At 44.2% G+C, this 126,283-nt stretch overlaps 3 protein-coding genes across 11 annotated transcripts; all 3 read right to left on the bottom strand.

Annotated features, from left to right (window-relative positions):
- Nucleotides 1–2,273: 2,273 nt before the first annotated feature.
- Nucleotides 2,274–60,893, bottom strand: flvcr2b (FLVCR heme transporter 2b). 6 transcript variants are annotated; one of them, XM_042301071.1, is made up of 11 exons: nucleotides 59,400–60,893; nucleotides 49,429–49,570; nucleotides 36,621–36,761; nucleotides 35,764–35,831; nucleotides 33,249–33,352; nucleotides 28,626–28,736; nucleotides 19,792–19,897; nucleotides 8,413–8,524; nucleotides 5,737–5,792; nucleotides 3,141–3,305; nucleotides 2,274–2,565 (listed from the first exon to the last, which is right to left on the bottom strand). In XM_042301071.1, the coding sequence occupies exons 1-10, from the start codon at nucleotides 60,006–60,008 to the stop codon at nucleotides 3,201–3,203; spliced, it is 1,554 nt and encodes a 517-aa protein (XP_042157005.1). In that variant the 5' UTR covers nucleotides 60,009–60,893; the 3' UTR covers nucleotides 2,274–2,565; nucleotides 3,141–3,200. The 6 variants fall into 6 exon arrangements, with proteins under 6 accessions (XP_042157005.1, XP_042157006.1, XP_042157004.1 ...); XM_042301072.1 differs by having other exon boundaries at nucleotides 2,274–2,388; nucleotides 3,141–3,293; nucleotides 59,400–60,892; XM_042301070.1 differs by having other exon boundaries at nucleotides 2,274–2,388; nucleotides 59,400–60,892.
- A 7,185-nt stretch (nucleotides 60,894–68,078) lies between these two features.
- batf (basic leucine zipper transcription factor, ATF-like) lies at nucleotides 68,079–85,969 on the bottom strand. Of its 3 annotated transcripts, XM_042301077.1 has the most exons (4): nucleotides 85,254–85,969; nucleotides 80,902–81,073; nucleotides 76,148–76,252; nucleotides 68,079–69,937 (listed from the first exon to the last, which is right to left on the bottom strand). In XM_042301077.1, exons 2-4 carry the CDS (start codon nucleotides 80,932–80,934, stop codon nucleotides 69,695–69,697), a joined length of 381 nt encoding a protein of 126 aa, XP_042157011.1. In that variant the 5' UTR covers nucleotides 80,935–81,073; nucleotides 85,254–85,969; the 3' UTR covers nucleotides 68,079–69,694. The 3 variants fall into 3 exon arrangements, with proteins under 3 accessions (XP_042157011.1, XP_024260562.1, XP_024260561.1); XM_024404794.2 differs by lacking the exon at nucleotides 85,254–85,969 and having other exon boundaries at nucleotides 80,902–81,198; XM_024404793.2 differs by lacking the exons at nucleotides 80,902–81,073; nucleotides 85,254–85,969 and adding an exon at nucleotides 77,279–77,633.
- Nucleotides 85,970–88,480: 2,511 nt separating this feature from the next.
- Nucleotides 88,481–119,718, bottom strand: LOC112236217 (jun dimerization protein 2). Of its 2 annotated transcripts, none has more exons than XM_024404797.2 (5): nucleotides 119,522–119,718; nucleotides 116,796–116,845; nucleotides 90,235–90,462; nucleotides 89,708–89,812; nucleotides 88,481–89,387 (listed from the first exon to the last, which is right to left on the bottom strand). In XM_024404797.2, the coding sequence occupies exons 3-5, from the start codon at nucleotides 90,451–90,453 to the stop codon at nucleotides 89,184–89,186; spliced, it is 528 nt and encodes a 175-aa protein (XP_024260565.1). In that variant the 5' UTR covers nucleotides 90,454–90,462; nucleotides 116,796–116,845; nucleotides 119,522–119,718; the 3' UTR covers nucleotides 88,481–89,183. The 2 variants fall into 2 exon arrangements, with proteins under 2 accessions (XP_024260565.1, XP_024260564.1); XM_024404796.2 differs by having other exon boundaries at nucleotides 116,792–116,845; nucleotides 119,522–119,717.
- Between the last annotated feature and the right edge of the window lie 6,565 nt (nucleotides 119,719–126,283).

Raw genomic sequence — 126,283 nt, forward strand, 5'->3', positions numbered from 1 at the left:
ACTGCATGTTTACTAAACAACAACTGTTATACACAACTATAAATCAGTTATTTGTGTTACTATAAAAGTAAAGATTTGTTTTAAAAAAAATACTCAATTCTACCATTCATTAAGTTAACAATAATGCACCTTAGAAAAATAATTATTTTATGTCATATATATATATATATATGTCAATTTATATTTTTTACAAGCAATCAGCATTTGTAAAAACATTTCTCCAAGGAGATATGAGCTTTTTTTTAAAGAATAACAGCAAAAATGAAAAGCTCAAACATTTTGAAAAGTGTTGCATGTCTTTAGGATAGTTTTAGTAATACTTCAATTGCAACAAACCTTGAAAAGAGAAAAATATATACTTTATGTCGCTAAAAAACACAAAGGTACCAGTCAGAAGTTTGGAAACACCTACTCATTTAAGGAGTTCTTTATTTTGGCTATGGTCTACATTGTAGAATAATAGAAAACATCAAAACTAAGAAATAACACATATGGAATCATGTAGTAACCAAAAAAAACAAAGTGTTAAAATCAAAATATATTTTAAATCTGAGATTCTTCAAAGTAGCCACCCTTTGCCTTGATGACTGCTTTGCACACACTCTCAACCAGCTTTATTGAGGTAGTCACCTGGAATGCATTTCAATTAACAGGTGTGAATTTTAAAAAGTTAATATGTGGAATTTCTTTCCTTCTTAATGCATTTGAACCAATCAGTTATATTATGACAATGGAGGTATACAGAAGATACCCCTATTTGGTAAAAGACCAAGTCCATATTATGGCAAGAACAGCTCAAATAAGTAAAGAAAAACGACAGTCTATTCCTTTGAAGGTAAGTCAATACGGAGTTATTTTATAATGTTGACAGTTTCAAGTGCAGTCGCAAAAACAATCAAGCGCTATGATGAAACTGGCTCTCATGAGGACCGCCACAGGAAAGGGAGACCCAGAGTTACCTATGCTACAAAGGATAAGAGTTCATTAGAGTTACCAGCCTCAGAAATTGCAGCCCAAATAAATGCTTTAGAGTTTAACATCTCACCATCAACTGTTCAGAGGAGACTGCAGCAATTTGACCATGAAGGCCTGATTCATGCAAAGAAACCACAACTAAAGGACACCAATAAGAAGAGGAGACTTGCTTGGGCCAAGAAACACGAGCAACGGCCATTAGACCGTTGGAAAACTGTCCTTTGGTCTGATTTTTGGTTCCAACCGCCGTGTCTTTGAGACGCAGAGTAGGTGAACGGATGATCTCCGCATGTGTATTTCCCACCGTGAAGCATGGAGGAGGAGGTGTGATGGTGAGGGGGTACTTTGCTGGTGACACCGTCAGTGATTTATTTATAATTAAAGGCACACTTAACCAGCATGGCTGCCACAGCATAATGCAGCGATACATCATTCCATCTGGTCTGCACTTTGTGGGACTATCATTTGTTTTTCAACAGGACAATGATCCAAAACACACCCCCAGCCTGTGTAAGCGCTATTTGAGAGTGATGGAGTGCTGCATCAGATGACCTGGCCTCCACAATCACCCAACCTCAACCCAATTGTGGTGGTTTGGAGGAGTTGGTCCGCAGAGTGAAGGAATTGCTGTAAACAAGTGCTCAGCATATGTGGGAACTCCTTCAAGACTGTTGGAAAAGCATTCCTCATGAAGCTGGTTGAGAGAATGCCAAGAGTGTGCAAAGCAGTCATCAAGGCAAAGCGTGGCTGCTTTGAAGAATCTCAACTATATTTAGATTTGTTGAACACTTTTTTGGTTACTACATGATTCCATATGTGTTATTTCTTCGTTTTGATGTCTTCACTATTATTCTACAATGTAGAAAATAGTAAAAATAAAGAAAAACCTCTTGAATGTCCAAACTTTTGACTGGCACTGCATTTCAACTTTATGACCAAAAATCTAAATGTAATCCATTTTAAAACGCAGGCAACATGTGGACAAAGGGGTCTGGATACTTTAAGCCAAGCCACTGTGTGTGTGTGTGTGTGTGTGTGTGTGTACATACATAACATATACACACATTTCTCTATAAATAATAAAGAAATGGTATTTGTACAATTAGGCTGCGTGGAAGACTTAGGCTGCGTTTCCACAGGCAGCCCAATTGATTTTTTTTCTTCTCTGCACTAATTGGTCTTTTGACCAATCATGTCAGATCTTTTTCAGAGCTGATCTGATTGGTCAAAAGACCAATTAGTGAAAAAAAGATGGGCTGCCAGTGTTAAATGGAAGTGGTCATAAACTGGTGATTTACTGTGTGTGTGTGTGTGTGTGTGTGTGTGTGTCCAGCAGATCGTCCGTCTCTAAAACCTGGTTTCGTCGAGGACTGCGGGGGCAGACATGTTCCCATCCTCTGGGTCTGACGGGACCTGTCAATCAAAAACAAATCCACCAATCACAGTCCAACTAAAGACTATTCTGATTAAGGTTGCAAAATTCTAATAACTTTCCCAGAATCCCCAGGTTTTCCAGAGATATCAGCTGGAGGATTCTCTGCTTATTCCCTTCTGATTCCTAGGCATCTTACAACCAGGATTTCTGGAAATCTGGAAATTTGGAGAAGTTACCAGAATTTAAAAAAAATCCTGATGCAAAACAGTATTAGTCTGAAATACAAGTAGACCAACTGTTTGAGTATCCATAGCAACAAAACATAACACGCTACATAAATACACACATATACAGGTACTAGGCACAACACAAGGTTAAAAGATTATCCCATACATCTTATTCAACATAGTGTAGGTGAAAATAACCTGTGTCTAATCATGTAATCTGGAGCGTGGAGAGTTTTAGAGGGAAGTGAAAATGGAACAGCAGGATTGAGATGAAGGGTTGAGGGTTACGTTTTTAATTTCCCCCAAAAAACTTCCTAGCACTTAGATCATCTAAAGTCCATTTTTAGCCAATGGGAGCAAAAAATGTAAAGATGATTTTTTTGCACTACAAAGCTTCCAGGAAGTTCCTGGTCAAAAGCGAAAGGTGTTCAGGAGAGTGAATCCTAACTTAAAACTTGGTCATGCACTGATGTCGAATGGGAAAAGCGGAAAGTTAGGATTCACTCCTAAGAGAAGAAATGACAGGGAAGCGTGTGGTGATTATTGGTTGGCTGTGCCCCTACCTTGGCCCGCCTGATGTTCGAGCTAAGAGTGTAGGGGTTATAGGGTATATGGGTTAGTGATCAAGCCTGAAGAGAAGCAGAAGGGCAGTCTGGCTTGTTGATTAGAGCCGTGGCCCCGTAGTCCTGCTGCTGACCAGAGAGCTCTTCATCCGCCTGGAACAGAGTCTGTTTTTTAAAATTCACATCAGGGGTTAATGGAAGTACTATCATGTTATCATCGCTGTCGGGAAGACAACCTTGTATCCCCCCAGCCTAAAAAAATGTTTTACATCTCAGGGGGAAAACAAAACAAAACAATAATGACAATAACAAACATCATGACCATCATAATCATGGGGCGGCAGGGCAGCCTAGTAGTTAGAGTGGAGGGGCGGCAGGGCAGCCTAGTGGTTAGAGTGGAGGGGGGCGGCAGGGCAGCCTAGTGGTTAGAGTGGAGGGGCGGCAGGGCAGCCTAGTGGTTAGAGTGGAGGGGCGGCAGGGTAGCCTAGTGGTTAGAGTGGAGGGGCGGCAGGTAGCCTAGTGGTTAGAGCGTTGGACTAGTAACCGGAAGGTTGCAAGTTCAAATCCCCGAGCTGACAAGGTACAAATCTGTTGTTCTGCCCCTGAGCAGGCAGTTAACCCACTGTTCCTAGGCCGTCATTGAAAATAAGAATTTGTTCTTAACTGACTTGTCTAGTTAAATAAAGGTAAAATAAAATAAATATAAGCCAGATTGGCCTATCACGTACATGTCCTTATGTCAGTCATGAGTCACAAAGAGAATGTCTTGTCCTGCTCCTGCATTCATCCCAATCATCAGCAACAGAGCATTGGGATAGATGCATGTCTGACATCAATGTGTGCTCAATAATGATCATTTAATATGGTCAATTTCAGAAAATGTTATGTAACATAACCATGCTGTTGACGAGTAGACTATGGTGTAATGGAAGGTTTTGTGGGTTTTGACACTTGCCAGCCATAAAATAAAGCAATATACATTCTGAAAGCATTCAGGCCCCTTCTTTTTCTACATTTTGTTACAGCCTTATTCTAAAATTGATAACTTTCTTTTTTTCCCCTCATCAATCTACACACAATACCAATTAACGACAAAGCGAAAAACAGAAATAACTTAAATTACATAAGTAATCAGAATCTGTGCTGAGATTTGAAGTCATTTCAATTGATTGGACATGATTTGGAAAGGCACACACCTGTCTATATAAGGTCCCACAGTTGACAGTGCATGGCAGAGCAAAAATCAAGCCATGAGGTCGAAGGAATTGTCCTTAGAGCGCCGATACAGATTGTGTCTCATCAGACCATGAGAAATAAGATTCTCTGGTCTGATGAAACCAAGATTTGGTCTGAATGCCACGCGTCACATCTGGAGGAAACCAGGCACCATTCCTACAGTGAAACATGGGTGGCAGCATCATGCATGGAGACTACTCAGGATCGATTGAAAAATGAACAGAGCAAAGTAGAGAGAGATCTTTGATGAAAACCTGCTCCAGAGCTCTCCGGACCTCAGACTGGGGCAAAGGTTCACCTTCCAACAGGACAACAATGCCAAGCACACAGCCAAGACAACGCAGGAGTGGCTTTGGAAACAAGTCTCTGAATATCCTTGAGTGATCCAGCCAGAGCCCGGACTTGAACCCGATCAACATCTCTGGACAGACTTGAAAATAGCTTTGCAGCGACGCTCCTCATCCAACCTGACAGAGCTTGAGAGGATCTGCAGAGAAGAAATGGGAGAAACTCCCCAAATACAGGTGTGCCAAGCTTGTAGCGTCATACCCAAGAAAACTCGAGGCTGTCATCGCTGCTGTAAATGTGATATTTCCATTTTTGTAAAGAAAATTCTGCAAACTTTGTTATTGCTTTGTCATTATGGGTAGATTGATGGAAAAAAATAACTATTTCATCAATTTTAGAATAACGATTTAATGTAACAAAATGTGGGGGGAAAAAATCAGGGGGTCTGAATACTTTTGGAATGAACTGTGTCACAATAGGTTTAAATATATGTCATGACAGTGTTATGACCATATCACGACAGTTAGGTCAGCTGTTATGACCGCGTTATAACGTTTTGTCAAGTGTTACCAAAACAAACATACATTGACAAAACTTCAGAAGTTATTTTGAATTGAGGGGAGTTACTGCTCTCAATAAATGGAAAATGATGTTACTAAGTTGTCTGAGAGCGACCTGATCAGGTTGTCCTATTGAGGTCAAAACATCTATCAAAGTGGTCAAATTTGACGACTTCTGACTTACTGGAAAAAACGTGCCCGATAGAGATAGTAAGGGGTTATTAACAGACAGACAGAGGAAACAGACAGACACACAGAGGAAACACAAGACAGACAGACACAGAGGAAACATTAGACAGACACACAGAGGAAACAGACAGACAGACACACACACACACACACACACACAGAGAGAACATTAAACAGACAGACATGCAACTCAGCATGAGACAAGTAATTCTAGGAGCAACAGCAAAATACTATAAGGTGACTTCCGGAGCAGACTGCACCAGACATACATAGCTACACAGAAACGGATTTAACACACCCCTCAGCCTGCCCCCCACACTTACAGTTGCCTTTGCTAACTGGTTGGCCTTCTGTCTCTGCAGGTCTGACTTGATGAAGCCTGGAGAGAGAAAAATATTTCTTAAAAAGCGGACATGCATGTTTAGGGTTTACGTAAGACTAGTGAGGTGTGTGCCAGCCATTTTGATGCCTGCAACACATGACCTTTCAGCAGATCCCTCTATACAATTCCATGATCAGGTTTTTTTACAGTTCAGGTCAGTGGTGTCCAATTAAGACCCAGACAACCAGGTGAGGGTGGGAGTTCCTAACTAAATCAATTAAGACCCAGACAACCAGGTGAGGGTGGGAGTTCCTAACTAAATCAATTAAGACCCAGACAACCAGGTGAGGGTGGGAGTTCCTAACTAAATCAATTAAGACCCAGACAACCAGGTGAGGGTGAGAGTTCCTAACTACATCAATTATGACCTAGACAACCAGGTGAGGGTGGGAGTTCCTAACTACATCAATTAAGACCTAGACAACCAGGTGAGGGTGGGAGTTCCTAACTACATCAATTATGACCTAGACAACCAGGTGAGGGTGGGAGTTCCTAACTACATCAATTATGACCTAGACAACCAGGTGAGGGTGGGAGTTCCTAACTACATCAATTAAGACCTAGACAACCAGGTGAGGGTGGGAGTTCCTAACTACATCAATTAAGACCTAGACAACCAGGTGAGGGTGGGAGTTCCTAACTAAATCAATTAAGACCTAGACAACCAGGTGAGGGTGGGAGTTCCTAACTACATCAATTAAGACCTAGACAACCAGGTGAGGGTGGGAGTTCCTAACTACATCAATTAAGACCTAGACAACCAGGTGAGGGTGGGAGTTCCTAACTAAATCAATTAAGACCTAGACAACCAGGTGAGGGTGGGAGTTCCTAACTAAATCAATTAAGACCTAGACAACCAGGTGAGGGTGGGAGTTCCTAACTACATCAATTAAGACCTAGACAACCAGGTGAGGGTGGGAGTTCCTAACTAAATCAATTAAGACCTAGACAACCAGGTGAGGGTGGGAGTTCCTAACTAAATCAATTAAGACCTAGACAACCAGGTGAGGGTGGGAGTTCCTAACTACATCAATTAAGACCTAGACAACCAGGTGAGGGTGGGAGTTCCTAACTAAATCAATTAAGACCTAGACAACCAGGTGAGGGTGGGAGTTCCTAACTACATCAATTAAGACCTAGACAACCAGGTGAGGGTGGGAGTTCCTAACTACATCAATTAAGACCTAGACAACCAGGTGAGGGTGGGAGTTCCTAACTAAATCAATTAAGACCCAGACAACCAGGTGAGGGTGAGAGTTCCTAACTAAATCAATTAAGACCTAGACAACCAGGTGAGGGTGAGAGTTCCTAACTAAATCAATTAAGACCTAGACAACCAGGTGAGGGTGAAAGTTCCTAACCAATCTGTGGAGTGAAAACCTGCAGTCTCCACTCTCGAGGAGGGGAGTTTGATAAGTGGATCAGGTAAATACATCATTTGTTTCACTGTGTTGCTCGTCAAATAGCATGAAAGAATATTCCCTATAGCAAAGACAGTAAGGCACAGCTTCCACTAGAGGGCACTCAATACAAAAACAATGTACACCATACTATGATGCATATGATACATAAATCCTTCAATAAAAAACCTGGAAGGACTAATTCAAATCAATTCAAATTAAATTTTATTTGTCACATACACATGGTTAGCAGATGTTAATGCGAGTGTAGCGAAATGCTTGTGCTTCTAGTTCCGACAATGCAGTAATAACGAACAAGTAATCTAACTAACAATTCCAAAAAAAAACTACTGTCTTATACACAGTGTAAGGGGATAAAGAATATGTACATAACAGAGCTTTATAAACTATGTTAATATTACAACACGACCTAGTTCATTATCTATACTATGGCTCGGATTGTAAATAATTGGTGGTCATGAGTTTATTGAAATATAGTTTACCTTAAATACAGCCCATGCAGTAACCTTCTGTTGCGGACTCTTAACCCTTCTAGGTCATACAATAAATCATTAACAATAAATGAACTTGGGACTTTAGCCCAAAAACAACCAGTATGTACTTTCAAGAGGAGTTTAGGGCTCGTTGATTTATTACTTCAATTGATTTATAGTTCTCCCCTAAATACTGCCCCTCTGGACTGACCTTTAACCCTTCACATCGTTAACATAATCATCTAGCGCAGTGTTTCTCAAACTGGGTCCTGGGGCCCCCACTGGGTACACGTTATGGTTTTTGCCCCAGCACTACACATACGATTCAAATAAAATCAACTAATCATCAATTCTTTGATCATTTGAAAATCAGCTGTGTAGTTTAAGGTTAAAAACATTTTTTTGTCAAATGTGCATCCCTTGGTGTCCAGAGGACCAAGTTTAGGGTCTATTGTCATGTTGGTGAACTTGGACTTCAGCCCTGATGTTCTCCAGTATGGATGTATTTAAGGAATTACACAGCAACTCTGGAGTTAACCCTTCAAGGGCCAATCAGTAGCCTCACTTTCCTCTCATGTGGGTGAATGTGGACTTGGACTACAGTAGCCAATGGCACCCTATTCCCTATGTAGTGCACTACTTTAGACCAGAGCCCTATGGCACCCTATTCCCTATGTAGTGCACTACTTTTGACCACCACCATCATCAGAAAAAGGTCTTTACCTGTGAGGACCGATCCGATGAAGAGGAAGACGCAGAGGAAGATGTTTCCTGCCAGCGTCCCGTAGTTATCTATGATCTTCCCCTGGCAGATAGTGAACATGATACCAAACACCTGTGCGTATATATAGAGAGAGCAAGAGCGAGAGAGAGAGAGAAAGTGAGAGTGAATTATCAATTATCTTTCCTTGACAGATGGTGAAAATGATACCAAACACCTGTCGTGGGAATTGGCCCTCTACACCAGTAGATCCCAAACTGTGGAGCGCACCAAATGTATCACTGCCATACTTAAACTGTTTAACAGTGTTGGGTATAGGGTATAGGCTATTTCCCTGACATCTGAAACCAGGGACGAATAATACCAATTTTACATTAAAAATAACATTTGAAAAAATACAAATTTTACCCAAACAATTATCGTGGCATTTGTGTCAACAGCAACCTGGGGGGAAAATATTCAGCACCATCATGAACAGCAGATCACTGCACTTTCTGAGTGAACACAACATCCTGAGCAAAAGTCAAATTGTATACCAAATTATCAAACCATATTTACATCTTATACACACCCTAATTGATAAACCACAAATTCTCATGCTTTGTAGACTTCCAAAAAAGCTTAAAAAAGATTAAATTTGACATGAACTCTTTTTACTGAAATTACATTTAAAAAGTGGCGTGGGAGGAAAAACATAATTAAATCAATGTACACTAATAACAAATGCAGTCAACATGATGAACATAAGATTTATTTTCCCAAGGGTGAGGAGTACAAATTCAGCTCAAGTCTATTTCATATCTAGATAAAGGAAATGGCAAGAGAACGCTTGATCAATCAACAGCGCCCGATCTCACTCTTAACGACACACGCGCTTCCTGTAGTCAGATGACCTGGTGCTGCTGTCCCACACAAAAGACGGTTACAACAACCATTCGATCATCTGCTAATAGTTCAGTCAAACCTCAACGAGACAAACATTCTGACGTTCCAGAACAAGGTCCAGATGTCACGGAAACGGATATACTGGGCTCTACTGATAGAACACACGTACGCGATACGGGACAAAACCTGAGGCGCCACAGGGAACGTCCACCTAGCCGCGCCACAGGGAACGTCCACCTAGCCGCGCCACAGGGAACGTCCACCTAGCCGCGCCACAGGGAACGTCCACCTAGCCGCGCCACAGGGAACGTCCACCTAGCCGCGCCACAGGGAACGTCCACCTAGCCGCGCCACAGGGAACGTCCACCTAGCCGCGCCACAGGGAACGTCCACCTAGCCGCGCCACAGGGAACGTCCACCTAGCCGCGCCACAGGGAACGTCCACCTAGCCGCGCCACAGGGAACGTCCACCTAGCCGCGCCACAGGGAACGTCCACCTAGCCGCGCCACAGGGAACGTCCACCTAGCCGCGCCACAGGGAACGTCCACCTAGCCGCGAATGAACTGAAAAACAAAGCAAGCAGGGCTTTCTATGCCATTAAACCAAATGTATTAAACTAGACGCACAAATTAGGATCTGGCTCATAATATTCTAAATCAATAATAGAACCAATAGCACTATATGGCAGTGGAGCGTGGGGTCCACTATGTGGCAGTGAAGTGTGGGGTCCGCTATGTGGCAGTGGAGTGTGGGGTCCGCTATGTGGCAGTGGAGCGTGGGGTCCGCTGAAAAACAAAGCAGTGGGTGTGGGGTCCGCTATATGGCAGTGTGGGGTCCGCTATGTGGCAGTGGAGCGTGGGGTCCGCTATATGGCAGTGGAGCGTGGGGTCCGCTATGTGGCAGTGGAGCGTGGGGTCCGCTATGTGGCAGTGGAGCGTGGGGTCCGCTATGTGGCAGCGTGGGGTCCGCTATGTGGCAGTGGAGCGTGGGGTCCGCTATGTGGCAGTGGAGCGTGGGGTCCGCTATGTGGCAGTGGAGCGTGGGGTCCACTATGTGGCAGTGGAGCGTGGGGTCCGCTATGTGGCAGTGGAGCCCGCTATGTGGCAGTGGAGCGTGGGGTCCGCTATATGGCAGTGGAGCGTGGGGTCCTCTATGTGGCAGTGGAGCGTGGGGTCCGCTATGTGGCAGTGGAGCCCCACTATGTGGCAGCGGAGCGTGGGGTCCGCTATGTGGCAGTGGAGCGTGGGTCCACTATGTGGCAGCGCAGTGTTGGGTCCACTATGTGGCAGTGAAGTGTGGGTCCACTATGTGGCAGTGAAGTGTGGGGTCCACTATGTGGCAGTGAAGTGTGGGTCCACTATGTGGCAGTGAAGTGTGGGGTCCACTATGTGGCAGTGAAGTGTGGGGTCCACTATGTGGCAGTGAAGTGTTGGGTCCACTATGTGGCAGTGAAGTGTTGGGTCCACTATGTGGCAGTGAAGTGTGGGGTCCACTATGTGGCAGTGAAGTGTGGGGTCCGCTATGTGGCAGTGAAGTGTGGGGTCCACTATGTGGCAGTGAAGTGTGGGGTCCACTATGTGGCAGTGAAGTGTGGGTCCACTATGTGGCAGTGAAGTGTGGGGTCCACTATGTGGCAGTGAAGTGTGGGGTCCACTATGTGGCAGTGAAGTGTGGGGTCCACTATGTGGCAGTGAAGTGTGGGGTCCACTATGTGGCAGTGAAGTGTGGGGTCCACTATGTGGCAGTGAAGTGTGGGGTCAACTATGTGGCAGTGAAGTGTGGGGTCCACTATGTGGCAGTGAAGTGTGGGGTCCACTATGTGGCAGTGAAGTGTGGGGTCCACTATGTGGCAGTGAAGTGTGGGGTCCACTATGTGGCAGTGAAGTGTGGGGTCCACTATGTGGCAGTGAAGTGTGGGGTCCACTATGTGGCAGTGAAGTGTGGGGTCCACTATGTGGCAGTGAAGTGTGGGGTCCACTACATGGCAGTGGAGCGTGGGGTCCACTATGTGGCAGTGGAGCCCACTATGGCAGTGGAGCGTGGGGTCCACTATGGCAGTGGAGCGTGGGGTCCACTATATGGCAGTGGAGCGTGGGGTCCACTATGTGGCAGTGAAGTGTGGGGTCCACTATGTGGCAGTGAAGTGTGGGGTCCACTACATGGCAGTGGAGCGTGGGGTCCACTATATGGCAGTGGAGCCCACTATATGGCAGTGGAGCGTGGGGTCCGCTATATGGCAGTGGAGCGTGGGGTCCGCTATATGGCAGTGGAGCGTGGGGTCCACTATGTGGCAGTGGAGCGTGGGGTCCGCTATATGGCAGTGGAGCGTGGGGTCCACTATATGGCAGTGGAGTGTGGGTCCACTAGATGGCAGTGGAGCGTGGGGTCCACTATATGGCAGTGGAGTGTGGGTTCACTATATGGCAGTGGAGTGTGGGGTCCACTATGTGGCAGTGGAGCGGGGTCCACTATATGGCAGTGGAGTGTGGGTTCACTATGGCAGTGGAGTGTGGGGTTCACTATATGGCAGTGGAGTGTGGGGTCCACTATATGGCAGTGGAGTGTGGGGTCCACTATATGGCAGTGGAGTGTGGGGTCCACTATATGGCAGTGGAGTGTGGGTCCACTATGTGGCAGTGGAGTGTGGGGTCCACTATATGGCAGTGGAGTGTTGGGTCCACTATATGGCAGTGAAGCGTGGGGTCCACTATGTGGCAGTGGAGCGTGGGGTCCACTATGTGGCAGTGGAGCGTGGGGTCCACTATATGGCAGTGAAGCGTGGGGTCCACTATATGGCAGTGAAGTGTGGGGTCCACTATGTGGCAGTGAAGTGTGGGGTCCACTATGTGGCAGTGGAGTGTTGGGTCCACTATATGGCAGTGGAGTGTTGGGTCCACTATGTGGCAGTGGAGTGTTGGATCCACTATATGGCAGTGGAGTGTTGGGTCCACTATGTGGCAGTGGAGTGTTGGGTCCACTATATGGCAGTGGAGTGTTGGGTCCACTATGTGGCAGTGAAGTGTTGGGTCCACTTACGAAGCAAGAATGACATACGGGACAAACACCCAAATGAAACCCTGCAAGAGCTTCCTCGGAGGACAGAGAAACTCCAAACAATGCAGAGTAGAATGACAATTCCCTTAATATCCAAAAAAGAGCCACCAAATTGTATAATCACTACAAACCACTGACCCCCACTCCTACAATTGAAACTAAGTCCTCAAATGTCAAGAGGTGACCATAGAGAAGAGTCATCTGGTTCTGAGGCTTAGTTCACTAACCACTACCAATCCAACAAAGCCACAGGACAGCACTCAAATATCACCTATTGGAAAGAAACCACAAAAAAAAAAATGTTGGTAAACTTCAATGCTATTAGTCTCTAAACAGACAGTACATGGTGGCATACTATCTGACCACCGTGACTGATAGAAAACACAGAAACAATGACAAAATGTACAGACTCATTGAGCACAGCCTGGCCATAGAAACCGTCTGTCACAGACAGATCTAACAACCCAGAGAGGACAGGTTGTGCTCACTCTAACCCTCAGAGGTCCTGACAGAGATGTACTTCGCCTACAATGACAGAACAATGCAGACTTACAGGCAATTTTCTTTGCTAAAATGTTTAAAAACAAAAATGTTGAAACTAAAAACAGATAAGGAAAAAAATCTATTTGGAGAAAAACACCTTTGTGCAAAATATGTAGCTTCCTGCCACACCCGTAGCTACCCGTGTCCATTTCATCATTGTCCTCATTCATGTCTTACTGTAGGGTTAAATTGTTACTCACTTAGTATTATTTTTCTTACTATTATCATCCATCCGTCATCACGGATTTGATACATGTCTATATGTAAAGCTTTGGTAATGTATGTGGTAACACTATCCATGCCAATAAAGCCTTTCGAATATGAGTTGAAAGGAGGTACAGAGAGCGAGACAGAGGGCACGAGACCGAGAGCGAGACAGAGAGAGAGAAAGCGACAGAGCGAGAGAAAGCGACAGAGCGAGAGAAAGCGACAGAGCGAGAGAAAGCGAGAGAAAGCGACAGAGCGAGAGAAAGCGACAGAGCGAGAGAAAGCGACAGAGCGAGAGAAAGCGACAGAGCGAGAGAAAGCGACAGAGCGAGAGAAAGCGACAAAGCGAGAGAACGAGAGAAAGCGACAGAGCGAGAGAACGAAAGAGATAAGTTTCGGGAATTCAGAGCAACAGGAGAGATCGTGATTAAATATTTGTTTAATAATATACGTCTAATATTGAGTTAATACAAACTCAATAGGAACTACCAGAACCAAGCTCGCCATCATTATTTGGGGGATTCGTGTGTATCGTTTTGTATTGTTTGGCATTACTGCACTGTTGGCACTATAAGGAAACATCCGCATTTCCCTGCACCTCTGATCGTATCTGCAAAATATGCGATGTCAACGTGCTTTATAGGCAGATTCATATCAGATCCAGGGGATGAGCTCCATTACTGACAGACTGATTCAGATTCAATAGATGCCAGGATGCTGCCTTGTATAGAAAGGCTCCTTGCAGACGGCCTATAAAAAGGCCTCACCTCTTACATATCAGCCTCTGAGGCAGTTATTGAATCTGATCAAGCCTGTCAGGAATGGAGTTCAACCAACTCTGTAAATATCATCCATAAAACTTGAAGTGTCCCTTACAGTTATACACAAGCTATAACAACCAGCATAGATAACAAGATGACCCAGCTAACTAGCCAGCTTGTCCATGTAAAGTCATAGCGTTTTAAAAAACATTTTTATACATGATTACTTAGCTATTTAAAAAGAAGAAAAACATGACTAAAGAATTCATTATAACAAAGGATTTAAGAAACCAAACTTCTTGTCAGAAAAAAAAAAAACTGATTTGAAAAACATTTAGGTTTTTGACAGGCAATATATGTAGGTGTCATAACCAGCCATAAAATACAATATGTCACAACAGGTTTAAATATATGACAACGTTATGACCATATGACAGGTTGTGTCAGTGCTTATGACATTATGACATGGTTTTGACTGTCCCCCATGGGGTGTCAAATAAAGTGATACCCAGATCGTAATAAGATTTAATTTTTGCTAAAACACAGTCAGTTCCACTTTATCTACATATCTGCATCAAAACACATTACATATAAGGAAAGACATACACAAGGCCTGTGTTAATAAATAAAGAACTTTGAGGGGGATACATAGTAAGTGCAAGTTATATCGAAAATCGGAACGACTAAATATGATCACAATAAAAGGCAATAAGAAAAACACATTTTTGTACAGTTATCAAAGTTATCATTGTAAACATTCACATAAGACATTAACAAGAATTGGCTTTTAAAACTTAAATTACTTCTGTACATACATTCCCTTAGGCCTATAGCCTAATACAGGAAGAGTCATAATGGGAACAAATGAAAAGCATGCAGGGGAGGCTAAATGACCAGTGACAATCTGAGCTACTGGGTGGAGACTAGGAGTCCCTTTACTAGTGCCTGTGTCTGCAGTGAGTCACACTCACTGGAGTACCACAACGGTGTCTCAAAAAGCTTCTCATTTTTCAAGCGAAGGTCTTTTAAAGGACGCCTTAATAAGGGTTAGGCTTCAGTCTTAGCCTACATTCATTCTTTCCAATCAATAGCCAGCAGGCTTATCTAGCTAATTATATGGGTATCATACATACATTTTACTAGTAAAATAGCAATCCTGCAGCAGCCCTGTCTTGTGGCTGGCTAGCTAGCTACTGTAGCTAGCTACAAATCAATTCAGACACTAGCCAATTCATTTTAGCTCTTAGCTGATACAAATGATAAATACTCTTCAAATTGACAATGAGAATTTTATTTTGTACAGTTATCAAGGTAAACATTTACATAGAAAAGACAAAGAGCTAAATCAAGTTGCTAGCTAACGTTACCTTGCCTCGTTTTGGCTTACTGGCTACTCTGCTCATCAGTACATTTCAGACTCATCTTGTAAAATCAGGAAAAAATATATACTATAATTACCAAAAAATTGTATACAGTTTCTTACCTTAATATGTTGTCCTGATCTCAATAACAAAGCTATCGAAGTTGTGAGAAACCTCTCAGGTCCAGTGGAGGCGAGGCGCCTCCCAGTGGCAGCATTCACTTTCAAAATTGAACATTCCTGCGTCTTTTTCTTTTTTCTTCTCATAAAACAACTCAGCTAGCTAAGAGAAATGATAAATTGCGATGCTAGCTAGTTAATGTTAGCTAAACTTGGGAGCTCAAGGGGACATAGGCTTCAGGAGCCAGCTGGTTACATATGATTCCACCATGGGCAACAACTGGCTATTTGTTAGTTTTCAGCCAAATATGTGACCCGTTTCAGGAAACTAGGCGTATGTCGCGGGTCACTACTTCACAGAAATGCCTTCTGGAACATGTGAACTTTCATGTGCCTTAATAACAAACTTGTACACCATCTGTAAATACGAATAAATTGTTAAATTACGAGCCTAGTTGGTTTAGCCAGAGAAAAATTCAGCAACCTTCCCGCTAGCCATGATTGGCTGAGATGAGTGGGCTGGACATGCGGAGAGATGAGTTTTGATTTGTCTGCCATATAGCACGCTTCTATCTATTTGAGCTGGTCTGTATGTCTAGGTAATCCTGACTAGTGCAGCTTTTTTTTTTAAGAAGATGTATTAAAACTGCATAAACCTAATGTCAAGTTAAAGTGTAAAAGCTGGCTGGCCCGTTAGCTAACATTATGTTTATGCTCTCCACTCTCTGGAGGACTGAGTTTTGAAATCATTGGAATTCGAGTATGATAGCTAAGGAAATAGAGAAAACACCTTTATCTGGATTACATCTTCAAACTAAGGCCAACCATGGCATCCGACAGGAGATGCATTCAACCATGATGTATACAGGTAAGAGTCTAGCTAGGCTAGCTACATTTTCACATATTACATATTTCTAATTTTGACAGAAAGTGGTGTCATTTCAAGTAAAAGTGTACTGTTACCTAGCTAACGTTAGCTGGCTGGCTCGCTAGCTAAAAATTGTGTATAATCTTATTCCTCGTATCTCAGACACATTGCTTGACTAGTTATAGCCTAATGTTAGCTCACTAATATTGAACCTGGTTGGTTAGCTACCTGCAGATTCATGCAGGGTAGTAACGTTATGAGTTGGTATTATGGTTCATTGTTTAGCTAGCTAGTTAGCTACATGTCTTAAAAGACTCCACTATGCAAGTATCCATTTCAATAGAACATCACCGCTACAACAACTGTTGATAGACTTACTAGCTGGTAAATTCGCTCTGGCCATCTACTCCAATTTCAGACCACGGGCAAGATAAGTCTAGCTAGCTACATTTTCAGATATTACACGTTTCTAATTTTGACAAAGTCTTTTAATTTCAAGTTAAAGAGTACTGTTAGCTAGCTAGCTTACGTTAGCATTGAACCTGGTTGGTTAGCAACATGCAGATTCATGCTGCGTAGTAACATCATGAGATGGGATTATGGTTCATCGTCTACCTAGCTATGTCTTAAAATCGCAGAATAACTGATGAATTCACAAACGTGCAACATCCGTTGAATATGGCCGGTTTCCGTAAACTGAACACGAACTGCTCTGAATTTACAAACTGACAGCACAGTTGCAGTCACCAATGCCCTGGATAACATAAACAGCCTAACCAGCTCTGGAAGGGCAAGTAATGGCCAGTGAGCTGTTCACTCTCACTTAGATGTCTGGAAGTAGCTAGCAAGTTAGTACAGAACGCTCAGATCAACCCTTAAAGAGATGGGTGGGGCTAAAGCTTAAGAGGGTGTGAACGATGCTGAATGGGTGGGGCTAAAGCTTAAGAGGGTGTGAACGATGCTGAATGGGTGTAGTAAACAAAGGGCTCTCAAATAACAGTACCAAAACAATCAAAGGCCATTTTTATCAACTTTGAAAGCAAAATTACTTTCCCTCTTCCTGACGTTTATGATATACCATTTTGTAGCTCTGAGTCTACTTTTATCAAATGTAAAAAAACACCATTTCAAATGTTGCTACGGTCGGTCACATGCTCTTCACATTATCAAGGGTACCTCTTTTTCAAATTGGAAACTTTATACAGCAATTTGAAAATAATGGTAGTCAAAGACACCATTGAGTAACAAAGACAAACACCAATTCTGTCAACTGCTCGCTGAATCTCGACAATTTGTGCCTCCTTCAAAATTGGGCAGATGCAGCGAACTTCACAGAATTGTCAGATATGAGTTGAGTGGAACATAGCTAGTTCATCCAGTGGCCACCATATTTAGAAGGATAGCTACTGAATGAAATGTAGCTAGCTAGTATGGTGGCTCACACTGGCCATGCAGTATCCAATCCAACTAGCTAAACGTGGACGCCAAAAGACCCAGCTATCGAGACTTGGGAACTCATGGGCACACAGGCTACATTAGCCAACTGGTTAGACATGATTACACCACAGGCAACTAGTTCATTTTCAGACAAATATTTTCAAGTTAGTTTAGGAGGTTAACTATTACTGAAATGTAGCTAGCTAGATGACTGGTCAGGCAGTAGCTACCCATTTGTGACCTATTCTTTGATACATGCTTGATCGGACAGTGAAACTAAAAAAAAGACTGGTAGCTAGCTGGTGATGCTTTATAACACATACATTTAAACCTGTTATGACATATATTGAGTTATTTTATTTCTGGTTATGACACCTACATAAGTGTCAAAACCCAGAAAACCTACCACACAAAGCAAAACATTCAATTACACCATAGCCTACCAGTCAACAGTATGTTTGTCATACATACATACATCAGAATGTATTCAGACCCCTCTTCCCTTTTTCCACATTTTGTTATGTTAAAGCCATTTTTCAAAAATTGATTAATTTAAATATTTCCGTCAATCTACACACAATACGCCATTATGACAAAGTGAAAACAGGTTTTAAAAATGTTTGCTAATTTATTAAATATAAAACAAAAAAATACCTTATTCACATTAGTATTTAGACCCCTTGCTATGACACTTGAAATTGACCTCAGCTGCATCCTGCTACCATTAATGATCCTTGAGACTCCAATCAAGTTGCAGAAACCTGTAGTAAATTCAATTGACTGGACATGATTTGGAAAGGCACACACCTGTCTATATAAAGTCCCACAGTTGACAGTGCATATCAGAGCAAAAACCAAGCCATGAGGTCGAAGGAATTGTCCGTAGAGCTCCGAGACAAGATTGTGTCGAGGCACAGATCTGGGGAAGGGTACAAAAAAAGCCTGCAGCATTGAAGGTCCCCAAGAACACAGTGGCCTCCATCATTCTTAAATGAAAGATGTTTGGAACCACTAAGACTCTCTAGAGCTGGCCACCCAGCCAAACTGAGCAATCGAGGGAGAAGGGCCTTGGTCAGGGAGGTGACTAAGAAACCGATGGTTACTCTGACAGAGCTCTAGAGTTCCTCTGTGGTAATGGGAGAATCTTCCAGAAGGACAACAACCTCTGCAGCACTCCACCAATCAGGCATTTATGGTAGAGTGGCCAGACGGAAGCCACTCCTCAGTAAAAAAGGCACATGACAGCCTACTTGGAGTTTGCCAAACAGTACCTAAAGACTCTGACCATAAGAAACAAGATTCTCTGGTCTGATGAAACCAAGACTGAACTCTTTGGCCTGAATGCCAAGTGTCACATCTGGAGGAAACCTGGCACCATCCCTACAGTGAAGCATGGTGGTGGCAGCATCATGCATTGGGGATGTCTTTCAGCAGCAGGGACTGGGAGACTATTCAGGATTGAGGAAAAGAGGAACAGAGCAAAATACAGAGATATCCTTGATGAAAACCTTCTCCAGAGCGCTCAGGAACTGACTGGGACGAAGGGTCACCTTCCAACAGGACCATGACCCTAAGCACACAGCCAAGACAACGCAAGAGTGGCTTCGGGACAAGTCTCAACGTCCTTGAGCTGCCCAGCCAGAGCAGACTTGAACCCGATCAAACATCTCTGGAGAGACCTGAAAATAGCTGTGTAGCGACACTCCCCATCCAACCTGACAGAGCTTGAGAGGATCTGCAGAGAACAATGGGAGAAACTCCCCAAATACAGATGTGCCAAGCTTGTAGCGTTACACCCAAGAAGACTGGAGGCTGTAATCGCTGCCAAAAGGTGCTTCAACAACGTACTGAGTAAAGGGTGTGAATACTTATGTAAATGTGGTATTTCAGTTTTTTTTAAATATAAATTAGCGAACATTTAAAAAAATGAAAACGTGCTTTGTCATTATGGGGTATTGTCTGTAGATTGGTGAAGAAGAAAAAGCAATTTAATCCATTTTAGAATAAGTCTAAAGTAACAAAATAAGGAAAAAGTCGAGGTCTGAATATTTTCCGAATGCACTGTATTTCCATGGATACCAAAAGCTTTGATCTGCCCACTGTCTGCAGCAGCTGTGTGTGTGTGTGTGTGGGGGGGGGGTTCACCTGTGCAGAGCAGTTGAGCAGGCCTGAAGAGGTTCCTTCACACTCAGGGTAGGTCAGCTCCACTCCAAACTCAAAGCCCAGGGGCAGGTAGCCTGTCATGAAGAACCTACACACACAACTTATAATAAAGCGCTATATAGACAGATTTAAATATTATAACACTTATTAGAGCCTTATGTACAGTACCAGTCAAAAGTTTGGACACACCTACTCATTCAAGGGTTTTTCTTAATTTGTACTATTTTCTACATTGTAGAATAATAGTGAAGACATCAACGCCATGAAATAACACATATGGAATCATGTAGTAACCAAAAAAAAAGTGTTAAACAAATCAAATATATTGAGTGTACTGGGTCTGAAGTTCAAATGTATGCAGATGATAGTGATATATGTGCATGCAACGAGCAAATAACAAGCTGCACAAGAACTCACTACTGTAATGGTCCAGGTTACAAAGTGGCTCAGTGACTCACTACTGTAATGGTCCAGGTTACAAAGTGGCTCAGTGACTCGTGTTTGCATCTCAATGTGAAAAAAAAACTGTTTGCATGTTCTTCACAAAGAGGGCAACAGATGCTACTGAGCCAGATGTCTGTGTCAGGGGAGAAGCTCCAGGTGGTATCTGATTTTAAGTACCTTGGCATCATAATTGATTCCAACCTCTTTTAAAAAGCATGTGAAAAAGGTCATTCAGATAACCAAATTCAACCTAGCTAATACTGCTTGACTAGTTGGGCCCAAGCTTGCTGTACAACATTAAGACCTATTCAGTCTGTCTACAAACAGGCTTTCAAAGTGCTTGATAGGAAGCCCAATAGCCATCATCACTGTTACATCCTCAGAAAGCATGAGTTCCTGAGTTGGGAAAATCTTGTGCAATACACCGACGCATGTCTTGTATTCAAGATCCTAAATGGCCTGGCTCCTCCCCCTCCACTCAGTATTTTTGTTAAACAGAAAACCCAAACATATGGCAGCAGATCCACAAGGTCTGCCATGAGAGGTGACTGTATAGTTCCCTTATTAAAGGAAAAACACCTTTAGTAACATCCGTTTTCTCTGTGAGAGCTTCCCATGTCTGGAATACACTGCCAGCAGACACACAACTGCATCACATATCACACTTTCACAAAATGCATAAGGACATGGCTAAAGGTCAATCCGATTTGTGAACATGGTCCCTAGCTGTGTGTTGCCGCTCTCCATGTTGTCTGTTGTCTGTAGCTTGTGAGGTGTGGAAACACTTTGTTGCTTTTATGAATTTTGTCTTGCTGCTTTTTGCTCTATGTTGCTCTGTCTGTATGCTACGTCTTGCTTGTCCTATGTTGCTCTGCGTGTGCTCACTGCTCAACGATTGTCTATATTAGTAATTGTTTTTAATAACCTGCCCAGGGACTGAGGTTGAAAATTAGCCGGCTGGCTAAAACCGACACTTTTACTAAAACGTTGATTAATGTGCACTGTCCCTGTAAAAAATAAAATAAACTCAAAATATATTTTATATTTGAGATTCTTCAAAGTAGCCACCCTTTGCCTTGATGACAGCTTTGCACACTCTTGGCATTCTCTCAACCAGCTTCACCTGGAATGCTTTTCCAACAGTCTTGAAGGAGTTCCCACATATGCTGAGCACTTGAGGCTGCTTTTCCTTCACTTCACCGTCCAACTCATCCCAAACTATCTGAATTGGGTTGAGGTAGGGTGGTAATTGTGGAGAGCAGGTCATCTGATGCAGCACTCAATCACTCTCCATCTTGGTCAAATAGAACACTGGATGTAGGTTTTGGGTCATCCTACTAAGCGCAAACCAGATGGGATGGAGTATCGCTGTAGAATGCTGTGGTAGGCATGCTGGTCAAGTGTCCCTTGAGTTCTAAATAAATCACAGACCGTGTCACCAACAAAGCACCCCCACCCCCTTCACAGTGGTAACAATACATGCCGAGACCATCCGGTCACCTACTCTGTATCCCACTAAGACACGGCAGTTGGAAGAAAAGAAACAAATCTCCATTTTGTACTCCAGACCAAAAGGAAAGTTTTTCACCGGTCCATTGCTTGTGTTTCTTGGTCCAAGCAAGTCTCTTCTTACTGGTGTCCTTTAGTTGTGGTTTCTATGCAGAAATTCAACCATCAAGGCCCGATTCACGCAGTCTCCTCTGAACAGTTTATGCTGATGAGTCTGTTACTTGAAGCATTTATTTGGGCTGCAATCTGAGGTGCAGTTCATTCTGGGTCTTCCTTTCCTGTGGCGGTCCTCATGAGAGCTAGTTTCATCATAGCGCTTGACGATTTTTGCAACTGCACTGCAAAGTTCATGAAATTTTCCAGATTAAGACATGAAAGTCAGTCAAAGTAATGGACTGTCATTTAATTTAGCTTATTTGAGCTGTTCTTGCTTTAATATGGACTTGGTCATTCACCAAATAGGGTTATCTACTGTATACCAACCCTACCTTGTCACATCACAACTGATTGGCTCAAACACATTGAGAAGGAAAGAGATTACACAAATTAACTTTTGACAAAGGCACACCTGTTAATTGAAATGCATTCCAGGTGACTACCTCATGAAGCTGGTTGAGAGAATGCCAAGAGTGTGCAAAGCTGTCATCAAGGCAAAGGGTGGCTACTTTAAAGAATCTCAAATATATTTGGGATTTGTTTAACACTTTATTGGTTACTACGTGATTCCATAGTTTTGATGTCTTCACTATTACTCTACAATGTAGAACATAAAGAAACATTTGACTGGTAATTTATGTATACACAGAGATCCTATTTTTTTGGTATTTAGAATTAATATTTTCCTGACCAAGATGTCAGATGTTTCAGTCCTGTTGCTAGGATGCTAATGTCCACTCTTGTGTTCTATTTCAATGTGGTTGTCACACAGATTCAACAAGGAGACACACGTCACAAAAATGCAATAGAACAGGACATAATGACTGGGGAACACCTCAATCAGTATCAGAATAGCCTGGGTTGACAGACAGCTTTAGGACTTAATACTTTCTACTCTGTCGCAACTCACTGTACATTCATAGCTAAATATCATAATGACAAGTCTTGCCCCTCTCCTGCATAATTTATAGAACAGGGGTGTACGAGAGAGAGAGTGCAAGAGAGAGAGGGGGGGGCCAGAGAGCGAGAAAGAGAGGGGGGGTTAAGAGATTTTATATTTATTCAGGGGAACCCATTGAGACCAGGGGTTAAAGGGAGCCTAGTGGTTAGAGCGTTGGGCTATGTCTTTCAGCTGGTTTGAATCCCCGAGCTGACAAGGTAAAAAAATCTGTCGTTCTGCCCATGAACAAGGCAGTTAACCCACTGTTCCTAGGCCGTAGTTGTAAATAAGAATTTGTTCTTAACTGACTTGCCTAGTTAAAAAATTAAAAAATAAACATTTATTTTAATAAATGGTACCCTGAGAACAATACAAATTCAAAATGATCAATAAAAAAAATGTAATTATTTGCATTCAATCCAAACAGTTGAAATTCTCATTAAAATTAAAAATGAATTCAACATTAAAGTCCTAAACTGTCCTACATGCACCTGAGAGTCAAGGAGTTTTGTAGGCTATTCCAAAAAAATGTGTTGCACTAAAACTGAAGTTAGATTTACCTAGATGGGAAGATACTCATGGAACCTCCAGAGTTAACCATCCCTGTGAAAGGTTTGGGGCGTCTCGTTTAAAAAAAAATTAAATAACAGCGAAGTGAGGTAGGTCAGAAGCTTGTGTAGTAGAGTTTCGTAAACAAAGAGTGAGTAATGAAGTGATCTACGGGACTTTAAGTGAGGACCAGCCAACCTTTTGATAAAAGATGCAGTGATGCGTATTGAAACAGTCACCTGGGATAAAGTGAAGGGCGCTATTGGTAGACGGCATCCAATGGTTTAAGAGTAGTGGCTGTTGCATTCTGGTAAACGGTATCACCATAGTCTAGAACTGGCTGGAGGGTTGACTGTACAATCTGCCTCCTGCTGTTTAGGGAGAAGCATGATCTGTTTCTAAAAAATAAGCCTAGTTTAAACCTCAGCTTCTTAACTAGTTCATTCGTTATGTTTTTAAAAAAAATCAAATTATTGGCAATCCAAAAGTTCAGATATGTATAGGTGGGAACCTGATCAATGAAAGAAACATCCAATACATAAATGTGTAAGCCATTGAAATATTTCTACAAAAACAAAATGGGAAAAAGAGTTAAGGACGTTCTGCAAGGCGACAAAATCTAATTGCGGCAACAAATGGCCTGGTCAGCCATAGGGGCAATAGCATACAGAACAGTGTCATCTGGCGGCAGGGTAGCCTAGTGGTTAGAGTGGAAGGGCGGCAGGGCAGCCTAGTGGTTAGAGTGGAGGGGCGGCAGGGTAGCCTAGTGGTTAGAGTGGAGGGGCGGCAGGGTAGCCTAGTGGTTAGAGTGGAGGGGCGGCAGGGCAGCCTGGGTTAGGGGAGGGGCGGCAGGGCAGCCTAGTGGTTAGAGTGGAGGGGCAGGGCAGCCTAGTGGTTAGAGTGGAGGGGCGGCAGGGTAGCCTAGTGGTTAGAGTGGAGGGCGGCAGGGCAGCCTAGTGGTTAGAGTGGAGGGGCGGCAGGGCAGCCTAGTGGTTAGAGTGGAGGGCGGCAGGGTAGCCTGTGGTTAGAGTGGAGGGGCGGCAGGGTAGCCTAGTGGTTAGAGTGGAGGGGCAGCAGGGCAGCCTAGTGGTTAGAGTGGAGGGGCAGCAGGGCAGCCTAGTGGTTAGAGTGGAGGGGCAGCAGGGCAGCCTAGTGGTTAGAGTGGAGGGGCGGCAGGGCAGCCTAGTGGTTAGAGTGGAGGGGCGGCAGGGCAGCCTAGTGGTTAGAGTGGAGGGGGGGCAGGGCAGCCTAGTGGTTGGAGCGTTGGACTAGTAACCGAAAGGTTGCAAGTTCAAACCCCAGAGCTGACAAGGTACAAATCTGTCATTCTGCCCCTGAACAGGCAGTTAACCCACTGTTCCTAGGCTGTCATTGAAAACAAGAATTTGTTCTTAAAACCAGTTAAAGCTAGGCAGAATACTGCCCCGTTTGGAGGAATTGCGTGCCCATAGTAAACAGAAAATAAATCTGTCCAAAATTGCTAATATATGCATATAATTATTATTAATAGAAAACTCTAAAGCTTCTAAAACCGTTCAAATTATGTCTCTATGTAAAGCAGAACTCTCCCATTCTCCCAAACTCTCTCTTGTCATCAAGAAAGTTGGGCCAACTTTGACGTCGTCGCCCCCACCCTTCCCAACCAGCTACGGATCTGGGAACAGTTTCTATCTCTTGAGCGCGATGTCTCCTTTCAATGGGGCGTTTCATTGTGAAAATCGCGCGCTCCCTCACCCTTTGGCGGGCTAAAACCTTCGGGTCACGCGAAAATACATGTACTCTCATGCGCGCGTCGCGTCTGGAGCTCTCTTTGTTCCAGGATTCACCAAACGATGTCAGTTTGTCTGTTCGAGCTGATAATTGTTTTGCACGTTTAGAACATCCTAAAGTTTGATTCTGCACTTACTTTGACCAGTTTAGTCGACATATAATATGTAATTTTGAAGTTTTGATGCGCAACCCCTAGAATTTTGGCTGCATTTCAGCCGGAATTTGTCGCGTTTGATAACCCAAAGACACAGACTTGAAAGCCAAATGCTGTTTTCGATAAGTATAACAACTTCCACGACTTCTGATCGAAGAACATCAAAAGGTAAGGGAATATTTATGTGGTAATTTTGTGTTTTTGTGGACTCCAACATAGCGGAGAAATATAGCTAATATCTGAGCGCCGTCTCATATTATTGCCTAGGGAACGAATTCTGTAACGTTAAAAATAAACGTAACACAGCAGTTGCATTAAGAAGCAGTGTAACTATATGTAGAACATGTATATTTAGTCAAAGTTTATGATGTGTATTGCTTGTTATCTGGTTATCTGGAGCTATCATAATTTCTACATTTGAGTAGCATTTTTTGAACATGGCGTCATTGTAAACAGAGATTTATGGATATAAATTGCATATTATTGAAAAAAACATAAAATGTACTGTGTAACATGTCCTATTACTGTCATCTGATGAAGATTTTCAAAAGGTTAGTGAATTATTTTTCTTTTAATCCTGAGTTTGTTGATTGCATCTTTTGTTCAAAATGGCTATTCAAATGAGCTGTGTCTTTGGTGGTGGTTTGACATAAATATGTGCTATGTTTTCGCCGTAAAACATTTTAGAAATCTGACTTGCTGGCTAGATGAACAAGGTGTTTATCTTTCATTTGAGCTATTGGACTTGTTAATGTGTGGAGGTTAAATATTTCTAAGAATATTTTTGCATTCTGTGCGCCACTGTTTCAGTTGAGGGGGGGTGTACCCCTTGGGGAACGTGTACCCGTAACACGTTAACGTGTTACGGGTACACGTTCCTTGCCTAGTTAAATAAAGGTAAAATAAATAAAAAAATATAAAAAATCTGCATACAGTTGAATGTTACAGGATTTTGCAGATAGACCAAAATTATTTATATAAATAGTAAAGAGGACAGGTCCCAAAATCAACCCCTTTTGGGATACCTTTAGTAAGAGGTAACTTCACACCATCAGAAAGCACAAATTGTGTCCAGTCTGAGAGACAGTAAGACATCTACAGTGCCTTGCGAAAGTAGTCGGCCCCCTTGAACTTTGCGACCTTTTGCCACATTTCAGGCTTCAAACATAAAGATAAAAAACTGTATTTTTTTGTGAAGAATCAACAACAAGTGGGACACAATCATGAAGTGGAACAACATTTATTGGATATTTCAAACTTTTTAACAAATCAAAAACTGAAAAATTGGGCGTGCAAAATTATTCAGCCCCTTTACTTTCAGTGCAGCAAACTCTCTCCAGAAGTTCAGTGAGGATCTCTGAATGATCCAATGTTGACCTAAATGACTAATGATGATAAATACAATCCACCTGTGTGTAATCAAGTCTCCGTATAAATGCACCTGCACTGTGATAGTCTCAGAGGTCCGTTAAAAGCGCAGAGAGCATCATGAAGAACAAGGAACACACCAGGCAGGTCCGAGATACTGTTGTGAAGAAGTTTAAAGCCGGATTTGGATACAAAAAGATTTCCCAAGCTTTAAACATCCCAAGGAGCACTGTGCACGCGATAATATTGAAATGGAAGGAGTATCAGACCACTGCAAATCTACCAAGACCTGGCCGTCCCTCTAAACTTTCAGCTCATACAAGGAGAAGACTGATCAGAGATGCAACCAAGAGGCCCATGATCACTCTGGATGAACTGCAAGAGATCTACAGCTGAGGTGGGAGACTCTGTCCATAGGACAACAATCAGTCGTATATTGCACAAATCTGGCCTTTATGGAAGAGTGGCAAGAAGAAAGCCATTTCTTAAAGATATCCATAAAAAGTGTTGTTTAAAGTTTGCCACAAGCCACCTGGGAGACACACCAAACATGTGGAAGAAGGTGCTCTGGTCAGATGAAACCAAAATTGAACTTTTTGGCAACAATGCAAAATGTTATGTTTGGCGTAAAAGCAACACAGCTCATCACCCTGAACACACCATCCCCACTGTCAAACATGGTGGTGGCAGCATCATGGTTTGGGCCTGCTTTTCTTCAGCAGGGACAGGGAAGATGGTTCAAATTGATGGGAAGATGGATGGAGCCAAATACAGGACCATTCTGGAAGAAACCTGATGGAGTCTGCAAAAGACCTGGACTGGGACGGAGATTTGTCTTCCAACAAGACAATGATCCAAAACATAAAGCAAAATCTACAATGGAATGGTTCAAAAATAAACATATCTAGGTGTTAGAATGGCCAAGTCAAAGTCCAGACCTGAATCCAATTGAGAATCTGTGGAAAGAACTGAAAACTGCTGTTCACAAATGCTCTCCATCCAACCTCACTGAGCTCGAGCTGTTTTGCAAGGAGGAATGGGAAAAAATTTCAGTCTCTCAATGTGCAAACCTGATAGAGACATACCCCAAGCGACTTACAGCTGTAATCGCAGCAAAAGGTGGCGCTACAAAGTATTAACTTAAGGGGGCTGAATAATTTTGCACGCCCAATTTTTCAGTTTTTGATTTGTTAAAAAAGTTTGAAATATCCAATAAATGTCGTTCCACTTCATTGTTGTGTCCCACTTGTTGTTGATTCTTCACAAAAAAATACAGTTTTATATCTTTATGTTTGAAGCCTGAAATGTGGCAAAAGGTCGCAAAGTTCAAGGGGGCCGAATACTTTCGCAAGGCACTGTATTTCTCAAATGTCTGAAGGACTGCCCGTCAGAGGTAGAATCAGTTCATCTAGCCTTAGCCCAAGCTAAGTTTCCATTAACTCTTTCAGACAATTCATGCATGAACCACATATATATCCTTTACCCTTAATATTTTAAAATGGGGCATGCTTATCTACAACAGAGTTAAACAGAAGGTAAAACATTTAAGGGCCTGATCCGAATCAAAGATCGAGGGACACAACCTCCCAATTATACAACCACAGGCCATACAGGAAATGTTCATTGAAAGTTCTCTTCGCAAAAATAATTATTGGACACGATTTCGGTAGCTTAGTATCTCTAATGCAGGCAAATAGGACACCGGTCACTGAACTCGTTAGCTAAGAGTCCATCGACTGTGTACTTATGGAGGGCGGGGGTTTATTAGAATGACATGCAAAAAGTGTAGATGTCTCATGGTGATTTAAGTTGGGGCAGCTTGGTTTAGTTATCAGTTGAGTTAAATTTAGCTCAATACAAATATATATTTTAGTCTGATTACTGGCGAGACCGAGCGCGCGCGCGAGAGAGAGAGAGAGGTCTTACCCCAGAGCTCCAGCGGTGAGGAAGACTACCCAGAGATGACCCAGACTGAGGGTGAAGGCGTAGACTAACATCCCTACGAAGGACATGAGGTAGACCGTCAGGGTAGTCTGTCTGAAAGACACAATCAATTATTCAAAATCAGTCATGGTCTGGGAAACACAGAGACATTACACACAATTCACAGAATACACTGATATCCTAGAGACAAATCAAATCCATGCTAGAAAAAAAAAGAAAGTCTATATACAGTGTGTACAAATGGCGTGAGGAGGTAAGGCAATAAATAGGCCATAGTAGTGAAGTAATTACAGTTTAGCAAATTAACACGAGTGATAGATGAGCAGATGATGATGTGCAAGTAGAAATACTGGTGTGTAAAAGAGCTGAAAAGTAAATAAAAACAATATGGGGATGAGGTAGGTAGATTGGGTGGGCTATTTACAGATGGGCTATGTACAGCTGCAGCGATAGGTTAGCTGCTCAGACATATCCTAGAGACAAATCCAATACACATCGATAGATCCAAATCAACACATGAGAGTTGTGGATTAATCCACCAGTTCAGCTATGTAGTAATCCTGGCATGTCAGTTACAGAGTCGCGATGAACAACTGAATAAAATAGATACTGTCAGCTCCATGCATTCTATTTCCATCTGCAACGTCCAGAGAGAGAGTTTCACTTCCCTGAATACACCCACGGTGGTGTGGACAGAACACGGTGTCGTCTAATAGACCCACGGTGGTGTGGACAGAACACATTGTTGTCTAATACACCCACGGCGGTGTGGACAGAACACGGTGTTGTCTAATATACCCACGGCGGTGTGGATAGAACACGGTGTTGTCTAATATACCCACGGTGGTGTGGACAGAACACGGGTCGTCTACTATACCCACGGTGGTGTGGGCAGAACACGTGTCGTCTAATAGAGAACCCACCCACGGTGGTGTGGGCAGAACACGTGTCGTCTAATAGACCCACGGTGGTGTGGGCAGAACACGTGTCGACCCACGGTGGTGTGGGCAGAACACGTAATAGACCCACGGTGGTGTGGGCAGAACACGTGTCGTCTAATAGACCCACGGTGGTGGTGGGCAGAACACGTGTCGTTTAATAGACCCACGGTGGTGTGGGCAGAACACGTGTCGTCTAATAGACCCACGGTGGTGTGGGCAGAACACGTGTCGTCTAATAGACCCACGGTGGTGTGGGCAGAACACGTGTCGTCTAATAGACCCACGGTGGTGTGGGCAGAACACGTGTCGTCTAATATAGAACACGTGTCGTCTAATATACCCACGGTGGTGTGGACAGAACACGGGTCGTCTACTATACCCACGGTGGTGTGGACAGAACACGGGTCGTCTACTATACCCACGGTGGTGTGGACAGAACACGGTGTTGTCTAATACACACATCTACGTCTTTACGCAGTAACAGCCAACCAATGAAGTGGGAGGGAACAACACCTAGGGATGTCTCCATTTGCTGAGAGGATAAAGTGGGAGTGGGGCAGGAACAAGGTCAAGTAAACAAACGATGTTGGTGAGACTTATTTTAATAATATATTTCGGGCTACCCTACACATAGAACATGTCAAATGGGACGACGTTGTTAGGGTTGCAAAATCGCGGTAACTCTCCCAAAATTAGCTGAAATTGCAGTTGGTAGATTTACGGAATAATGATGGAATATTCAGGAAAACCGGGTTCCTCCAACCAGGATTTCTGATTGGGAAAAATGAATTTGGGGAAAGTTACTGGCATTTTGCAACCCTACTTACAGTATATGTGGTTTGCATTTTGTTCTGAAACTAGGGTCGGAAAGCTTGGTATTCATATGTCTCCAGCTTTAACATCCCAGCTGGAGGCCAGCCTGAGACAGGTGGAGGAACTAAAAGGAGAATGCAGGTAACATTGTCCTAATAAACTGAATCTGTTGTCATGATGTCAGGTTCAGATGAGGACATTAAGCATGTATAAAACATTCTCCCTCTCTATCCATCATAGGCAAACTAAAGTCACATTCTCCCTCTCTATCCATCATAGACAAACTAAAGTCACATTCTCCCTCTCTATCCATCTTAGACAAACTAAAGTCACATTCTCCCTCTCTATCCATCATAGGCAAACTAAAGTCACATTCTCCCTCTCTATCCATCATAGGCAAACTAAAGTCACATTCTCCCTCTCTATCCATCTTAGGCAAACTAAAGTCACATTCTCCCTCTCTATCCATCATAGACAAACTTTAAAAGAAAAAATATATATATATTTTCTTTTTTAAAGTCGCATTCTCAGCCGGCCACGGAGCTAAACGGGAATTACGGAGCCCTCAACACAGATCCCTGCAGTCTACAGGAAGCTCGTCAATGCTTACAGCCAGAATACAGGTGACACGGACATCTGTACTGTAGTAGAAACTATTACTGCACCTTGTGTTCTCATATCTCGTACATCTGTAACTACGTACTCATCTCTCACGGTTCTTCCTCTTCTTCTGCAGGTACCTTTACAGCACCAGTGTGGAATCCACCACTTCACTTACCATCATCACTATACTGGGCAAAGGTTCTCACGCATCACTGTTTAAGAACGGGCAAAGGCTTGTAACTATTGCTGGTTATTATGAAAATGACCCAATGGCCAGCTTTGAGGAGATTTGAATAGTACACGTCACGTCCTTACATTGTACAGTGACAACACGTGTTACATGGTAAACATTCTTCCTGAACTAGCGACCATGTGCGGAATGGAGGAGTAGCAAGGGACTGGACGACAAAACTCAAAAATCACATTTTATTTGTCACATGCAACAGGTGAAATGCTTACTTACTACAATCCCTTAACAAAACAAAGCACGTTTAAGTGTTAAGTAACATTTTTACTAAATAAACTAAAGTTTAAAAAAAATAAGACCTTGGACCCCTGAGGGGGTTCTCTGAACTCATGGCCAGTGACCCCATGGAATCAGAGGTTAGGGGTCAGGGGTTTCGGAGAGATACACAGGCTGCACCTGGACAAACAGAGCTGGGCCATGTCCTGTCCCAAGCACACAGCAGGAAACAGAGGGACAAACATCAACATGAAAGAACATGAAACTACGCCAGCCAAGAAGTATACAAAAATCTAACAATACAAACCAACATCCTACACAGTCAATGAGCCAGTCTGACAATACAAACCAACATCCTACACAGTCAATGAGCCAGTCTGACAATACAAACCAACATCCTACACAGTCAATGAGCCAGTCTGACAATACAAACCAACATCCTACACAGTCAAGGAGCCAGTCTGACAATACAAACCAACATCCTACACAGTCAATGAGCCAGTCTGACAATACAAACCAACATCCTACACAGTCAATGAGCCAGTCTGACAATACAAACCAACATCCTACACAGTCAATGAGCCAGTCTGACAATACAAACCAACATCCTACACAGTCAATGAGCCAGTCTGACAATACAAACCAACATCCTACACAGTCAATGAGCCAGTCTGACAATACAAACCAACATCCTACACAGTCAATGAGCCAGTCTGACAATACAAACCAACATCCTACACAGTCAATGAGCCAGTCTGACAATACAAACCAACATCCTACACAGTCAATGAGCCAGTCTGACAATACAAACCAACATCCTACACAGTCAATGAGCCAGACAATACAAACCAACATCCTACACAGTCAATGAGCCAGCCAATACAAACCAACATCCTACACAGTCAATGAGCCAGTCTGACAATACAAACCTCCTCACAGTCAGCCAGTCTGAACCAACAAACCAACAGTCAAGTCAAGAGCCAGTCTTCACACAGCCAAACCAACCTCCTACACAGTCAATGAGCCAGTCTTCACAGCCAGCTACAAACCAACATCCTACACAGTCAAGGAGACAGAAGTCTTCACACAGCCAGCCAACCAACATCCTACACAGTCAAGGAGACAGAAGTCTTCACACAGCCAACCAACCAACATCCTACACAGTCAAGGAGACAGAAGTCTTCACACAGCCAGCCAACCAACATCCTACACAGTCAAGGAGACAGAAGTCTTCACACAGCCAGCCAACCAACATCCTACACAGTCAAGGAGACAGAAGTCTTCACACAGCCAACCAACCAACATCCTACACAGTCAAGGAGACAGAAGTCTTCACACAGCCAGCCAACCAACATCCTACACAGTCAAGGAGACAGAAGTCTTCACACAGCCAGCCAACCAACATGAAAGGATAAAACACGAACAGTACAAGAACTGGAGACAAAAGCGTCTCACACAAGTCATTGGTGGAAAAAGATGCAGTGAGTTTCTTTCCCAGTGGGCAACACTAGCTGTGATGACATCATAACCGGCTTCTTTCAGTGGATTGGCTCAAAGCAACTCAACCAACTTCCTGCATCTCCATTCCACCTTCATTCCACCTTCATTCCACCTTCATTCCACCTTCATTCCACCTTCATTCCACCTTCATTCCACCTTCATTCCACCTTCATTCCACCTTCATTCCACCTTCATTCCACCTTCATTCCACCTTCATTCTGAATGATTTTGATGTGTTGTGACCCATGTAAAATTATAATTTAAAATAACCTGGACTTGACTTACTTGTATGTTTTGGTTCTGTCCAACCAGATGCCACAGATCAGTGATCCCACCATGCCAGCGATAATGATGGTGAGACCTATCCTCCCTGCATTCAACTCTTCACCCTGCAGGTCAGGACAGACAGGGGAGACCAGGGTTAGTGTGTGTGTTGGCTCTGGTCTAAAGTAGTGCACAATATAAGGAATAGGGTGCCATAGGGCTCTGGTCTAAAGTAGTGCACTATATAAGGAATAGGGTACCATAGAGCTCTGGTCTAAAGTAGTGCACTATATAGGGAATAGGGTGCCATTTGTGAAGCACAACCATTGTGCATGCTATTCTAACCAACTACTGACTAGGTTGGAAACAGGTTTCCCCTGAGTTTCCATCAGTATTGAACAGAGGAATGTGAAGCTATACAAGCTAGACAGGTCATATCAGGTGGCAGAGGGAGTGACAGTCTCTTTCTGTAGGAGATAACTGGTAATATATTACATGTACATATTACCTCAACTAACCGGTCGGTGCCCCCGCACGTTGACTCTGTACCGTAACCCCCTGTATATAGCCTCCACATTGACTCTGTACCGGTACCCCCTGTATATAGCCTCCACATTGACTCTGTACCGGTACCCCCTGTATATAGCCTCCACATTGACTCTGTACCGGTACCCCCTGTATATAGCCTCCACATTGACTCTGTACCGGTGCCCCCTGTATAAAGCCTCGCTATCGTTATTTTACTGCTGCTCTTTAATTATTTGTTACTTTTATTTCTTATTTTTATTTTTTATTTAAACTGCATTGTTGATTAAGGGCTTTGTAAGTAAACATTTCACTATAAGGTCTACCTACACCTGTTGTAGTCAGCATTTCACTATAAGGTCTACCTACACCTGTTGTAGTCAGCATTTCACTATAAGGTCTACCTACACCTGTTGTAGTCAGCATTTCACTATAAGGTCTACCTACACCTGTTGTAGTCAGCATTTCACTATAAGGTCTACCTACACCTGTTGTAGTCAGCAAATGTGACAAATAACATGTTATTTGATACTGAATTCTATACGGATGCTGATCAGGTCAATAGGTTTAGGGCAGTGGTCACCAACGGGTCCATCTCCAAGCCATTCCTAGCCGATCACCAAACATTTCTGTTAAAAACCCAACTGTAAAGCCTCGCGTTCATATTTTATTTTATTTTTTAAACATTTTGCACCGTTGGCAGTAGGTGCACTTGATTCAACAGGCCTAGTGCCGGGAAGGCAAAGTGTTCCCATTTTGAACCATGTGTCTGAAGGTAGAACTCCACCTACCCAGCAGGCCCAGAGAGCAAATCAAGCGCACCTATTGGCCTACCACTGGCCGATCAGATCGTGTCTGCACAGTTTCCTCGAGCCAGACGCACATCAAATAAAAACTCACAGCAAAGTTGAAAACGTTTAAAACCATGAATAGAGAGAGACTCAGCAAATATAGCAAAGAGCTGATGTTTTTATAAGTTCATGTTTAACCCCCAGCCACCTGGCGACAACCCCCTAACCCCCAGCCACAACCCTCTTTAGGTAAGGGTGAATAACACAGGGCTTTGTTAAATAACTTCACCCTTCAGTAATGTAATCTCTCCTGACCTTTTACTATACTTCTAGAATGTTTGTATTGTTAACCAAATAACACGCCCATTGTTGTATTCTAGAATGTTTGCATTGTTAACCAATTAACACACCCATTGTTGTATTCTAGAATGTTTGCATTGTTAACCAATTAACACGCCCATTGTTGTATTCTAGAATGTTTGTATTGTTAACCAAATAACACGCCCATTGTTGTATTCTAGAATGTTTGCATTGTTAACCAATTAACACACCCATTGTTGTATTCTAGAATGTTTGCATTGTTAAACAATTAACACGCCCATTGTTGTATTCTAGAATGTTTGTATTGTTAACCAATTAACACGCCCATTGTTGTATTCTAGAATGTTTGTATTGTTAACCAAATAACACGCCCAATGTTGTATTCTAGAATGTTTGTATTGTTAACCAAATAACACGCCCAATGTTGTATTGTTAACCAATTAACACGCCCATTGTTGTATTCTAGAATGTTTGTATTGTTAACCAATTAACACACCCATTGTTGTATTCTAGAATGTTTGCATTGTTAAACAATTAACACACCCATTGTTGTATTCTAGAATGTTTGCATTGTTAAACAATTAACACGCCCATTGTTGTATTCTAGAATGTTTGTATTGTTAACCAATTAACACGCCCATTGTTGTATTCTAGAATGTTTGTATTGTTAACCAAATAACACGCCCAATGTTGTATTCTAGAATGTTTGTATTGTTAACCAAATAACACGCCCAATGTTGTATTGTTAAACAATTAACACGCCCAATGTTGTATTGTTAAACAATTAACACGCCCATTGTTGTATTCTAGAATGTTTGTATTGTTAACCAAATAACACGCCCATTGTTGTAGTGTTGTCAGTGTGTTTCAGTGCCCACATACTGCAGTGTAGGACTTACAGGGTAGTGCTCGATGATCATGCGGTTCAGTAGCGTGCCCACAGCATAAAAGCAGCCTACGTTCAGTCCTGTTGGTGAGAGAAAAAGCAAGTGAGGACCAGTCAACAGGGACTTTCAGGGAGCTTTCTGACTTCACCCACAGCAGTTATACTATTACTGTGGACTTCACCCACAGCACTGCATTCTTACCTGGTTGTTGTCATCTTATTTCACCGTTTTCTCCTGGTACTTTCCAGATGTGACCCTACTCTTTCAGCACCGTAAACTACAGTGCTTCCATTAATATATGAGACCAATAAGTTGTTTTTTTAAACAAAGAGAAACATAAAAACATTGTTTTACACGTTGACATGCGACCATAACATTTCCTTGTGGATCTGGAGACAGCCAATGACATCCTAGCTGGCAGAGTCCTTTCCTATAGGACAACACATTAATGGTGCACCTGTGATGCAGTGTGGGAAATATGGGCACATTGCTGAGGTGCAGGTAGCCTAGCGTTGGGCCAGTAACCAAAAGGTTGTTGGTTCCAATCTCTGAGCCAACTTGGTGGAAAAATCTGTTGATGTGCCATTGAGCAAGGCACTTTACCCAAATTGCTCTGGATAAGTGTCTGCGAAATGACAAAAAAAAATGTAGTTTGCTAGGTAACTGTAGGTCAGGTGGAACAGGTAACACACTGGCAGACAGTTCACAACTAGCCTGCCTACTTGAAACATAATACCCGAGACATGACAGTTATGTTTTCACGTTATCCTTCCTGGCTATGATGAATGCATAATCAGGATAGCCCTGGACAGCTCAGCTCAACACAGATCAGTAGTGACACAAGGGGTTAAGTACTGTTAAGTACTGACCGTATGTGAGGATGAGGAGGAGGAAGGGTTTGTTTCGGAGCAGCCTGAGGATGGAGGCGGTGTAGGAGTACTGTTCTGGAGAGATACAGCGAGCTGTGGCCTGGGCCTGGGTGGGAGGGAGCTCTGGACGCTCCTGGAACACTGAAGAGAGAGAGAGACGGAAAGAGACATCAGTAACACAGTCAAAAGAACGGGACATTTATGAATGAATCAGAGTGGGTTATACAGAGAAGATGCAGAGAGCATTGATTCAGAGTGCCTATACACTTGTGCCTATATACACAGGTTGAAAATGGCAGACTGGGACACTGATAAGTGCCTAAATTGGAACGCAGCGGCTGTACAACAACATGCCGTCAAAGCTCAGGATCTGTGCTTCTCAGGTTTAGCTAGTCATGTCAGCTACAGAACAGGCTTTCAAAATTATGCCCGCCAAACCCAGATGAAGATTTATTTTAAAAAATGGACAGCTTTTGGATTTCATAAACATTAACTGTGTAAAAGTGGGGATGCGGGGTTGTGTCCCAAACAAAACAACTACAAGTGTGCTTGTTCTAGTTCCTCAATGGCACAGAGAGGAGATAAAAATAAATAATTTTTAAACACCTTATTAACTTGAAGGATATTCTGAGTCATAAAAGTGCATTGAAATTACTTAGGAACTTTGCACACTTTGAAGAGGTGTGGCCACTTGGGAAACACCAGTTCGACCTCTCACTCAAACCTTTGTCATTTACTGGTATGATGTTGCACCTCCTCCAAATGTCCCAAATGTCCCAGTACGGCAGCTCCTATTTCTTATCATGTACGAAGAGTATTTTCAGATTTTTTTTTCAGTAAATGTAAGATGCAGGTAGAAAACAGTGTAATGTTTGTTTTCAGTCTCGTCAGGTGACTTTGTCATCACCTTTGTGTCCTTTATCATGTTTATGTATTTCCATCATTTTTCCTTCAAGAAACATTTCAGATTTAGCCTTATCCATACAGGCCAATTCCCATCCGAGTAAGGGATTCAGCGCAGCTTCATATAGCCTCTAAACAAGGGCTGTCCAATCCTCTTCTTGGAGATCTACCGTCCTGTGGGTTCTCAGTCCAACCCTCTTCCTGGAGATCTTGAGGACAGTAGACCCACAGTACAGTAGATCTCCAGGAAGAGGGTTGGACTGAAAACCCACAGGACAGTAGATCTCCAGGAAGAGGGTTGGACTGAAAACCCACAGGACAGTAGATCTCCAGGAAGAGGGTTGGACTGAAAACCCACAGGACAGTAGATCTCCAGGAAGAGGGTTGGACTGAAAACCCACAGTACAGTAGATCTCCAGGAAGAGGGTTGGACTGAAAACCCACAGGACAGTAGATCTCCAGGAAGAGGGTTGGGCAGCCCTGGCCTAGAGGCTATTGTCTGAACATGCAAAACAGGTTCCCTCAGTGTTGTAATTGGGGCTTTCCACACTCCGATACAGTGTCGACCTGTCATTCAGGGCCTGTTTTGAGCCCCAGATGTTTCGCTAAAATAAAATAGTTGGCCTGTTTCACATGTCCTTTTGGCATTAATTCATGTCACATATCAGTGTGAAGAAAAAAAATCCTTGAGTTATTAAAGCCGCAAACATAGCCTCTGAGTACGGCAGCTCCTAAATGCAGGTGTTTCAGTCTAGCTCAGTGCTTTCTGTGGTGGAGGGGCAGCCAGCGAAAGCACATAGCATAGGTGTTGGTAATCTTCTCTAGTTGCGCCGTGATCAGTGTTCTGTCACTCATGGGGACACGACATCGCCGCAGTCATCATCAAATCAGGTCAACAATCTACTGTCAAATCTTTCTCAATCCTCGTCTCCTTTCCAAGCTAAACAGGATAAACACCCACCCACCTTGGGCCAGAAAAAGTTGAATACAAAGGCCATTCTGTCAATCCAGCATGAATTTATCCAGACAATTCCAGACTTTGATGACCAAGTTTGCCCACAAGAAAGACCGCTGCACCACCTTCTGTTCAAGTGAGCAACGCACAACAATGGGGGAGTCCAAAAAAAATGTCTGGAATGCTGCCGCATAAATGATGTAATATGCCAGGGAGATATGTACGGTGCATTCAGAAAGTATTCAGACCCCTTGACTTTTCCACATTTTGTTACAGCCTTTTTCTAAAATGATTCGATTATTATTTTTCTCAATACACAATGACAAAGCAAAAAACTGTTTTAGACATTTTTGCTAATTTATTCAGACCCTTTTGCTATGAGACTCAAAATTGAGCTCAGGTGCAACATGTTTCCGTTGATCAACTTGATCGGAGCCCACCTGTGGTAAATTCAATTGATTGGACATGAGTTGGAAAGGCACACACCTGTCTATAGAAGGTCCCACAGTTGACACTTGATACAGAAGTGTGTTTTAATAAATGATTAGAAACCATGTGATTGTATGAAATTGATTTGAATCATTGGATTATAATGCATGTATGTAAGTGTTAGAATCATTTCGATTTTTATAATACTGTGTGTGGTTTTAGTCAGTGGAATAATAATATATACACTGGAGTGTAGTTCTTAGTCAGAATCAACGTTTTGGGAACAATGTGTCTAGTATTTTGATAACAGACGGTTTCTGTCTGAGCCAGATTAGAGGCCGACCTTGGCTGGGACACTGAGAACTTCCCAGTCCCAGGTCTCTCCTTATTTTAGGGGAGGGCAGGAAGACGCTATTCTCAAGGACGCCCCTAGTCTCTATTGGCGGGCGGATTTGGTGATTTGTGTGGAAGTATGTGTGTCACTATAAAATTGAAGATCTTTGTACTGTGCACGTCAGAACGTTCCGTGAATAAACATTTCACTTTGGTAGACTGGGCCTCTGTCTGTTCTCATTTCTATCAGTATCTTACAAATCCTGATATAACAGACAGTAATATAATTGAATTGGTTAATGAACAGGAGAACAGAATTCTCTTAACACTGAGCAAAAATTGAGGTTGAAGGAATTGTCTGTAGAACACCGAGACAGGATCTGGGGAAGGGTCCCAAAAAAATGTCTGCCGCATTGAATGTCCAAGAGCACAGTGACCTCCATCATTCTTAAATGGCAGAAGTTTGGAACCACCAAGACTCTTCTTAGAGCTGGCCGTCCGACCAAACTGAGCAATCAGTGGAGAAGGGCCTTGGTCAGGGAGGTGACCAAGAACCCAATGGTCAGTCTGACGGAGCTCCATATTACTGTGGAGATGGGAAAATCATCCAGAAGGACAACCATCTCTGCAGCACTCCACCAATCAGGCTTTCATGGTAGAGTGGCCAAACGGAAGCCACTCCTCAGTAAAAGGCACATGACAGCCCGCTTGGAGTTTTCCAAAAGGCACCTAAAGGACTCTGACCATGAGAAACAAGATTCTCTGGTCTGATGAAACCAAGATTGAACTCTTTGGCCCGAATGCCAAGCATCACATCTGGCACCATCCCTACAGTGAAGCATGGTGGTGGCAGCATCATGGTGGTGGCAGCATCATGCAGTGGGGATGTTTTTTAGCGGCAAGGACTGGGTGACTATTCAGGATGGAGGAAAAGATGAACAGAGCAAAACACAGAGAGATCCTTGATGAAAACCTGCTCCAGAGCACTCAGGACTTCAGACTGGGGCGGACATTCACCTTCCAACAGGACAACGAACCTAAGCACACAGCCAAGACAATGCTAGACTGGCTTCGGGACAAGTCTCCGATTGTTCTTGAGTGGCCCAGCCAGAGCACAGACTTGAACCCGATCGAACATCTCTGGAGACACCTGAAAATAGCTGTGCAGTGATACGCCCCATCCAACCTGACAGAGTTTGACAGAGTTTGAGAGCTGCAGAGAAGATAAAGGGAGAAACTCTAAGTACAGGTGTGCCAAACATATAGCTTCATCCCCAAGAAGAATTGAAGCTGTAATCGCTGCCAAAGGTGCTTCAACAAAGAGCTGAGTAAAAGGGTCTGAATAATTATGTAAATGTGATATTTCATTTTGTATAAATTTGCAAACATTTTAAAAAATTAACTGTTTTTGCTTTGTCATTATGGGGTGTAGATTGATAAGAAAAAAAAAAATAATAATTTTAGAATAAAGCTGAAACATTTGGAAACTGGCATGAATCTAAAAAAAATAAGTTGTGCCCCCCACCAAGATAGACAGTTGTTTACATACTTAGGTTAGTCATTAAAACCTGTTTTTCAACCGCTCCACAAATTCCTTGCTAACAAACTACAGTTTTGGCAAGTCGGTTAGAACATCAACTCTGTGCGTGACAAGTAATTAATCCAACAATTGTTTACAGAGATTATTTCACAGTGAATAAGTATCACAATTCCAGTGGGTCAGAAGTGTCATGACGGTGGCCTGTGGGTGAGGGATGCATTTCGACTATACCAGCAAGAATATAGCATGAGCTTAAAAGTATGGCAACTTGGTATGAACTTTGAACTCTTATTCACTCCAGAAGTGATACCTCCTAGCCGTTGAGTTAGCAGCAGTCGCTGAACGTGGGCTAGGAGAGGACGGACAGAGTATCCATTCTACCACGTTCCAGTTCACCACTAGACATTCTTCAGAGGACCAGAAATCCATAAAGGACAAACCGGCCTTCCATCGACGACCAATCTACCGAAGCGCAGCTCAGAGTAAACATTTATTGCATTCTCCTTTTTCAAATGGGCGGTTATTTAGACTGCATACGATTCTGTATTTACGATAGCATAGCTTCTCCCTTTGTTACCCAGTCTTCCCGCTCTCACACTCAAACCCCTCTCTTTCTGTAACCAGCCGTCGTAGCTGTTCCGTCCACCGTGGACGTTTTCTTTATGACATCATTTGTAATCTATGTATGATCCATTCTTATGTGATTTAGGTATTTAGTCAATTTAAAAAAACACATTTTGTATTGCTGATTCAACTTGTTAGCCAGGGTTCGTGAAGATATCCAAGATTTTACAACTTTCAGATGAAACTAAACAAGGTGACGATTAAATATTGACTGCTATTGATGTAAAAGATTACCAGGTCTTTAAGAGTTTATTCAGAAGACAACAGCTCTATAAACATTATTTCGTGGTGCCCCGACTTTCTGGTTAATTATCTACCTGATTAGCTGAATCAGTTTAGAAGCTTCTTATAGGCTAATTGACATAATTTGAGTCAATTGGAGGTGTACCTGTTGATGTAATTCAAGGCCTACCTTCAAACTCAGTGCCTCTTTGCTTGCCATCGAGGGAAAATCAAAAGAAATCAGTCAAGACCTCAAAAAAAATGTAGACCTCCACAAGTCTGGAAATTGCTCCCAAGGATGAACCAAACGCCTGAAGGTACCACGTTCATCTGTACAAACAATAATACGCAAGTATAAACACCATGGGACCACGCAGCTGTCATGCCGCTCAGGAAGGAGATGCGTTCTGTCTCCTAGAGATGAACGTACTTTGGTACGAAAAGTGCAATTCAATCCCAGAACAACAGCAGAGGACCTTGTGAAGATGCTGGTGGAAACAGGTACAAATGTATCTATATCCACAGTAAAACGAGTCCTATATCGACATAAACTGAAAGGCCGCTCAGCAAGGAAGAAGCCACTGCTCTAAAACCACCATTAAAAAAAAGCCAGGGGACAAAGATCATACTTTTTGGAGAAATGTCCTCTGGTCTGATGAAACAAAAATATTACTATTTAGCCATAATGACCATTGCTTTGTTTGGAGGAAAAAGGGGGAGGCTTGCAAGCAAAACAACACCATCCCAACCGTGAAGCACGGTGGTGGCAGCATTATGTTGTGGGGGTGCTTTGCTGCATTAGGGACTGGTGCACTTCACAAAATAGATGGCACCATGGGGAAGGAAAATTATGTGGATATATTGAAGCAACATCAAGACATCAGTCAGGAAGTTAAAGCTTGGTCACAGATGGGTCTTCCAAATGGACAATGACCCCAAGCATACTTCCAAAGTTGTGGCTAAATGGCTTAAAGACAAAGTCAAGGTATTGGAGTGGCCATCACAAAGCCCTCACCTCAATCCTATAGAAAATGTGTGGGCAGAAGTGAAAAAGCATGTGCGAGCAAGGAGGCCTACAAACCTGACTCAGTTACACCAGCTCTGTCAGGAGGAATGGGCCAAAATTCACCCAACTTATTGTGGGAAGCTTGTGGAAGGCTACCCGAAACGTTTGATCCAAGTTTAAATTGTTTAAGGCAAATCTACCAAATACTAATTCAGTGTTTGTAAACTTCTGACCCACTGGGAATGTGATGAAAGAAATAAAAGCTGAAATAAATCACTCTATTCTGACATTTCACATTCTTAAAATAAACTGGCAATCCTAACTGACCTAAGACAGGGAATTTTTACTAGGATAAAAATGTCAGCAATTGTGAAAAACGGAGTTTAAATGTATTTGGCTAAGGTGTATGTAAACTTCCGACTTCAACTGTGCATGCTAAAATCACCACTTCTTCCATAGGAGATACATTCAGAAAGTATTTACTACTACTACCACTTACTTTTTCCAAATTGTTGTGTTAGCCTGAACGTGTCACTGGCCCACATACAATACCCCAAAATGTCAAAGTGGAAACATGAGGCCAATGATGACTTTAAAACAGTCCGGGACCAAATCGACAGAGTGAAAAGGAGGAAGTCTGTACTGAATACAAATATTCCAAAACATGCATCCTGTTTGCAACAAGGTACTAAAGTCATCATGCAAAACAATGAACTTCTTGTCCTGAATACAAAGCATTATGTTTGGGGCAAATCCATTACAAACACTTTACTGAGTACCACTCTCCATATTGTCAAGCATAATGGTGGCTGCATCATGTTATGGGTATGCTTGTAATTGTTAAGGACTGGTGAGTTTTCCAGGTCAAAAACATTTACAGAATGGCGCAAAGCACAGGCAAAATCCTAGAGGAAAACCTGGTGGTCTGCTTTCCACCAGACACTAGGAGATGAAGTCGCCTTCGAACTGGATCACATCCGGCCTTGATTGGGAGTCCCATAGGGCGGCGCACAATTGGCCCAGCGTTTAGCCGGGGTAGGCCGTCATTGTAATTAAAAATTTGTTCTTAACTGACTTGCCAAGTTAAACAAAAGGTTCCATTGATTTAAAAAAATTATATATATATATAAATAAAATAAATCATGGCTTTCAAGGGCTAAAAGACACAGCAACAGTAACAAATACTGAAAGCCTCTGTCTAGAATGGCCCCCTATTACCCAGGGGCCCAGGGCAAAAGAAGTGCACTATACAGTGAATAATGAGCCATGTCGGACTCGGCCCTAGTCGCCGACCTAAAGGAACGTCAACTGTGGAATCCTAACTGTGACATGACGTGCCTCAAGCAGACTTTCTCTTGACAGAGCAGGCTTTCAGAGAGGAGTCTGGGGATGAATAAATGCTGCAGATGTCTTTGTGGTTCTTATCTCAGAGCCAGCCCTCCCTGGGGCGTCTCAACCAGCAGGGGTTATCAGTGAACTAGCCTCTCCCTGGGGCGTCTCGACCACAGCACGAGTCTAAGTAAGTACTCTAACCTAGACTGTACTCACTGAACTGGAACCCACAGCTACACAGACCCAAGACAACAAACTCTTAATGAAACCTATTGGCTGCTGAGACCCGTCTGTGTACACCATCCGTGGAACAGGCCTGGAGACAGCAGCAGAGACAGCGGTCTACAGGATAATCAGAATGTTGAAAGTCTTGGCTTCATCTCTCTAGGAATGGGTGAAGAACACAAGTCAATAACACCCTCAGCTTACCTCAGACCCAAGACATTATTAAAGGCCCTGTGAAAGACTAGGTTCCAGTGTTCTTGTACAGGAGATCGGGCTGTTCTAACTTGGACAAGGCTACTTACTTCCTGACAAGACATTGAAACTAAAGGCTTGTTGGAGAGGAATCAAACCATCTTAGAAATGGGCTCCCGGGTGGCGCAAGCGGTCTAAGGCACTGCATCTCACTGCTTGAGGCGTCACTACAGACACCCTGGTTCGAATTCAGGTTGTATCACAACCGGCCGTTATTGGGAGACCCAATAGGGTGGAGCACAATTGGCCCAGCGTCATCCGCGTTTGGCCAGTGTAGGCCGTCATTATAAATGAAGATTGGTTCTTAACTGACCTTCCTTGTTAAATTAAAATTGAGACTTACCCAGAAATACAGAGCTGTAATCACTGTCAAAAAGGTGATTCTAACATGTATTGACTCAGGGGTATAAATACTTATGTAAATTAGATATTTCTATATTTAATTTTTCCTTACATTTGTTTGTGTTTTTAAAAGCACTTATTCATTATTATTAATTTATACACAGTACTGTATGATGCAACGTATTTAAAACCCTGGCAAAGCCTGGAAAGCATCCGCAACACATTATTACTCTTCCAGATAAACACAACGGGCCTTCAGCCATTTAGAAAGAGACTCTTATAGACCTAGAGGCTATTGTCTGAACAAGCAAATATTGGAAGGTGTTTAAAATGGGTTTTGCCTCAGTCTTGTAATTGGTTCTTTCAAAACTTACAGGACATAGGTCAAACAAGTACAGCTCACCATTCCTGTCAACAGGCTTTTAGGCTTCAGCTAGCTGACAATTATTTTAGATTTTAAAAAATATATATAGTTATTCAAGGATTAAAATGAGACCATAAACAAAAAATGTCAGATCCAAAGGAATGTCAACTGTGGAATTGTGACACGACTTGCTTAAAGCGGACTTTCTCCCGGGAGAGCCAGCTTTCAGACTGGAGTCAGTGGGCAGAGAGCTGCTACAGATATCTGTGTGTGCAGATGTCTCGGTTCTTATCTCTAAGCTACAGTCTTCCCTGGGGTGTCTCAACCAGCAGGAGTGTACTCTTTGCTAAGTACTGTTTTAAAACTGTCCTCACTGAACAGGCACCCCGAGCTACACTCAGACTCAAGACACTGAAGGCCCTGCGATAGACTAGTGTCCAGGGAGTGTACTTGTACACGCTATAGGAGATTGGCTCCTGCCTTATGTACCGTTCCGGATTGTACAAGGCTACTTACTTACTTACAAAACACTGAAACTCGTTGGAGTGTAATGAAGCTGTTCTAGATATACACAGTACCTTAGTACTCAGGTACTGTGGTACGCATGTAAAGCACGGTGAAAGTCAAATGTACTGAAAACCATGGCAAGGCAAATGCCACATTCAGGCTAATATTCACATCTTAAAACTCATTGTTGTACTCTTCCAGATTCACACACACACACATCCATATAAAACACCCGAAACATGCCCGTCAACGATGTCTGTCCTCCTTCATCCATTGAGAGACATGAACCTAGAGAACCGTCTCTGCTGTTACACAACATTCTCCAGCTAGAGAACCGTCTCTGCTGTTACACAACATTCACCAGCTAGAGAACCGTCTCTGCTGTAGCACAACATTCACCAGCTAGAGAACCGTCTCTGCTGTAGCACAACATTCTCCAGCTAGAGAACCGTCTCTGCTGTAGCACAACATTCTCCAGCTAGAGAACCGTCTCTGCTGTTACACAACATTCCCCAGCTAGAGAACCGTCTCTGCTGTTGCACAACATTCTCCAGCTAGAGAACCGTCTCTGCTGTTACACAACATTCACCAGCTAGAGAACCGTCTCTGCTGTTACACAACATTCCCCAGCTAGAGAACCGTCTCTGCTGTTACACAACATTCACCAGCTAGAGAACCGTCTCTGCTGTTACACAACATTCCCCAGCTAGAGAACCGTCTCTGCTGTTGCACAACATTCCCCAGCTAGAGAACCGTCTCTGCTGTTGCACAACATTCCCCAGCTAGAGAACCGTCTCTGCTGTTGCACAACATTCCCCAGCTAGAGAACCGTCTCTGCTGTTGCACAACATTCCCCAGCTAGCTAGAGAACCGTCTCTGCTGTTACACAACATTCCCCAGCTAGAGAACCGTCTCTGCTGTTGCACAACATTCCCCAGCTACAACATTCCCCAGCTAGAGAACCGTCTCTGCTGTAGCACAACATTCCCCAGCTAGAGAACCGTCTCTGCTGTTAGCACAACATTCCCCAGCTAGAGAACCGTCTCTGCTGTTACACAACATTCCCCAGCTAGAGAACCGTCTCTGCTGTAGCACAACATTCTCCAGCTAGAGAACCGTCTCTGCTGTTGCACAACATTCTCCAGCTAGAGAACCGTCTCTGCTGCTGTACACAACATTCCCCAGCTAGAGAACAGTCTCTGCTGTTGCACAACATTCTCCAGCTAGAGAACCGTCTCTGCTGTACACAACATTCTCCAGCTAGAGAACCGTCTCTGCTGTTGCAGCTAGAGAACCGTCTCTGCTGTTACACAACATTCCCCAGCTAGAGAACAGTCTCTGCTGTTACACAACATTCTCCAGCTAGAGAACCGTCTCTGCTATACACAACATTCCCCAGCTAGAGAACCGTCTCTGCTGTAGCTTCCCCAGCTAGAGAACCGTCTCTGCTGTAGCACAACATTCTCCAGCTGAGAACCGTCTCTGTTTACACAACATTCTCCAGCTAGAGAACCGTCTCTGCTGTTACACAACATTCCCCAGCTGAGAACAGTCTCTGTTTACACAACATTCTCCAGCTAGAGAACCGTCTCTGCTAGCACAACATTCCCCAGCTAGAGAACCGTCTCTGCTGTTAGCACAACATTCCCCAGCTAGAGAACCGTCTCTGCTGTTACACAACATTCCCCAGCTAGAGAACCGTCTCTGCTGTAGCACAACATTCTCCAGCTAGAGAACCGTCTCTGCTGTAGCACAACATTCCCCAGCTAGAGAACCAGCACAACATTCTCCAGCTAGAGAACCGTCTCTGCTGTTACACAACATTCTCCAGCTAGAGAACCGTCTCTGCTGTTACACAACATTCCCCAGCTAGAGAACCGTCTGTTACACAACATTCCCCAGCTAGAGAACCGTCTCTGCTGTAACAACATTCTCCAGCTAGAGAACCGTCTCTGCTGTTAGCACAACATTCCCCAGCTAGAGAACCGTCTCTGCTGTAGCACAACATTCTCCAGCTAGAGAACCGTCTCTGCTGTTACACAACATTCTCCAGCTAGAGAACCGTCTCTGCTGTTACACAACATTCCCCAGCTAGAGAACCGTCTGTTAGCTAGAGAACCGTCTGTTACACAACATTCCCCAGCTAGAGAACAGTCTCTGCTGTTACACAACATTCTCCAGCTAGAGAACCGTCTCTGCTGTAGCACAACATTCTCCACCTAGAGAACCGTCTCTGCTGTTACACAACATTCTCCAGCTAGAGAACCGTCTGTCGCACAACATTCTCCAGCTAGAGAACCGTCTCTGCTGTTACACAACATTCACCAGCTAGAGAACCGTCTCTGCTGTTACACAACATTCTCCAGCTAGAGAACCGTCTCTGCTGTTACACAACATTCTCCAGCTAGAGAACAGTCTCTGCTGTTAGACAACATTTCACACCTGGCACACACACACACTTTTTGCAGGGCATAACTCAGGCCCCCAGATGGCCCAGACTGACAGACAGAGGCAGACAGACAGGGCATCTAGCAACCAGACAGACAGGCTCTAGTGACCAGTTAATATTCGCTAGGTAGCACAAAATAAGAACCCCAAAAAAGGCGGAAGAGCCAGACAGCATTAACACTCTACCCAATAGATCTTCTCTGTGCAGACTACCTGCAGGCTACATCTTCCTTTATCGTCAGATCCTTTATATAGCACTTCACCAACAAGACAGTATCCGAGTCCCAATCAGCACCCTATTCTCTATATAGTGCACTACATTGGACCAGGGCCCACAGGCCCATAGTGAACTAGGTACGGAATAGGGTGTAATTTGGGACAAAAGGTAGTAGCAGCTATAGAGTGAAATCAGGTCATATGAAAATAAACCTCTGAATGAGTAGGCTTAATTGCACAACGTTAGCTGAACAGCTCATGGTGCAACCTGTATGTAGGTTACAGTGGTAATGGTTTGTGATGGGGGGGGCTATATTTTATAGATATGTTGACACCAAGTACCGACTAGTAAAAAAAAATATGTATATATTTTTGATTCATTCAATGTTTTGCTAGGTAGCGTTAGCTAACGCTAGTTGGCTGTAGGTTACAGTGGTAACCTACAGCTGGTGTACCTGCACTGTTTTGCTAGGTAGCATTAGCTATGTGCTAGTCAGCTGTAGGTTACAGTGGTACCTGCGCCAAAACTCTGGTATTTGTCTATCCTATAGCTTGTTCTCCATCTCCTTTTGAAATAGAGAGACATGTTTTCAGCGCTTTTTACACCCATTACGGATCAAAACAAATGTTCCATTGCTCTCGTCTCTGCAGCAGACATGAGCAATATGGAACATCAAAGCGCAGTAGCAGATCACAATACATATAGAATCGTGAGAGTCACAATAATATTGTGAGGTCCCCTGGCAATTCCCAGTTCTAGTTAGTGGTTTAGTAGTGTCACAGTGCTGCACTACTGTAGGTTACAAGGTCCGCTGTTAGTTCAAGTAGCTGGTTATCCAACATCTGCATCTAGGAGAGCAGATCTCCCCACATCAGATTAAAGTGGAATTTCCACCACTTTTCATATTAATCTCCAGAACCAGATCAGAGTCTACATGTTCACATAAAGTTCCTGATCTTGCCCTTAAAATGCAGATACAGATCTATTGATAATCTACAGTGCATCACTGGAATAGGGCCTACAGGAAGTGAGTGTAGACCCATGCCTGTCACTATATGTAAAACTGTAGGCTACGTAGTGCATTATTATAAGAAGTGTATAATAGTTACCCATGACAACCAGTAGGAAGAGCAGGGTAGCAACTCCTGCTGTGATGTAGAACATGATACTGATGTGATAGGCCAGCTGATCCATGTCCTCAATGTTAGGCACCAGGATGGGAGGGACTAGGAACCCAATGGCTATACCCAGCTGGAAGAGAAGACCGACAGACAGGCAGTAGTACAGCTTTAAAAAAACAGCTAAACACAAACATGTATAGTGGAGATGCATGTTGGAGACAGCCAAAATGTGGCAGACAGACAGCTCTTCATTCACTCTAGTTACATTAGCACTACACCCGTGTAAAATGAACCTGGCTCAAACTTGATACTTCACAGTGCATGTTGGTCCATCCTTTCAAAAAAAAAAGTCCAGAAGTGTCATCTAGTTTTTGAAAACCACAGTCATGTAACCATAGAGACTCTATATGACCACGACATACTGTACACGTTGAGCGATTAGGCCTGGCTTCGCAGTCCACGTTCCAATTCATCCCAAAGGTGTTCGATGGAGTTGAGGTCAGGGCTCTGTCCAGGCCAGTCAAGTTCTTCTACACCGATCTCGACAATCTGTCATGCTGAAACAGTAAAGGGCCTTCCCCAAACTGTTGCCACAAAGTTGGAAGCACAGAATAATCTAGAATGTCATTGTATGCTGTAGCATTAAGATTTCCCTTCACTGGAACTAAGGGGCCTAGCCCAAACCATGAAAAAACTGCCCAAGACCATTGGAAGAGAATGGTCTCATCCACCAAACTTTACAGTTGGCACTATGCATTCAAGCAGGTACTGTTCTCCTGGCATCCGCCAAACCCAGATTTTTCCAGCGAACTGACAGATGGTGAAGCGTGAGTCATCACTCCAGAGAAGGCATTTCCACTGCTCCAGAGTCCAATGGCAGAGAGCTTTACACCACCCCAGCCGACGCCTGGCATTACGCACGGTGATCTGTGCAGCTGCTCGGTCAAGCTCCCGACGAACAATTAATGTGCTGACATTGCTTCCAGAGGCAGTTTGGAACTCAGTAGTAAGTGTTGCAACCGAGGACAGACCATTTTAACGCGCTTCTGCACTCGGTGGTCGCGCTCTGTGAGCTTGTGTGGCCTACCACTTCACGGCAGAACCGTTGTTGCTCCTAGACGTTTCCACTTCACAGTAACAGCACTTACATTTGATCAGGGGCAGCTCTAGCAGGGTAGAAAGTTGGTGAACTGACATGTTGGAAAGGTGGCATCCTGTGTCGGTAGGGTAGCCTAGTGGTTAGAGTGTTGGACTAGTAACCGGAAGGTTGCAAGTTCAAATCCCCGAGCTGACAAATCTGTCGTTCTGCCCCTGAACAGGCAGTTAACCCACTGTTCCTAGGCCGTCATTGAAAATAAGAATTTGTTCTTAACTGACTTGCCTAGTTAAATAGTTTTTTTTTAAATGACAGTGCCATGTTGAATGTCACTGAGCTCTTCAGTAAGGCCATTCTTACTGCCAATGTTTGTCTATGGAGATTGCGTGGCTGTGTGTTCAATTTTATACCCCTGTCATCAACGGATGTGGCTGAAATAGCGGAATCCACTCATTTGAAGGGGTGCCCACATACTTTCGGCCATGTAGTAGATAAGTAGCTGAATGGAGAAAGTCGCGTGGAAGGAAATTTGCAACACAAACTAACATGAACGAGAGTGAACGTGACAAAGAGCACAGAGACCGTATCTAAAAAGAGGGGCTACTTCCGTTGCGTGGGCGTGGTTTGGTTTGGGTATGAAAAGCCTGACACGGACCAGTAAACGGTCCTCTAAATAATATGCAGCAGGCCGGTTCTGACAACAGGCTCAAACACCACTAACCTCTTACCACCTACGCAAGAGTCATGTGAAACAATACGGAGAGAGAGTCTACGAAGGAGAACCCAAAAAGTACAGTCGAGTGCTCTATAAACAAACCCGACTCAGACGTTGCAGGAAGCTTTTGCCCGCGACACACCATATGGCAAAGGGGATAACAGCTGCCATTGAAACTTACATCTGCAAAGACATGGCCCCAATTTACACTTGACCCAAGGTACCAAATGGTTATGTGACACGTATTAGTGCCAAAATAACATGAACATGCCCCCAAAAATAAATAATTAGGCCTGTATTTATTTTGTTTGAAACTACAGTCGTGGCCAAAAGTTGAGAATGACACAAATATTAATTTCTACAAAGTTTGCTGCTTCAGTGTCTTTAGATATTTTTGTCAGATGTTACTATGGAATAGTGAAGTATAATTACAAGCATTTTATAAGTGTCAAAGGCTTTTATTGACAATTACTTGAAGTTGATGCAGAGTCAATATTTGCAGTGTTGACCCTTCTTTTTCAAGACCTCTGCAATCCGTCCTGGCATGCTGTCAATTAACTTCTGGGCCACATCCTGACTGATGGCAGCCCATTCTTGCATAATCAATGCATGTTTGTCAGAATTTGTGGGTTTTTGTTTGTCCACCTGCCTCTTGAGGATTGACCACAAGTTCTCAATGGGATTAAGGTCTGGGGAGTTTCCTGGCAATGGACACAAAACATTGATGTTTTGTTCCCTGAGCCATTTAGTTGTCACTTTTGCCTTATGGCAAGGTGCTCCATCATGCTGGAAAAAGGCATTGTTCGTCACCAAACTGTTCCTGGATGGTTGGGAGAAGTTGCTCTCAGGATGTGTTGGTACCATTCTTCATTCATGGCTGTGTTCTTAGGCAAAATTGTGAGTGAGTCCACTCCCTTGGCTGAGAAGCAACCCCACACATGAATGGTCTCAGGATGCTTTACTGTTGGCATGGCACAGGACTGATGGTAGCGCTCACCTTGTCTTCTCCAGACAAGATTTTTCCAGGTGCCACAAACAATCGGAAAGGGTATTCAGAGAAAATGACTACCTCAGTCCTCAGCAGTCCGATCCCTGTACCTTCTGCAGAATATCACTCTGTCCCTGATGTTATTCCTGGAGAGAAGTGGCTTCTTTGCTGCCCTTCTCAACACCAGGCCATCCTCCAAAATTCTTCGCCTCACTGTGCATGCAGATGCACTCAGACCTGCCAGCTGTCATTCCTGAGCAAGCTCTGGACTGGTGGTGCCCTGATCCCGCAGCTGAATCAGCTTTAGGACACGGTCCTGGCGCTTGGACTTTCTTGGGTGCCCTGAAGCCTTCTTCACAGCAATTGAACCGCTCTCCTTCAAGTTCTTGATGATCTGATAAATGGTTGATTTAGGTGCAATCTTACTGGCAACAATATCCTTGCCTGTGTAGTCCTTTTTGTGACAAGCAATGATGACAGCATGTGTTTCCTTGCAGGTAACCATGGTTGACAGAGGATGAACAATTATTCCAAGCACCACCCTCCTTTTGAAGCTTCCAGTCTGTTATTCGAACTCAATCAGCATGACAGAGTTATCTCCAGCCTTGTCCTTGTCAACACTCACACCTGTGTTAACGAGAGAATCACTGACATGATGTCAGCTGGTCCTTTTGTGGCAGGGCTGAAATGCAGTGGAAATGTTTTTGGGGGATTCAGTTCATTTGCATGGCAAAGAGGGCCTTTGCAATTAATTGTAATTCATCTGATCACTCTTCATAACATTCTGGAGTATATGCATATTGCCATCATACAAACGGAGGCAGCAGCATTTGTGAAAATGTATATATTGTGTCACTCAACTTTTGGCCACGACTGTAGTAGCTAGACAGTTAGCACTATTGACTTATGGGCTTACAATCTATGGTACGTAGGCAGGTAAACATGCCAAAATTACCACAGCATGCATTTACTAACGTATCAAAATAAAATATTGTAGTAACATATGAGATGTCAAAGTGGCAACATTTCATTCTGTCGGAATGTATTTTATCTCACTTCAGCTCAACATCGATTTCAAGAAACGCTGCATACATTTTTTTATACGTGGATGCATCATATTTCTTTGCAAACTTTCCTTTGAAGCTTCCATTGATGCTCAAAATAGGTACAAACAGAGAGTACGTATGCAAGAAATGCCCTCCGTTTGGAAGTGCCCTCCGTGCTCCGTTTGGAATACTTTGATTTGGACTCATGATCCAATTTGCGTGCTTGAAGCATTTTAAGCAACACTGTTAATCTACCCCGGTTTACCAAGCATGTGATTTGAATTGATTTTACATGATAGTCATTTAAAAGCTGACAACGGACGCTTTCCCAGCCAACGGTATAAAGACAGTAGGAAATACTATTATAATGTGGTGGAATAGGATCAAATGATACATCTTTATGCTTTGGGACAGTGACCCCGTTTAGGGGGATCAAATATCCACTCTCACTAGTGGACTTGGAGCTTCCTAGACGATTGAGCTCAATGCCGATATGATACAACGATGACAAGACTTCTCTCACGGAGACCTGTAGTGTTGAGTGTAGTATTTTTTTTTTTTTAAAAGCATACATTGGACCCTTGGTCCAAAGAGTAAAAACACATTCTATTCAGAAAGCGGATGATGTCAGAGTTCTTGTGTCACTGTGACCTATTCAACCCAACTCTAAGCCTATAGCTAGGTATTTAAAAAACAAAAAGACTCTAGACCACTTGCAGTTGGCTGATAAAGTGGACACATTAGGTTTACATGGATGAGATGGATTAAGAGTCGGATTATTTTTCCCTTTGTTAATTGGCAGCTAAACACCGATCATCATGTCACAAAATGAAGACCCTTGATAATTACCGGAAAAGAGAAAAAAAAAAATAATAATAATAATAATAATCAGGCTCATCACCGTGCACATTCACCACCATGTAGCCGCCAAGTGCCTATTACTACAGTGAAAACAGCTTGCTTCAAGCTCAAAAGATCCCATATTACCGGCACAAGACTTTATATCTTCCAATAGAGGATCGCCGAGAATGCTTTTCCCATAAACCATGTTGTGGGCAGTTCTAAAACTATTCGCACATTGACGTAGTTATCCTTTTTTTAAATTTATTTTTTTACACTTTGTCAGGGCATGTTACCTCCTTGGCTAGCTAATAACCTGGTAACTTCACCAGTATATCCAAACATTTTGGGGGCACAGAAAGAAAGGACGATAGCTTCTTAAGGAGATCAATGATCATAGATTAGCGATATGCAGTTTGAGTTATGATTCGTTTTTCTCGGGGGACGTGTTAATTTGAGTTGTTACTTTGACCTATAAGTGCTGGCTGCAATAGAGAAGCACAGTATGAGTCATAATACCCATAACACCTAGCGGTCAAAACAGGGAAATGGCTCCAATCGTTTTTCCACCTGTGTTTTGTGTCGGCTCACCCTGGCGTGATGTTTTGAGAATCGTGTAAATATCTCATGGACAAGTTGACTTATCTATTTATGGCTTTACTTACTGATTTCGAAAATGCTAATTAGCATCTGGTAGACCTTGTGTTGTGGGACAATAAAAGGCTAAAATGTGCAGTTGTATCAGATAACATAATGCCACAGTCGTCGGAATGGGCGTGCAATTGACATGCTGACTGCAGGAATGTCCACCAGAGCTGTTGCCAGATAATTTAATGTTAATTTATTTATCAATGTTGTTTCAGTGAATTTGGCAGTACCTCCACCCAGCCTCACAACCGCAGACCACGTATGCCAGCCCAGGACATCCACATCTGGCTTCTTCACCTGCAGGGCCGTCTGAGACCAGCCACCCAGACAGCTGACTAAATTTCTGTCTGTAATAAACCCCTTTTGTGGGGGAAAAATAAACTAATTCTGAATGTCTGGGTATGCCCTCCCAGGCCCACTCATGGCTGTTGCCCCTGCCCAATCTATAGATACCACATGACTAGGGCCAGACGAATATATTTCAATTGACGGATTTCTTTATATTAACGGTATCTCAGTCAAATCTTTTGAAATTGTTTATATTTTTGTTCAGTATATTTACAACATTACATATTCATTTCTTTAGGGCACAGCATGTGTTTCAAAAGTAGTTAGAACTCAAATAGGATGTAACCCCCCCCAAAAAAATATATGTATATATATATATATATAATATATACACAGGCAGTTAGGAAAGCAAAGGCTAGCTTTTTCAAATATATTTGCATCCTGTTGCACAAACTCAAAAAAGTTCCAGAACACTGTAAAGTCCATGGAGAATAAGAGCACCTCCTCCCAGCTGCCTACTGCACTGAGGATAGGAAACACTTACCACTGATAAATCCACGATAGAGAATTTCAACAAGAATTTTTCTACAACTGGCCATGCATTCCACCTGGCCACCCCTACCCCGGTCAACAGCCCTGCACCCCCCACAGCAACTTGCCCAAGCCTCCCCCATTTCTCCTTCACCCAAATCCAGATAGCTGATGTTCTGAAAGAGCTGCAAAATCTGGACCCCTACAAAATCAGCCACGGTATCCCTATATAACTCCATGTTAGAATGAAGTTAGAGGATAAAAAGGGTCCCTATTTCAACCTAAGACCTTGGTCTTTCTCCTGATATTGAAAATAGTATTGTAAGATACTAGGGCTGAGAAATACACAGTGTGACAACCAACCCCGGTCACCCCTATCAGATCTACGCAGAAACCGAGTGCTCATTGTATACATTTTTTTTTTTTTTTTGCTAGATAGTCACTGAACAACAGCCTTCATAGGATGTGTAAACTTCTCTATACCTAACTACTGAGTTGCAGGCCCACAAATTAACTTTGAGGCTGGTAATTAAAGAATGAGCCGGTTTTCCCTCATTTCACATTCTCTCATTGTTATCTCATTGCCTTCATAGGATGTGTAAACTTCTCTTTAAAAAAAATAATAATAATAATAATAATAAAAAATAAGATTTACCTATAAAAAAAATAGGTCAAACTTGATCTGAGGTTACTGGTTGCGGTGAATTACTTCATGATAACTTTAGAGAAAGCAGCGTGCTGGTTCTTTTCTTTTTACACCTCCTTATTTGGAAAAGGCACCGGCACCTCGGAGGCACCTTGTTGCATGGTAACAATGAGGTAACAATGAGGTAACGTGAAATAAGAGAGGGAAAACCGGCTCATTCTTTAATTACCAGTCTCAAAGTTCATTTGTGGGCCTGCAAATGAGAGTTCAACTAACTAGGAATAAGAAATGATAGAAAAATAAAAACAATATTTGTGAAAATAATAAATCTGATGCGAGAAGATACAACGACTCCATAAAACACCAGCTAGAGGTCAAATTACAGTCTGTTTCAAATCAACATGTGATGAATTAAGACAACTCTGTTAATGTGCAACAACTCAGTAGTTAGGTATAGCTGGTGTTCCAGTCCATTTGCCTAACATATTTCCATATTAGCTGTATAACTTAGCCTACACTGATGTGTACACTTCCTTAGAAGAGACACACAACTGTGAATAAGTACTATGACCTCATCTGGGTTAATCAGATTGTGCAGTATAAAAAACACACACAAAAGTTTAGTCACCTACTCATTCAAGGGTTTTTCCTTACAATTATAGTGAAGACATCAAAACTATGAAATAACACATAAGGAATCATGTAGCAACCAAGTGTTATATCAAAATATATTTTATATTTGAGATTCTTCAAAGTAGCCACTCTTTGCCTTGATACCAGATTTGCACACGTTTGGCATTCTCTCAACCAGCTTCATGAGGAATGCTTTTCCAACAGCCTTGAAGGAGTTCCCACGAATGCTGAGCACTTGTTGGCTGCTTTTCCTTCACTCTGCAGTCCAACTCATCCCAAACCATCTCAATTGGGTTGAGTTCAGGTGGTTGTGGAGGGAGTGGCTTCTGTCTGGCCACTAACATAAAGGCCTGATTGGTGGAGTGCTGCAGAGATGGTTGCCCTTCTGGAAGGTTTTCCCATCTCTACAGAGGAACTCTGGAGCTCTGTAAGAGTGACCATCAGGTTCTTGGTCACATCCCTGACCAAGGCCCTTCTCCCCAGATTGCTCAGTTTAGCTGGGCAGCCAGCTCTAGAAAGTCTTGGTGGTTCCAAACTTCTTCCATTTAAGAATTATGGATTGGATTCCATGGTGTTCTTGGGGATCTTCAATGCTGCAGACAGTTTTTGGTACCCTTCCCCAGATCTGTGCCTCGACACAATCCTGTCTTGTAGCTCTACGGACAGTTCCTTCGACCTCATGGCTTGATCTTTGCTCTGACATGTACTGTCAACTGTGGGACCTTACATGGACAGGTGTGTGCCTTTTCAAATCATGTCCAATCAATTGAATTTACCACAGGTGGACTCCAATCAAGTTGTAGAAACATCTCAAGGATGATCAATAGAAACAGGATGCACCTGAACTCAATTTCAAGTCTCATAGCAAAGGGTCTGAATACTTATGTAAATAAGGATGTTTTTTTAGAAATGTGATTATATTTTTAACTGTTTTTTCGCATTGTCATTATGGGGTATTGTGATGTCACTATGGGGTATTGTGATGTCACTATGGGGTATTGTGATGTCACTATGGGGTATTGTGCATAGACTGATTTTTTTTTACGAATCCCCAGCAATTTTAGAATAAGGGTGTAACGTAACAATGAGGAAAAAGTCAAGTGGTACGAATACTTTCTGAAGGCGCTGTGTATAGCCTCTATATGGGGGCCTTGTATAGCGATAGGCTGATATATGAAATGTCAACTTCCCTGTAACATAACAATGTCAGGTTATATGTTTTTTTTAAACATGTAAATAGGCCTACGGTAGATTCATCAGATGCATGTGATGCTTAGTTAGCGGTGGTATGATGAAATGTGAAACGGCTAGCTAGTTAGCGGTGGAGCGCACTAAATAGCGTTTCTATCGGTGACGTCACTTGCTCTGAGACCTTGAAGTAGTGGTTCCCCTTTGTGGAGCGATGGGTAACGATGCTTCGTGGGTGACTGTTGTTGATGTGTGCAGAGGGTCCCTGGTTCGCGGCCGGGTATGGGCGAGGGGACGGTCTAAAGTTATACTGTTACACATATCTTTTAGAAGTGTTACGTGGAGATGTCGACTTCCCTGTAACAACAAGGTCAGGCCTATGGATTGTCCAAGGCCCATGTTTGTTTTTTTGACTGGTCCTCTAAGAAATGTCTCGTCTTCCTTGCACAGCTGGTGATTCTCTCACTCCAGTGCCACTGTGAGTGTACCCCCACGTGCGTTATAAAGAGATATTTTTTTATTTTACCTTTATTTAAAATAGGCAAGTCAGTTAAGAACAAATTCTTATTTTCAATGACATCCTAGGAACAGTGGGTTAACTGCCTGTTCAGGGGCAGAATGACAGATGTGTACCTTGTCAGCTCGGGGATTTCAACTTGCAACCTTCCGGTTACTAGCCCAACGCTCTAACCACTAGGCTACCCTGCTGCCCCATATGAGATTCCCTTATTCAGCACCTATGGATCTTAAACACAGCATGGAATGAAGAAGCATGCATGGCATCCAAAGTTAGAATCTCAACAACACAGGAACCTTACATGGCAAATGGTCATGTGTCTCGAGGAGTAAATGGAAATGTTTAGTTTCCCCACTTCAACCATCAATAGAGAAGGTTTCCATTGAAATTATTATGGTGCCCTGAGGGCTTATGTCCTGTGATTATGCTATGGTATAGATAACCCTATACATTGAGCTCTCAAGCCAGGTCAGTTGGTCAGTGGGACAAATAAATCTGTACCTGTGACGTTCACCAATTTGTGACTAGACTCATACTGTACACTGTTCTCTCGGAGTCTCGTCAATGGGACAAATTAATATGCATGTGATGACATTGACACCTTTGAGGGCAGAGGATGAGAGATATAGACCAGCGGTGGCTTGAGTATTGCGTAATTGCGCAATTCCCAACTGGGCCAAATGGCAACATGGGTGGAGTAATCTATAACATTCCGATAAGTGACTAATAATTTTTTTAAAGTGCAAAATGACCGACTACATAAACAAATAGCTACATCTGCAATTACTTTTGAATGCATCTGACCTTCGACTACATAACATACCTGGTTTCCGAAGACCCCGATGGAGCAAGCGGTGGACACCTCCTCCGACCCAAACCACACCGAGGCGATCTTCGACGGCATCCCAAGGATAAACACCTGCGCAAGGGAGCAACAGAACTGTCCGAGCATGGTGACTGCGAACAGGTTGGGTCTCACACTGGTCACTTTGATCCAAGTCCCCGCGCAATTCATGGCTGTAGCCACCAGCGCAATGACACGGAGCCCCTTCTTATCCAGTAGCCAGGTGACCGGGAATATGAAGGGGATGTAAGTCAACATGTATATCATAGACATCCAATCTATAGTGAAAGACTCTACACCGTAGAACCTCATGAAAATGTTGTTGATAATTCCGTACTGGATCCATTGGAACGAGTTGCAGAGAGAATACGAGCTGAATAGCAACACGATGAACCATCGCCGCTTGTATAGTTTGATGGTTTGGTTTGTATCGTCCCCGTTCTGGTTGAGTCGTATCTTGTGCTCCATGCGCACGTCCTCGCTGTCAACGGCAGACTTCATAATTGTAATTTTTTCCAGATCTAACACATTTTGATTGTCTTTGATTTCGCCATAAACCAAGGAGGGTTTTTCATTTTCGCCGCTCATGTTGAAGTTTACTAATTAAGACGGGCAAGTGAATACAATACAGACACGTATGCCTCTCTCTTATATTTTAGTGAGTGTTCGGACCAGCTTGACTATGCGACAGCTCCCAGATCTTTTGACAGTACTCTAGTTTTGGGACACAAGCCAAACCAGCTACACCACCACTCGAAGTTAACCAATCAGAAACTACAACCGACACCAATCTCTATTTGATGCCACGTTAGCAAATAAAGTAGTTTAAAGTAAAGGCATTCCCCGAGATGAACATGTGACGTTTCGGTTCGCTAAACAACCATTCAATAATTCGCTTTGCAAAGGGTAAACTAGACAAGTCACTCATAGACTACATTACAAGTAGCCTGCATAGGCGCACTTTTTCCTGTTCCCGTTGTGCGGAAGTTGACAAAACAGTAGCCTACTTTCACAAAGCAGTTCAAACTCAACAAATACAGCCCAACATTTGTTTTTAAATAATGTATGGAGATGTCATTCTGTTCAGTATCGAGCGAAGTATCAATGGGCCAGTTCGTTTTGCATGGCCAGCTGTCTCGGGTGGGTGGAGATTTTCTTTAAGGACCAATAATGGGATGGTCTAAAACAGGCGTGCCAAAGTCATTCCATGGATGGCCTATGGCCTGCGAAGGTTTTGTTTTTCCCTTTCAATTTCAGCCCAAGACCACCAGGTGTGAGGAATTCCTTACAAATTACTGACCTTAATTCATCACTCAAGTACAAGGGAAGAACGCAAAACCCACCGACACTCGGCCCTCCGTGGAATGAGTTTGACACCTTTGTTTTAAAACATTTAAACTCCGCTGAGACGGGCCACAGGGCCAAGCAAAACGAACTTTCCCAATGTAAACGCCCGTTTACGTCACCACGTAGGGCCAACCAACCCACTACCCAATGAACCCTCACTGCCGTCTGTGTTGAAATTGGGCACGACCGAGGAGGAGGAGCTACATTTTGCAACCGAACATCCGACTTTGGTTGCCGACTAAAATTATTCTACTATCAATGCCAAAATGCTATTTCTGCTGTTGGTGACATAGGCTATACAACACACTTCCACAAAGCACCATCCACTGACCCAAGATAAAATGGAACACAATACAATAGAGTAGATTACTACTATAATATGGAGCTGGAATATAATAGAATGGAATATAATAGAATAACATTGAAAATGGCACTGGAATTGGAATAGATCATGTTATGTTACATGTTCATAAAATGTAAAGCGACCATTGGTCTGAAAACATGAGGCTTCCACGCAATGTTCCCTCTAAACTTGCATGCGTTAGCAGACGTGACGTAGCCCCGAGACTGCCGCACAGCTCCCATGAGACTGCCGCACAGCTCCCATGAGACTGCCGCACAGCTCCCATGAGACGGCCGCACAGCTCCCATGAGACTGCCGCACAGCTCCCATGAGACGGCCGCAAAGCTCCCACGAGACTGCCATACAGCTCACACGAGACTGCCGTACAGCTCCCACGAGACTGCCGCTCCCACGAGACAGCTCCCACGAGACTGCCGGAGCTCCCACGAGACTGCCGGACAGCTCCCATGAGACTGCCGTACAGCTCCCACGAGACTGCCGGACAGCTCCCACGAGACTGCCGTACAGCTTCCACGAGACTGCCGCACAGCTCCCACGAGACTGCCGCAAAGCTCCCACGAGACTGCCTTACAGCTTCCATGAGACTGCCATAGAGCTCCCACGAGACTGCCAAACAGCTCCCACGAGACTGCCGTACAGCTCCCACAAGACTGCCGTACAGCTCCCATGAGACTGCAATACAGCTCCCACGAGACTGCCGCACAGCTCCCATGAGACTGCCTTACAGCTCCCACGAGACTGCCTTACAGCTCCCACGAGACTGCCGCACAGCTCCCATGAGACTGCCTTACAGCTCCCACGAGACTGCCGCTCCCACAGCTCCCACGAGACTGCCGCACAGCTCCCATGAGACTGCCGCTCCCACAGCTCCCATGAGACTGCCATACAGCTCCCATGAGACTGCCGTACAGCTCCCAGAGACTCCCACAGCTCCCAGAGACTGCCGTACAGCTCCCATGAGACTGCTGCATACAGCTCCCATGAGACTGCCATACAGCTCCCATGAGACTGCCATACAGCTCCCATGAGACTGCCACAGCAGAGACTGCCCACGAGACTGCCGCACAGCTTCAGCTCCCACTGCCTTAGACTGCCGCAAAGCTCCCACGAGACTGCCGCACAGCTCCCACGAGACTGCCGCAAAGCTCCCACGAGACTGCCTTACAGCTTCCATGAGACTGCCATAGAGCTCCCACGAGACTGCCAAACAGCTCCCACGCTCCCAGACTGCCGTACAGCTCCCATGAGACTGCCCACAAGACTGCCGCACAGCTCCCATGAGACTGCCATACAGCTCCCACGAGACTGCCGCACAGCTCCCATGAGACTGCCTTACAGCTCCCACGAGACTGCCTTACAGACTCCCCACGAGACTGCCGACTCCCACGAGACTGCCTTACAGCTCCCATGAGACTGCCTTACAGCTCCCACGAGACTGCCGCTCCCACGAGACTGCCGCACAGCTCCCACGAGACTGCCGCACAGCTCCCATGAGACTGCCGTACAGCTCCCACAGCTCCCCCATGAGACTGCCACAGCTCCCACAGCTCCCCCATGAGACTGCCATACAGCTCCCACGAGACTGCCCAGCTCCCATGAGACTGCCGAGACTGCCGCACAGCTCCCATGAGACTGCCGTACAGCTCCCACGAGACTGCCGTACAGCTCCCATGAGACTGCCATACAGCTCCCACGAGACTGCCGCACAGCTCCCATGAGACTGCCATACAGCTCCCATGAGACTGCCATACAGCTCCCATGAGACTGCCATACAGCTCCCACGAGACTGCCGCTACAGCTCCCACGAGACTGCCGCACAGCTCCCGAGACTGCCACATAGAGTGCTGAAGAAATATCTGTCCACAAAGAGAAGCAGGAGATTAAACTTCATTCAACTGTTCTTGAGTTTTCCCCTTTTTAATTAACACTATCAACGTTTTCCTTTTACTGTTGCAATTGTGATCGAATCAAACGCCAATACTAGCCACTTCGATGCAACATTCTGAAACATGAAAGATATTTTGTTGTAAGCAGAATGCATAGGAATATAATTATATTGTGAATGACTCACCACATACTCCAGACCGGTGAGGCATAGGCAGTGGTGTAAAGTACTTAAGTAAAAAATACTTGAAAGTACTACTTAAGTACTTTACTTTACTATTTATATTTTTGACTCATTTTACTTTTACTTCACTTACATTCCTTAAGAAATGTGTGTACTTTTTACATTTTCCCTGACACAAAAATGTACTCGTTATATTTTGAATGCTTAGCAGGATAGGAAAATGGTCTTATTCACTCACTTATCAAGAGAACATTCCTGGTCAACCCTACGACCTCTGATCTGGCGGACTCACTAAACACTGGCCTCATTTGTAAATTATGTCTGAGTGTTGTAGTGTGCCCCTGGCTATAGTAAATGATGTCTGAGTGTTGGAGTGTTCCCCTGGCTATAGTAAATTATGTCTGAGTGTTGGAGTGTACCCCTGGCTATCTGTAAATGATGTCTGAGTGTTGGAGTGTACCCCTAGCTATCTGTAATGATGTCTGAGTGTTGGAGTGTTCCCTGAGTGTTTGAGTGTTCCCCTGGCTATCTGTAAATGATGTCTGTGTGTTGGAGTGTTCCCCTGGCTATCTATAAATGATGTCTGAGTGTTGTAGTGTACCCCTGTCTATCTGTAAATGATGTCTGAGTGTTGGAGTGTTCCCCTGGCAATCTGTAAATGATGTCTGAGTGTTGGAGTGTGCCCCTGGCTATCTGTAAATAATGTCTGAGTGTTGGAGTGTACCCCTGGCTATCTGTAAATGATGTCTGAGTGTTTGAGTGTTCCCCTGGCTATCTGTAAATGATGTCTGAGTGTTGGAGTGTTCCCCTGGCTATCTGTAAATGATGTCTGAGTGTTGTAGTGTACCCCTGGCTATCTGTAAATGATGTCTGAGTGTTGGAGTGTTCCCCTGGCAATCTGTAAATGATGTCTGAGTGTTGGAGTGTTCCCCTGGCAATCTGTAAATGATGTCTGAGTGTTGGAGTGTTCCCCTGGCAATCTGTAAATGATGTCTGAGTGTTGGAGTGTTCCCCTGGCTATCTGTAAATGATGTCTGAGTGTTGGAGTGTTCCCCTGGCTGTCTGTAAATAATATCTGAGTGTTGGAGTGTTGTAGTGTGCCCCTGGCTATCTGTAAATAATGTCTGAGTGTTGGAGTGTACCCCTGGCTATCTGTAAATGATGTCTGAGTGTTGGAGTGTGCCCCTGGCTATCTGTAAATGATGTCTGAGTGTTGGAGTGTTCCCCTGGCTATCTGTAAATGATGTCTGAGTGTTGGAGTGTTCCCCTGGCTATCTGTAAATGATGTCTGAGTGTTGGAGTGTTCCCCTGGCTATCTGTAAATTATGTCTGAGTGTTGGAGTGTTCCCCTGGCTATCTGTAAATGATGTCTGAGTGTTGGAGTGTTCCCCTGGCTATCTGTAAATGATGTCTGAGTGTTGGAGTGTTCCCCTGGCTATCTGTAAATGATGTCTGAGTGTTGGAGTGTTCCCCTGGCTATCTGTAAATAATGTCTGAGTGTTGGAGTGTACCCCTGGCTATCTGTAAATGATGTCTGAGTGTTGTAGTGTGCCCCTGGCTATCGGTAAATTTAAAAAATAAAACAACTAGAAAATGGTGTCATATGGTTTGATTATGAATTTGAAATTATTTATACTTTTACTTTTGATACTTAAGTATATTTTAACAATTAAATTTACTTTTGGCACATAATAAGTAGATTTTAAACCAAATACTTTTGGATTTTTAGTCAAGTAGTATTTTACTGGGTGACTTTCCCTTTCTCTTGAGTCATTTTTATTACAGTATCTTTACTTTTACTCAAGTATGACAATCGGGGTACTTTTTCCACCACTGGGCACAGCCAATCAGAGCTGCAGTAGGCCTATATGAAAATAAACTATTGCCATTTATGGATCTGTGTTGTATACATTGAACTGGATTGTGTTTACAGCTGTGGTCATAAGTAGATTTGTTTGATTTCTTTTTAATTTAACCTTTATTTAACTAAGGCAAGTCAGTTAAGAACAAATTCTTATTTTACAATGACGGCCTACCCCGGTCAGAACCCTCCCCTAACCCGGACGACACTGGGCCAATTCTGCACCGCCCTACGGGACTCCCGATCACAGCCTTTTGTGACACAGCCCGGGATCGAACCAGGGTCTGTAGTGATGCCTCTACCACTGTGCCACTCGGGAGCCTTATGATGCATTTGTTTTGAGATCAAAGTGAGAGCTGCATACAGCTACATGTGCACATTGTGTTCATAATCTTTGCTGGCTGGTGAGTTATTAGCCCGGTAATATGTCATTTGTAGTCAGCAATAGGAGAGGGATTGCTTCCTACAAGAGCACATTACGTGTACATTACGTGCACATTACGCGTACATTACGTGTACATTACGTGTACATTACGTGTACATTACGTGCACATTACGCGTACATTACGTGCACATTACGTGTACATTACGTGCACATTACGTGCACATTACGTGTACATTACGTGCACATTACGTGCACATTACGTGTACATTATGTGTACATTACGTGTACATTACGTGCACATTTCTAGACATCTTTGAAAAGTAAGTCAGATAAACAGATATTTTATTTTTGTCTTAAAGGGGCAGTTTGTATTTTAAGACAGGCTTGAATAAGCTCAGTAGCCAATAGACAGAGGGGTAGTATAATTTGTCTGATTCCCTGTAATAATGGTATGGGAATAATAATTGATTTCATTTTGTAAAGAGGTTTCTTGCATCAAACAACACAACATATTCAGTCACCTCCTTGTCTGAAGGACAAGTGGATAAACAGGTTTGCATGTTTTTTTTTTCTCTCAAAGGTCTCATGGAATGTAGGCCTACATTGAACACCACACATTGGCAGCTACTATAGTCTGAATGATAGAACAGCTGTTTCCATGTTAAAATGTTATGGGATACATTTTCTCCATTGTTTTTAATGGTAGGCTACTCTGGTAGGCCTACATTAGGATCAAGCAGACACAGTAGCCTACTTGGCCACTGTTAAAACTGTAACTTAAAGCAGGTACAGCCTCAGTGTTCACAGTAAAACTGTAACTTAAAGCAGTTAGAGCCTCAGTGTTCACAGTAAAACTGTAACTTAAAGCAGGAACAGCCTCAGTGTTCACAGTAAAACTGTAACTTAAAGCAGGTACAGCCTCAGTGTTCACAGTAAAACTGTAACTTAAAGCAGTTAGAGCCTCAGTGTTCACAGTAAAACTGTAACTTAAAGCAGGTACAGCCTCAGTGTTCACAGTAAAACTGTAACTTAAAGCAGGTACAGCCTCAGTGTTCACAGTAAAACTGTAACTTAAAGCAGGTACAGCCTCAGTGTTCACAGTAAAACTGTAACTTAAATCAGGTACAGCCTCAGTGTTCATAGTAAAACTGTAACTTAAAGCAGGTACAGCCTCAGTGTTCACAGTAAAACTCTTAAGTCGACCCCCTACTTTTTCGAACATTCTGTTAAAAATCGCACAACATTTCGGCGTCCTGCTACTCATGCCAGGAATATAGTATATGCATATGATTAGTATGTGTGGATAGAAAACACTCTCACGTTTCTAAAACTGGTTAAATCACCGCTGTGACTATAACAGAGCGTCTGTTTCATCGAAAAGCGCAAGAAAAACTGATCACTGAAAAAAATATCCATGCGCCACTTGCATGTATTGTTTAAGGGGCACGAAATTAAATGGGGCCGAGATTGCAAGTCCTACAGCTTCCACCCGAGGTCACCAGTCTTGTCAATTGCCTTCTCGTTGTTTCTTGGTCAAACGAGGAAGAGAGACCACTTTCCATCCGGTCTCCGACAGGAAGTTTTGGAAGAGAGATTTCGGAAGATGATTTGAAATCGTGGAGCTATTGAATACACATCGCCTCGTGATCAATTTGATAGATTATTAACGTTTACTAATACCTAAAGTTGGATTACAAAAGTATTTCGAAGTGTTTTGTGAAAGTTTATCGTCGACTTTTTTAATTTTAAAAAATGACGTAGCGTTTTGAAACAGTGTTTTTTTCTGAATCACACAGTTTCCATAGATGGATATTTTGGGTATATATGGACCGATTTAATCGAAAAAAAGACCCAATATTGATGTTTATGGGACATATAGGAGTGCCAACAAAGAAGCTCGTCCAAGGTAATGAAAGTTTTATATTTTATTTCTGCTATTTGCGGTAGCGCCGGCTACGCTAATTCTTTTGTTTACGTCGCCTTCAGGTATTTCGGGGTGTTGCATGCTATCAGATAATAGCTTCTCATGCTTTCGCCGAAAAGCATTTTAATAATCTGACTTGTTGGCTAGATTCACAACGAGTGTAGCTTTAATTCAGTACCCTGCATGTGTGTTTTGATGAACGTTTGAGTTTTAACGAGTGCTATTAGCATTTGGCGTAGCGCATTTGCATTTGCTGATGGCTAGATGAGACGTCTGCTTCTCGGGTCGACGCAAGAGGTTAAAGCAGGTACAGCCTCAGTGTTCACAGTAAAACTGTAACTTAAAGCGGGTACAGCCTCAGTGTTCACAGTAAAACTGTAACTTAAAGCGGGTACAGCCTCAGTGTTCACAGTAAAACTGTAACTTAAAGCAGGTACAGCAACAGTGTTCACAGTAAAACTGTAACTTAAAGCAGGTACAGCCTCAGTGTTCACAGTAAAACTGTAACTTAAAGCAGGTACAGCCTCAGTGTTCACAGTAAAACTGTAACTTAAAGCAGGTACAGCCTCAGTGTTCACAGTAAAGGCACGCTGGAAGTTGCACAGAATTTTCACAATGTTTATGTTTGCCCTCAACCAGACCTGATGTTTGCTCAGGGTCGGAAAAAACATTGCTTCCACCCAAAAATTCACTATCTTGCATTTCAAAACAATTTCTAAGTTTCTATCTTTATTTTGAAATGTACAGTAAGACAGTATTTTTAAAAAAATAATCAATACAACATTCAAAGAAATTCATTTAAAAAGTACAAGCACTGATGGTAAACTAAACCTGTATTTATTTGATTTATTTATTTATTTCACCTTTATTATGTCCTGTCTCAGTACCAGTCTATAAGATAATCACTTATATCAGAGCATACAATGCATACGGTTCCTTAACAAGGCTTACCCTTAATTACTTATAGGTACACGACTCCACCTTGTGACCATTAAATAATCAGTTTTTTTTTTTAAACGAATTCAAGATGATTCGAACATAGACTCTTGAGTTAACAAAGTTATTTTCAAACTTTCACTTTAGGCAGAATGTACATGTATTTAAATCAGACTAGAAAAGCAGCTGTTTTGTGAGAAAATAGTAAAATAATGTACACATCATTGAGTAATCCAAGCTATTTGTCAATGCTCCAATCAGTCATATGCAATAGTGGTAGTCGTGAACATGAGAAATGCACACAAATAAAACTAAAGCTGGGATGATACCAGTATTGCGATATTTATTTCTATGGCAAAAAAAGGAAAACACGAACCAGATCAGATTCTTTGGTCCTTTAAAAATCTGCTGTATGTCAAATATGTTGTGATATAGCCTGGTCCTAAACCTGCTGAATGGAACATATGTTGTGATATAGCCTGGTACTAAACCTGCTGTATGGAACATATGTTGTGATATAGCCTGGTCCTAAACCTGCTGAATGGAACATATGTAGTGATATAGCCTGGTACTAAACCTGCTGTATGGAACATATGTTGTGATATAGCCTGGTACTAAACCTGCTGTATGGAACATATGTTGTGATATAGCCTGGTCCTAAACCTGCTGAATGGAACATATGTAGTGATATAGCCTGGTACTAAACCTGCTGTATGGAACATATGTTGTGATATAGCCTGGAAAATAACTACATGTTCCTAAGTTAAATCTGCTTTGTGTTTTGTTCCCTTGCCACAATACTAACAAGTATCGTGATACTAGTAGCGTCCCAGTCCTAGCGGCAAAACGTTGTAATAGGCCTATATAAATTACTTGAAACGTAAACACGGAATCATTTCATTGTTGTATAAATGTCAATAGTACAATAAAAAAATCATTCAATCATGCTGGTTTTATGTCCTGTAGATGTTGACAATTGGCATAGTCAAGGTATTGATTCTATGGTCGAGTCATACATTTGAAATTACCATCTATGTGCCTTTACACAATTCTGATCTTTTGTCATTAATTGTTTTTTTGACCAATCAGACATTTTGACAATAATTGGGCAAAAGATCCGAATTTGGCTGCCTGTGTAAAAGAAGCCTTTGTCATCTTTTAATATCAGAAAATTGTTGATCTGATGCAAAGACATCATTCATGAGTGCTGTCTGTTCCCGTTGAAACAAAGAAACCATTCATTAACTTCATCCTGTTCAAGTGTAGCCTCTTGAAACCAGACTGACCTGGTTTAGCGAGGCTAGTTCAAGTGGCTCTCTTCACCCACTATATCAAGGTCAGTAAAACCTCTCCCGCTTCTCTTCAGCACCCCCTGGTGGTCGGTGGTGATCAGTGCTGGAAGTGCGACACAGCGATACTGTGCTGGTGGTGGAAGACATTGCTCCCGTGATGGTGGGGGGAGACAGAGTGATGATGGGGGGAGTAGATGAGGTCCGGGGTCATCTGGGGGGGCAGGCCAGTGCAGAGAGGCTCATGGGTAGTCAGGACAGAGGAGAGATACTTGGCTTCTTCTTTGAGTTTCTTCACCTCCTTCCTCAGAGCCGCGTTCTCCTTCTCCAGGTTCTCACTCTCCTGAAGCAAAAGGAACCAATCAGTCAATGAAATGTACTAAAGGCCCTTTTACATCACTAGGTATTACAAAGTGCTTTACAGTAACCCAGCCTGCTTTACAGTAATCCAGCCTGCTTTACAGTAACTCAGCCTGTTTTACAGTAACTCAGCCTGATTTGCAGTAACCCAGCCTGCTTTACAGTAACTCAGCCTGCTTTACAGTAACTCAGCCTGCTTTACAGTAACCCAGCCTGCTTTACAGTAACTCAGCCTGCTTTACAGTAACTCAGCCAACTTTACAGTAACCCAGCCTGCTTTACAGTAACTCAGCCTGATTTACAGTAACCCAGCCTGCTTTACAGTAACTCAGCCTGCTTTACAGTAACCCAGCCTGCTTTACAGTAACTCAGCCTGATTTACAGTAACTCAGCCTGCTTTACAGTAACTCAGCCTGCTTTACAGTAACTCAGCCTGCTATACAGTAACTCAGCCTGATTTACAGTAACTCAGCCTGCTTTACAGTAACTCAGCCTGCTTTACAGTAACCCAGCCCGCTTTACAGTAACCCAGCCTGCTTTACAGTAACTCAGCCTGCTTTACAGTAACTCAGCCTGATTTACAGTAACTCAGCCTGATTTACAGTAACTTAGCCTGCTTTACAGTAACCCAGCCTAGACCCCAAAGAGCAAGCTGCAGCAGGAACTAGACTCAGTGAAGGCCCATTTCTTCTTTGGAATCAGTCAAACTTGAATCAATAAATGAATGAAGCTAATGACCTCATAATCAAATGGCCGCAACTGAAATTGCAGTATGAATTCTTCTCTGTACAGTGAAAGTACACAATTCAACTGTTTTGTGGCTCTGCTATGCTGAATACCAATGACCTGTATGGTTCGACCATAGGTTACAACTCAGGCCATCGTTGAATTTTTTTTTTTTTTAAGTTATCATCCGTCTCTCTAACTTCAGCTTTGGTGGGAAAAATAATTCAAAAGAAAAATCCACCACCCCCCCTTGCTGCTGTCGTTCATTTGTTCATTCAAATAATCTTCATATCTTTTTTTTTTTTTGTGCAGAAAGACGTTGTTCTTCTGAACTTCCATCATCAGATCTGGTTAGATTTCAGTGTCAATGACCTTTGTGAAAACCCAGTATGTGGGTGGTGCTGTGGTGGTGGTTGTTAGATCCAGTCTAAGTCATTATTCTATGTAAAACACCTGGTCTAGTTCTGAGAGACGGCTTATTCACCAGCTCAGGCTTCCTCACAGAGCGTATTAGGGAGGATGGACCAATGATGGCTCAGCTCAGGCTTCCTCACAGACCGTATTAGGGAGGATGGACCAATGATGGCTCAGCTCAGGCTTCCTCACAGAGCGTATTAGGGAGGATGGACCAATGATGGCTCAGCTCAGGCTTCCTCACAGAGTGTATTAGGGAGGATGGACCAATGATGGCTCAGCTCAGGCTTCCTTGCAGAGCGTATTAGGGAGGATGGACCAATGATGGCTCAGCACAGGCTTCCTTGCAGAGCGTATTAGGGAGGATGGACCAATGATGGCTCAGCACAGGCTTCCTTGCAGAGCGTATTAGGGAGGATGGACCAATGATGGCTCAGCTCAGGCTTCCTCACAGAGCGTATTAGGGAGGATGGACCAATGATGGCTCAGCACAGGCCTCCTTGCAGAGCGTGTTAGGCTAAGCATATTTTGTGGTTTTATGGGTTTTGTCAACTCGTTTAACAAACAGGAAGTTGAATTTTCCCTCACTGTGACACGTTTCCTGTTTCCTGAGTAGTAGTCTCTCTCGCTCTCTCTCTCACTCTCTCCTGTGTAAATGAGGTTTAGTAGTAAACCGTGGGTAGGAGGGGAGAGAACGGCTGTCATTTCTGGTAAAGGACCCGTGTCAGTGGGTTGTTGGCCTTAAGTGACGTGAGCACTGGGGTTTACCCAGGCCTGTCTCTGACAGGAAGGCCACACTGCGCAACACTCTCTATCTTCCCTCCTCTAACCCTGGCCTTTTCTGTCTAACTTGTTTTGTTTCCCGACATCGCTGGGAGTAAAAGGCCATCATCATCCCACGAACACGCAGAGCTCATGTCTGACAGCATGATCATCTGGCCCTGTGCAGGCCCACACTGTAATGGAACATCTACACATGTACCTGAGGACCTCAGAGGAAAAAGACAACAGAGAAAAAAATACAATGTTGAATTGTTGTAGATTAACAAAATTGTCTTTCTAAAACCACTGGAGAAAAAAAAAAACGATGTCCTACCGGCATTCTATTAAATACAGATATTTTCTCCAGAGTTTGAGATGTCTTCTAGCAGCTCTAAATACATTGATTTTCATTTTGACACCATAGACCTTATGAAGAAAGCATCCTCAGCAGAACCGCATGGTGTCCCCATTAATAAACTCGACTCTCTTCAGCAACACTAACCGCTAAGACTAACATGTATTTGTAGCTTCTACAAATGGAAATAGGTGTTCTTTACTAGACTCTGCCAAGCGATAGAAGTGAAAGTCAATGACTAAAAGCTAGCCAGTCAATGAACAGAAAGAGACGTTGAAATTAAAGTGATTGTGTGCTTTTCACTTTGACTATTACCTGAAATATCTCCAGTCACGTGTTGTATTACTGCTGCTCATGTGCATCCCAAATAACACAGTATTCCTCTTTGAAGTGCACTACTTTTTGACCAGAGCCCTGGTATAAAGTAGTGCACTACGTAGGGAATAGGGTGCCATTTATTACCAACGGATATTAACATTCAGTGTAATGATCATTAGTGCTGGTCAGTGGGTTTCTGACGCCCACGTGTGATAATGAATACTCAGTATCGCAGCAATCCCACACAGGCAGAGATATGGCCACGTTTGTATCCCAAATGCACCCTATTCTCTATTTAGTGCACCAGGGCTCATAGGTATCACCATCAGAAGTAGGTCACTATATAGGGAATATGGTGCCATTTGGGATGAACCCTAAGTGATGAGCCCAACAGAAGCCATGATGACACATCACCACATGGTCCATCAGCGCTTTGTCAATATCATCTCATACTGACCAACACTGACCAACAGCGACCAACACAGACCAACACTGACCAACACCGACAAACACTGACCAACACCGACAAACACTGACCAACACTGACCAACACAGACCAGCATCGACCAACACTGACCAACATTGACCAACACCAACCAACACAGACCAACACTGACCAACACAGACCAACACTGACCAACACAGACCAACACTGACCAACACCAACCAACACTGACCAACACCAACCAATACAGATCAACATCAACCAACACAGATCAACACCAACCAACACAGACCAACACCGACCAACACAGACCAACACCAACCAACACAGACCAACACCAGACCAACACCAAAACGACCAACACAGACCAACACAGACCAACACAGACCAACACAGACCAACACAGACCAACACAGACCAACACAGACCGACACAGACCAAACCAACCAACACAGACCAACACAGACCAACACAGACCAACACAGACCAACACAGACCAACATCAGACCAACACAGACAACCCAGACACAGACCAACACAGACCAACACCAACCAACACAGACCAGCATGACCAACACCGACCAGCATCGACCAACACAGACCAACACAGACCAACACAGACCAGACCAACACAGACCAACATCAACCAACACCAACATCAACCAACACTGACCAACACCAAACATCACCAACACAGACCAACACTGACCAACACTGACCAACATCAACCAACACAGACCAGCATGACCAACACAGACCAACACCGACCAACACTGACCAACATCAACCAACACAGACCAGCATCACCAACACTGACCAACACAGACCAACACAGACCAACACCAACCAACACAGACCAACACAGACCAAAACCCAACCAACAACACAGACCAACACAGACCAACACAGACCAAAACACCAACACAAACACAGACCAACACACAGACCAACAGACCAAAACCGACCAACACAGACCAACACAGACCAACACAGACCAACATCAACCAACACAGACCAACACTGACCAACACCAACCAACACAGACCAGCATCGACCAACACAGACCAACACTGACCAACATCAACCAACACAGACCAGCATCGACCAACACTGACCAACATCAACCAACACAGACCAACACCGACCAACACAGACCAACACAGACCAGCATTGACCAACACAGACCAACATCAACCAACACAGACCAACATCAACCAACACTGACCAACATCAACCAACACAGACCAACATCCACCAACACAGACCAACACTGACCAACACTGACCAACATCAACCAACACAGACCAGCATCGACCAACACAGACCAACACAGACCAACACCGACCAACACTGACCAACATCAACCAACACAGACCAGCATCGACCAACACTGACCAAGACAGACCAACACTGACCAACATCAACCAACACAGACCAACACCGACCAACACAGACCAACACTGACCAACATCAACCAACACAGACCAGCATCAACCAACAAAGACCAACACCGACCAACACAGACCAACACCGACCAACACTGACCAACACTGACCAACACAGATTTCCAACAACACAGCTTTTTCTTTATAACCTTATCATAGTGGATCACTGGGGAAAGGACTTGAAGGACTTGAAAATAAAGCTTTGCTGAGTTCCCCCGGCCTAATAAATCAATAATCAGTAAATCAATAATCAGCCTGGGTGTCTGATTACCGCATAACCAGTCTGTTCCTGACTTGTGGTAGCCTGAGTGCCAGTCTGTTTGTGCTATCATGCCCGTAGTAGCCTGAGTGCCAGTCTGTTTGTGCTATCATGCCCGTAGTAGCCTGAGTGCCAGTCTGTTTGTGCTATCATGCCTGTAGTAGCCTGAGTGCCAGTCTGTTTGGGCTATCACGCCCAGTCCTTGCTTGGCTTGACAATGAGCAATGGAGTTGGCAACAGATCTGGGACCAGGCTATTGAAGGAGACAACAGATCTGGGACCAGGCTATTGAAGGAGACAACAGATCCGGGACCAGGCTATAGAAGGAGACAATAGATCTGGGACCAGGCTATAGAAGGAGACAACAGATCTGGGACCAGGCTATAGAAGGAGACAACAGATCTGGGACCAGGCTATAGAAGGAGACAACAGATCTGGGACCAGGCTATAGAAGGAGACAACAGATCTGGGACCAGGCTATAGAAGGAGACAACAGATCTGGGACCAGGCTATAGAAGGAGACAACAGATCTGGGACCAGGCTATAGAAGGAGACAACAGATCTGGGACCAGGCTAGTTTGCAACTTCACCATGCCGGATTTGGGAACACTGCATGTGTGGAGTCTGTATTTATTTCATTCAGGCCACAACCGACTCACTGCTAGTTTGACAAGTCCAGTTGTACTGGATATGGTGCCACACATTTGGTCTGGTGGATTGCATTGTGGGTAGTCATCCTAACTCATTAGCCAGACATGGTGCACGCCTCAGTGTATTGCATTATGGGTAGTCGTCCTAACTAATTAGCCAGACATGGTGCACGCCTCAGTGTATTGCATTGTGGGTAGTCATCCTAACTCATTAGCCAGACATGGTGCACGCCTCAGTGTATTGCATTGTGGGTAGTCATCCTAACTCATACACTGAGTTAGCCATAGCCAGACATGGTGCACGCTGGCTAACTCATAGCCAGACATGGTGCACGCCTCAGTGTATTGCATTATGGGTAGTCGTCCTAACTAATTAGCCAGACATGGTGCACGCCTCAGTGTATTGCATTGTGGGTAGTCGTCCTAACTCATTAGCCAGACATGGTGCACGCCTCAGTGTATTGCATTGTGGGTAGTCATCCTAACTCATACACTGAGTTAGCCATAGCCAGACATGGTGCACGCTGGCTAACTCATAGCCAGACATGGTGCACGCCTCAGTGTATTGCATTGTGGGTAGTCATCCTAACTCATAGCCAGACATGGTGCACGCCTCAGTGTATTGCATTGTGGGTAGTCGTCCTAACTCATAGCCAGACATGGTGCACGCCTCAGTGTATTGCATTGTGGGTAGTCATCCTAACTCATAGCCAGACATGGTGCACGCCTCAGTGTATTGCATTGTGGGTAGTCGTCCTAACTCATTAGCCAGACATGGTGCATGCCTCAGTGTATTGCATTGTGGGTAGTCATCCTCACCAGGTGTAGACTGTCTGCCTTCTGGGTCTGTCTCATCCTGCTCTTCTGGGCAGCGATACGATTCTTCTCTCTTCTCATTACTTTCTTTATGTTGTCTGAGGAGCCCTGGGGAGAGACACGGGGCAGTCATCTTCCTGACAGGACACTAACTGTTGCTCACCCTAACTAACTAACTAACTAACTAACTAACTAACTAACTAACTAACTAACTAGCTAACTGACTAACTAACTAACTGACTGACTAACTGACTAACTAACTAACTGACTAACTAACTAACTGACTGACTGACTAACTGACTAACTAACTAACTAACTGACTGACTAACTGACTAACTAACTAACTGACTAACTCACTAACTCACTAACTAACTAACTCACTAACTAACTAACTAACTAACTTACACTAATGGGTGGAATATTAGGTTTCATTCTAGTATACAGTAGATATTGTAGATTGAACATGTATAACAATGTTTAGACAGTTCTAGGATGAGACATCTCTTTGGTGCATGACTTGACTGACGCAGCATTTCTACATAGCTGAGTTATTCTGATACCATGACAACTGAAGTATTCAGGACATGAAACCAGGCGTGATCTGAGACCACGCCGACCCGACCCAACCCAACCCAACGATGCAATATTGCAATGTTAAGTCTATCAGCTCATCCTTTCATCGAACGGCCTTGATTCCCAGAACACACCGGAATTTACAAACAACTGTCGCCAAGGAAACTCCTCATTGTTGTCATGAACAAATCTACATTTCAGCATGATTCTACGTTTGTACATGATTCTAAATATCTGCTTAATTCTACATTTCAATCTAAAGCAAAATACTACCGAAGAAAGACGCCCAGTCGTAAACGATCATCCAGACCAGCCAAAGCATGTCATTCAACAAGCCATTGAGAGATGACAGTTGAAAGTGACCAGAGTAAAGACAAGACGAGTGATAACCGCATACAGAGCATAACGATAGAGTACGATTGGGATGATTACTACTCCTCGACAATACGTTACTGAAAATGTGACTATAATGCCCCACGTCCCAATGATAACACTTCATAACTAAATAAAGGCTAGAAAGAGAGAGAGAAGGTAATAAATAGTCAAAAGAGATGTCCTTACCCGCCTGCTGCCCGCTGGCGAAGGAGACTTGGTGTAATTGGAGTCATCGCTGTCAGAGCCGTGAGCCATAGCCAACCACGTTGCCCCAAACCCTGTGCCTCTCACCACTTCTGCTTTTTATTTGTGTGTGTGTCGCTGTGTGTGTGTTCAGACAGAGTGTGCTAAGCTGTCGCTGTGTGTGTGTGTTCAGACAGAGTGTGCTAAGCTGTTGCTGTGTGTGTGTGTGTTCAGACAATGTGCTAAGCTGAACCTGGTTGGTCGCTTAATGAGAAAGAACTTCTCTCTCTCACTCTCTCTATTCTCACGCTCTCTCTCTACCTCTCTCTATATATACCTCTCTCTCTCTCTCTCTCTCGCTCTACCTCTCTCTATATATATATACCTCTCTCTCTCTCTCCCTCTCGCTCTACCTCTCTCTCTATATATATATACCTCTCTCTCTCTCTCTCTCTCTCTCTACCTCTCTCTATATATATACACCTCTCTCTCTCTATATATATATATATACCTCTCTCTCTCTCTCTTTCCTTCCTACCTTCCTTCCTTCCTCTCCTCTCTCTCTCTACTATATACCTCTCTCTCTCCCGCCTGCCCTCCTTCCTTCCTCTCTATCTCTCTCTCTCTCACACACACACACACACACACACACACACACACACACACACACACACACACACACACACACACACACACACACACACACACACACACTTCACCACCACAAACACTTCACATACTTCACTCACACACACACTCTCTTACACACACACACACACACACACACAAACACACACACATACCCTCCTTCACAAACACACACACATACACACACATCACACACTCACACACACACACACACACACACACACACACACACACACACACACAAACACACACACATACACACACACACACACACACACACACACACACAAACACACACACATACACACACGCACACACACACACTGTGTCTGCCTAATTATCAGACAGCGTCTGTTGCGGTTTCTGGTTAAAAAAAAAATGATATATATATATATAAAAAAAACTGGGTTATTGACACCAAACTGGAAGTCACATGACCCTTGGAAAGTTTGCACCTATAGGGGCATATGTACTACCAAGCAAACCCCCACAGGAAGTCCATTCTTCTGTTTACAAAGGGGAATGCATCATATTATCAGTAAATGGACTGATATTAGCCCGTCTGGAATATTAGAAGGTAGAACGCTAGAATGAGACACTTATGCGCAGACCAGCCAAAGCATGCGCAGACCAGCTGGCCGGTGTGTTTACGGACATATTCAATCAATCCCTATACCAGTCTGCTGTTCCCACATGCTTCAAGAGGGCCACCATTGTTCCTGTTCCCAAGAAAGCTAAGGTAACTGAGCTAAACGACTACCGCCCCGTAGCACTCACATCCGTCATCATGAAGTGCTTTGAGAGACTAGTCAAGGACCATATCACCTCCACCCTACCTGACACCCTAGACCCACTCCAATTTGCTTACCGCCCAAATAGGTCCACAGACGATGCAATCTCAACCACACTGCACACTGCCCTAACCCATCTGGACAAGAGGAATACCTATGTGAGAATGCTGTTCATCGACTACAGCTCGGCATTCAACACCATAGTACCCTCCAAGCTCGTCATCAAGCTCGAGACCCTGGGTCTCGACCCCGCCCTGTGCAACTGGGTTCTGGACTTCCTGACGGGCCGCCCCCAGGTGGTGAGGGTAGGCAACAACATCTCCTCCCCGCTGATCCTCAACACTGGGGCCCCACAAGGGTGCGTTCTGAGCCCTCTCGTGTACTCCCTGTTCACCCACGACTGCGTGGCCATGCACGCCTCCAACTCAATCATCAAGTTTGCGGACGACACAACAGTGGTAGGCTTGATTACCAACAACGACGAGACGGCCTACAGGGAGGAGGTGAGGGCCCTCGGAGTGTGGTGTCAGGAAAATAACCTCACACTCAACGTCAACAAAACTAAGGAGATGATTGTGGACTTCAGGAAACAGCAGAGGGAACACCCCCATCCACATCGATGGCACAGTAGTGGAGAGGGTAGCAAGTTTTAAGTTCCTCGGCATACACATCACAGACAAACTGAATTGGTCCACTCACACAGACAGCATCGTGAGGAAGGCGCAGCAGCGCCTCTTCAACCTCAGGAGGCTGAAGAAATTCGGCTTGTCACCAAAAGCACTCACAAACTTCTACAGATGCACAATCGAGAGCATCCTGGCGGGCTGTATCACCGCCTGGTATGGCAACTGCACCGCCCTCAACCGTAAGGCTCTCCAGAGGGTAGTGAGGTCTGCACAATGCATCACCGGGGCAAACTACCTGCCCTCCAGGACACCTACACCACCCGATGCTACAGGAAGGCCATAAAGATCATCAAGGACATCAACCACCCGAGCCACTGCCTGTTCACCCCGCTGTCATCCAGAAGGCGAGGTCAGTACAGGTGCATCAAAGCTGGGACCGAGAGACTGAAAAACAGCTTCTATCTCAAGGCCATCAGACTGTTAAACAGCCACCACTAACATTGAGTGGCTACTGCCAACACACTGTCAATGACACTGACTCTACTCCATCCACTTTAATAATGGGAATTGATGGGAAATGATGTAAATATATCACTAGCCACTTTAAACAATGCTACCTTATATAATGTTACTTACCCTACATTATTCATCTCATATGCATACGTAGATACTGTGCATACGTAGATACTATAGATACTCTATATCATCGACTGCATCCTTATGTAATACATGTATCACTAGCCACTTTAACTATGCCACTTGGTTTACATACTCATCTCATATGTATATACTGTACTCGATATCATCTACCGTATCTTGCCTATGCTGCTCTGTACCATCACTCATTCATATATCCTTATGTACATATTCTTTATCCCCTTACACTGTGTTTAAGACAGTAGTTTTTTTTTTGGAATTGTTAGTTAGATTACTTGTTCGTTATTACTGCATTGTCGGAACTAGAAGCACAAGCATTTCGCTACACTCGCATTAACATCTGCTAACCATGTGTATGTGACAAATAAAATTTGATTTGATTTGATTACCAGTGGAGGCTGCTGAGGGGAGGACGGCTCATAATAATGGCTGGAACGAAGCGAATGGAATGGCATCAATCACACGGAAACCACGGAAACCATGGAAACCATGTTGTTTGATACCATTCCACTGATTCCACTCCAGCCATTACCACAAGCCCGTCCTCCCAAATTATTGGTGCCACCAACCTCCTGTGTCATTTAAACCCAGTTTCATAGATCGGGATGGTGATTTATGAAATGACAATAACAGCAATTAAATTGACCAGGAATTTGAAGAAATCTAATTGTTCCATATTAGATACAAATATTTATCCTGGTCCCAGATCTGTTTTGTGCTCTTGTACACTCCACCGTGGAGCACAAAACAGATCTGGGACCAGGATAAATATTTGTAAATATAAATAAATATAAGCACAGATCTGACAGCAGCCTAACACATACTGGCTTTAAGAAGAAGAAGGATGGGCATTTGTTTACCTGCTAACAGCATCGAGCACAGTGTAGTTTAGACACACACTTACCATGGATGACTGGGTCTTCACACATTTGCACATAGCTTTGGGGTTTCCTCCAGCCTACTCGACTCCTAGCTCAGCAGCCACTTCACCAGCTGTAGGGGGATAGTCACAAGGTGGTGAACCTTGGAGTTTCCACAGGCCTACACAACTCCTATCTCAGCAGCCACTTCACCAGCTGTAGGGGGATAGTCACAAGGGGGGTGAGACCTAGCATGCATTCCAAACGACACCCTATTTTCCATTTATAGTGCCACTACGTTTGACCAGGGCCCCTATGGACCCTATGAATCTCGGTCTAAAGTAGTGCACTATAAAGGGAATAGGGTGCCATAGGGCTCTGGTCTAAAGTAGTGCACTATAAAGGGAATAGGGTGCCATAGGGCTCTGGTTAAAAGTAGTGCACTATAAAGGGAATAGGGTGCCATAGGGCCCTGGTTAAAAGTAGTGTACTATAAAGGGAATAGGGTGCCATAGGGCCCTGGTTAAAAGTAGTGCACTATAAAGGGAATAGGGTGCCAGTTTTGGAGATGAGACCCAGTCAACCATCCAGGTATGTATGAGAAGAACTAGTGGGGCTCCCCACATCCCTTCCCCCCCAAAAAAACTCCTCTCTGCTTTACTGTAATGGGCAATGTGTAAGGTAACCAACTGGAAGCCATGTAGATGCTTAAAGTCAGGAAATTTTGGGGGGCAAATTTCAGATATTTTTTTATTTCAAAATGTACCGTGTCTATGATCAGAGTACAGAGTACAGTGGTAAATACTGGAATGTGTGTGTGTGTGTGTGTGTGTGTGTGTGTGTGTGTGTGTGTGTGTGTGTGTGTGTGTGTTTGAGCTTGCTGTTACTGTGTATTTCATCAGAAAGCTACAATACTGTATGTTCTACTGTCCTTTAGTCTAGTACACATGGCAACATGTAACCTGCTCTTCATAATGTGTCCACTATTTTGAAGTTATAGCATAACTTACCCTAACCATAACTTACCCTAACCCTAACCATAACTTAACCCTAACCATAACTTACCCTAACCATAACTTACCCTAACCATAACTTAACCCTAAACATAACGTACCCTAACCATAACTTAACCCTAACCATAACTTACCCCTAACCATAACTTAACCCTAACCATAACTTACCCTAACCATAACTTACCCTAACCATAACTTAACCCTAACCATAACTTAACCCTAAAAATAACTTACCCTAACCATAACTTAACCCTAACCCTAACCATAACTTAACCCTAACCATTACTTACCCTAACCATAACTTACCCTAACCATGACTTAACCCTAACCATAACTTACCCTAACCATAACTTAACCCTAACCATAACTTAACCCTAAACATAACTTACCCTAACCATAACTTACCCTAACCCTAACCATAACTTAACCCTAACCATTACTTACCCTAACCATAACTTACCCTAACCATAACTTAACCCTAACCATAACTTAACCCTAACCATAACTTACCCTAACCATAACTTAACCCTAACCATAACTTAACCCTAACCATAACTTACCCTAACCATAACTTACCCTAACCATAACTTACCCTAACCATAACTTAACCCTAACCATAACTTACCCTAACCATAACTTAACCCTAACCATAACTTACCCTAACCATAACTTAACCCTAACCATAACTTACCCTAACCATAACTTACCCTAACCATAACTTAACCCTAACCATAACTTAACCCTAACCATAACTTACCCTAACCATAACTTAACCCTAACCATAACTTAACCCTAAACATAACTTACCCTAACCATAACTTACCCTAACCATAACTTAACCCTAACCATCATTTACCCTAACCATAACTTAACCCTAACCATAACTTACCCAAAACATAACTTACCCTAACCATAACTTAACCCTAACCATAACTTACCCTAACCATAACTTAACCCTAACCATAACTTACCCAAAACATAACTTACCCTAACCATAACTTACCCTAACCATAACTTAACCCTAACTATAACTTACCCTAACCATAACTTACCCTAACCATAACGTATCCCTAACCATAGGGCTAGGACATCCGGCTGGCAGAGTGTGCTAAAGCAGTGAATAAAACAAACTTAGGGAGGAGGCTTCTAATGTTAACATGCATGAAACCAAGGCTTTTACGGTTACAGAAGTCAACAAATGAGAGCGCCTGGGGAATGGGAGTAGAGCTGCAGGGCCTGGATTAACCTGTACATCACCAGAGGAACAGAGGAGGAGTAGGATAAGGGTAAGGCTAAAAGAACTGGTCATCTAGTACGTTCGGAACAGAAAGTCAAAGGAGCAGGTTTCTGGGCGCGGTAGAATATATACAAGGTATAATGTACAGACAAAGGTATGGTAGGATGTGAATACAGTGGAGGTAAACCTAGGCATTGAGTGACGATGAGAGAGATATTGTCTCTAGACACATAATTTAAAGCAGGTGAGGTCACCGCATGTGTGGGGCGTGGAACTAAAGGATTAACTAAGGCATATTGAGCCTTTCTTGGCCTATGGATGAGTTTTACTCTAGCTTCAACATAAGTGAAAACAGTAATTGGTGGTTGTTTTGGTGAATTTATCATCCATAAAATGTAAAGCAGTTATAATAATGCTCTGATATATTTCTTCGATAAAAATACATTATTATTTTTTCTTTATTTAACCATGATTTAACTAGGCAAGTCATTAAATGGTCTATTGAGCTATAAGCCCAACTCTTATGGTAGTTATGGCAATTCGAATGGTAGACTATGATGATGTTGAATGTATTTGTACAGAGTACACAAATGTGAAAGATTAATCAGAGATAATAATTGTTTAAAAACTATGTGGATTAATGTGGGACATACTCTTTCAAAATGTCAGAAGGAACTTCTTATTTAATAAACCTTTATTTACTTGGCATTTCGGTAGAAATATTTAAATAACAGAACAAGCCAACGCCTTACGGTAAATTATTGGCTTTCATCCGGGCATCTGAATGTCCACATGGGGAGGGGCTATAAACCACCTTTGGATGGTTCAATAACCAATCAAAAAACATGTTGTGATATTCAACTCCCTACAAGGTTTGGATACTTAATTGCACCCACCTGGTGTCCCAGGTTTAAATCAGGCCTTGATTAGAGGGGAACAATTGGGGAGAAAAGCAGCAAAATTGGCTTCGAGGTCCAGAGTTGAGTTTGAGGGATATAGACGATCATCCACCAAACCAACAAATAGAAGTCAACGGTCAAATAGCGCCCCCTTTTGGATATTTTAAGTAATTCTAAGTAATTCTGATTTTTAAACCTTCATTCCAGTAGGAGGCAATATAGATACGGTAGAAAAGGTCCGTGTGAACGCTGTCTTTCCATAAAAAAAAACGTTATTTCAGTAGTTTAATGAGCTGAAAAACAGAAAACAATGACAGTTATACTAGTCACATTGGTAAGGCCGTCTAAGGAGGGCTGCACCGGACCAGGTCTGAAACGAAACGGAGCGTTTCACACACAGCTCCATTTACTTTACACACGTTCAAACTCGAAGAAATAATACATATTTTGCCCCCCGTTTAACAGCTCAAAAAGACTGTGTCCCGCTGTATTGCTCAGGCTGCACTACAGCGTCTATTCACAGGCGCGATCCCACTACTGAGCGGCACGGGGGCTTTGGCCTGCTCCGTTTCCGACCTGGGCCGGTGCACCCCTCCTTAGACGACCTGGTGGTCCAGGGCTCCCCCAGGAGCACCATATCGATACCGAACTTAGTGCGGACACCCGATCGGCATAGTCCACTGGAGCTCAGAACTCCTGAGCTCAAACGATCCGCCAGCCTAAGCCTCCCAGCAACTTGGATTACAGGCGCACGCCACTGCGCCCGGCGAGAAACAAAAGGATTTTTAGGGCATTTAAAGTTAAATTCGTGACGTCACACAATTCGTCACATGACTTCCTGTGTGGTCTCTGGCGCCGTCCTGTGATTATAAAATTGTTTGCAATCATTTCGAATACAGCACTTTCATGTTTCATGGTTATTTGAATTGTATTCCTACTTGAAAAGTCAATAAATATGTCCTGGTTATTTCATGGACTGCAAATGAATAAAGAAATTTGATACAGAGATTTATAACCCTAGCCAGACAGACTTTTAATAGCTACCATGTTGGATTTCTGACTACATCTGGTGGTTATAGCCTTATCTCATGCCCACAGGTTCACACTGAATCCATGAGTTTAGTTTACTTTTACATGATTAAACACGCTTTTCAGTATAAATTGTTTTCAACTGTAGTGTCCTTGCTCAGCTCCTGTTATGTTTGCACTTCAGGCAATATTCAGATAAATTGGAAAGAATGACCTACCCAGCAGTGAATCATCCATCTGGAATCAAGCCTACAGGACATACACTCAACTGAACCAAATGTGTACACATTCTCTTACTACAGAGCACCACTAGCTGAGAATCTAATTGCAGAGAGTTCCGTGTTTTGTCTGAACATGTCCCCTTGTTTTCCTGTAAACATTACGTAATGTTCCACATAGGGTTGAAATATTACGTTAACTTTGCCAAAATTCCTAGGTTTTCAAGAAATTCTGTTTGGAGGAGTCTATAAAGGGCTGAACATATGAAACCAAGCCATTCTTCAGTAAAAAGGCCCTCTAATGTCTGCCTGAACAGGCCTAGTTGTATCAAATCCACCAACTTGAAGGACTTTATCATTCTGTTTTTAACGTAACATTGTAGCACATTTGTACACTTGTCCCAAACGGCACACCCCAGACGTGTCCCAAACGGCACACCCTAGATGTGTCCCAAACAGCACCCTGTTCCCTATATATAGTGCACTACTTTTGACCAGTGACCCATGAGCTCGCTGTATTTCTCAGGCTGGACTACAGCGTCTATTCACGGGCGCGATCCCACTACTGAGCGGCACGGTGGCTTTGGCCTGCTCCGTTTCCGACCTGGGCCGGTGCACCCCTCCTTAGACGACCTGGTGGTCACCGGCTCCTCCAGGTCAGACACCATGTGGTGAATAGGATGGGACACATCCTGTGCCAGTTATGATTATAAGAGTCTGTTATCTCACATGGGAAACTTTAGCTCCGGCTTAGCCTGCTCTTGAAGGCAGGCTGAATGCCAGTGAGGCCCAGGAGGAAGAGCTAGGAGCCAGGCTGATAAGGCTGAGAGTCAGGCTGACTAAGGCTGAGAGCCAGGCTGACTAAGGCTGATGACTAAGGCTGAGTGCCAGGATATTGACTAAGGTTGAGAGCCAAGCTGATGACTAAGGCAGAGAGCCAGGCTGATGACTAAGGCAGAGAGCCAGGCTGATGACAAAGGCTGAGAGCCAGGATGATGACTAAGGCTGAGAGCCAGGCTGATGACTAAGGCTGAGAGCCAGGATATTGACTAAGGTTGAGAGTCAGGCTATTGTCTAAGGTTGAGAGCCAGGCTGATGACTAAGGCTGAAAACCCAGCTGATGACTAAGGTAGAGAGCCAGGCTGATGACTAAGGCAGAGAGCCAGGCTGATGACTAAGGCAGAGTGCCAAGCTGATGACTAAGGCAGAGTGCCAGGCTGATGACTAAGGCAGAGAGCCAGGCTGATGACTGAGGCAGAGGGCCAGGCAGATGGCTGAGAGCCAGGCTGATGACTAAGCCTGAGAGTCAGGATATTGACTAAGGCTGAGAGCCTGGCTGATGACTAAGGTAGAGAGTCAGGCTGAAGACTAAGGCAGAGAGCCAGGCTGATGACTAAGGCAGAGGGGCAGGCTGATGACTAAGGTAGAGAGCCAGGCTGATGACTAAGGCTGAGAGCCAGGCTGATGACTAAGGTAGAGAGCCAGGCTGATGAGTAAGGCAGAGAGCCAGGCTGATGACTAAGGCAGAGAGCCAGGCTGATGACTGAGGCAGAGAGCCAGGCTGATGACTAAGGCAGAGAGCCAGGCTGATGACTAAGGCAAAGAGCCAGGCTGATGACTGAGGCAGAGAGCCAGGCTGATGACTAAGGAAGAGAGCCAGGCTGATGACTGAGGCAGAGAGCCAGGCTGATGACTAAGGCAGAGAGCCATGCTGATGACTAAGGCAGAGAGCCAGGCTGATGACTAAGGCAGAGAGCCAGACTGATGACTAAGGCAGAGAGCCAGGCTGATGACTAAGGCTGAGAGCCAGGCTGATGACTAAGGCAGAGAGCCAGGCTGATGACTAAGGCAGAGAGCCAGGCTGATGACTAAGGCTGAGAGCCAGGCTGATGACTAAGGCAGAGAGCCAGTCTGATGACTAAGGCAGAGAGCCAGGCTGATGACTAAGGCAGAGAGCCAGGCTGATGACTAAGGCAGAGAGCCAGGCTGATGACTAAGGTAAGTGTGTGTTTCATGTCGTTGGTGGGGATCTTAATTTAACGATAAGACTCAAAGGGCCAGTTTCCCGGCCACAGATTAAGCCTAGATGCAGACTAAAAAGCATTCTCAATGAAGAATCTCCATTGAACTACCTTCTTAGTCCAGGATTAGACTTAATCTATATCTGGGAAACTGGCCCATAGACATTCACTGATGCTAGTTGGTGCATTACAAGCATTGCATAATGCAATGAAAGAAAATATTGATACACAGATCATTATCTATCAACATCAATCTCATCAGTCTTCCAGCAGACAGACTGACACACTGTGTTGTATCCATCAGACGGACCAGAGGTGGCCTTCTCAGCTTCACTAGGACTCGATGACACATACACAGGACACTTCAACCCTGAAATCACCCTGGTCTACGCTCAAGTCTTCACCAACAGCTACAGGTACTGCCTTATACTGTGAACATCGACATCAATAGTGACCAATATGTAGATGTTTTACAAGGGAGGGCGCAACCTGAGGTGAGCCAAAATACCAATAATGTCAATAATAGTATCCCAATAGTGGTAACAGTATCCCAATCGTGGTAACAGTATCCCAATAGTGGTAACAGTATCCCAATAGTATGCCAGTCAGTTATTGGGTAAACCACCATCGTTTGGGCATCACTGTGCCTTCTTCAGGGTGATGTCATGAATGCTTGAACCAGACAAACTACGCAACTCGCGCAACGACAATTAGAGAGGGGCGTGTCATCGTAAATGGTCTGACAACCACGCGCTACCAGACATTGCGATAGTAGTACCGTCATGCAAATAGATCAAGAAATTAAAGTCGTAGCGTAGTTTGACAAATATAATTTATATATGGGGGGGGTAAGTTAGTCATACATAAGTCATTGAGAGATATTGCCCAGCTGTTAACTGAACAATTCTTCTTTTCACAGCTGCTAAACAGCGTAATTATTCATATAGAAAAATAGAACTGGACAGACTGACAGACAGATGTACAAATGCTAAATCACATCAAGTGATTAGAATACAGAACATTTCACAATAATACATATATATATATATATATATATATAAAGCGGTATAAAATAAGCACATTGCAAGACAGACATTGACGTAACAATGCCTTTTTTTTTATAAACAGGAGTGTAAACATTATTTCGTATAGTTTTACATGTGCTTTTATTTATGACGCCAGCGTCACCACAAATCGGACCAACTGGAATACTGCCGTCGTCAAGGCAGAGGATTTTTTTTTTTTTAGCATTGTAATATAGAATACAAAATACAACTTTATGTTCCAACTTAGTATAAATTGAATGTATGTTAATGGACAGATCCTAGAATATTACTACAACTGTATATGTAAAGGTGGTATACAGTACACTGGCTGGTTACACCTGTGTATCTCTACCGTTATACAAGTTTAGAGTATCAAAAACAACAGCCCCTTTGTTTGTCTCAGTGCTGATAAGTGCCAGTAACAGAGCATTAGAATGATTGACCTTAGTGTTTCCTGTTCAACATTATATTTCCACTTTATACCTCCTTCTAGTTTGTCCTTTATTGTAAAATGATGGTTAGATGCAGTAAGTAAACTGAGGGCACGTGACTGGGTTTCAGAACAGGGTTGGGCGTAAAGGCAGAGAGCCAGGCTGATGACTAAGGCTGTGAACCCGGCTGTTGACTAGGGTAGGGTTCCCTCTTCCCTCAGAGCACACTCAGGTAACATTACCAAGGTGTTACCGAGGCAACGGAACCTTAAAATTAAAAAAAATTAAAAACAGGTCTTTGGGCAAAGACAGACGAGAGTCTCAACAAGTCTCCAGCTTTGAGGTCAAGACAGTACATATGATGATGACAGTTGTTTTTTTTTGGCGGATCTATCTTTCTCGACCTTCGGTTTCTTGTTTCCCCCTGTGGTTTCATTTGGATGCGGTCAGCTTTTCGGCAGCCAGGTGTTCTAGCAGGGGGTTGGCCTCGCTCTCGGGGGTCTTGACGCTGTCGGTGCGGACGATGCAGGTGGGGCGGTGGAGGTTGAGCATCACCATTAACTGCTGTCTCTCCATCCTCAACTCCTCAATCTGGGACTTCAGGTCAGTGTTCACCACCTCCAAACGCTCCGACTCCTACAGGGAGGACAGAGAGGGTACACTGTTAAGCCATTTATTTAGCCAGGCGAATCAAGGAGACTTTCTCTTTTACAATAACCACTTGAGGTCTCACTTTAAACAAACTAGAACATAGATGCTTTACAGAGCATTCATAATGTCTTCATAAACACTATATAGACGCTTCACAGAGTATTCATAAACACTATATAGACGCTTCACAGCTCATTCATGTCTTTATACTATCTCGTCCATCTTCTACAGCCAATTTGCAAAGAACATCCCAGGTGTAAATAAAGAACTCTTGCCGCCATTTTGAAAAATAAAAAGCGACTGACCCTTTGGAGGAAGTCCGTTCTCTCCTTCTTCCTGTTCCGACATCGTGCTGCTGCCACTTTGTTCTTATCTCTCCTCCGTCTCCTCCGCTCATCGTCCTCGTCCATCTGCAGGGAGAAGAGGTGTTGTGATTGGCTAAATGGGGGACCTTTCCAAGGCCTGTATATTATTATAACATCATGATGACAACCGTGGGCTCTATCTTTCCTGTATGTTTTAATCCTGGGGTTTTTCCATACTGTTTTATTGTGAACTGCAGATAACTGTGCCTCAGTTTGACACATCTTGGAGGCAAAAGTGAAGAGTTGAAGAGAGCCCAGATTGAAAATGGTTAAGTTGTGTAACATCTAAACTACTTCTCAAATTGCCCACTTGGTGGAGCTAAAACTTAGTAGGCTGGTCCAGTTTTCAACAGACCACCATACATATAAAGAAACAGAACTCAAAATGATTAACATCCACCTCACGCTCTTCTTCCTCCTTCTTCCCCTCCATCTCCCTCCCCACCAATCTACCCCTCCCTCCTCACCTCTCCCTTGATAGCAGTGAGCGGCCTCTTGCCCAGCCGTCCCAGGAAATGCAGCGGTGACAACATGGCGCCCAGGTTCCTGAAGTCCTGTGCAAGTTTGAGCTGATCGGTGAGTGTAGTGGCAGAGATGCCCGCCAGTGGGCCCAGGCTGGGCAAGGAACCGGCCGTCAGGGAGGGGTCAAGGATCTGGCCGGGCATCATGTTAGACCCAGCCACCATACACCACAGCTATGGAGGGAGAGAGGAAGAGGGGGAGAGAGGAGGAGATGGAAGGTCATTGATTGTAAGGTCCAGCTACTTTATTGTCCATTGCTAAAGGGTCTTCTTACGTGCCTTATTCATGTCCCTGTGTCCGTCTCCTATCCCTCACAGTTCTAAAGCTATTTTCTCATATCCTCGACAGACAGCTTTAACAGAATTGACAAACTGGATTTTGCTAAATTCTACTCTGGAATGTTCATCTACATTTTTAAGTAGGCTCCATGTAGGCTCCATGTAGGCTCCATGTAGGCTCCATGTAGGCTCCATGTAGGCTCCATGTTCAGGCTGTGGCTATGATTCATCATGCATTGCATACCAACAGTATTTTTATTTTATTTTAATGATTGCGGGCAATTTTCAAGAGTTTGCATTGAGAAGTCCTGTGGTCAATCAAAGAAAAATGAAAGGAAGAGAGAGAGAGAAACAGAGCCAGAGCTAGAGGATAGGATACAGACCAGGGCTAGAGGAAGTGGCTGCAGAATGAATATATTTATGTAATGACTGTTAGAACCACAACTGTGCTGTGGAAAACTCCTGATGGCCAAACAGAAAACAAAAATGTTGCTCATGGAACAGTGCAACAGATCGGATTCGAGGTTAGGAGGAGAGGGACGGTACAGGACACAAACTTGATCTGGTGATGAAGTGCGGCATTATGAGCAGAGTATGTGTCAGTATGTGATGAAGAGAACTAAGAGAGGGATGCGTGATGTAGTGTCCACAACTAAAGAATCATTGTGGAATCTGAACAGACACATCCTGAACGCAGCAAGGATGCTGTACATACTACATGTACATGCTAACAGAAAGGTGGCTAGCTAGCTATGTGTGTCAACGTAGCAAAGTATTTATAAACAACAAAAATCTCATATCTTAATTAAATTTTAGTTCATTTTCATTCTATTGGCTATACAATAGGCCATCATTGATTCTGGCCCAATAGGTCTGGTATATTACCTCTGTCCTGGAGCTTTCTGTTTTGATAGGGTTATACCCTGGCTAGAGTAACCCGAAGGTTGTTTTGCATCCCCAGCGTTTCTGTAAGCGCTGAGAGGGTTTTCTCTCCTGATGCCGTCGCCTGAACCTGAAGCCACAGGCTCTGGCCGAACTCGTGTTTCTAAAAATGAATTCAAAAGGCACTGTAGATGGAGCCTAATAAGGCATTTTTAGTTTAATTTTGTATTTAATTCTAAGTAACTTAATATAACAAAGTGTTGTTTAAATGCTGAGTGCTGTATGTCCCTACCAACTTAGTGTGTCGCACTTCCAAATGCATTTCTTTGTAGGTTATAGCCTTGAAATAATAGAATTAATTTATCTGTCTATCTGACCTACTTAGAGTGTTTATATGCTGTTTAATATGACATGCAGCCCATTTGAAATGACGAGCACTCCTTAGTCACCTCTTCCTGTTTTTTAGTTTAGTTTTTTTAATAATTAAAATCATATGGTTTGGGGGTTTTTTTTCCTGTGCGCGCTGAACGGTTTTTAGCGGTTGGAAAGGACGTGGAGCGCCGGAGCTGCACACCGCTTCATGAGAGCGATGAGCGGGATTTCCTCGACCTCTCAACTCAAACACTCTGATTGTGAGGTGAGCAGAACAGGACAGCTGACCAACTGACTGCCTGCCGCCGGTGGGGCTGACCAGCTGACTGGTCTGTGTCCCAACTGGCACCCTATTCCATATATAGTGCACTACTTTTGACCAGGGACAGTAGTCAAGAGTAGTGGACTATAGAGAATAGGGTGTCAGTTGGGACCTATCCATGTTCCTGACTGACTACACTGCTGGGCTGGGTTCCTTTCTTAGGAAAATAATCGGCACCTTTTATTACAAAAGCCAGAGAGAGAGAGAGAGAGAGAGAGAGAGAGAGAGAGAGAGAGAGAGAGAGAGAGAGCGAGAGAAAGAGAGAGAGAGAGAGAGAGAGACAGCAAAATAGAGAGAGAGCCAGAGGCAGAGGGAGAAGAGGTTACAAAAAACAAAAAGACCTGTCATGTAAGCCCCTATTCTAGGTGACTCCACCCAGCCAAGAGCTGGTCTCACAGCGTTGTGTGTTTGGACTGAGTGAAGGAGGGAGAGACCGAGAGAGGGAGTTACTGTCGGAAAAATGGTCTGAGACCAAGATGGCACAGTTTACCGATTACACATTCTCCAATTCCTCCTCTCAGGAGATTATGAATTAATAAATATTTTGTAAGTGTATAGATGTTAGTTTCCTTTCCTTATCTCATACCATCCATTACCACTGATTGCTGAAATGACTGGGCAAGCCTAAACACCTAGCCAGGCCTACAGCAGGGCTAGATACCTAGCCAGGCCTACAGCAGGGCTAAACACCGAGCCAGGCCTATTGCAGGGCTAGATACCTAGCCAGGCCTACAGCAGGGCTAGATACCTAGCCAGGCCTACAGCAGGGCTAAACGCCTAGCCAGGCCTACAGCAGGGCTAAACGCCTAGCCAGGCCTACAGCAGGGCTAAACACCGAGCCAGGCCTATTGCAGGGCACCTCTTGCACTGAGATGCAGTGCCTTAGACCGCTGTGTCCATGTGTGTGTGTCCGTGTGTCCGTGTGTGTGTGTGTTAACTATTTAACTGTACTAGAATCGGTATCGGGTTTTTTTGGCAGGGAAAATATCGGATATCGGTATCAGGCAAAAATGTAATATTGGTGCATCACTATTTCTTTTTTGTATATAATAGTAATATTAGTAGTATAGTATAAGTAGTGTTGTGTGTTTCATTAATTGGCTAGCTAGTTAGTGTCTTCAAATTCTCCAGTCTGTCATTCTACTCTTTCCCTGCCGATGATGAGCTACGAAAGAAGTGGGTGAACAACATCCGACGAGACAACTTCACCGTCAGCAAAAGCTCCAAGGTCTGTGGCAGGCATTTTCTTCCTGAAGGCGTATTGGAGCCTACTCCGGGAGGGCTACGTCGTCTGAGAAAGGGAGCTGAGCCACTTCTGTTCCAATGGAACAATTAGGTTATTCAGTCACGGGGAATCCCATCCCTACGCTAAACAGGCTATGGGCTGATTCATATAGGAGACATGAGATAATATTATACAAATCTCTACAACCTGAATCTACAGAGGAGCTGCATTGGCCGGAGTGTGTCAGAGTACAGACTGAACTAGCATACAGCAGAACAACTCCTTCCAACTATAAAAACTACACAAGACACTCCTTCCAACTATTAAAAACTACACAAGACAGTCCTTCCAACTATTAAAAACTACACAAGACAGTCCTTCCAACTATAAAAACTACACAAGACAGTCCTTCCAACTATAAAAACTACACAAGACACTCCTTCCAACTATAAAAACATTCAAACTAGCTCCAGATGTTTATCAAACCGATCAACAAGACTGATGTTTAACTCTGTCTTCAGAGTTTGGAGGTTTGAGGAAAAGGACCAAAAATATCCACTGCTAGATCAAAGACCTTTCCAACAACGAACACACAGTTAAGTCCAGAGAACCCCCCTCAGAGACATTTCTTGCCTCGATTGTTTGACACATGAAACAATTAAGACCCCCCCCCTCCCCCCAGAAGCAAGTAGTGGTTGCTAAAAGCCAGAGGGTGAAAAGGGGCTGTACCACTCCCTTTTCAAAAGGGGGGAGGGGTTGTTGTATTTTCTCCGTTTGTGTCGCCGGGCTGGCGGGGGAACGTTTGCCAGGATAAGTGGTCAGTGTTTGATGATGCAACACACTCTCTGTATTCTCGCAGTCAAGCAGAAAAGCCAGTCGGTGCCACACAGCCAATATACTAATATACTGTACCCCCAGACAGACAAAGACAGTCATACAGGACAGGGCAGGACGGGGCACGGCAGGTTAGGGCAGGACAGGGCACGGCAGGTTAGGGCAGGACAGGGCAGGACAGGGCACGGCAGGTTAGGGCAGGACAGGGCACGGCAGGACAGGGCAGGACAGGGCACGGCAGGTTAGGGCAGGACAGGGCACGGCAGGACAGGGCAGGACAGGGCACGGCAGGTTAGGGCAGGACAGGGCACGGCAGGACAGGGCAGGACAGGGCACGGCAGGGCAGGACAGGGCACGGCAGGGCAGGACAGGACAGGGCACGACAGGACAGGGCAGGACAGGACAGGGCACGGCAGGGCAGGACAGGACAGGACAGGGCACGGCAGGACAGGGCAGGACAGGGCAGGGCACGGCAGGACAGGGCAGGACAGGACAGGGCACGGCAGGACAGGGCACGGCAGGACAGGACAGGGCACGGCAGGTTAGGGCAGGACAGGGCACGGCAGGACAGGGCAGGACAGGGCACGGCAGGACAGGGCACGGCAGGTTAGGGCAGGACAGGGCACGGCAGGTTAGGGCAGGACAGGGCACGGCAGGACAGGGCAGGACAGGGCACGGCAGGACAGGGCACGGCAGGTTAGGGCAGGACAGGGCACGGCAGGTTAGGGCAGGACAGGGCACGGCAGGTTAGGGCAGGACAGGGCACGGCAGGACGGGGCACGGCAGGTTAGGGCAGGACGGGCACGGCAGGGCAGGACACGGCAGGTTAGGGCAGGACGGGGCACGGCAGGTTAGGGCAGGACGGGGCACGGCAGGTTAGGGCATGGCAGGACAGGGCACGGCAGGGTAGAGCATGGCAGGTAGAGCATGGCAGGACAGGGCACGGCAGGGTAGAGCATGGCAGGACAGGACAGGGCAGTGCATACCACGGTAGGACAGGGCAGAGCAAGGCAGGGCAGGAATTTCTGCTTTACAGAACCGCCTAGTCGACTGAAAGGCCTCAGGAGAAGCCAAACACACAGCACAGTCAGGGTGGGAGAGGAAATGCCATGTATTAGAACTCAATGCAGGTCCTAGCTAGCTGGCACATGGCCAAGACCAATGGCATATGAGCCATGGCTGCGTGTAGGTCTAATGTGCCTGCGTGTGTGTTCGAAAATCTGTGTGCACTCAGACAAATGTGTGTGTGTGTGTGTGTGTGTGTATATGTCAGGAAACCCTGGATTTCTCCACTCACATACTTCATCCGTCTTCAGGTCGACAAAATGGGTCCATTTCCTGCACCATTCCTGAGGCCAATTAGCTGCTCCAATCCAAGGCTGAGGAATTCAACCCCTGTGTCCCAAATGGCACTCTATTCCCCACATAGTGCCCTACCTTTGACCAGTACCCAGAGAGCTCTGGTCTAAAGTTGTGCACTATAAAGGGAATAGGGTGCCATTTGGGATGCAGCCCCAGACTCTACCATCAATACCCTAGCAGCTCCACTCTCCTACCATCAATACTCTAGCAGTTCCACTCTCCTACCATCAATACCCTAGCAGCTCCACTCTCCTACCATCAATACCCTAGCAGCTCCACTCTCCTACCATCAATACCCTAGCAGCTCCACTCTCCTACCATCAATACTCTAGCAGTTCCACTCTCCTACCATCAATACCCTAGCAGCTCCACTCTCCTACCATCAATACCCTAGCAGCTCCACTCTCCTACCATCAATACCCTAGCAGCTCCACTCCCCTACCATCAATAACCTAACAGCTCCACTCTCCTACCATCAATAACCTAGCAGCTCCACTCTCCTACCATCAAAACCCTAGCAGCTCCACTCTCCTACCATCAATACCCTAGCCTAGCAGCTCCACTCTCCTACCATCAAATCCCTAGCAGCTCCACTCTACTACCATCAATACCCTAGCCTAGCAGCTCCACCCTCCTACCATCAATACCCTTGCAGCTCCACTCTCCTACCATCAAAACCCTAGCAGCTCCACTCTCCTACCAACAAAACCCTAGCAGCTCCACTCGCCTACCAACAAAACCCTAGCAGCTCCACTCTCCTACCATCAAAACCCTAGCAGCTCCACTCTCCTACCAACAAAACCCTAGCAGCTCCACTCTCCTACCATCAATACCCTAGCAGCTCCACTCTCCTACCATCAATACCCTAGCAGCTCCACTCCCCTACCATCAATACCCCAGCAGCTCCACTCTCCTACCATCAATACCCTAGCCTAGCAGCTCCACTCTCCTACCATCAAATCCCTAGCAGCTCCACTCTACTACCATCAATACCCTAGCCTAGCAGCTCCACTCTCCTACCATCAATACCCTTGCAGCTCCACTCTCCTACCATCAAAACCCTAGCAGCTCCACTCTCCTACCAACAAAACCCTAGCAGCTCCACTCGCCTACCAACAAAACCCTAGCAGCTCCACTCTCCTACCATCAAAACCCTAGCAGCTCCACTCTCCTACCAACAAAACCCTAGCAGCTCCACTCTCCTACCATCAATACCCTAGCAGCTCCACTCTCCTACCATCAATACCCTAGCAGCTCATCACCATCAATACCCCAGCAGCTCCACTCTCCTACCATCAATAACCTAGCAGCTCCACTCTCCTACCATCAAAACCCTAGCAGCTCCACTCTCCTACCATCAATACCCTAGCCTAGCAGCTCCACTCTCCTACCATCAATACCCTAGCAGCTCCACTCTCCTACCATCAAACCCTAGCAGCTCCACTCTCCTACCAACAAAACCCTAGCAGCTCCACTCTCCTACCATCAAAACCCTAGCAGCTCCACTCCCCTACCATCAATACCCTAGCAGCTCCACTCTCCTACCATCAATACCCTAGCAGCTCCACTCCCCTACCATCAATACCCTAGCAGCTCCACTCTCCTACCATCAATACCCTAGCCTAGCAGCTCCACACTTGCTAAAGGTGGCTAAAAGCAGGACCAGGGTGTATTCATTTCCACAGTTGTTGACTGGCCAGTCAACAAGAAGCTAACCTAACCTATAGTGCATGGCTTACTTCCTTATGTATCCTCCTGGAGCATGGGCCATCGACATCATGAGCGCATGGCTACATTTGCAACTAAAAGGCTTGCAGTAAAGCCCAAAGCTTTGCACCTGCAGATAGGTTAAGCCACGGTCTGAAAGAGGCGTTCCCCACCACAGTGGGAAAAGAGGCGTTCCCCGCGACAGGGGAAAAGGGGCATTCCCCACCACAGGGGGAAAAGGGGCGTTCCCCACCACAGGGGGAAAGAGGCGTTCCCCACCACAGGGGAAAGAGGCGTTCCCCACCACAGGGGAAAAGGGGCAGCTCCACTCTCCTACCATCAATACCCTAGCAGCTCCACTCTCCTACCATCAATACTCTAGCAGTTCCACTCTCCTACCATCAATACCCTAGCAGCTCCACTCCCCTACCATCAATACCCTAGCAGCTCCACTCTCCTACCATCAATACCCTAGCAGCTCCACTCCCCTACCATCAATACCCTAGCAGCTCCACTCTCCTACCATCAATACCCTAGCCTAGCAGCTCCACTCTCCTACCATCAAATCCCTAGCCTAGCAGCTCCACTCTCCTACCATCAATACCCTAGCAGCTCCACTCTCCTACCATCAATAGCCTAGCAGCTCCACTCTCCTACCATCAAAACCCTAGCAGCTCCACTCTCCTACCAAGCCAGGCCTATTGCAGGGCACCTCTTGCACTGAGATGCAGGGGGAAAAGAGGCGTTCCCCACCACAGGGGAAAAGAGGCGTTCCCCACCACAGGGGGAAGAGGCGTTCCCCACCACAGGGGAAAGAGGCGTTCCCCACCACAGGGGGAAAGAGGCGTTCCCCACCACAGGGGGAAAGAGGCGTTCCCCACCACAGGGGGAAAGGGCGTTCCCCAACAGGGGAAAGAGGCGTTCCCCACCACAGGGGAAAGAGGCGTTCCCCACCACAGGGGGAAAGAGGCGTTCCCCACCACAGGGGGAAAGAGCGTTCCCCACCACAGGGGAAAGAGGCGTTCCCCACCACAGGGGAAAGAGGCGTTCCCCACCACAGGGGGAAAGGGGCGTTCCCCACCACAGGGGGAAAGGGGCGTTCCCCACCACAGGGGAAAGAGGCGTTCCCCACCACAGGGGGAAAGAGGCGTTCCCCACCACAGGGTGGAACTTGAAGCAGCCATGCTTCTCATCCAGAACACTCTTTAACTTATCTTGTTGAAGAACAGCACTGTTCGCCTCCTACATTTGGCCTCAGCATATTTGCCTGCTCGCCTCACATATCATCTTGCACAACTCTTAGTGACATGCAAACAGCCCAACCTATCTCTGGGCTGGAGAAGGAATAACATGGTGAAAATGAACAATGACAGTGATGCTCCTCTCCTCAAGACCTGAGCCATGGCTCCATTACTGCCTTGGTGAGTCCCAAATGACATTCCTTCTATAGTGCACTACTTGAAAACATAAAACTCTGGTCAATAGTATAGCACTATAAAAGGGTATAGGGTAGTATTTGGAACACAGCCTCTGCACTCAGTCAGTCATACTATGCAGTGTGTGCTATACAGTGTGTGCTGTTGAGTTTCTGACCCAGGCTTCCTTTCTTAACCCTCTGGAGAGAAGAAGAATTTGATAAACGGAATTACACTGAGACGCCAATTTCTCACTTTAAAATGAATGCCAAACAAAAACCATTGATTTCTAAGTTTAACAAACCATACTCTATGCACAATGAGTAAAACTTGTAATTAAAATACTGGATATGCAGATGCAAAGTTTGGTGACAGTTAGTTATTAGTATTAGTTAGTATTAGTTTGTTATTAGCATTAGTTCGTTATTAGCATTAGTTTGTTATTAGCATTAGTTCGTTATTAGCATTAGTTCATTATTAGCATTAGTTCGTTATTAGCATTAGTTCGTTGTTAGCATTAGTTTGTTATTAGCATTAGTTCATTATTAGCATTAGTTCATTATTAGCATTAGTTCATTATTAGCATTAGTTCATTATTAGCATTAGTTCATTATTAGCATTAGTTCATTATTAGCATTAGTTCATTATTAGCATTAGTTCGTAGAGTTAGTATAATCTTCCTCCGTTTTATTCTGTCACCAAACTTTGTATCTGCAACAGTTCTTCCTGTAAATGTGTTTTTTGTAAAAACAAATTCTGTGGAAATTGATAAAAGTAGTTCTGGTGCATAGAGTTCTACAGTTTGTTTTACTTTTGAAATCAAACGGTTTTGTTGAGTATACAGCGTAATTCCGTTACCATGGAATTGTCCTTCATGCTACACAAGGACAGTTAGGCCAACCTTACACAAACCCTCATTCTTTTGACTTTGGAGGGATCGGACAGTTAGGATAAAATGCAGATGGCACAAAAGTGGTATGTTCTGTGATGTGGTATGTTATGGTTCTGTGATGTGGTATGTTATGGTGCTGTGGTATGTTATGGTACTGTGATGTGGTATGTTATGTTTCTGTGATGTGGTATGTTATGGTCCTGTGATGTGGTATGTTATGGTTCTGTGATGTGGTATGTTATGGTTCTGTGATGTTGTATGTTATGGTCCTGTGCTGTTGTATGTTATGGTGCTGTGATGTGGTATGTTATGGTGCTGTGGTATGTTATGGTTCTGTGGTATGTTATGGTACTGTGATGTGGTATGTTATGGTACTGTGATGTGGTATGTTATGGTGCTGTGGTATGTTATGGTACTGTGATGTGGTATGTTATGTTTCTGTGATGTGGTATGTTATGGTCCTGTGATGTGGTATGTTATGGTTCTGTGATGTGGTATGTTATGGTCCTGTGGTATGTTATGGTGCTGTGATGTGGTATGTTATGGTGATGTGGTATGTTATGGTGCTGTGATGTGGTATGTTATGGTGCTGTGGTATGTTATGGTCCTGTGATGTGGTATGTTATGGTGCTGTGGTATGTTATGGTACTGTGATGTGGTATGTTATGGTGCTGTGATGTGGTATGTTATGGTCCTGTGATGTGGTATGTTATGGTCCTGTGATGTGGTATGTTATGGTGCTGTGGTATGTTATGGTACTGTGATGTGGTATGTTATGGTGCTGTGGTATGTTATGGTGCTGTGATGTATGTTATGGTCCTGTGCTGTGGTATGTTATGGTCCTGTGGTATGTTATGGTGCTGTGATGTGGTATGTTATGGTCCTGTGATGTGGTATGTTATGGTCCTGTGATGTGGTATGTTATGGTCCTGTGATGTGGTATGTTATGTTTCTGTGCTGTGGTATGTTATGGTCCTGTGATGTGGTATGTTATGGTGCTGTGGTATGTTATGGTGCTGTGATGTGGTATGTTATGGTGCTGTGATGTGGTATGTTATGGTCCTGTGCTGTGGTATATTATGGTTTTGTGATTTGGTATGTTATGGTCCTGTGATGTGGTATGTTATGGTGCTGTGATTTGGTATGTTATGGTCCTGTGCTGTGGTATATTATGGTTTTGTGATTTGGTATGTTATGGTCCTGTGATTTGGTATGTTATGGTCCTGTGCTGTGGTATATTATGGTTTTGTGATTTGGTATGTTATGGTGCTGTGGTATGTTATGGTGCTGTGGTATGTTATGGTCCTGTGCTGTGGTATGTTATGGTGCTGTGGTATGTTATGGTCCTGTGCTGTGGTATGTTATGGTCCTGTGCTGTGATATGTTATGGTCCTGTGCTGTGGTATGTTATGGTGCTGTGGTATGTTATGGTGCTGTGATGTGGTATGTTATGGTGATGTGGTATGTTATGGTGCTGTGGTATATTATGGTTCTGTGATGTGGTATGTTATGGTGATGTGGTATGTTATGGTGCTGTGGTATGTTATGGTGCTGTGGTATGTTATGGTGCTGTGGTATGTTATGGTGCTGTGGTATGTTATGGTGCTGTGGTATGTTATGGTCCTGTGCTGTGGTATGTTATGGTGCTGTGGTATATTATGGTCCTGTGCTGTGGTATATTATGGTCCTGTGATGTTATGGTATGTTATGGTGATGTGGTATGTTATGGTGCTGTGGTATGTTATGGTGCTGTGGTATGTTATGGTGCTGTGGTATGTTATGGTGCTGTGGTATGTTATGGTCCTGTGCTGTGGTATGTTATGGTCCTGTGATGTGGTATGTTATGGTGATGTGGTATTTTATGGTGCTGTGCTGTGGTATATTATGGTCCTGTGATGTGGTATGTTATGGTGCTGTGCTGTGGTATATTATGGTCCTGTGCTGTGGTATATTATGGTCCTGTGATGTGGTATGTTATGGTGATGTGGTATGTTATGGTGCTGTGGTATGTTTTGGTGCTGTGGTATGTTATGGTGCTGTGGTATGTTATGGTGCTGTGGTATGTTATGGTGCTGTGGTATGTTATGGTCCTGTGCTGTGGTATGTTATGGTCCTGTGATGTGGTATGTTATGGTGATGTGGTATGTTATGGTGCTGTGCTGTGGTATATTATGGTGCTGTGATGTGGTATGTTATGGTGCTGTGCTGTGGTATATTATGGTGCTGTGATGTTATGGTGCTGTATGTTATGGTCCTGTGCTGTGGTATGTTATGGTGCTGTGGTATGTTATGGTGCTGTGGTATGTTATGGTACTGTGATGTGGTATGTTATGGTGCTGTGGTATGTTATGGTGCTGTGGTATGTTATGGTCCTGTGGTCTGTGGTATGTATGGTGCTGTGGTATGTTATGGTCCTGTGGTATGTTATGGTCCTGTGGTATGTTATGGTGCTGTGGTATGTTATGGTGCTGTGCTGTGGTATGTTATGGTACTGTGATGTGGTATGTTATGGTGCTGTGGTATGTTATGGTCCTGTGATGTGGTATGTTATGGTGCTGTGGTATGTTATGGTCCTGTGATGTGGTATGTTATGGTCCTGTGATGTGGTATGTTATGGTGCTGTGGTATGTTATGGTCCTGTGATGTGGTATGTTATGGTCCTGTCCAGGGCCGTGTTGTACTCTGCTCTGTTGTGGTTCATCTTGGGTCGTTCAACTCAAAGGAAAAACACGTGAGATGAGGAAGTTGTGAAAAGAAAACAGGAACTCAGCCCACAGCTTTCATTTCTCCTTATTTTCTGCTCACGGTTTGATCAGGCTTTATGAGCATGCTGCAACCTGGCTTTGGCAGGCCCCGATGTTGAGAAACCAGCGTCTCAAAACCACATGGAAGACATGGTGACTAAACATTCCCATCCCCACCATTCATTCATTTAATACCAATGGTAGCCTGGTCCCAGACCTGTTTGTGCTCTCTTTCAAACTCCTATGGTAAATGACGTGCATGAGTTGGCAGGACGGCACAAACGGATCTGGGACCAGGCTATATCGATGAAGAGAGGACAGTACCTCAACAACATGGTCAGTGTGTGTGGGTATATGCACACAATAATGTGATTATTGTGGATAGTCAGATTAATATAATAGTTTGATTAAAACATTTAAATGCTTAGCAGGAAGAACAATTTCCCTAATAATCCTGTTTCCATGGACACATCTGAAATCAGTCTACCTGATCCTGTTTCCATGGACACATCTGAAATCAGTCTACCTGATCCTGTTTCCATGGACACTACCTGATGGCACTCTGATAAATGTAGAAAATAAATGTTCCACCACGGCGAACATATTATTTTTGGGAAGCATATTTGATTCTGAATTATGTGAAAACGACTTCAACTACGCTACATTCAGTTGTTCCAAACTCAGTTCACTGGCGCTAAATAGGGAGGCTCCTCGACTAACCGCCCTGTATATAGCCTCCACATGGACTCTGTACCGTAATACCCTGTATATAGCCTCCACATGGACTCTGTACCGTAATACCCTGTATATAGCCTCCACATTGACTCTGTACCCTAACACCCTGTATATAGCCTCCACATTGACTCTGTACCGTAATACCCTGTATATAGCCTCCACATTGACTCTGTACCGGTACCACCTGTAAAAAGCCTCCACATTGACTCTGTACCGGTACCCCCCTGTATATAGCCTCCACATTGACTCTATACCGGTACCACCTGTATATAGCCTCCACATTGTAATACCCTGTATATAGCCTCCACATTGTAATACCCTGTATATAGCCTCCACATTGAATCTGTACCGTAATACCCTGTATATAGCCTCCACATTGACTCTGTACCGGTACCCCTGTATATAGCCTCCACATTGACTCTGTACCGGTACCCACTGTATATAGCCTCCACATTGACTCTGTATCGGTACCCCTGTATATAGCCTCCACATTGACTCTGTACCGGTACCCACTGTATATAGCCTCCACATTGACTCTGTATCAGTACCCCTGTATATAGCCTCCACATTGACTCTGTACCGGTACCCACTGTATATAGCCTCCACATTGTAATACCCTGTATATAGCCTCCACATTGTAATACCCTGTATATAGCCTCCACATTGACTCTGTACCAGTGCCCCCTGTATATAGCCTCCACATTGACTCTGTACCGGTACCCACTGTATATAGCCTCCACATTGACTCTGTACCGGTACCCCTGTATATAGCCTACACATTGACTCTGTACCGGTACCCCCTGTATATAGCCTCCACATTGACTCTGTACCGGTACCCCTGTATATAGCCTCCACATTGACTCTGTACCGGTACCCCAGTATATAGCCTCCAAATTGACTCTCTACCGGTACCCCTGTATATAGCCTCCACATTGACTCTGTACCGGTACCCCAGTATATAGCCTCCACATTGACTCTCTACCGGTACCCCTGTATATAGCCTCCACATTGACTCTGTACCGGTACCCCTGTATATAGCCTCCACATTGACTCTCTACCGGTACCCCTGTATATAGCCTCCACATTGACTCTCTACCGGTACCCCTGTATATAGCCTCCACATTGACTCTCTACCGGTACCCCTGTATATAGCCTCCACATTGACTCTGTACCGGTACCCCTGTATATAGCCTCCACATTGACTCTGTACCGGTACCCTGTATATAGCCTCCACATTGACTCTCTACCGTACCCCTGGTCTACATTGACCCCTGTATATAGCCTCCACATTGACTCTGTACTACCCCCTGTATATAGCCTCCACCCTGTACTGTATATAGCCTCCACATTGACTCTGTACCGGTGCCCTGTATATAGCCTCCACATTGACTCTGTACCCCTGTATATAGCCTCCACATTGACTCTGTACCCCCTGTATATAGCCTCCACCCTGTACCGGTGTATATAGCCTCCACATTGACTCTGTACCGGTGCCCACTGTATATATATAGCCTCCACACTTGACTCTGTACCGGTACCCCCCCTGTATATAGCCTCCACATTGACTCTGTACTGTACCCCTGTATATAGCCTCCACATTGACTCTGTACTGGTACCCCTGTATAGCCTCCACATTGACTCTGTACCGGTACCCCCTGTATATAGCCTCCACATTGACTCTGTACCGGTGCCCTGTATATAGCCTCCACATTGACTCTGTACCGGTGCCCCCTGTATATAGCCTCCACATTGACTCTGTACCGGTACCCCCTGTATATAGCCTCCACATTGACTCTGTACCGGTACCCCTGTATATAGCCTCCACATTGACTCTGTACTACCCCCTGTATAAAGCCTCCACATTGACTCTGTAAAGCCTCCACATTGACTCTGTACCCCCTGTATATAGCCTCCACATTGACTCTGTACCGTAACCCCCTGTATATAGTCTCCACATTGACTCTGTACCGGTACCCCTGTATATAGCCTCCACATTGACTCTGTACCGGTACCCCCTGTATATAGCCTCCACATTGACTCTGTACCGGTACCCCCTGTATATAGCCTCCACATTGACTCTGTACCGGTACCCCCTGTATATAGCCTCCACATTGACTCTGTATCGGTACCCCCTGTATATAGCCTCGCTACGGTTATTTTACTGCTGCTCTTTAATTATTTGTTACCTTTATTTCTTATTATTTATTTTTATTTTTTTTTGTTTTATTTTTTATTTATCTGCATTGAAGGTTAAGGGTTTGTAAGTAAAGCATTTCACTGTATTTGACGCATGTGAAATAACATTTGATTTGATGGCACATGCTGCAGATCAAATACACCGATTAAGGTTTTTACATATCCTAGTAATTTGAAAGATTAAAACAGCTGGTTTTCTAAGCAATCGGTGGATTATGTTCCTTACGCCGATTAAGATGAGCAGAGTAAGACTCCACATTGACTCTGTACCGTAATACCCTGTATATAGCCTCCACATTGACTCTGTACCGTAATACCCTGTATATAGCCTCCCCCTGTATATAGCCTCCACATTGACTCTCTGTACCCTCCACATTGACTCTGTACCGTATACCCTGTATATAGCCTCCACATTGACTCTGTACCAGTACCCCCCTGTATATAGCCTCCACATTGACTCTGTACCCTGTATATACCTCTGTATATAGTCTCCACATTAACTCTGTATTGACTCTGTACTAAGGTGTTTACATGACTTGACTCTGTACCGTACCATACCTCAGCCTACTGCCTTCAATTAGTTTAATATCTAATTATTACTCTGTGCATGTAATAGCCTCCACAACTCTGAGTCCCTGTATATAGTCTCCACATTGACTCTGTACCGGTACCCCCTGTATATATGAGACTCTGCAGCTATATAGTCTCCATTGACTCTGCCAAATGTTAGCCTGGCTCTGTGTCAGTGAGGTAGCCTCCATATTGACTCTGGTTTGGTATTAGCCTCCACATTGACTCTGTAGCCTGGCTCTGACTCTGTCAGTGAGACTCTGTAGAGGGACTTTGGTATGTATATAGCCTCCACATTGACTCTGTAGCCTGGCTCTGACTCTGGCACCCTGTATATAGCCTCCACATTGACTCTGTAGAGGCCTCCACATTGACTTTGGTATATAGCCTCCACATTGACTCTGTAGCCTGGCTCTGACTCTGTGATGAGATGAGGTAAGGTGTTTAGGCCTACTGCCTTTGTTTAATATCTAATTATTACTGTACTAGCCTGGCTCTGTGGCAGGGAGGTAGAGGGTTTGGTATTCGTTAGCCTGGCTCTGTGGCAGTGAGGTAGAGGGTTTGGTATTCGTTAGCCTGGCTCTGTGTCAGTGAGGTAGAGGGTTTGGTATTCGTTAGCCTGGCTCTGTGGCAGGGAGGGCTTTGGTAGAGCCTGGCTCTGTGGCAGAGAGGTAGAGGGTTTGGTATTCGTTAGCCTGGCTCTGTGGCAGTGAGGTAGAGGGTTTGGTATTCGTTAGCCTGGCTCTGTGTCAGTGAGGTAGAGGGTTTGGTATTCGTTAGCCTGGCTCTGTGGCAGTGAGGTAGAGGGTTTGGTATTCGTTAGCCTGGCTCTGTGGCAGGAGGTAGAGGGTTTGGTATTCGTTAGCCTGGCTCTGTGGCAGTGAGGTAGAGGGTTTGGTATTCGTTAGCCTGGCTCTGTGGCAGAGAGGTAGAGGGTTTGGTATTCGTTAGCCTGGCTCTGTGGCAGTGAGGTAGAGGGTTTGGTATTCGTTAGCCTGGCTCTGTGGCAGCGAGGTAGAGGGTTTGGTATTCGTTAGCCTGGCTCTGTGGCAGCGAGGTAGAGGGTTTGGTATTCATATTAGTGAAAATGCAGATGATCACATGATGTCAGAGACTACAGGATGTGGTTAATATCCAAGAGAGGAACTTCATCAAGTCTTCATACCAAATACAAACCTATTAACTAAGTAGTGCACTACGTTTGACCAGAGTCCTATGGGTCCTATAAGTAGTGCCCTAGGTTTGACCAGAGTCCTATGGGTCCTATAAGTAGTGCCCTAGGTTTGACCAGAGTCCTATGGGTCCTATAAGTAGTGCACTACATTTGACCAGAGTCCTATAAGTAGTGCACTACGTTTGACCAGAGTCCTATGGGTCCTATAAGTAGTGCACTACATTTGACCAGAGTCCTATAAGTAGTGCACTACGTTTGACCAGAGTCCTATAAGTAGTGCACTACGTTTGACCAGAGTCCTATAAGTAGTGCACTACGTTTGACCAGAGTCCTATGGGTCCTATAAGTAGTGCACTACGTTTGACCAGAGTCCTATGGGTCCTATAAGTAGTGCACTACGTTTGACCAGAGTCCTATGGGTCCTATAAGTAGTGCACCATGTAGAGAATAATGCGACATTTGGAACGCAGTCCAAATGTCACGTTCTGACCTTAGTTCATTTGTTTTGTCTTTGTTTTAGTTTGGTCAGGGTGTGAGTTGGGGTGGGTAGTCTATGTTCTGTTTCTGTGTTTGGCCTGGTATGGTTCTCAATCAGAGGCAGCTGTCGATCGTTGTCTCTGATTGAGAATCATACTTAGGCAGCCTGTTTTCCCCATTTTGGTTGTGGGTGCTTGTTTTCTGTGTCTGTGTTTTGCACACAGAACTGTTCAGTTTTGATTAAAAACACTCGGAAGAGGAGGATAACTGTTACACCAAGCATCATTGCAATTCATTTTCCAGTCAAATCCTGACTAAGGCAAAGCACTGGGCCATGTGGCTGAGTGTTTTCCCAAACATCCCCATGTCTCTCTCTATATTTTATTTGACCTTTATTTAACTAGGCAAGTCAGTTAAGAACAAATTCTTATTGTTAATGACGACCTAGGAACAGTGGGTTAACTGCCTGTTCAGGGGCAGAACGACAGATGTACCTTGTCAGCTCAGGGGTTTGAACTTGCAACCTTCCGGTTACTAGTCCAACACTCTAACCACTAGGCTACCCTGCCAACACTGGCATTATACCTGTGGGATGGTCTAGGAGTGGAGAAGACAGTGGTTTTACACTCATCTCAATTGGCTATAATTCACCAGAGTGATGGTCAGATACACTCATAACCAGACTTCAGATATGGAGTAATGAGATCGCAGCCGCTGCAATACACGATAAACAGCCATCTGACTGTATGAAGTTCCCTGTAGGTCTATACAACACAACCTAAGACAATTTGAGCAATGCTTGAAATGAACACATTGGCCAACAACCCCAGCCAGATTTAATGCTGTCTCTCTCTCTCTCTCTCTCTCTCTCTCTTTCTCTCTCTCTCTCTCTCTCTCTCTCTCGCTCTCGCTCTGGTTAAGCAATCAGTCGATTATGTAACTCTGGTCAAGGAGGATTCCATGATGTTTCATAATTAAGTCTCTAATATTTCCTAATCTAGACTGTCCTCCCCACATCTCACACACATATCTCTCTCACACACAAACACACACACACACACACACACACACACACACCACAGAGGACTGAGACTGCATGTCCCCGCATTCTCTCTCGTTGTCCCTCTCTCCCTCTCCCTTTAACCATAATGGTGTGGCCAGTTGCAAAAAAAAGAACTCATAGGTGGGTCCCGAAATGGCACCCTTTTCCCTATGGGCCCTGATCAAAAGTAGTGCACTATAAAGGGAATTAGGTGCCATTTGGGACAGTTCTATACTACAGTATTCATGCCAGTAAGTGAGTCGCCTGCTAGCTAGGTCTAGTTGTGGCATGGCTAGCTGTTAGCAAGGTCTAGTTGTGGCATGGCTAGCTGTTAGCTAGGTCTAGTTGTGGCATGGCTAGCTGTTAGCTAGGTCTAGTTGTTGCATGGCTAGCTGTTAGCTAGGTCTAGTTGTGGCATGGCTAGCTGTTAGCAAGGTCTAGTTGTTGCATGGCTAGATGTTAGCTAGGTCTAGTTGTTGCATGGCTAGCTGTTAGCTAGGTCTAGTTGTGGCATGGCTAGCTGTTAGCTAGGTCTAGTTGTTGCATGGCTAGCTGTTAGCTAGGTCTAGTTGTGGCATGTTAGCTAGGTCTAGTTGTGGCATGGCTAGCTGTTAGCTAGTTCTAGTTGTGGCATGATTAGCTTCTAGCTAGGTCTAGTTGTGGCATGGCTAGCTGCTAGCTAGGTCTAGTTGTGGCATGGCTAGCTGCTAGCTAGGTCTAGTTGTTGCATAGCTAGCTGCTAGCTAGGTCTAGTTGTTGCATGGCTAGCTGTTAGCTAGGTGTAACAGCTGTAGACCTAGCTGTGAAATGCTTACTTACAAGCTCTTAACAAACAGTGCAGTTAAGAAAAATAAGAGTGAAGAAAGTATTTACTAAAATAAACTGAAGTTAAAAATAAATAAAAAATGAAAAATGTATAATTAAAGAGCAACAATAAAATAATAGTAACGAGGAGGTACCGATAAACAGTCTATGTGGAGGTTATATACAGGAGGTACCGGTACAGAGTCAATGTGTGGGGGGGGCACAGGTTAGTCAAGGTAAATTGTACATGTGGTTGTGGTGAAGTGACTATGCATAGATAATAAAGAAAGAGTAGCAGCAGCGTAAAACAGGGGGGTTCAACACAAGTAGGCCAGGTAGCCATTTAATTATCTGTACATTATCTACTCCCAAGCCATCTGTTCTTATGGCTTGGGGGTAGAAGCTGTTGAGGAGCCTTTTGGACCTAGACTTGGAGCTCCGGTACCGCTTGCTGTGCAGAGAGAACAGTCTATGACCAGGGAGGGTGCAGATAATCCACAGCAGTGTTCCGTTTACGGGGAAAGCATCCCACGGATAAGCCCGGGCAGGCAGGCAGGCAGGTAGGTACTGTAAGTAGGCAGGCAGGCAGGCAGGCAGGTAGGTACTGTAAGTAAACAGGCAGGCAGGCAGGTAGGTACTGTAAGTAAACAGGCAGGCAGGCAGGTATGTACTGTAAGTAAAGAGGCAGGCAGAAAGGAACGTAGGTAGGTAGGTACTGTAAGTAGGCAGGCAGGTAGGCACTGTAAGTAGGCAGGCAGGCAGGTAGGTACTGTAAGTAAACAGGCAGGCAGGCAGGTATGTACTGTAAGTAAACAGGCAGACAAGCAGGCAGGTACTATAAGTAAACAGGCAGACAAGCAGGTAGATACTATAAGTAAACAGGCTGGCAGGTAGGTATTGTAAGTAAACAGGCAGACAAGCAGGTAGGTACTATAAGTAAACAGACAGGCAGATAGGTATGTAGGTAGGCAGGTACTGTAAGTAGGCAGGCAGGTAGGCACTGTAAGTAGGTAGGTACTGTAAGTAGGCAGGCAGGTAGGCACTGTAAGTAGGCAGGCAGGCAGGTAGGTACTGTAAGTAGGCAGGCAGGTAGGCACTGTAAGTAGGCAGGGAGGTAGGTGCCGTAAGTAGGCAGGCAGGTACTGTAAGTAGGCAGGCAGGTAGGTAGGTAGGTAGGTAGGTAGGTAGGTAGGCAGGCAGGTAGGCACTGTAAGTAGGCAGGCAGGCAGGTACTGTAAGTAGACAGGCAGGTAGGCGCTGTAAGTGGGCAGGCAGGTAGGCACTGTAAGTAGGCAGGCAGGCAGGTAGGCAGGCAGGTAGGCACAGTAAGTAGGTAGGCAGGTAGGCACTGTAAGTAGGCAGGCAGGTAGGTACTGTAAGTAGGCAGGCAGGTAGGCGCTGTAAGTAGGCAGGCAGGTAGGCACTGTAAGTAGGCAGGTGGGTAGGTACTGTAAGTAGGCAGGCAGGTAGGGACACTGTAAGTAGGCAGGCAGGTAGGTACTGTAAGCAGGCATGTAAGTACTGTAAGTAGGCAGGCAGGTAGGCACTGTAAGTAGGCAGGCAGGTAGGCACTGTAAGTAGGCAGGTGGGTAGGTACTGTAAGTAGGCAGGCAGGTAGGGACACTGTAAGTAGGCAGGCAGATAGGTACTGTAAGCAGGCATGTAGGTACTGTAAGTAGGCAGGCAGGTAGGCGCTGTAAGTAGGCAGGCAAGTAGGCACTGTAAGTAGGCAGGTGGGTAGGTACTGTAAGTAGGCAGGCAGGTAGGGACACTGTAAGTAGGCAGGCAGGTAGGTACTGTAAGCAGGCATGTAGGTACTGTAAGTAGGCAGGCAGGTAGGCACTGTAAGTAGGCAGGCAGGCAGGTAGGCACAGTAAGTAGGTAGGCAGGTAGGCACTGTAAGTAGGCAGGCAGGTACTGTAAGTAGGCAGGCAGGTAGACGCTGTAAGTAGGCAGGCAGGTAGGCACTGTAAGTAGGCAGGCAGGTAGGCACTGTAAGTAGGCAGGCAGGTAGGCACTGTAAGTAGGCAGGTGGGTAGGTACTGTAAGTAGGCAGGCAGGTAGGGACACTGTAAGTAGGCAGGCAGATAGGTACTGTAAGCAGGCATGTAGGTACTGTAAGTAGGCAGGCAGGTAGGCACTGTAAGTAGGGAGGCAGGTAGGCACTGTAAGTAGGCAGGCAGGTAGGTACTGTAAGTAGGCAGGCAGGTAGGCAGTAAGTAGGCAGGCAGGTAGGCACTGTAAGTAGGCAGGCAGGTAGATACTGTAAGTAGGCGGGCAGGTAGGGACACTGTAAGTAGGCAGGCAGGTAGGCACTGTAAGTAGGCAGGCAGGTAGGGACACTGTAAGTAGGCAGGCAGGTAGGTACTGTAAGCAGGCATGTAGGTACTGTAAGTAGGCAGGCAGGTAGGCACTGTAAGTAGGCAGGCAGGTAGGCACTGTAAGTAGGCAGGCAGGTAGATACTGTAAGTAGGCGGGCAGGTAGGGACACTGTAAGTAGGCAGGCAGGTAAGTACTGTAGTAGGCAGGCAGGTAGGCACTGTAAGTAGGCAGGCAGGTAGATACTGTAAGTAGGCGGGCAGGTAGGGACACTGTAAGTAGGCAGGCAGGTAGGCACTGTAAGTAGGCAGGCAGGTAGGGACACTGTAAGTAGGCAGGCAGGTAGGCACTGTAAGTAGGCAGGCAGGTAGGTAGGTAGGGACACTGTAAGTAGGCAGGCAGGTAGGCACTGTAAGTAGGCAGGCAGGTAGGCACTGTAAGTAGGCAGGCAGGTAGGGACACTGTAAGTAGGCAGGCAGGTAAGTACTGTAAGTAGGCAGGCAGGTAGGCACTGTAAGTAGGCAGGCAGGTGCTGGGGCATTTAAAGCCCTTAACACTCATGGACACACACTTACAGGAAGAAATGCATACACATATGAGGTGAAGGCATGCAGTCTCTCACACAAACACACTCCTACAAACCCATACACATATATAGGAAGGAGCACACTCCCCATAGCTCATTTTAGCATGTCCACAGCAGCATATTCCCCATGCAGATGTCATACTACTACCACCTCTACAAAGTAGAGACAAACCAGTCTGCCTCTGGCCTATATAGACACAATGACATATTCTTATAGAGATCTACCAATATTAGTTACTGGAGAGGGTTGTAGTAGGAACCTATTACAGTCAATTAAGTTACTTAAACTAAGGGGAGCATGAGCCTGTCTATTACTGTGATGGGTTCTGATTTCTTAACCTTTGAAATCATGAAATATACTTATTCATTTCACTGAGGGAGAGAGGGTAATGTATAACGTTTACATTGTGTCAGGATATGTTATTGTCAGACATCAGGGATCCTATGGGAGGAGAAGAGGCACAGTCTGGTACCATGACAGCCGTGAGTTGCAGAAGGACTAAGGAATTTGGGCAGAGGTCAGGTTAGATGAAGTGGGGAAGAACATATATCACTAATCTTCTGGATAGCAACAGAGTTATATTGGCTGTTCAGATGTGTAAGGAGGGGCTCAGCATTGGATAAAGGGTTAAATATCAGTGCTTGTGTGAATATGTTCCTTGTCTTTTGCAGCTGTGTGATCCAGTGGGTGAATAAACGTGGTTTGAGCTTGATTAAGTGTCCGTGAGTTGTTGTTTTTTTAACTCTGTTTATTTAGAACCTACTGTAACAACTGTTTTTCCACTTGGTCTTCTGGGTCTTTTGTGGCACACAATAAGCTCAGCTTGGCCCACATGCTGAACGTGTGCCGGTCCAAAGAGAATGTCCCCCTCCCTGGGTGTCTCCACTGCATTCAGACCAGGCCATATAAGTGTCAGGTCCACTAATATGAAATGTTTACAGATATAACGATAAATCTAATCAGACTAAAGGGGTTTGGTTTGCTCCAAGCAGAACTCAGCTAGGTGAATCAAACATCTGTGCACGTATACAGTCCCTAAAGACCTTCGCTTGAATTTTTTGGTTTTTTTTTAAATGCCAAAATGTTAGTTGTTTGTCCCTCTTGAGCCACCATAGCAACATAGCCAGTACATTTCCTCAAAATAGCCCAAATTAATCTAAAATAAATCAAGAAATCTGTCATCAGTTTCAACGTTTTTGCTAAAGAAATCTTAGTCAAGCAAATTTACATCTAACTGAAATATTTGTTGCATAATTTTTCAAGTGAACAAATTTGTTTGAAACCTAGTCGTCTCTCGTTGAATGACAACAAACACTTCACTGAAGAATCCCGTCCATAGTTCCCACCCTATATAGTTCACTACATTTGGCAAATCTGACCTTAACTCTTATCCTCCTGATTCCTGCTTACAGGCAAAAACTCAAACAAGAAGGACCAGTGACACGCTCAATACCGAAGTGCGGTCAGATGAAGCTGATGCTAAGCTACAGGACAGTTTTGCTAGCACAGTCTGGAATATATTATGGGATTCATCCAATAACATTGAGGAGTTTACCACATCAGTCGCCGGCTTCATTAACAAGAGCATTGACGTCGTCGTCCCCACAGTGACCGTACGTACATATCCCAACCAGAAACCATGGATACAGGCAACAGCCACAGTGAGCTAAAGCTTCCACTTTCAAGGAGCTTCACACTAATCCGGAACGCTTATCAGAAATCCTGCTAAACCCTCCGACGAACCATCAAACAGGCTAAACGGACGACTGTAATCACGCTCTCCATAGCCGATTTGAGTTAGGCCTTTTAAACATTCCCAAGGCCACACGGATTACCAGGACACATAGTCAGAGCATGCACTGACCAGCTAGTAAGTGTCTTTAATAAAAATGTCTACCTCTCCCTGACCCAATCTGTAATACCTACAGGTTTAAAGCAGACCAACATAGTCCCTGTGTCAAAGAATTCCAAGGTAACCTGCCTAAATGACTACCGCCCTGTAGCACTCCCATCTGTAGCCATGTAATGCTTTGAAAGGCTGGTAATGGCTCACATCAACACCATCATCCCAGAAACCCTAGACCCACTCCAATTTGCATACCGCCCCAACAGATCCACAGATGAAGCCATCTCTTTTGCACTCCACACTGCCCTTTCCCACATGGACAAAAGGAACACCTACGTGAGAATGCTGTTCACTGACTACAGCTCAGCGTTCAACACCATAGTGCCCTCCAAGGACCCTGGGACTGAACATCTCCCTCTGCAACTGGATTCTGGATTTCCTGACAGACCGCCCCCAGGTGGTGAGGGTAAGCAACAACACCACGCTGACCCTCAACACGGGGGGCACCTCAAGGTTGCGTGCTTAGTGCCCTCCCCTACTCCCTGGTAACCCACGACTGCGTGGCCACGCACGGCTCCAAAACCATCATTAAGTTTGTCGATGACACAACGGTGGTAGGCCTCACCAGCGATGATGACGAGACAGCCTATAGGGAGGAGGTCATAGACCTGGCAGTGTGGTGCCATGACAACAACCTCTTCCTCAATGTGATCAAAACAAAGGAGTGGATTGTGGACTACAGGAAACTGAAGGGCGGGCACGACCTCATTCACATCGACAGGGCTGTAGTGGGGCGGGTCAAGACCCTCAAGTTCCTCAGTGTCAACATCTCTAAGGACCTATCGTGGTCTACACACACCAACAGTCATGAAGAGGGCATAACACCTATACCCCATCGGGAGGCTGAAAAGGTTTGGCATTGGATCTCAGATCCTCAAAAATGTCTACAGCTGCAACATCAAGAGCATCCTGACTGGTTTCATCACCGCCTGGTATGGCAACTGCTCGGCCTCCGACCGCAAGGCGCTACACAAGGTAGTGCGTATGGCCCAGTAAATCACCGGAGCTGAGCCTCCTGCCATCCAGGACCTCTGTACCAGGAGGTGTCAGAGGAAGGCCCTAAAAATTGTCAAAGACTCCAGCCACCCAAGTCATAGACTGTTCTCTCTGTTACAGCATGGCAAGCGGTACCGGAGCACCAAGTCTAGGTCCAAAAGGCTCCCCAACCCATTAGACTGCTGAACAGTTCATCAAAATGGCTACCCTGACTATTTACATTGACACCCTTATTTTATTCTTATTATTGGCACTGACTCGCTTGCACAGGCTTGACGTACACTCACTGGACTCTAACCACACACTCACACATATGACCCTGACACTCCAACACACAGGCACCCTTTCACACTCTTCACATACTCTGTTGCTACTCTGTTTATTATCTATACTGATTGCCTAGTCACTTTACCCTTACCTATATGTACAGTACCAGTCAAAAGTTTGGACACACCTACTCATTCAAGGTTGTTTTTTTTACTATTTTCTACATTGTAGAATAATAGTGAAAACATCAACACTATGAAAATAACACATATGGAATCATGTAGTAACCTAAACAAAAAAAAACACAAAAAAAGTGTTAAACAAATCTAAATATATTTCATTTATTTAGGTTCTTCAATCTAACCACCCTGTCATTTAATTCAATTTGTTTTATTTGATGTTTTACCTCTGTATGGAACACCCTATGGGCCCTGGTCAAAAGTAGTGAACTATATAGGGTACCATTTAAGACACAGGCAGTGACAGAGACCATCTCTGAGATGAACTACTGCACCAGTTTGTTTCCCTGATGGAACCCTAACAGCCTTGTAAAACACTGTATAACCAGACCATATAAAAGACTGTAATATGGTTATGTCAGGAAGAGAGAGAGAGAGAGAGAGAGAGAGAGAGAGAGAGAGAGAGAGAGACAGAGACAGAGGCAGAGAGAGAGATAGACAAAGAGAGAGAGAGAGAGAGAGAGAGACAGAGAGAGAGAGACAGAGACAGAGAGAGAGACAGAGAGAGACAGAGAGAGAGAGAGACAAAGAGAGAGACAGAGAGAGAGAGAGAGACAGAGAGAGAGACAGAGAGAGAGACAGAGAGAGAGAGACAGAGAGAGACAGAGAGAGAGAGCGAAAGAGAGAGAGAGAGAGAGAGCGAAAGAGAGAGCGAAAGAGAGAGAGAAAGAGAGAGAGAGAGAGACAGAGAGAGACAGAGAGAGAGAGACAGAGAGAGAGACAGAGAGAGAGACAGAGCGAGAGAGAGAGCGAAAGAGAGAGAGAGAGAGAGAGCGAAAGAGAGAGAGAGAGAGAGCGCGAAAGAGAGAGAGAGAGACAGAGAGAGAGAGAAAAGAGAGAGAGAGACAGACAGAGAGACAGAGAGAGACAGAGAGACAGAGAGAGACAGAGAGACAGAGAGAGACAGAGAGAGAGAGAGCGAAAGAGAGAGAGAGAGAGAGACAGAGAGAGAGAGAGAGGGAGAGAGAGAGAGCGAAAGTGAGAGAGAGAGAGACAGAGAGAGTGAGAGAGCGAGAGAGAGAGAGAGAGAGCGAAAGAGAGAGAGAGACAGAGAGAGAGAGAGAGGGAGAGAGAGAGCAAACACAGCTCAGATATGTCTGCAGCCTTGTTATAAGGTCATTTTGATAAAGATGATGAGTCTTTAAATGGCTACTTACTCACAAGTTGAACTGCAATCCTCTTCCACCAATGGTGGAGCAGTGTTTTGGACACTGCAAAAACACATGAATAATAGTTATTTTAACTCATATAACCTCAGTTTCAAAATAGGATAAACATGCTTCAGATAGATAGATACAGTTGAAGTCAGAAGTTTACATACACTTAGGTTGGAGTCATGAAAACTCGTTTGAAAACCACTTCACAAATTTCTTGTTAACAAACTATAGTTTTGGCCAGTCGGTTAGGATATCTACTTTGTGCATGACACAAGCAATTTTTCCAACAATTGTTTACAGACAGATTATTTCACTTATAATTCATTGTATCACAATTCCAGTGGGTCAAATGTTTACATACACTAAATTGACTGTGCCTTTAAACAGCTTGGAAAATTCCAGAAAATTATGTCATGGCTTTAGAAGCTTCTGATAGGCTAATTGATATCATTTGAGTCAAGTGGAGGTGTACCTGTAGATGTATTTCAAGGCCTACCTTCAAACTCAGTGCCTCTTTGCTTGATATCATGGGAAAATCAAAAGAAATCAGCCAAGACCTCTGAAAAAAAAATGTAGACCTCCACAAGTCTGGTTCATCCTTGGGAGCAACTTCCAAATTCCTGAAGGTATCACGTTCATCTGTACAAACAATAATGCGCGAGTATAAACACCATGGGACCACGCAGCCGTCATACCGCTCAGGAAGAGACACGTTCTTTGGTGCGAAAAGTGCAAATAAATCCCAGAACAACAGCAAAGGACTGTGTGAAGATGCTGGAGGAAACAGATACAAAAGTATCTACATACACAGTAAAATGAGTCCTATTACGACATAACCTGAAAGGCCGCTCAGCAAGGAAGAAGCCACTGCTCCAAAGCCGCCATAAAAAAGCCAGACTATTGTTTGCAACTGCACACGGGGACAAAGATCGTACTTTTTGGAGAAATGTCCTCTGGTCTGATGAAACAAAAATAGACTGTTTGGCCATAATGACCATTGTTTTGTTTGGAGGAAAAAGGGGGAGGCTTGCAAGCTGAAGAACACCATCCCAACCGTGAAGCACGGGGGTGGCAACATCATGTTGTGGGGGTGCTTTGCTGCAGGAGGGACTGGTGCACTTCACAAAATAGATGGCACCATGAGGAAGGGAAATTATGTGGATATATTGAAGCAACTCAAGACATCAGTCAGGAAGTTAAATCTTGGTCACAAATGGGTCTTCCAAATGGACAATGGCCCCAAACATACTTCCAAAGTTGTGGCAAAATTGCTTAAAGATAACAAAGTCAAGGTATTGGAGTGTCCATCACAAAGCCCTGACCTCAATCCCATATACAATTTGTGGGCAGAACTGAAAAAGTGTGTGCGAGCAAGGAGGCCTACAAACCTGACTCAGTTACATCAGCTCTGTCAGAAGGAGTGGGCCAAAATTCAGTTTGTGGAAGGCTACCTGAACCATTGGACCCAAGTTAAACAATTTAAAGGCAATGCTACCAAATACTAATTGAGTGCATGTAAACCTCTGACCTACTGCAAATTTTATGAAAGAAATAAAAGCTTAAATAAATCATTCTCTACTATTATTCTGACATTTCACATTCTTAAAATAAAGTGGTGATCTTAACTGACCTATGTCTGGAATTGTGAAAAACTGAGTTTAAATGTTTTTGGCTAAGGTGTATGTAAACTTCCGACTTCAACTGTAGATAGATAGATAGATAGATAGATAGATAGATAGATAGATAGATAGATAGATAGGGATAGATAGATAGATAGATAGATAGATAGATAGATAGATAGATAGATAGATAGATAGATAGACAGACAGACAGACAGACAGACAGACAGACAGACAGACAGACAGACAGATAGATAGATAGATAGATAGATGATAGATAGATAGATAGATAGATAGATAGATAGATAGATAGATAGATAGATATGTAAACATAGCATAAGCGCAATCAAATGAATTCCCATGGACATGGAAATGAGGTTACAAAATAGCCCTTGTAACTTCAAGTCAAACATGGTGATCAGACTGTCTGTGTGAAACATGTACACTTGAGTGTGCTTCTACTCTGCTACAGTGGCCTAACAAAGCAAAGTGAAACAAGTGCGAATGCAATAAAATAATCAAGAAAACTAAAGCAAAAGGTTTCTCCCCAATCTACAAAAGAATGTATTTGGGTCTATTCTAGACGTTGTGGTCTCAATAGGCTACTGCCGATAGCCCACAGTAATGTTTTGTCTATAACAGACTTACGTAACGTTGAACTTGGCAGCGCGGACAATATTCAGACTTCAACCGCTTCGTTAATGTAACAGTGAAAAATGTATTTTCGCAAATTTCTACCATCTATTCTACAGTAGTATTCAAAACTAAACGGGTATTCAATTGATACTTTATATCCGTTTGATGGAGATTTAAAACGCAGTTGTAACAATGTAACGTTACCTAACAACAAAGAGATATTGTGCACATGAAATAAATAAAAAATCCACGACTAAAAAATTACAATAGTAGAAGTGCTGTAAAATCTCGGGATTGCAAGCTAAAACTCGTAAAATATCCTCGTTGTAAAATAATACAATTATGAAAACGATAAAACTATTTTTTTTTAAATAAACTTTTCAGAAAAAGAAAAAAAAATGTGTAACAAAAATTAACTGTTAATCGAGTTAGTCGAAGTTTCATAAACCAAGCCAGAAGTAATTGGTTAATTTACCTTTATTAGGTCCAATAATATCCGAGGTGATATAATGTGTGTCTGTAATTTGTGAATCGGACGTAGCTACGTTATGAGACTAAAAATCGAAAAATCATTGCGTCAGTCCGTTTAAATACTGATCCGAATCTTGGAGGGTACGGGAATGCGGAACTTGCTGTCCCAGACGTAAGCGCCGACAGAAATAGACCGCAGGGCTAAATGGAAGAAGAAGAAGAAGAAGAAGAAGAAGAAGAAGAAGAAGAAGAAGAAGAAGGGGAGAAAAAAAAAAGAAATAAGCATTGTTCGCTCCACCCCTAGCAACCAAAAAAACACACAACATTCTGATTGTGACTTTCAGCTTCCTCTGTTGGAGGAGTCGTCACTACTTACCAATGTCCTCATCCCGCCTATTTCTACTATAGCTCTTCTTATTCCAATGTGATTTTAAAACATAAATGTAACCTTAACCTTAACTACACTGCTAACATTATGCCTCACACAAACATTAAATGAAGACCAAAAAGCACATTGTTGTTTTTGTGTTCATTTTTGTAAACGCCAAATTGTGTCTATAAACACAAATCTGTTACTTATTTATAAATTTGACATACATATGTACTAGCAAAGAAAGTGATTTTGGAAAGATGATGGACTATAATTAGTGCTTTGTTGTAGTTGTTGACACAGTTTCCATGTCTGTGTCGTGCGCATGCACGCGAGCGACCGCAACCGGAGAGCCAGAGATCAGTTTCATATAGATTTCCCTTCAGCAAGTCGCACTATGCTCGCACCTGCTCTTATTTGGTGTCCTTGGGTCCTATTTAAAGGGTTCAGGAATTCTATTGATGCCCTCTTACGATTCCAGGGGATAGATTTCAACTGTTACTAATAAGATATTTAGGCATTAGATGTTTTGCAACATATGTTTTGACCCGCTAACCTTTGCTTTATTACGACAAGGGGCTACTTTAACTCAACCGTAGCTCCCGTACACTTCATGATATATACATATATACATGATATATACATGTCACAGACTCCTGATGTGGTGTATTCTATTCTAATCTAAGACCCTAAAGGGCTGGGCATCTGCAAGGGAAATGTGCAAGGCAATTTAATAAGCAAATAAATCAAGAAATTACTTGGTTGGTTGTGACAACACTGGTTGTTTACTTGAAGAGCCACTCAGGAATATTCCTTGCAATATTAGCGCCCTCTAGTGGGACAATATATTTTTTGATTGTGACATGAGACTGGTCATTAGGCTAATAACCCTATACATACCAACTCTGATCAATGATAATCCTTTAAGTGGACGCAAAACAACTACAATGCTAATGCAATGTAACGTATACCATATCAACAGATGAACTATAAATATAAAATATGTTTGTTTGGCATCGATAACTGAAGTACTTATCCTTAATCACCTCTATCAAGAGCAGCTGTACTTCTACACAAGACAGGAATCTGTCTGAGTCTTGATTCAGATATTTGTAGGGCACTTGAAGTCAACGACAGTCCTGCGTGATCATGATGTCCTCAGCCGTGGGCCACTTGGAACAAGCGTACTTCAATCTGGACTTCCACCACAAATGTCCCTTCCTCTGTTTATTTTTTATAGATTCTAATTTGGTTTCACCATCCGTGATTTAATGTCCAGTTCCTGAGACAGAGGGAAAGAGAGAGAAAGAGAGAGAAAGAGAGAGAGACGGAAAGAGGGAGAAAGAGAGAGAGAGAGGGAAGGGGGGAGAAAGAGAGAGAGAGGGAAAGAGAGAGAGGGAGAGGGAAAGAGGGTGAGGGAGAGAGAGAGAAAGAGAGAGCGAGAGAGAGAGAGGGAGAGAGAAAGAGAAAGAGAGAGAGAGAGAGAGAGAGGGAGGGAGAGAGAGACAGAGATAGAGATAGAGACAAAGAGAGAGAGAGAGAGAGAGAGAGAGAAAGAGAGAGGGAGAGAGAGAGGGGGAAAGAGAGAGAGATAGAGACAAAGAGAAAGAGAGAGGGAGGGAGAGAGAGAGATAGAGACAAAGAGAGAGGGAGGGAGAGAGAGAGAGAGAGATAGAGACAAAGAGAAAGAGAGAGGGAGGGAGAGAGAGAGGGGGAAAGAGAGAGAGATAGAGACAAAGAGAAAGAGAAAGAGAGAGGGAGGGAGAGAGAGAGATAGAGACAAAGAGAGAGGGAGGGAGAGAGAGAGAGAGAGAGAGAGAGAGAGAGAGAGGGTGGTCAATACATTTAATGAAATGTATCAACCCGATGATTCCCCAATACAACAGTATTAGTGTTGTACCTGTATCCCTGATTCCCCAATAAAACAGTAGTAGTGTTGTACCTGTATCCCTGATTCCCCAATAAAACAGTAGTAGTGTTGTACCTGTATCCATGATTCCCCAATACAACAGTAGTAGTGTTGTACCTGTATCCCTGATTCCCCAATAAAACAGTAGTAGTGTTGTACCTGTATCCCTGATTCCCCAATAAAACAGTAGTAGTGTTGTACCTGTATCCCTGCTTCCCCAATAAAACAGTAGTAGTGTTGTACCTGTATCCATGATTCCCCAATACAACAGTAGTAGTTTGTACCTGTATCCCTGATTCCCCAATAAAACAGTAGTAGTGTTGTACCTGTATCCCTGATTCCCTGATTCCCCAATACAACAGTAGTAGGGCTGTACCTGTATCCATGATTATATGTACAATTATTAATACTACTGAAATTAACTGGATTTCATCATCCTCATTGCATTGTACTGGATTTACTGAAACGCTGTACCACTTATACTGCTTTGGCAATATCTACAAATTGTATTTCATGCGAATAAAGCAATCTGAATTTGAATTTGAGAGAAAGAGAGAGAGAGAGAGTGGCAATGCCCAGGTCTACTCACTCCCTATCTGACTGGCTCTAGTCTACTCCCTATCTGACTGGCTCTAGTCTATTCCCTATCTGACTGGCTCTAGTCTACTCCCTGTCTGACTGGCTCTAGTCTATTCCCTGTCTGGCTGGCTCTAGTCTACTCCCTGTCTGACTGGCTCTAGTCTATTCCCTGTCTGACTGGCTCTAGTCTACTCCCTGTCTGACTGGCTCTAGTCTATTCCCTGTCTGACTGGCTCTAGTCTACTCCCTGTCTGGCTGGCTCTAGTCTATTCCCTATCTGACTGGCTCTAGTCTACTCCCTGTCTGGCTGGCTCTAGTCTATTCCCTATCTGACTGGTCTAGTCTACTCCCTATCTGACTGGCTCTAGTCTATTCCCTATCTGGCTGGCTCCCTATATGACTGGCTCTAGTCTATTCCCTATATGGCTGGCTCCCTATCTGACAGGCTCTAGCCTATTCCCTATCTGAATGGCTCTAGTCTACTCCTGTCACGACTTCTGCCGAAGTCGTTGCCTCTCCTTGTTCGGGCGGTGCTCGGCGTTCGACGTCACCGGTCTTCTAGCCATCATTTATCCATTTTTAATTTTCCATTGGTTTTGTCTTGTCTTCCCACACAGCTGTTTTCAATCCCATTCATTACCTGTTGTGTATTTAACCCTCTGTTTCCCCTCATGTCTTTGTCAGAGATTGTTTATTGTCAGTGTAGTGTTTTTGTTGTATAGGTGCGTGACGGGTCTTCGTACCCATATTTGTTTATATTCATGTTTCTATTTAGTGTTAAGGAGCATGTTACTATGACGTTATTAAAAGACTCCATTTTACACTCCGTTTGACTCTCCTGCGCCTGACTTCCCTGCCACCTATACACATATGCCTGACAACTCCCTATCTGACTGGCTCTAGTCTATTCCCTATCTGGCTGGCTCTAGTCTACTTCCTATCTGGCTTGCTCTAGTCTATTCCCTGTCTGGCTGGCTCTAGTCTATTCCCTATCTGGCTGGCTCTAGTCTACTCCCTATCTGACTGGCTCTAGTCTACTTCCTATCTGGCTTGCTCTAGTCTATTCCCTATCTGACTGGCTCTAGTCTACTTCCTATCTGACTGGCTCTAGTCTACTTCCTATCTGGTTGGCTCTAGTCTATTCCCTATCTGACTGGCTCTAGTCTACTTCCTATCTGGTTGGCTCTAGTCTATTCCCTATCTGACTGGCTCCCTATCTGGAATGGCTCTAGTCTATTCCCTATCTGGCTGACTCTAGTCTATTCCCTATCTGGCTGGCTCTAGTCTATTCCCTGTCTGGCTGGCTCTAGTCTATTCCCTATCTGGCTGGCTCTAGTCTACTCCCTGTCTGACTGGCTCTAGTCTACTCCCTATATGACTGGCTCTAGTCTATTCCCTGTCTGACTGGCTCTAGTCTACTCCCTATATGACTGGCTCTAGTCTATTCCCTGTCTGACTGGCTCTAGTCTACTCCTTGTCTGACTGGCTCTAGTCTACTCCCTATCTGACTGGCTCTAGTCTATTCCCTATCTGCATCCCAAATCGCAACCTATTCCCTATATAGTGCTCTGGGCTATGGTCAAGAGTAATGCATACTATAGGGGACAGGGCGTCATTTTGTTGGCAACCAGAGAGTCAAGGCTCTGTATTCCCTGTCTCTGTCTGTCTGAGCAAAGACTTGATGAGGAGGGAGGCAGCCCAGCCAGAGATATCCATCAGTAGAGGAACCCACACGGTCCGTGTGCCAGGTCAGCACTGTTGGGTCTCACTGGGGAGAAGCCCTTACAGTATAACACTATGCTGCCAAAAAAAAACAGTAAGCTTTCAAGAATGACATTTCTGAAGAACATATACCACTCTCTCTGGGCATGATGAAGTTGAAATATGCCACCAGTTAATTAATATACATTTGTTGAATCTAAATAGAGACAATTCAAAGTCATATGAAACTGGTGTTAATTTCCATTGGTGTCGAGAGAGACTCTCATCTCTTGGCGAAAATCCAGAAAAAAAATGAATTGTACCATTTTCATTCAATTAGAAGAAAAGAAATCAGTCCAGGAATCAGAAAATGAAAAATGACTGTTTAAAGATTGCATTTCTTTTTGCCCACTTTAAAAGCCTCTGCTCTTGACTTCTTTCTGCACTACGATCAAGGCTGTGGTGTGAGATAGCTTGTGTCCCAAGTGGCACCCTATTCCCTAAATAGTGCACTACTTTTGACCAGAGCCCTATGGGTCCCGGTCAGAAATAGTGCACTACTTTTGACCAGAACCCTATGGGTCCCGGTCAGCAATAGTGCACTACTTTTGACCAGAACCCTATGGGTCCCGGTCAGCAATAGTGCACTACTTTTGACCAGAGCCCTATGGGTCCCGGTCAGAAATAGTGCACTACTTTTGACCAGAGCCCTATGGGTCCCGGTCAGAAATAGTGCACTACTTTTGACCAGAGCCCTATGGGTCCCGGTCAGAAATAGTGCACTACTTTTGACCAGAGCCCTATGGGTCCCGGTCAGAAATAGTGCACTACTTTTGACCAGAGCCCTATGGGTCCCGGTCAGCAATAGTAGCCCTATGGGTCCCGGTCAGAAATAGTGCACTACTTTTGACCAGAGCCCTATGGGTCCCGGTCAGAAATAGTGCACTACTTTTGACCAGAGCCCTATGGGTCCCGGTCAGCAATAGTGCACTACTTTTGACCAGAACCCTATGGGTCCCGGTCAGCAATAGTGCACTACTTTTGACCAGAGCCCTATGGGTCCCGGTCAGAAATAGTGCACTACTTTTGACCAGAGCCCTATGGGTCCCGGTCAGAAATAGTGCATTAAATAGGGAATAAATAGACTGGCATTTGGGATTCAGCCTCAGGATGAAAATACCTCTATATATGAGGTTGGCTGCTCACGCCAGCATCTGCTCAAAAGGTGGGCGATGGATGAGAATCTCAACCTGTGGTTCTATCGGAGAGGCGTAAAGCCAAATGAATTTGCGTTTCGTTCTGTGTGGGGTGGGAGGGAGAGTAGATACAACCAAGGTAAAAACTGTAAGTGAAAGGGTGTTGAATAACTTCAGGAAATATACCCTTGTTATTTAAGGTTTTTTTAATTGATATTATGAAGTATTCATTCACAAATGCCCTAAAAAAAAAACTAAGGTTATTGCTCATAAATGTAATAGTTCCAGGTTTATGTTCAAGTTATGTGCTTTACTGCCCAAGCACACTCAATGAACCCATGAGTCGTGATATAATATGGTACTGCATTAATCCATTCTGCATGCTGACATTGGTTGGCTGCAGCTGAATCTGTGTATGTCTCTGGGGAGTACCCCATATAACACAAACCTCGGAGCCCAGACACCTCTCTGACTCACTCTCTGTCTATCGTATCATCACACCAGCTGCAGCCACAACAGACGGACGGACCTCTTTATTTATGTCACTCTTCCATAATTCACTCCTTCCTTCCCTTTTCTTCCATTAAAATAAATCCCAGACAGCTGTTTGTCTGTCAGTCACGTCAACACATCTGTCTGTCTGTCTGTCTGTCACGTCAACACATCTGTCTGTCTGTCAGTCACGTCAACACGTCTGTCTGTCTGTCTGTCTGTCTGTCTGTCTGTCACGTCAACACATCTGTCTGTCTGTTTGTCTGTCTGTCTGTCAATCACGTCAACACATCTGTCTGTCAGTCACGTCAACACATCTGTCTGTCTGTCTGTCTGTCTGTCAATTACGCCAACACATCTGTCTGTCTGTCTGTCTCTCTGTCAGTCACGTCAACACATCTGTCTGTCTGTCTGTCTGTCTGTCTGTCTGTCTGTCTGTCACATCAACACATTTGTCTGTCTGTCAGTCACATCAACACATTTCTGTCTGTCTGTCAGTCACGCCAACACATCTGTCTG

Source organism: Oncorhynchus tshawytscha, linkage group LG18 (assembly GCF_018296145.1).
Source record: "Oncorhynchus tshawytscha isolate Ot180627B linkage group LG18, Otsh_v2.0, whole genome shotgun sequence".
Taxonomy (NCBI): Eukaryota; Metazoa; Chordata; class Actinopteri; order Salmoniformes; family Salmonidae; genus Oncorhynchus; species Oncorhynchus tshawytscha.

Bases quoted from the DNA above. Each gene is read 5' to 3' on its own strand.
- batf (XM_024404793.2), bottom strand. From the start codon at position 77,347: ATGGCTCACGGCTCTGACAGCGATGACTCCAATTACACCAAGTCTCCT. The intron at 76,253-77,278 runs GTAAGGACATCT...GTCTCTCCCCAG, and splicing joins CGCCAGCGGGCAGCAGGCGG to GGCTCCTCAGACAACATAAA. The intron at 69,938-76,147 runs GTGAGGATGACT...CTTTTGCTTCAG, and splicing joins AGGCAGACAGTCTACACCTG to GAGAGTGAGAACCTGGAGAA.
- flvcr2b (XM_042301071.1), bottom strand. From the start codon at position 60,008: ATGAGCGGCGAAAATGAAAAACCCTCCTTGGTTTATGGCGAAATCAAA. The intron at 33,353-35,763 runs GTAAGTCCTACA...CCTGACCTGCAG, and splicing joins TGATCATCGAGCACTACCCT to GGTGAAGAGTTGAATGCAGG. The intron at 3,306-5,736 runs GTAAGTGTGGGG...TTTAAAAAACAG, and splicing joins ACCAGTTAGCAAAGGCAACT to ACTCTGTTCCAGGCGGATGA.
- LOC112236217 (XM_024404797.2), bottom strand. From the start codon at position 90,453: ATGGTGGCTGGGTCTAACATGATGCCCGGCCAGATCCTTGACCCCTCC. The intron at 89,813-90,234 runs GTGAGGAGGGAG...TTCTCCCTGCAG, and splicing joins TCACTGCTATCAAGGGAGAG to ATGGACGAGGACGATGAGCG. The intron at 89,388-89,707 runs GTCAGTCGCTTT...TCCTCCCTGTAG, and splicing joins GAACGGACTTCCTCCAAAGG to GAGTCGGAGCGTTTGGAGGT.